This window comes from Salvelinus alpinus, chromosome 15 (genome assembly GCF_045679555.1).
Source record: "Salvelinus alpinus chromosome 15, SLU_Salpinus.1, whole genome shotgun sequence".
Taxonomy (NCBI): domain Eukaryota; kingdom Metazoa; phylum Chordata; class Actinopteri; order Salmoniformes; family Salmonidae; genus Salvelinus; species Salvelinus alpinus.
The window spans coordinates 1,364,199-1,504,348 of NC_092100.1; the positions used below are offsets into that span (position 1 = coordinate 1,364,199).

General features: G+C 45.4%; 3 protein-coding genes across 10 annotated transcripts; all 3 read right to left on the bottom strand.

The window, feature by feature from the left end:
* Positions 1-5,091: 5,091 nt before the first annotated feature.
* Positions 5,092-21,269, bottom strand: nit2 (nitrilase family, member 2). 4 transcript variants are annotated; one of them, XM_071342184.1, is made up of 10 exons: positions 21,111-21,269; positions 20,421-20,539; positions 19,954-20,074; positions 18,951-19,042; positions 17,878-17,971; positions 15,629-15,703; positions 15,381-15,459; positions 7,435-7,533; positions 5,760-5,815; positions 5,092-5,579 (listed from the first exon to the last, which is right to left on the bottom strand). In XM_071342184.1, the coding sequence occupies exons 1-10, from the start codon at positions 21,136-21,138 to the stop codon at positions 5,485-5,487; spliced, it is 858 nt and encodes a 285-aa protein (XP_071198285.1). In that variant the 5' UTR covers positions 21,139-21,269; the 3' UTR covers positions 5,092-5,484. The 4 variants fall into 4 exon arrangements, with proteins under 4 accessions (XP_071198285.1, XP_071198284.1, XP_071198286.1 ...); XM_071342183.1 differs by having other exon boundaries at positions 21,066-21,260; XM_071342185.1 differs by lacking the exon at positions 7,435-7,533 and having other exon boundaries at positions 21,066-21,262.
* Positions 21,270-32,090: 10,821 nt separating this feature from the next.
* Positions 32,091-114,401, bottom strand: tbc1d23 (TBC1 domain family, member 23). Of its 5 annotated transcripts, none has more exons than XM_071342188.1 (19): positions 114,248-114,401; positions 100,206-100,377; positions 98,868-98,973; positions 90,496-90,703; positions 88,737-88,860; positions 77,181-77,305; positions 75,131-75,177; positions 74,948-75,051; positions 72,900-73,022; positions 72,599-72,691; positions 67,743-67,913; positions 67,514-67,556; positions 67,323-67,408; positions 54,134-54,273; positions 52,829-52,873; positions 49,911-49,999; positions 46,008-46,143; positions 41,654-41,848; positions 32,091-39,026 (listed from the first exon to the last, which is right to left on the bottom strand). In XM_071342188.1, the coding sequence occupies exons 1-19, from the start codon at positions 114,283-114,285 to the stop codon at positions 38,942-38,944; spliced, it is 2,130 nt and encodes a 709-aa protein (XP_071198289.1). In that variant the 5' UTR covers positions 114,286-114,401; the 3' UTR covers positions 32,091-38,941. The 5 variants fall into 5 exon arrangements, with proteins under 5 accessions (XP_071198289.1, XP_071198288.1, XP_071198291.1 ...); XM_071342187.1 differs by having other exon boundaries at positions 72,879-73,022; XM_071342190.1 differs by having other exon boundaries at positions 32,091-39,055; positions 72,879-73,022.
* An 11,824-nt stretch (positions 114,402-126,225) lies between these two features.
* On the bottom strand, positions 126,226-137,065 carry LOC139539369 (mitochondrial import receptor subunit TOM70-like; the record flags this gene model as incomplete). The annotated part of the gene is given in 8 exon segments (XM_071342238.1): positions 126,226-127,692; positions 128,621-128,743; positions 129,527-129,624; positions 130,718-130,834; positions 131,491-131,598; positions 133,323-133,457; positions 136,029-136,236; positions 136,917-137,065. Coding segments are annotated over 8 exon segments (1,092 nt in total), but the record flags the coding sequence as incomplete, so codon positions are not given.
* Between the last annotated feature and the right edge of the window lie 3,085 nt (positions 137,066-140,150).

Sequence of the window (140,150 nt, forward strand, 5' to 3'; positions counted from 1 at the left end):
AGCAATAATGATGTGACTAATGTCCTGTCTAAAACCTCTGTAAGCGTCTCCGACTAGAACGAGTGCTAACAATAATACAGCAGAGCCTCTTCCACAGAGCACAAAACTACGGCAGTGTCACAAATGGAACCAGACGCTAAATAGTGCACTACTTTTCACCAGACCCGTATGGGCCCTGATCAAAAGTAGTGCACTATGTAGGGAATAGGGTGCCATTTGGCAAGCAAACCACGTTACAAATGGTTGGCACCTACGATATATTTCCATTAGATATCCAGGATCTGTGGTTAAGGAATGCTTGTATCTCTCTAGTTATAACGTTAATGCTGTACCAACTGAAGAACAGGTCTGTCCCAAAAGGCTCCCTATTCCCTACGTGGTGCACTTCTTTTGACCAGGGCCCATAGGGAATAGGGAGCCTTTTGGAATGCACCCCAGATCAAACCTACACGAACCGACGCATGATATCAGACGCATGACCTATGACTGTGCTACAGCTGAGTTATGACCTTTGACCCTTAACTCTTTCAGAAGCATGCCTTCATTACTACTGAAAAGACCTGTGGTCAAGATGAGCCTTTTGAATAGAGAATCAATCTACAGAATGTTTTACCTTACAGGTTTCAAATATAATTGACCAATGTAAAAAAATAAAAGTGTTTGGTCTGAAAAAAGTATTTTCAGTTCAGAGATCACGGAGAGGAATGGAGAAGTCAGCGGTCTGTCAAAGGGAATAGATTACAATGTGTCACTCATTCCACAGAGGACCAAGTGTTTTGGCTCCTCTCTTGTCACTGATTAGTAACTACCCTCACCTGGTTGTCTATTGCTTTGTTGAAAGGAAAACCCAGCAGACACTAAGCCCTCCATGGAATGAGTTTGTTCCCCCTGGATTAGAACAATACAACCATAGAAGGCCATTGACAGGTCACAGGTCATGCAGACCTTTAAACAACGCACTACTAACACTCAAACAAGTCTCTGTGACTAGAGGCGCGTCTTACCAAGTCTCTGTGACTAGAGACGCGTCATACCAAGTCTCTGTGACTAGAGACGCGTCATACCAAGTCTCTGTGACTAGAGACACGTCATACCAAGTCTCTGTGACTAGAGACGCGTCATACCAAGTCTCTGTGACTAGAGACGCGTCATACCAAGTCTCTGTGACTAGAGACGCGTCATACCAAGTCTCTGTGACTAGAGACGCGTCATACCAAGTCTCTGTGACTAGAGACGCGTCATACCAAGTCTCTGTGACTAGAGACGCGTCATACCAAGTCTCTGTGACTAGAGACACGTCATACCAAGTCTCTGACTAGAGACACGTCATACCAAGTCTCTGACTAGAGACGCGTCATACCAAGTCTCTGTGACTAGAGACGCGTCATACCAAGTCTCTGTGACTAGAGACGCGTCATACCAAGTCTCTGTGACTAGAGACACGTCATACCAAGTCTCTGTGACTAGAGACACGTCATACCAAGTCTCTGTGACTAGAGACACGTCATACCAAGTCTCTGTGACTAGAGACACGTCATACCAAGGCTCTGTGACTAGAGACACGTCATACCAAGTCTCTGTGACTAGAGACACGTCATACCAAGTCTCTGTGACTAGAGACACGTCATACCAAGTCTCTGTGACTAGAGACACGTCATACCAAGTCTCTGACTAGAGACACGTCATACCAAGTCTCTGACTAGAGACGCGTCATACCAAGTCTCTGTGACTAGAGACGCGTCATACCAAGTCTCTGACTAGAGACACGTCATACCAAGTCTCTGTGACTAGAGACGCGTCATACCAAGTCTCTCTGACTAGAGACGCGTCATACCAAGTCTCTGTGACTAGAGACGCGTCATACCAAGTCTCTGTGACTAGAGACGCGTCATACCAAGTCTCTGTGACTAGAGACGCGTCATACCAAGTCTCTGTGACTAGAGACGCGTCATACCAAGTCTCTGTGACTAGAGACGCGTCATACCAAGTCTCTGTGACTAGAGACGCGTCATACCAAGTCTCTGTGACTAGAGACGCGTCATACCAAGTCTCTGTGACTAGAGACACGTCATACCAAGTCTCTGTGACTAGATGTTTAGGTTATACAAAGAGGGTGTGGGTGGGTTCAGTCATCGTGATACTCTGAGATACTGTCTGTACATCATGATACACAGGTACACTCCTCATTTATGTTTCTGGTTGTGTCCCAAACCGTACCCTATTCCATAGTGTACTATAGGGATAGGGTGCCTTCTGAGACTCAACCCTTATGTGTAGTGATAAGTACTCAGAGGGCAAAGAAGAACTTCACACAACTAGGATCCTTTGTATGTATTATTTCTTACATCATTAGCCCAGAAAATCTGAAGTGTTATTACATAAAGCCAGGAAGAACTATTGGATATCAGAGCGACGTCAACTTATCAGCACTACGACCAGGAATATGACTTTCCTGAAGCAGATCCTTTGTCCACGCAGGACATTTCAAATGAAAGTATTTAGCGCCATCCATCATTCCTTCAATCCTGACTAGTCTCCCAGTCCCTGCTGATGGAAAAACATCCCCACAGCATGATGATGCCACCACCATGCTTCACTGTAGGGATGGTATTCTCGGGGTGATGAGACATAGCGTTTTCCTTGATGGCCAAAAAGCTAAATTTTTGTCTTATCTGACCAGAGTACCTTCTTCCATATGTTTGGGGAGTCTCCCACATGCCTTTTGGTGAAGACCAGATGAGTTTGCTTATTACTTTCTTTAAGCAATGGCTTTTTTCTGGCCACTCTTCCATAAAGCCCAACTCTATGGAGTGTATGGCTTAAAGTGACCCTATGGACAGATACTCCAATCTCGATGTGGAGCTTGGCAGCTCCTTCAGGGTTATCTTTGGCCTCTTTGTTGCCCCTCTAATTAATGCCCTCCTTGCCTGGTCCTTGAGTTTTGGTGGGTGGCCTTCTCTTGGCAGGTTTGTTGTGGTGCCATATTCTTTCCATTTTTTAATAATGGATATAATGGTGCTCCGTGGAATGTTTAAAGTTTCTGATATTTTTTTATAACCCAACCCTGATCTGTACTTCTCCACAACTTTGTCCCTGACGTGTTTGGAAAGCTCCTTGGTGTTCATGGTACCCCTTGCTTGGTGGTGTTGCAGAATCTGAGGCCTTTCAGAACAGGTGTATATATACTGAGATCATGTGACACTTAGATTGCACATAGGTGGACTTTATTTAATTATGTGACTTCTGAAGGTAATTAGTTGCACCAGATCTTATTTAAGGGTTCATAGCAAAGGGGGTGAAAACATATGCACGCACCACTTTTCCGTTTGACATTTTTTCAATTTTTTTTTTGAAATAAGTTACTATTTTCACTTCACCAATTTGGACTATTTTGTGTCAGTCCATTACATAAAATCCACATGAAAATCCATTTAAATTCCAGGTTGTAAAGCAACAAAATAGGAAAAACACCAAGGGGGTGAATACTTTTGCAAGGCACTGTATTCCCAGACCTCTTTCCATGGTTAGTTTTGCGCAAATGCCGCCATCCATCCACAGTTTCTGGTTAGGGTAGGTTTTAATAGTCACAGTGGGAACAACATGTCCAATGCACTACTTTATAAACGCACTCACCGAGTCAGCGTATAGGTCGATGTTGTTCTCTGAGGCTGACCGGAACCTATTCCAGTCCGTGTGACCAAAACAATCTTGAAGCGTGGCTTCCGATTGGTCGGACCAGCGTTGAATGGTTCTCATCACTGGTACATCCTATTTGAGTTTCTGCCTATAAGACGGAACGAGCAAGATAGCGTTGTGGTCAGATTTGTCGAAGGGAACACGGGGGAGGGCTTTGTATGCATCGCGGGAAGTTAGAGTAGCAGTGATCGAGAGTATTAGCCCTGCGTGTCGTGCAATCAATATGCTGATAAAATTTAGGTAGCCTTGTTCTCAAATGTGCTTTGTTAAAATCCCCAGCTACAATAAATGCAGCCTCAGGATGTATGGTTTCCAGTTTGCATATAGTCCAGTGAAGTTCCTGATGGCCAGCTTGGTGTCTGCTACAGCTGTGACTATAACTGATGAGAATTCTCTTGGTAGGTATAATGGCTGCCACTTGATTGTAAGGAATTCTAGATGAGCAGAAGGACTTGAGTTCCTGTTGTTATGATTACACCATGAGTCGTTAATCTGCGACATTGTTTTGGAATGAACTCCATTGTCCTGGGTGGTGGTGCGAACAGAGGATCCACTTCGGGAAAGTCGTATTCCTGTTCGTAATGTTGGTAAGTTGACACTGCGCTTTTATCCAATAGATCTTCCCGGCTGTAAGACTTAATATTTCCTGGGGTAACAATGTAAGAAATAACGAAATACTGCATAGTTTCCTAAGAACTCGAAGCGAGGCGACCATCTCTGTCAGCGCCGTGCTCTTTAATGGTATCAAACACGTGTTTATTATTTCTATTTTTTTCCCTTAAAACTGCACTGTTGGTTAAGGAGCTTGTAAGCATTCCACTGTAAGGTCTACACATGTATCCACCGCATGTGACAAATAACTATTTGATTCACTCCATTCCAGCCATTATGATGAGCCGTCCTCCCCTCTGCAGCCTCCACTGATGCAGACGTGCGCTGAAGCCGATCTGATTGGCTAGAGCCCTAATATTTGGGGTTCTGATGGGGTAAGACAGTTGAACTAAGCACGAGGCATTTATTCGTCAAGAATCAATGGGTATGGATGAAGCAACTGCAGATTGCCTCTAAGTGAATACCAGAGTGTGGGCATAATGATAGTGTTGCTTACTGTTGTTTGGATCACATTGGCCAGGTACCTACAGTACCCCTCCTACCCCCTCACTTCCTATTTCTCTCTACACACGGCACTCCCTGACAATTATGGATCTTTGTTATATAAAGATACTGTGTGTTTGCTGCAGAAATAAAAGCGACAAATCGGTTGTGATGTATCTCGTCTGTTTGATGCATTTTGATCTTGTCATGATGAAGAGATTGAAATAGTCTACAGCCACTGGAGATGCTCAGAATAGCTGATGTTTTACAACCAGGAGAACAGAGCAGACAGAAGGAGTATTTCTTGGCAAAAATGTATTTAATTGAACTGGATGTAGATTTGGAAACAGATGAGACATGTTATGGAAATTAGAGAGGACATACATCATCTTTGTGTAAATTAGAGAGGACATACATCCTCTTTGTGTGAAATGGTTCCATCTAAGATATTGTGCTTTATTACACACACCTTCAAAATCACCTCAGAATACATTTACTGATTACACAGAATATCTCACTGGTTCCACAGCTGCTACTGTAAGTCACAGTGGAATCATGTATTGTAGGCACAAACAGCTGTATAGCCAACACTCATGCTCCAGCTATCAATTTCTCACCAACAATAGACAGGTCTGTTAACTGTAACTCCTGATTGCCTCAGTTTCTCATAGCTAAGGGTCCAGGGGTTAAAGTTCATCCCTCCTGCACTGCGTTCACAGTGTAGAGGTCACTGCGGCGTTGGGCTGTGATGGGGATCTGTTGACGAACGTCGGCCAAATACTGCAGGTCTGAAAAACACACAGACCACATAGGGAGAGGTTAGGACACTGATAAGCTAAAGTAAACTAGTTACATTATATAATGATGCTGGCTCAAACTACAGTTACATTAGTCAATGGATAATGGTGCTGGCTCACAAAGAGGTTTAGGACCACTCAACCACACTGAACCAGTCCGGTACCACTCACCAATGTCTGCGTAAACAACAGTCTCTTCAGTCCCCGCCTTACATATCACCTCTCCCCTGTCATGATAATGTAACTGTTAGAAATGCTTTCAATCACATCACACATCCAATAAAACACATTCTGTACACAGGACATGACTGGTCTCTGTGGCAACGTGACAACCACACAGAAAACATACTGCCACCTTCAGTGAAAACAGTAGAAAACAGTGTGATTACAGACACTGCATGTGGCATCACACACGACAGTACGTGCTGGCTAACAGTACTGTGACCCCAGGCTGTCTAGTACTCACCAGGGACTAACAACAGTACTGTGACCCCAGGCTGTCTAGTACTCACCAGGGACTAACAACAGTACTGTGACCCCAGGCTGTCTGGTACTCACCAGGGACTAACAACAGAGCTGTGACCCCAGGCTGTCTGGTACTCACCAGGGACTAACAACAGTGCTGTGACCCCAGGCTGTCTGGTACTCACCAGGGACTAACAACAGTGCTGTGACCCCAGGCTGTCTGGTACTCACCAGGGACTAACAACAGTGCTGTGACCCCAGGCTGTCTGGTACTCACCAGGGACTAACAACAGTACTGTGACCCCAGGCTGTCTGGTACTCACCAGGGACTAACAACAGTGATGTGACCCCAGGCTGTCTAGTACTCACCAGGGACTAACAACAGTACTGTGACCCCAGGCTGTCTAGTACTCACCAGGGACTAACAACAGTACTGTGACCCCAGGCTGTCTAGTACCTACCAGGGACTAACAACAGTACTGTGACCCCAGGCTGTCTGGTACTCACCAGGGACTAACAACAGTACTGTGACCCCAGGCTGTCTAGTACTCACCAGGGACTAACAACAGTACTGTGACCCCAGGCTGTCTGGTACTCACCAGGGACTAACAACAGTGCTGTGACCCCAGGCTGTCTGGTACTCACCAGGGACTAACAACAGTGCTGTGACCCCAGGCTGTCTAGTACTCACCAGGGACTAACAACAGTGCTGTGACCCCAGGCTGTCTGGTACTCACCAGGGACTAACAACAGTACTGTGACCCCAGGCTGTCTGGTACTCACCAGGGACTAACAACAGTGCTGTGACCCCAGGCTGTCTGGTACTCACCAGGGACTAACAACAGAGCTGTGACCCCAGGCTGTCTAGTACTCACCAGGGACTAACAACAGAGCTGTGACCCCAGGCTGTCTAGTACTCACCAGGGACTAACAACAGTGATGTGACCCCAGGCTGTCTAGTACTCACCAGGGACTAACAACAGTACTGTGACCCCAGGCTGTCTAGTACTCACCAGGGACTAACAACAGTACTGTGACCCCAGGCTGTCTGGTACTCACCAGGGACTAACAACAGTACTGTGACCCCAGGCTGTCTAGTACTCACCAGGGACTAACAACAGTGCTGTGACCCCAGGCTGTCTAGTACTCACCAGGGACTAACAACAGTACTGTGACCCCAGGCTGTCTGGTACTCACCAGGGACTAACAACAGTACTGTGACCCCAGGCTGTCTAGTACTCACCAGGGACTAACAACAGTGCTGTGACCCCAGGCTGTCTGGTACTCACCAGGGACTAACAACAGTGCTGTGACCCCAGGCTGTCTGGTACTCACCAGGGACTAACAACAGTGCTGTGACCCCAGGCTGTCTGGTACTCACCAGGGACTAACAACAGTACTGTGACCCCAGGCCACGTAGGAGGCCGTCTCATCTCTGGCAGGGGAAGCCGTGGCCACGTACACCTGGTTATCAACAGCCCTGGTAGGGAGAGAGACAGACAAGAGTCTGAGTTAAGGACCACACACACACCGCAGCAAATCTGCCATCCGTCTGCCGTTCGTTCGGCGTGGCGTGTTTGAGACCCCCCGCTGGTGGCTTACATTTTTGCGCAATTCAAGTTTAAATGGTCACATGCACAAGTACAGTGAAATGCTTGACTTGCAAGCTGACCCAACAGTTCACTATTCAATATAGTAGAAGCTACATACATGGTCTGGGCCAGTACCAAATTTACAGAGAAAGACACTGGTAGACACGGTATGTACATGTAGCCAGGGGTTAGGAGACACTGGATGTACATGTAGCCAGGGGTTAGGAGACACGGTATGTACATGTAGCCAGGGGTTAGGAGACAGACAGACAGACAGACACTACCGTTCAAAAGTTTGGGGTCACTTAGAAATGTCCTTGTTTTTGAAAGAAAAGCACATTTTTTGCCTATTAAAATAACATCAAATTGATCAGAAATACAGTGTAGACATTGTTAATGTTGTAAATGACTATTGTAACTGGAAACGGCTGATTTTTTATGGAATATCTACATAGGCGTACAGAGGCCCATTATCAGCAACCATCACTCCTGTGTTTCAATGGCACGTTGTGTTAGCTAATCTAAGTTTATCATTTTAAAAAGGCTAATTGATCATTAGAAAACCTTTTCGCAATTATGTTATGTGGCAGACCAGGGGGTTTGGTCAAGACGTTTACCCAGATCAGACACGGACAGAGAAGGATTAGCTCAGTTTCAAGGGTGTTAGTTTAAATTATAGATCAAAGAGGAACGGATAGGTCTCCCCTATGAGACCCTCTCCGGGATGCCGTCTTCTGGTATTCCGGGTCTGGCGGTATCCTGTCGGGCACAAAACTGAACTCCCTCTTGTTGCCTCTGCAACCGTCAACAATACCACGGGAGTCCTTTCTTCCCCCATTCCTCTTGTGTGCTGCCCTTCTGGCAGCTTTATGGGCCTTGCACAGCTGGTGAGCAATCCGCCCTTGATTACTCACCAGCTCCCAATCAGCCCTGGCTGGAGAGCCCGTCGAGACCTGGCACGTCCAGCAGATGGAGCCATCGCCTCGTGATGTATACTCCATCTGTTACCAGGCCTCGACGAGTCTCCCCCTGGTGGCTGACCTGCTGTACGCCACAGTTAGCACAGCTGAAAACTGTTGTCTGAATAAAGAAGCAATAAAACTGGCCTTCTTTAGACTAGTTGAGTATCCGGAGCATCAGCATTTTCTGGGTTCGTTTACAGGCTCAAAATGTCCAGAAACAAATAACTTTCTTCTGAAACTCGTCAGTCCATTCTTGTTCTGAGAAACGAAGGCTATTCCATGCGGGAAATTGCCAAGAAACTGAAGATGTGTACTACTCCCTTCACAGAACAGAGCAAACTGGCTCTAACCAGAATAGAAAGAGGAGTGGGAGGCCTCGGTGCACAACTGAGCAAGAGGACAAGTACATTAGAGTGTCTAGTTTGAGAAACAGATGCCTCACAAGTCCTCAACTGGCAGCTTTCTTAAATAGTACCCGCAAAACACCAGTCTCAATGTCAACAGTGAAGAGGCGACTCCGGGATGCTGGCCTTCTAAATTTCAGTGACCCCAAACTTTTGAACGGTAGTGTACATGTAAACAGGACTAATAGTGGCCAGTAGCAGAATAAATAGATACCAATGGTACTAAACTCAGCAAAAAAAGAAGTGTCCCTTTTTCAGGATCTTGTCTTTCAAAGATAATTCATAAAAATCCAAATAACTTTAAACCCTTTTACAATGAAGATCTTTAAACACTGATTCCCATGCTTCTTCAATGAACCATAAAGAATTAATGAACATGCACCTGTGGAACGGTCGTTAAGACACTAACAGCTTACAGACGGTAGGCAATTAAGGTCACAGTTATGAAAACTTAGGACACGAAAGAGGCCTTTCTACTGACTCTGAAAAACACCAAAAGAAAGATGCCAAAGGTCCCTGCTCATCTGCGTGAACGTGCCTTAGGCATGCTGCAAGGAGGCATGAGGACTGTAGATGTGGCCAGGGCAATAAATTGCAATGTCCGTACTGTGAGACGCCTAAGACAGCACTACAGGGAGACAGGACGGACAGCTGATCGTCCTCGCAGTGGCAGACCACGTGTAACAACACCTGCACAGGATCGGTACATCCGAACATCACACCTATGGGACAGGTACAGGATGGCAACAACAACTGCCCGAGTTACACCAGGAACACACAATCCCTCCAGCAGTGCTCAGAGTGTCCGCAATAGGCTGAGAGAGGCTGGACTGAGGGCTTTTAGGCCTGTTGTAAGGCAGGTTCTCACCAGACATCACCGGCAACAACGTTGCCTATGGGCACAAACCCACCGTCGCTGGACCAGACAGGACTGGCAAAAAGTGCTCTTCACTGACGAGTCGCAGTTTTGTCTCACCAGGGGTGATGGTCGGATTCGCGTTTATCGTTGAAGGAATGAGCGTTACACTGAGGCCTGTACTCTGGAGCGGGATCGAGTTGGAGGGTCCGTCATGGTCTGGGGCGGTGTGTCACAGCATCATCGGACTGAGCTTGTTGTCATTGCAATCTCAACGCTGTGCGTTACAAGGAAGACATCCTCCTCCCTCATGTGGTACCCTTCCTGCAGGCTCATCCTGACATGACCCTCCAGCATGACAATGCCACCAGCCATACTGCTCGTTCTGTGTGTGATTTCCTACAAGACAGGAATGTCAGTGTTCTGCCATGGCCAGCGAAGAGCCCGGATCTCAATCCCATTGAGCACATCTGAGACCTGTTGGATCGGAGGGTGAGGGCTAGGGCCATTCCCCTCAGAAATGTCCAGGACCTTGCAGGTGCCTTGGTGGAAGAGTGGGGTAACATCTCACAGCAAGAACTGGCAAATCTGGTGCAGTCCATGAGGAGGAGATGCACTGCAGTACTTAATGCAGCTGGTGGCCACACCAGATACTGACTGTTCCTTTTGATTTTGACCCCCCCTTTGTTCAGGGACACATAATTCCATTTCTGTTAGTCACATGTCTGTGGAACTTGTTCAGTTTATGTCTCAGTTGTTGAATCTTGTTATGTTCATACAAATATTTACACATGTTAAGTTTGCTGAAAATAAACGCAGTTGACAGTGAGAGGACGTTTCTTTTTTTGCTGAGTTTATATACATGTAAACAGGAGTAATAATGACCGGTAGCAGGACAAATAGATACATACTAATGATAATGGCAATCAATAATCAATGACCAGCACCGTAGTGGTAGTACACACAAATAACACACACAAATTCTTATTTACACCAAAAAACCTCCTGCGGGGACGGGGCTGGGACAAAACACACATCACGACAAGAAAGTCTCTCTTTATGTAGTGTTGTGTTGTCTCAAGACAACAACATTGCAAGGCAGCAACACAACATGACAACAACATGGTAGCAGCACAAAACATGGTAGAAACATTATTGGGCACAGACAACAGCAAAAAGGGCAAGAAGGTAGAGACAATAATACATCTAATCAATAATAATTTTAGCAGCAGCGTAGGTGTGAGGGGGAGCAGTTGTTGTTAGCCATTTAACAGTCTTATGGACAGGGGAGAGAAGCTGTTTAGGAGTCTGTTGGTCTGAGCCTTGAAGCACCGGTACCGCCTGCCGTACCGTCTGCCCGACGGGAGCATGGAGAACAGTCCACATCTGGGGTGGCTGGAGTCAATTCATCAGGCCTTTAAGACAGCGCCTGGCATGTACGTCCTGGATGGCGGGGAGCCCCCGTGATATGGTGGGCCGCCTTCACCATCCTCTGTAGGGTCTTCTGGTCGCGGGCGGTGCAGTTGCCATACCAGACGGTGACACATCCAGCCAGGATGCTCTCGAGATGTAGAACCGGTTTGTACGGCTGGTACTCTGTTCAGAGATGCTTAGTACTCTCTGGCACGACTATACCGGTGTCTCACAGCCTTTAGACGGCATGTCTCTACCGGTGTCTCACAGCCTTTAGACGGCATGTCTCTACCGGTGTCTCACAGCCTTTAGACGGCATGTCTCTACCGGTGTCTCACAGCCTTTAGACGGCATGTCTCTACCGGTGTCTCACAGCCTTTAGACGGCATGTCTCTACCGGTGTCTCACAGCCTTTAGACGGCATGTCTCTACCGGTGTCTCACAGCCTTTAGACGGCATGCCTCTACCGGTGTCTCACAGCCTTTAGACGGCATGTCTCTACCGGTGTCTCACAGCCTTTAGACGGCATGTCTCTACCGGTGTCTCACAGCCTTTAGATGGCATGTCTCTACCGGTGTCTCACAGCCTTTAGGACGGCATGTCTCTACCGGTGTCTCACAGCCTTTAGACGGCATGTCTCTACCGGTGTCTCACAGCCTTTAGGACGGCATGTCTCTACCGGTGTCTCACAGCCTTTAGACGGCATGTCTCTACCGGTGTCTCACAGCCATTAGGACGGCATGTCTCTACCGGTGTCTCACAGCCTTTAGACGGCATGTCTCTACCGGTGTCTCTCAGCCTTTAGATGGCATGTCTCTACCGGTGTCTCACAGCCTTTAGATGGCATGTCTCTACCGGTGTCTCACAGCCTTTAGACGGCATGTCTCTACCGGTGTCTCACAGCCTTTAGACGGCATGTCTCTACCGGTGTCTCACAGCCTTTAGACGGCATGTCTCTACCGGTGTCTCACAGCCTTTAGACGGCATGTCTCTACCGGTGTCTCACAGCCTTTAGGACGGCATGTCTCTACCGGTGTCTCACAGCCTTTAGATGGCATGTCTCTACCGGTGTCTCACAGCCTTTAGGACGACATGTCTCTACCGGTGTCTCACAGCCTTTAGACGACATGTCTCTACCGGTGTCTCACAGCCTTTAGACGGCATGTCTCTACCGGTGTCTCACAGCCTTTAGACGGCATGTCTCTACCGGTGTCTCACAGCCTTTAGACGGCATGTCTCTACCGGTGTCTCACAGCCTTTAGATGGCATGTCTCTACCGGTGTCTCACAGCCTTTAGGACGGCATGTCTCTACCGGTGTCTCACAGCCATTTAGGACGGCATGTCTCTACCGGTGTCTCACAGCCTTTAGACGGCATGTCTCTACCGGTGTCTCACAGCCTTTAGGAAGGCATGTCTCTACCGGTGTCTCACAGCCTTTAGACGGCATGTCTCTACCGGTGTCTCACAGCCTTTAGGACGGCATGTCTCTACCGGTGTCTCACAGCCTTTAGACGGCATGTCTCTACCGGTGTCTCACAGCCTTTAGATGGCATGTCTCTACCGGTGTCTCACAGCCTTTAGACGGCATGTCTCTACCGGTGTCTCACAGCCTTTAGGACGACATGTCTCTACCGGTGTCTCACAGCCTTTAGGACGGCATGTCTCTACCGGTGTCTCACAGCCTTTAGGAAGGCATGTCTCTACCGGTGTCTCACAGCCTTTAGGACGACATGTCTCTACCGGTGTCTCACAGCCTTTAGGACGGCATGTCTCTACCGGTGTCTCACAGCCTTTAGGACGACATGTCTCTACCGGTGTCTCACAGCCTTTAGGACGGCATGTCTCTACCGGTGTCTCACAGCCTTTAGGACGACATGTCTCTACCGGTGTCTCACAGCCTTTAGATGGCATGTCTCTATCGGTGTCTCACAGCCTTTAGACGGCATGTCTCTACCGGTGTCTCACAGCCATTAGACGGCATGTCTCTACCGGTGTCTCACAGCCTTTAGATGGCATGTCTCTACCGGTGTCTCACAGCCTTTAGACGGCATGTCTCTACCGGTGTCTCACAGCCTTTAGACGGCATGTCTCTACCGGTGTCTCACAGCCTTTAGATGGCATGTCTCTACCGGTGTCTCACAGCCTTTAGACGGCATGTCTCTACCGGTGTCTCACAGCCATTAGACGGCATGTCTCTACCGGTGTCTCACAGCCTTTAGATGGCATGTCTCTACCGGTGTCTCACAGCCTTTAGACGGCATGTCTCTACCGGTGTCTCACAGCCTTTAGACGGCATGTCTCTACCGGTGTCTCACAGCCTTTAGATGGCATGTCTCTACCGGTGTCTCACAGCCTTTAGATGGCATGTCTCTACCGGTGTCTCACAGCCTTTAGGACGGCATGTCTCTACCGGTGTCTCACAGCCATTAGGACGGCATGTCTCTACCGGTGTCTCACAGCCTTTAGACGGCATGTCTCTACCGGTGTCTCACAGCCTTTAGGAAGGCATGTCTCTACCGGTGTCTCACAGCCTTTAGACGGCATGTCTCTACCGGTGTCTCACAGCCTTTAGGACGGCATGTCTCTACCGGTGTCTCACAGCCTTTAGACGGCATGTCTCTACCGGTGTCTCACAGCCTTTAGATGGCATGTCTCTACCGGTGTCTCACAGCCTTTAGACGGCATGTCTCTACCGGTGTCTCACAGCCTTTAGGACGACATGTCTCTACCGGTGTCTCACAGCCTTTAGGACGGCATGTCTCTACCGGTGTCTCACAGCCTTTAGGAAGGCATGTCTCTACCGGTGTCTCACAGCCTTTAGGACGACATGTCTCTACCGGTGTCTCACAGCCTTTAGGACGGCATGTCTCTACCGGTGTCTCACAGCCTTTAGGACGACATGTCTCTACCGGTGTCTCACAGCCTTTAGGACGGCATGTCTCTACCGGTGTCTCACAGCCTTTAGGACGACATGTCTCTACCGGTGTCTCACAGCCTTTAGATGGCATGTCTCTATCGGTGTCTCACAGCCTTTAGACGGCATGTCTCTACCGGTGTCTCACAGCCATTAGACGGCATGTCTCTACCGGTGTCTCACAGCCTTTAGATGGCATGTCTCTACCGGTGTCTCACAGCCTTTAGACGGCATGTCTCTACCGGTGTCTCACAGCCTTTAGACGGCATGTCTCTACCGGTGTCTCACAGCCTTTAGATGGCATGTCTCTACCGGTGTCTCACAGCCTTTAGACGGCATGTCTCTACCGGTGTCTCACAGCCATTAGACGGCATGTCTCTACCGGTGTCTCACAGCCTTTAGATGGCATGTCTCTACCGGTGTCTCACAGCCTTTAGACGGCATGTCTCTACCGGTGTCTCACAGCCTTTAGACGGCATGTCTCTACCGGTGTCTCACAGCCTTTAGATGGCATGTCTCTACCGGTGTCTCACAGCCTTTAGACGGCATGTCTCTACCGGTGTCTCACAGCCTTTAGACGGCATGTCTCTACCGGTGTCTCACAGCCTTTAGACGGCATGTCTCTACCGGTGTCTCACAGCCTTTAGACGGCATGTCTCTACCGGTGTCTCACAGCCTTTAGACGGCATGTCTCTACCGGTGTCTCACAGCCTTTAGACGGCATGTGCTCTACCGGTGTCTCACAGCCTTTAGACGGCATGTCTCTACCGGTGTCTCACAGCCTTTAGACGGCATGTCTCTACCGGTGTCTCACAGCCTTTAGGACGGCATGTCTCTACCGGTGTCTCACAGCCTTTAGACGGCATGTCTCTACCGGTGTCTCACAGCCTTTAGACGGCATGTCTCTACCGGTGTCTCACAGCCTTTAGACGGCATGTCTCTACCGGTGTCTCACAGCCTTTAGACGGCATGTCTCTACCGGTGTCTCACAGCCTTTAGACGGCATGTCTCTACCGGTGTCTCACAGCCTTTAGATGGCATGTCTCTACCGGTGTCTCACAGCCATTAGGACGGCGTGGGCAGAAAAGAGCCAGTGAGCAGGACACAGCAAATGGTTTTAAAATGGAAAATAACTTAATAGAAACTGGTTCCATAATCCTTTGGTCTTCTAGGATGTTCACCAACCTTCCTCTCTGCAGCAGTTCCCAGTGGGCCGGCCCGGTGGTCATGTTGAAGGCTCCAGGGTAGACCAACAGCTGGCATCCTGAACACAGATAACATCCTCACTGTCCAGGTCTGCCTACTGTTCATTCATTCCAACTTCAATACATTCCCTACTTCATATTTTTTTTATATACATGCCCCTTTAAGATCCTTTCTGCCCCTCTACCTACAATGTTTACCAGGTTGGAAAGACACCATGTTACCCTCACCTTTCTTAGAGTAGAGTTGAGCCAGCTCTGCAAACCTCATGTCATAGCAGATCCCTACACCCACCCTACAGTATGCTAGAGGAGACATGACAGAGAAGAGCTAGTTAGAGTTAACCCAATACACAGTAACACGGGGTTAGAGTTACCAAGAGAGTTTATCTATATTTTTCATAGCTGTCGATTTACCACCACAAACCAATGCTGACACTAAGACCGCACTCAACCAACTCTATAAGGCAATAAGCAAACAATAAACTGCTCATCCAGATTTGGCACTCCTAGTGGCCGGGGACTTTAATGCAGGAAAACTTAAATCCGTTTAACCTCATTTCTACCAGCATGTCACATGTGCAACCAGAGGGAAAAAACTCTAGACCACCTTTACTCCACACACAGAGACGAGTACAAAGCTCTCCCTCGCCCTCCATTTGGCAAATCTGACCATAACTCTATCCTCCTGATTCCTGCTTACAAGCAAAAACTAAAGCAGGAAGCACCAGTGACTCGGTCTATAAAAAAGTGGTCAGATGAAGCAGATGCTAAACTACAGAACTGTTTTGCTAGCACAGACTGGAATATGTTCTGGGATTCTTCCTATGGCATTGAGGAGTACACCACATCTGTCACTGGCTTCATCAATAAGTACAGAGGACCTCGTCCCCACAGTGACTGTACGTACATACCCCAACCAGAAGCCATGGATTACAGGCAACATCCACACTGAGCTAAAGGCTACAGCTGCCGCTTTCAAGGACCGGGACACTAATCTGGACGCTTATAAGAAATCCCATTATGCCCTCAGATGAACCATCAAACAGACAAAGCTTCAATACAGGACTTAGATTGAATCCTACTACACCGGCTCGGATTACAAGGACTTGTACTCAGAGCAAGTGTGGACCAACTGGCAAGTGTCTTCACTGACATTTTCAACCTCTCCCTGACCCAGTCTGTAATACCTATATGTTTCAAGCAGATCACCATAGTCCCAACACCACAGTGCCCAAGGAAGCGAAGGTAACCTGCCTAAATGACTACCGCCCCGTAGCACTCACGTCGGTAGCCATGAAGTGCTTTGAAAGGCTTGTCATGGCTCACATCAACACCATCATCCCGGAAACCCTAGACCCACTCTAATCCGCAAATCGCCCCAACAGATCCACAGCAATCTAAACTACACTCCACACTGGCCTTTCCCACCTGGACAAAAGGAACACCTATGTGAGAATGCTGTTCATTGACTACAGCTCAGCGTTCAACACCATAGTGGCCTCAAAGCTCATCACTAAGCTAAGGAACCTGGGACTAAACACCTCCCTCTGCAACTGGATCCTGGACTTCCTGACGAGCTGCCCCCAGGTGTAAGGGTAGGTAACAACACATCTGCCATGCTGATCCTCAACATAGGGGCCCCTCAGGGGTGCGGGCTCAGTCCCCTCCTGTACTCCCTGTTCACCCACGACTGCATGGCCAAGCACGACTCCAACACCATCATTAAGTTTGCTGACGACAACAGCGGTAGGCCTGATTACCAACAACGATGAGACAGCCTATAGGGAGGAGGTCAGAGACCTGACAGTGGGGTGCCAGGACAACAACCTCTCCCTCAATGTGAGCAAGATAAAGGAGATGATTGTGGACTACAGGAAAAGGAGGACTGAACACGCCCCATTCACATCGACGGGGCTGTAGGGGAGCAGGTCGAGAGTTTCAAGTTTCTTGGTGTCCACATCACCAACAAACTAACATGGTCCAAACACACCAAGACAGTTTTTGAAGAGATTTATATAGTCTTGTTATTGTCATTTGATCGTGTAACTTTTTTTACTTTAGTTTATTTAGTACATATTTTCTTAACTGCATTGTTGGTTTTATTTTTTTATTTAACCTTTATTTAACCTTTATTTAACCAGGCAAGTCAGTTAAGAACAAATTCTTATTTACAATGACGGCCTACCCCGGCCAAACGCGGGAGACACTAGGCCAATTGTGCGCCGCCCTGTGAGACTCCCAATCACGGCTGGTTGTGACACAGCCTGGAATCAAACCAGGGTCTGTAGTGACGCCTCGTGCACTGAGATGCAGTACCATAGACCGCTGCGCCACTCGGAAGCCTGAGGTTAAGGGCTTGTAAGAAGCATTTCACTGTAAGGTCTACACGTGTTGTATTCAGCGCATGTGGCAAATACAATTTGATTTGACTTCATAGGGAATAGGGTGCCATTTGGGACGCAGACTCAGAGACTCACGTGTGTCGAACACTGACAGGTTGCTCCCTGGGCTCAGTGTCTCGGACTCCTGGAAACGGATCTTCCCTGGAACGTCGATGTCAAACAGGTGGATCTTCAAGAGGAATAGTGGTAAATATAAAGACAGAATGTATGGCACTCAAATACAGCCAGTGTCCCGTGAAAGCATTTCTCCCATCATAAAGTTGGAGTCATACATGTATATGTCCCATGTTCCTACCTTCCTGTGTGTGAGCACCAGGTTCCTACCTTCCTGTGTGTGAGCACCAGGTTCCTGTTCCTACCTTCCTGTGTTTGAGCACCAGGTTCCTACCTTCCTGTGTTTGAGCACCAGGTTCCTGTTCCTACCTTCCTGTGTTTGAGCACCAGGTTCCTACCTTCCTGTGTTTGAGCACCAGGTTCCTACCTTCCTGTGTTTGAGCACCAGGTTCCTACCTTCCTGTGTTTGAGCACCAGGTTCCTACCTTCCTGTGTTTGAGTACCAGGTTCCTACCTTCCTGTGTTTGAGCACCAGGTTCCTACCTTCCTGTGTTTGAGCACCAGGTTCCTACCTTCCTGTGTTTGAGCACCAGGTTCCTACCTTCCTGTGTTTGAGCACCAGGTTCCTACCTTCCTGTGTTTGAGCACCAGGTTCCTACCTTCCTGTGTTTGAGCACCAGGTTCCTACCTTCCTGTGTGTGAGCACCAGGTTCCTACCTTCCTGTGTGTGAGCACCAGGTTCCTACCTTCCTGTGTGTGAGCACCAGGTTCCTACCTTCCTGTGTGTGAGCACCAGGTTCCTACCTTCCTGTGTGTGAGCACCAGGTTCCTACCTTCCTGTGTGTGAGCACCAGGTTCCTACCTTCCTGTGTGTGAGCACCAGGTTCCTACCTTCCTGTGTGTGAGCACCAGGTTCCTACCTTCCTGTGTGTGAGCACCAGGTTCCTACCTTCCTGTGTGTGAGCACCAGGTTCCTACCTTCCTGTGTTTGAGCACCAGGTTCCTACCTTCCTGTGTTTGAGCACCAGGTTCCTACCTTCCTGTGTTTGAGCACCAGGTTCCTACCTTCCTGTGTTTGAGCACCAGGTTCCTACCTTCCTGTGTTTGAGCACCAGGCTGCCATCAGGTCCAAACACTGGACAGGTGTTATACAGCTTCCCTCCATCATCCTCCTCAGGGATGGAGCCTGAATACACCAATACATCACAGCCCACTGTTTAACACACAGCTCATATACTAACACACAGCTCATATACTAACACACAGCTCATATACTAACACACAGCTCATATATTAACACACAGCTCATATACTAACACACAGCTCATATATTAACACACAGCTCATATACTAACACACAGCTCATATACTAGCACACAGCTCATATACTAGCACACAGCTCATATACTAGCACACAGCTCATATACTAGCACACAGCTCATATACTAGCACACAGCTCATATATTAACACACAGCTCATATATTAGCACACAGCTCATATACTAACACACAGCTCATATATTAACACACAGCTCATATATTAACACACATCATTTAATCAGAGCCTACTAAAGAGCTGCTTTCAGTCTACTGTCCACTATGCCTATACTGCTGTGTCCAGCTACGGGGACAGTCCCAGCGGCTGTCCAGCTACGGGGACAGTCCCAGCGGCTGTCCAGCTACGGGGACAGTCCCAACGGCTGTCCAGCTACGGGGACAGTCCCAGCGGCTGTCCAGCTACGGGGACAGTCCCAACGGCTGTCCAGCTACGGGGACAGTCCCAGCGGCTGTCCAGCTACGGGGACAGTCCCAGCGGCTGTCCAGCTACGGGGACAGTCCCAACGGCTGTCCAGCTACGGGGACAGTCCCAGCGGCTGTCCAGCTACGGGGACAGTCCCAGCGGCTGTCCAGCTACGGGGACAGTCCCAGCGGCTGTCCAGCTACGGGGACAGTCCCAGCGGCTGTCCAGCTACGGGGACAGTCCCAACGGCTGTCCAGCTACGGGGACAGTCCCAGCGGCTGTCCAGCTACGGGGACAGTCCCAGCGGCTGTCCAGCTACGGGGACAGTCCCAGCGGCTATCCAGAGTTCCTCTCACCTCCCACCAGATACACCTGGCTCTCCTTGGCTGCCTCAGACAGAACCTGACTGGACTCTCCAGGGATCTTCTCTGCATACTCAGGGAAGAAGCCAGTTCCATAGGGGGAGTTGAAGCACTCCTGTACATGGAAATATAATCAATACGTTTGGACGGTATTATGGGAAACAACTGGTAACCTTTCTAATGAGAAGTCAATCAACAATAAAACAAGCCAATATTAATTCCTGGAAAAAGAGATCAATTGTTCCACTGATGGAAATCAAGTCATATTTCCCATCAGCAGTTGTCACAAAGTGCTTTACGGTAGCCCCCGCCTAGACCACAAAGAGTAACAAAAGCAGAAGAGAGAGCACAGTGGCCAGGAAAAACTCCCCTAGAAGGAAGACATCTAGAGAGGAACCAGGCTCATGGGGTGGCCCATCACCACGAAACATTTCAGAAAAGTAAAGGGGTGGTGTACTCACAGGTAAGACCACCACTTTGGCCCCCTGTGCAGCTGCTTCTTTGATCAGCCCCCGGGCTCTGGAGAGGTTGTCAGCTTTGACCTTCGTCACATGTAGCTGGACCACTGCGAGACGGAACTCTGGGGGCAGAAACAGAATGGTCACCATTCAGACAACAATGTTTAAAAACTCTGCGATGATATGCAAATACAAATGCTGGCTATGTTCATGACATAATTCCGCTCAGTTCTGCTCAAGGTCAATGACCAGACACTACAATGATCAACAAGGTGTCATGGTGGGAGTATTTTAATGTAAAGTCTATAAAGAGGGGCAGGTAACCTCGCGGTTAAGAGCATTGGCCCAGTAGCCAAAATGTCGCTGGTTCGAACTCCCTGAGCCGACTAGGTTAAAAATAATATGTCAGTGCACTTGAGCAAGTCGCGTAACCCTAATTGCTCCTGTAGTCGCCCAGGGTAACAACATCTGCTAAAAGGTCAAACATATAAGTGAAGACTGCACAGGTGTACATCGATTTCAACTGCTACAACTTCACTACACTGAAAATAAATACTTGCCTATTTTCAATGGCAACACGAGCAGCAATGCACATTTGAGCTGGAACTCTCAACATAGCTAGCTCGAAAATAAAGCTAATGTTGTCACCTGTAAAAGCCCGTTCTGCTTCAATAGCCAGCTCGTTGTACTTACTAGACATTGTCTTGGCCAATAAAGACATCAGTGCTTGCAGCAGCTTGCAGGATTCCTATTCTCATAATATGAACGTGAAAAACATCTCTTCTTCCGGCTGGACATCTTTTCAAAATAAAGGTCTTTTGTTTTAGTTCAAGCACTTAGTTCAGTTTATGCGCATGTGTAGCTGGCTAGCCCATTCGGTCAGCAGATGCCACTATTATTCATTTGATGTCATTAGCTCGACGGTTCTTATTTAACTCAGCGGCTCCGACCGATTTGCGCCCTTCTTCCTGTGGAACGGTTGTCACTACTTACCACAGCCACAAAGTCATTAACCCCGCCCATTTCTACAATGTATCTCTTCTTAAAATCTTCTTTGAAACCGAATCCTAACATGAACCTTAACCTTAACTTTTTAAACATAGACATTTCAACAACATGCTGGTTATAGTGGTTCCAAATGTTGAATAGGACAAACATATTCAGGGGTGAAACTTAATTCAAGAGATTAGAAATCGCCTTAAAAAAACAGTGATACTGTATATACTGAACAAAAATATAAACGCAACATGCAACAATTTCAACGATTTTCCTGAGTTACAGTTCATATAAATTAATCAGTAAATTTAAATGAATTAATTAGGCTCTAATCTATGGATTTCAAATGACTGGGCAGGGGCGCATCCAGCCAATCACAATGAGTTTTCCACACAAAAAAACGCTTTATTATAGACAGAAATACTCCTGAGTTTTATCAGCTGTCCAGGTGGCTGGTCTCAGACAATCCCGCAGGTGAAGAGGCCGGATGTGGAGGTCTTGGTCTGCGGTTGCACGCTCCCTCAAAACTTCAGACATCTATGGCATTGTGTTGTGTGACAAAACTGCACATTTTAGAGTGGCCTTTTATTGTCCCCAGCACAAGGTGCACCTGTGATCATGCTGTTTAATCAGCTTCTTGATATGCCACACATGTCAGGTGGATGGATTATCTTGGCAAAGGAGAAATGCTCACTAACAGGGATGTAAACAAATGTGTGAGAAATAAGCTTTTTGTGTGTATGGAACATACATCTACTACTGCTACTACTACTACTTTTATTTTTTTTTAATTATGTTTTTATTTAACCTTTATTTAACCAGGTAGGCCAGTTGAGAACAAGTTCTCATTTGCAACTGCGACCTGGCCAAGATAAAGCAAAGCAGTTCGACACAAACAACAACACAGAGTTACACATGAAGTAAAACAAACATACAGTCAATAAAACAGTAGAAAAATCTATATACAGCATGTGCAAATGAGGTAAGATAAGGGAGGTAAGCCAATAAATAGGCCATGGTGGCAAAGTAATTACAATTTAGCAATTAAACACTGGAATGGTAGATGTGCAGAAGATGAATGTGCAAGTAGAGATACTGGGGTGCAAAGGAGCAAGATAAATAAAGAAATACAGTATGAGGATGAGGTAGTTGGATGGGCTATTTACAGATGAGCTATGTACAGGTGCAGTGATCTGTGAGCTGCTCTGACAGCTGGTGCTTACTACTACTGCTAATACTGCTGCTACTACTACTAATACTACTACTACTACTAATACTACTACTACTGCTAATACTACTACTACTACTACTGCTGCTACTACTGCTACTACAAATACTACTACTACTACTGCTGATACTACTACTACTACTGCGACTACTACTACTGCTGATACTACTACTACTACTACTGTGACTACTACTACTACTACTGCTGATACTACTACTGCTGATACTACTACTACTACTGCTGATACTACTACTACTACTGCTGATACTACTACTACTACTACTACTGCGACTACTACTACTACTACTGCTACGACGACTACTACTACTACTACTACTACTGCTGATACTACTACTACTACTACTGCTGATACTACTACTACTACTGCTACGACTACTACTACTACTACTGCTACGACTACTACTACTGCTACGACTACTACTACTGCTGATACTACTACTACTACTGCTGATACTACTACTACTACTACTACTGCGATTACTACTACTACTACTGCTACGAAGACTACTACTACTGCTACGACGACTACTACTACTACTGCTGATACTACTAATACTACTACTACTACTACTGCTGATACTACTACTACTACTGCGATTACTACTACTACTACTGCTACGAAGACTACTACTACTGCTACGAAGACTACTACTACTGCTACGAAGACTACTACTACTGCTACGACGACTACTACTACTACTGCTGATACTACTAATACTACTACTACTACTGATACTACTGCTACTGCTGATACTGCTGCTACTACTACTACTACTGCTGATACTACTACTACTACTACTGCTGATACTACTACTACTACTATTACTCCTACTCCTACTGCTACTATTACTACTACTACTACTACTACTATTACTACTGCTAATACTGCCGCTACTGCTAATATTGTTGCTAATATTACTACTGCTGCTACTACTACTGTTACTACTACTACTAATAATAATAATACTGCTACTACTATTACTACTGCTAATACTACTACTGCAGCACCTGCTACTACTACTACTGTTGCTGCTACTAATAATAATACTGCTGCTACTACTACTACTGTTACTATTACTACTAATAATAATACTACTCCTACTGTTACTGCTACTAATAATACTGCTGCTGCTGCTACTACTATTACTACTGATACTACTACTACTGCTGCTCTGCTAATACTGTTGCTACTACTACTACTGCTAATACTGCTACTATTACTACTGCTGTTACTGTTACTGCTACTACTACTACTGCTGCTGCTAATACTACTACTACTGCTACTAATGCTATATCTACTGCTGCTGCTACTACTACGACTACTACATCTACTACTGCTGCTACTACGACTACTACTAAAATCACAAGTGGCTGAATCTCACCGGAAAAATCATCAGAGCGAGGGAAACATCGCCCCTGTCTCAGTATGTGTAGACCATGTATCTGATGCTGTCTGGACAGGGAAACATCACCCCTGTTTCAGTATGTGTAGACCATGTATCTGATGCTGTCTCAGTATGTGTAGGTCATGTATCTGATGCTGTCTCAGTATGTGTAGACCATGTATCTGATGCTGTCTGGACAGTGAAACAGCTCCTCTCTGTCTCAGTATGTGTAGACCATGTATCTGATGCTGTCTGGACAGTGAAACAGCACCTCTCTGTCTCAGTATGTGAAGACCATGTATCTGATGCTGTCTGAACAGTGAAACAGCACCTCTCTGTCTCAGTATGTGTAGACCATGTATCCGATGCTGTCTGGACAGTGAAACAGCACCTCTCTGTCTCAGTATGTGTAGACCATGTATCTGATGCTGTCTCAGTATGTGTAGACCATGTATCTGATGCTGTCTGGACAGTGAAACAGCACCTCTCTGTCTCAGTATGTGTAGCCCATATATCTGATGCTGTCTGAACCAAACGACTATAACATGTCACTGTAGCTTTTGATTGATTGACGCCAGCAAGCATTTGGCCTCCCTTAATAAAATATTATTAGCCAATCAATAGTACCCGCAAAACACCAGTCTCAACGTCAACAGTGAAGAGGCGACTCCGGGATGCTGGTCTTCTAGGCAGAGTTGCAAAGAAAAAGCCATATCTCAGACTGGCCAATAAAAATAAAATATTAAGATGAGGAAAAGAACACAGACACTGGACAGAGAACCTCTGCCTAGAAGGCCAGCATCCCAGAGTCACCTCTTCACTGTTGACGTTGAGACTGGTGTTTTGCAGGTACTATTTCATGAAGCTGCTAGTTGAGGACTTGTGAGGCGTCTGTTTATCAAACTAGACACTCTAATGTACTTGTCCTCTTGCTCAGTTGTGCACCGGGGCCTCCCACTCCTCTTTCTATTCTGGTTAGGGCCAGTTTGCGCTGTTCCGTGAATGGAGTAGTATACAGCGTTGTACGAGATTTCAGGTTCTTGGCAATTTTTCGCATGGAATAGCCTTCATTTCTCAGAACAAGAATAGACTGACGAGTTTCAGAAGAAAGTTCTTTGTTTCTGTCCATTTTGAGCCTGTAATCGAACCGACAAATGCTGATGCTCCAGATACTCAACTAGTCTAAAGAAGGCCAGTTTTATTGCTTCTTTAATCAGGAAAACAGTTTTCAGCTGTGCTAACGTAACTGCAAAAGGGTTGTCTAATGTTCAATTAGCCTTTTAAAATGATAAACTTGGATTAGCTAACACAACGTGCCATTGGAACACAGCAGTGATGGTTTCTGATAATGGGCCTCTGTACGCCTATGTAGATATTCCATAAAAAATCAGCCGTTTCCAGTTATAATAGTAATTTACAACATTAACAATGTCTACACTGTATTTCTGATCAATTTGATGTTATTTTAATAGGCAAAAAATGTGCTTTTCTTTCAAAAACAAGGACATTTCTAAGTGACCCCAAAGTGTTGAACAGTAGTGTACATATAAATATATAGATGAGCAATGACAGAGAGCAGCATAGGCAAGATGCAATAGATGGTATAAAATACAGTATATACATAGTATGAGATGAGTAATGCAAGATATGTAAACATTATTAAAGTGACTAGTGATCCATTCATTAAAGTGGCCAATGATTTCAAGTCTGTTTAACAGTCTGATGGCCTTGAGATAGAAGCTGTTTTTCAGTCTCTTGGTCCCTGCTTTGATGCACCTGTACTGACCTCGCCTTCTGGATGATAGCGGGGTGAACAGGCAGTGGCTCGGGTGGTTGTTGTCGATGATCTTTTTGGCCTTCCTGTGACATCGGGTGCTGTAGGTGTCCTGGAAGCTGTTCCAAATGACTTGACTGTCATTCTGAAAATGTCTTCCTGGATCAGATGATGATGTGTGGAAATAACATGGTAGTAGTAGCATTAGTAGCAGTAGTAGATATAGCATTAGTAGCAGTAGTAGATATAGCATTAGTAGCAGTAGTAGATATAGCATTAGTAGCAGTAGTAGATATAGCATTAGTAGCAGTAGTAGATATAGCATTAGTAGCAGTAGTAGTATCAGCATAATTAAACAGCTGGATGCCAAATGCACATCCAACACGTATTATGCATAATTATTGAAGAACCACGTTAATGGCAGTATCGATTTAGGTTTTAAGTATCAAGGTAAAGTTACTTTTGGTTAGAAACATTCGATTCTGTTTGTATTATTTTGGATTTGTGTGCCCATGAAAGCTGTTTCACCCCGTTACATAAGGAGACACACAATGTTAAAACAAAAGAAAGTTACACTGGATTTCTATACAAAACAACTGTCCCATTATTCAGGATTCTTACAGGGTTCAAGTTCAACGTCTAATTTAACTGATAAATGCTTAATATATGATAGGAGGAGGACAGCCTACAGGGAGGAGGTCAGAGACCTGGCAGTGTGGTGCCAGGACAACAACCTCTCCCTCAACGTGATCAAGACAAAGGAGCTGATTGTGGACTACAGGAAAAAGAGGACCGAACACGTATTGCTTTTACATTTTTAAAATCTTATTAACACTTTGTTCTAGCTAGCTATTTGTGTAGGTAGCTATCAAGTAAACGCAATGATATAGTAACTTGTTGACTTAACTCTAGAATGCCTACTTCAAGTGTTTTAGTACTAGTCTGTAATCTCAGGACTTAACCTAACCTATGCCTGAATATAGGTTTCTCTTGTTTTGGTATGTTTGTTTCATTGCTATTATTGGTCTCTGTTTAATTGTGTTGTATGCTTAATCTAGTTCTGATCACATACGCTGTCAGCTGTTTTATAAAGAGCAAGAGCAACAAGGCAGGTAATGCATATACTGAACTGATTTGCAGTTAAAGAAAATGTAATTTTAGTCTGTTCCACTCAACATGTTGATAAGCTTGGACAGGAAGACTGACAGTGGTTTAAGGAACCAACCAAGACATAATGCCAAATTCTCATTGACGGGGCTGTAGTGGAGCAGGTTGAGAGCTTCAAGTTCCTTGGTGTCCACATCACCAACAAACTAACATGGTCCAAGCACACCAAGACAGTCGTGAAGAGGGCACGACAGAACCTATTCCCCCTCAGGAGACTGAAAAGATTTGGCATGGGTCCTGAGATCCTCAAAAGGTTCTACAGCTGCACCATCGAGAGCATCCTGACTGGTTGCATCACTGCTTGGTAGTGCAACTGCTCGGCATCTGACCGCAAGGCACTACAGAGGGTAGTGCGGACGGGCCAGTACATCACTGGGGCCAAGCTTCCTGCCATCTGTCGCGGTAGGGGATTTTGAGTAGATCTTACCGGGTCCCCCGTCAAGAGTGACACAAGTCGTATCATTCGAGTTCTTATATCATCCGGCAAACAGATGATTCACAGGTCCGCCGGACTGACCTGGGTTGTTTATTCCTGCCCTTAATTCGGAGAATTGCCTTTTAGTGTTTATTGTTTCGGGATCTTAGATAATATTAATCAGACTTAGAGAACCTCCTTCTTGTGGTACCTTTACCAGGCATCTTTGGTTCCCTAAGAGTAGACTCTTCAGCTGGACATTGCTCTCTAGGGTTCCCTAAGAGTAGACTCTTCAGCTGGACATTGCTCTATAGGGTTCCCTAAGAGTAGACTCTTCAGCTGGACATTGCTCTATAGGGTTCCCTAAGAGTAGACTCTTCAGCTGGACATTGCTCTATAGGGTTTCCAAATACTCTTGTATCTAGACATAAATAATAAACTCGGTTGTAAATCGATTCACGAATTAATGCCTATTTACCTCTTATAGAGTAGACTCTTCACCTCGCCATTGCTCTATAGGGTTCCCAAATATTCTTGTATCTAGACACACGATTTACGATTTAATGCCTATACCCGTCGGTTAATATTGCTTGAATATTAATACAGAATAACTTTACCTTTTACAATCTAAATGAGTTGGTTGTCCAATCCTTTAAATTTTATTTTGTGTAGAAACTAGACGTGTTCCCCCAGATCTTGGAGTGTCAGAGATGTTTTCCCCACTAGGGTTTTGGGTCTAGTTTCTACTTTTTATTCAATGTTTGCAAAGCACACAGTTATACACGTCATTACAGTTTCTTTACGTCTTTCCAATAAAACATCAATAATCATCAAAAACACTTGAACTCTCAATGCCTTATCTATGTATTACAACAAGCATTTAATTACCTTAGCGTAGGTCGACCTGGTTGGTTCCCAGAGAGTATGTTCTTCAACTCACAATTTCTCCACCGGTTTAGCCAATCACGCCAGTATCTGTTCCTCCTGCTAGAAGTTGTACCATGACCTGTTTCTTTTTTGTATATTTGTTCTGATTAGTAGCGAGACTGCCATCGTAGATCAAGACCCTGTTTCACACCACTGAGAGTGTACGGTGTACTTGACTCAGTAGGTCTCGCCTAAAAACCAGCGGTCAAAAGGTACAATTGTTCTAGAGTATGAAAGTCAGATATGTATCTGTTTCTACTACTAGAAGTCGCACTATGATTTACTAATTAGTGAAGAGACGGTTCGAGAACAACACCCTTCATAACACCACCAACGCCCTTCATCCACTCCAACTTGGTGGATATATTTAGCGCGAGGAGTGTATGTGGTAGTTGACTCAGTATGTCTCATTCATAAATCAGAAGTCAAGAGATGCAATTGTTCTAGAGTATGAAAGCCAGATATTACCTTTTAGGTTGATGATAGTTGAAGTATCACGAGTTCAGTGATAAGTCAAGTAGCACTACCACCCCTTTTTTTTGTAAAGCATGCTTCTTATATACTCTCTTGGGGACCAAGTCAGCCGTATCGCTCGGTAACATTTCTATTCTTGTCAGCGAATGCGGCAAGCTGTCTCTGTGAATATATTATCAGCGACTATGCCTATGTGTTCCCTAAGTTTAAACCTTGCATCAATTTAACCCAAACAAACTCTACTGTTGGTCTGACTTCCTCCTGGTTGATTGATGGCTCGCCTTCTGCCTCTGCTGGGTGTGGTGATTGGATGCAAGCTATCCTATCCAACCAGTCGTTTGTCCCCCACCCAAGTGGCAGAACCAGTGGTGAAGATGTGGGCGGATCCAGTGAGGGAGATGTCATCAGAGCCTTTTTTTGTGTTTCCGCGTCACATCCAGGACCTCTATACCCCCCACACCACTTCCACTCTCTGTTGTCATCTATGCATAATCACTTTATTAACTCTACCTTCATGTACATACTACCTCAACTAACCGGTGCCCCCGCATATTGACTCTATATACAGGGGGGTACCGCTACATTGTTATTTTTTACTGCTGGTCTTTAATTACTTGTTACTTATATTCTTAACTGTATTTAAAAAGAAATGCACTGTTGGTTAGGGGCTCGTAAGTAAGCATTTCACTGTAAGGACTACACCTGTTGTATTCGGCGCATGTGACTAATACAATTTGATTTGAATGACAACTTGCACTGCCATAAATGCAAGGACAGAAAAGTAATGTCATCATCTGCGCCCATTCAATATAGGCTAGATTTACGTTTTTATTACTTATAAACAAAATATAATATATATATTTTTTTTTAGGTGGTAAATCAGCTTTAATATCGCAGATAGATTGTAGCTCCTACCAATGTAATTGTCTGCATCATTTCCAATCTCCCATATCTATTTCTTTGTAAATATATAATAATGTATACATACATACACACATATACACACTTCTCTTTAAAATATATTTGAATTTATTATTTTCCCCTAACCTGTATTTTACAAGTTATATTTTTGGTTTTTAGTCCTGTCCTTCCTCAACCTCTCCCATCTATTTCTGAAGACCACCCAGTTTGCCATATATTTTTAACTGTGCTGTTTCACTAAAATTCTGAACCTATATACATTTTACAGACACAGTATATTTTTACATTAGTTATCTTGTTGCTAAAAGTATTATATTATTGATCGATTGACTATGACTTTTCAGATCGCCCAGTATTGCTATCTGCAGGGTTAGCTCCAAGTAAATGTTGCACTTCTTCAGCCATTCCTGGACCTGCGACCAAATACAAGCTACATATGAACAGTACCGAAACAATGATCTAATGATTCTGTCTCTTCGCAGCAAAATCTGCAGAGCTGGGATGGTTGTATCCGCTATACAGTGCATTCAGAAAGTATTCAGACCCTTTGACTTTTTCACATTTTGTTACGTTACAGCCTTATTCTAAAATTGATTCATTTTTCCCCCCCTCATCAATCTACACACAATACTCCATAATGACAAAGCAAAAATAGGTATTTAGAAATTTTAGCAATTTATATAAAATAAACAACTGAAATATGACATTTGTATAAATTTGCTAAAGTTTCTAAAAACCTGTTTTGCTTTGTCATCATGGGGTGTTGTGTGTAGACTGAAGAAGAAAAAACTATTGAATAACTAAATGTAAAAAGTCAAAGGGTCTGAATGCACTCTATTTGATGCAATATACCAAATAACTTTTTTTGGTTTCGCTTACAATGATGTTTTGATTCTTGTTTGAACAGTCGCTAAGATTATATTTGGTTGTGATCTTTGCAAAATAACTATTTTGGATGCAGCAGTTGTTAGCTAGAATGCTAACGCTCATTGATATAGGCTGTAGCACAAGCTAGCCAAAGAGCCCTTTTACTGGTCAAAGTTTTTTTTTTTTACCCCCTTTTTCTCCCCAATTTCGTGATTATGATCTTGTCTCATCGCTGCATCTCCCCAACCGGCTCGGGAAAGGCGAAGGTCGAGTCATATTTCCTCCAAAACATGACCCGCTGGCTTAACCCGGAAGCCAGCTGCACCAATGTGTTGGAGGACTGATTCAACTGACTGTTCAACTGATGACCGAAGTCAGCCTGCAAGTGCCCGTCCGCCACAAGGAGTCCCTAGAGCACGATGAGCCAAAACCCCACCGGCCAAAACCTCCTCTAACCCGGACGACCAATTGTGCGCTGCCCTATGGGACTCCCGGTCGTGACACAGCCTGGGATCGAACCCCATGCTGTGTATAGCCGCAACACTGCGATGCAGTGCCTTGGACCAGTGCGCCACTCGGGTGCCGTTTGAAGTGCACTTGAAGAATAATGCAGTTGATTTGTGATGATGACAGAAACATATTAAGCAGGACATTCATACGAACCTTAAATCTATAGAAATACCCGTATGGACATGAGTAGGTTAATAAAATACACTGTTCAGACAATCAGGTTGCAGCGATGTGTTTTTTGCCCCTGTCTGAACGCCGTGTGCAACATCAGGAAGTAGCATTAGCCCCTCTAGCGTAGTGGTGGAAATGTTTGTTTTATTAAGACAGTACTTTTTAGCGGCATTAAACCTAGTTAGGGAGGAAGTAATCGACATCCTTGCAGCTTGAGGCGGCGGGTAGGAGCGCTCGAATCCCCGAGCTGACAAGGTAAAACTGTGTCGTTCTGCCCCTGAACAAGGCAGTTAACCCGCTGTTCCCCGGGTGCCGGGGACGTCGAGTAAGGCAGCACCTCTCTGATTCAGAGGGGTTGGGTTAAATGCGGAAGACACATTTCAGTTGAATGCATTCAGTTGTACAACTGACTAGGTATCTCCCTTTGAATGGAGGATATTTATGTACGAGCCGGTCGCCGGGGTACACGAGTGAATAGCCGGTTCCATACATTCCAGGACGCAATGACAATCGACGTAAAAGCTGGCATGTAAAACATTTTGTTTCATTTACAAATAATTATATCATTATACTAATAACTAGCTGTAAAGGGTTTCAGTCATATTTTAATTTGAAATCCACCATGGACGTGTTCTCAGGGTCACTGTGGGTCCTTGGGAGTTGTAGTTCCCTAGGCTAGGCACCAGGCTTTAAAATACATATTTTAGATTTACACACGTGGTGTTTTTATTCCTCCCCCCAACATTTGTGAGAACAGTAACTGATTGTATAATCTAGATTATAATATTTGGCAATGAAAATCACAGTTGAAGTTCACTTCATTTTACAAATTTATTAAGACAAATGGTTACAGAAAACAACAGTATACCTGTACTAAAGGTGCAATTAATTAACAGAAGAAAATGTACAAGGATTTTTAAAAAGCAAGACTATTTTGGTAAAGGCTAATTGAAAATCTTTGCTGTATCTTCCTGTAGCATCAACCTTAACCTACCTGCTTCACCCATAACGTATGAGGATTATATGATAACGTATCAAAACAATATCGGCGATGGTCCCTGTTCAAAAGTAGTGCATTATAAATGGTAACGGGGTGTCATTTGGGACGCAGGTTTATTATAAACACTACATTTAGCAGAAGCTAAAAAGGTGTATGGAGTACAGCTAAATGAAGACCAGTTATCCAGGGTTAGTTCAGTTTCAAATTTTAATGTTACTGATGTTAATGATCCTGAAGATTCAATCATGAAAATATCCCATCTCAGAATACCTGCCAGAATTATGAACCAAACCAGGGGTGTATTCATTTGTGCACACTGTAGCAAAAACGTTTTGCAATGGAAAACATTTTGCAACAAATACAAGTTTCTTATTTGACAATTCAGTTAGGGCCCTCACCATTTGTGGTGTTTGGTTCTTTTGGTTCCTAGTGAATCCACCCCCCCCACTAATGCATATTATATAGCTTCCCTTACACAAGAGACGAGTCTAGTGTTGGACAGGATGAACATAAAAGCAGAGGACAGACAGTGTCTTTCAGAAACACTTTACTAAACTGTAAAACATTTATAAAGAAACAGGAGACTCTTAGTGGAGGCTGGTCTGAAACAGATAAGTCTTTCAACAGGTTAAACATCACCCTGTCCTAACCTTCTGGATATAACATGGGCAGGTTCAGAGATAAATAAAGCCTAGTCCAGAACTATAAATCATTCACAATGGAGAATCTATTTCAATGGAGAATCTAAATTGAAATATGCTTTTATTCCAGATCAGGTTTAATCTGTGACCGGGAACCCATTGATATGGAGGAGTACGTTTATATACCGAACACAAATATAAACGTAATATGTAAAGTGTTGTTCCCATGTTTAATGAGCTGAAATAAAAGATCCCAGAAATGTTCCATACGCACTAAACCCTTATTTCTCTCAAATGTTGTGTACACATTTGTTTACATGCCTGTTAGTGAGCATTTCTCCTTTGTCAAGATAATCCATCCACCTGACAGGTGTGGCAAGAAGCTGATAAAACAGCAGGATCATTACACAAGTGCACCTTGCGCTGGGGACAATAAAAGGCCACTCTAAAATGTGCAGTTGTGTCACAACACAATGCCACAGATGTCTCAAGTTGAGGGAGCTTGCAATTCGCATTCTGACTGCAGGAATGTCCACCAGAGCTGTTGCCAGATCATTTAATGTTAATTTCTCTACCATAAACTACGTTTTAGAGAATTTGGCAGTACGTCCAACAACCGCAGACCACGCGTAACCACACCAGCCCAGGATCTCCACATCCGGCCTCTTCACCTGCGGGATCGTCTGAGACCAGCCACCCGGACAGCTGATGAAACTGAGGAGTATTTATGTCTGTAATAATACCCTTGAGTGAGGAAATTCTAATTGGCTGTGCCCTCCCAGGACCACCCATGCCTGCACCCCTGCCCAGTCATGTGAAATCCATAGATTAGGGCCTAATTTATTTAAATTGACTGATTTCCTAATATGAACTGTAACTCAGTAAAATCGTTGAGATTGTTGCATGTTGCAATAATATTTTTGTTCAGAATACATTAAATATTGATAAACATCCTAATGACTATTTAAGGCTGTGTGCTGAAAAAATACTACTTTCTCAAAGACAAAGTATCTACAAACAGTTGTCAGATGACATCACAGAAGATCATTCAGTAAAAAGGGGCTACCAGACTGCCAGGTAGATACACAACATGGCCAATAGTATGTGGACACCCGCGCCACGATCTTCTAATAGTATGTGGACACCCGCGCCACAATCTTCTAATAGTATGTGAACACCCGCGCCACGATCTTCTCATTCCAAAATCATGGGCACTAAATGGAGTTGGTCCCCCCTTTGCTTCTATAACAGCCTCCACTCTTCTGGGAAGGCTTTCAACTAGATGTTGGAACATTCCTGTGGGGACTTGCTTCCATTCAGCCACGAGAGCATTAGTGAGGTCGGGCACTGATTTTGGGCGATTAGGCCTGGCTCGCAGTCGGCGTTCCAATTCATCCCAAAGGTGTTCGATCGGGTTGAGGTCAAGGCTCTGTGCAGACCAGTCAAGTTTCCTGAAACAGGAAAGGTCCTTCCCCAAACTGTTGCCACAAAGTTAGAAGCACAGCATCGTCTAGAATGTTATTGTATGCTGTAGCGTTAAGATTTCCCTTCACTGGAACTAAGGGGCCCGAACCATGAAAAACAGCCCCAGACCATTATTCCTCCTCCACCAAACTTTACAGTTGGCACTATGCATTGGGGCAAGTAGCGTTCTCCTGGCATCCGCCAAACCCATATTCGTCTGTCAGACTGCCAGATGGTGAAGCGTGATTCATCACTCCAGAGAATGCGTTTCCACAGCTATAGAGTCCAATGGCGGTGAGCTTTACACCACTCCAGCCAACGCTTGGCGTTACGCATGGTGATCTTAGGCTTGTGTGCGGCTACTCGGCCATGTAAACCCATTTCATGAAGCTCCTGACTAACAGTTCTTGTGCTGAAGTTGCTTCGAGGCAGATTGGAACTAGGTAGTGAGTGTTGCAACCAAGGACAGACAATTGTTACACGCTACTTGTTGGAAAGGTAGCATCCTATGACGGTGCCACGTTGAAAGTCACTGAGCTCTTCAGTAAGGCCATTCTCCTGCCAATGTTTGTCTATGGAGATTGCATGGCTGTGTGCTCGATTTCATACACCGGTTACCACTGGGTGTGGCTGAAATAGGTGAATCCACTAATTAGAAGAATGTCCACATACTTTTGTATATATATAGTGTAACTAGTGGACAGGTATCTAGAGGACAGTTATATATAGTGTTGGTGACTGTACCTGTATGTATAGTTCCACTCTGTCATATAGAGAGGATGTACATTTCTGATTGCAGTATATGACTTTTAAAAAAAATGAAAAAAAATTGAATGATCATTGCTTAAATTAAGGGTTAATGAATGACATCATTTGACTAAATGCCACTGGTCCCTGGTCAATGGGCTCATTTAAGACTTGAGGGCTCTTACTCTGAACAACAATACTTGTGAAGTATGTATGTGTTATATATATATAAACAACATTGAAATGGCTTGTGCTGTCTGACTTGGATGGAGCTGTCTCCACAGCCAGTAAATCTCTCATTATATTGCCTTGTGTATTTCGCCATTGAAAAACCAACAGTCTAATTTAAAAGGTACAATACTCAGAAATTGCTGCGCCATTTCCTGGTTCCTAAAATTCTAATAGTTTGCCTAATTTCAGTTTTGTGACAAAACAAGCAGTAATTGTGCAGAGAATCATTGTACCATCTAAACAGCTGTGAAATATATATTTTCCATAACCAAACATATTATAAGTTCAGCTGTTTGAAGCTGGCGTACAAAACCTAAAGTAAGACTCAAAAACTCCAAAAAGCAAATCATGTATCTTTTCAAAACAAATAAAAATGAATCCAACATAACCCAGGTACAGTGCATTCGGAAATAATTCAGACCCTTTGACCTTCTCCACATGTTGTTACGTTAAAACCTTATTCAAAAACATGGAAGAGATACATTTTCTTCCTCAGAAATCTACACACAATACCCCAGAATGACAACCCTAAAACAGATTTTTAGAAATTGTTGCAAATGTATTCAAAATAAAAACAGAAATACCTTATTTACATCAGTATTCAGACCCTTTGCTATGAGACTCAAAACTGAGCTCAGGTGCACCCTGTTTCCATTGATCATCCTTGAGATGTTTCTACAACTTGATTAGAGTCCACCTGTGGTAAATTCAATTGATTGGACATTATTTGGAAAGGCATAAACCTGTCTATATAAGGTCCTACAGTTGACAGTGCATGTCAGAGTGAAAACCAAGCCATGAGGTCAAAGGAATTGTCTGTTGAGCTCTGAGACAGGATTGTGTCGAGGCACAGATCTGGGGAAGGGTACCAAAACATTTCTGCAGCATTGAAGGTTCCCAAGAACACAGTGACCTCCATTATTCTTAAATGAAAGAAGTTTGGAACCACCGAGACTTTACCTACAGCTGGCCACCCAGCCAAACTAAGCAATCTGGGGAGAAGGACCTTTGTCAGGGAGGTGACCAAGAACCCAAGAGCTCCTGAGTTCCTCTGTGGAGATGGGAGAACCTTCCAGAAGGAAAACAATCTCTGCAGCATTCTGCCAATCAGGCCTTTATGGTAGAGTGGCCAGACGGAAGCCACTCCTCAGTAAAAGGCACATGACAGATCGCTTGGAGTTTGCCAAAAGGCACCTAAAGACTATCAGACCGTGAGAAACAAGATTCTCTGGTCTGATGAAACAAAGATTGAACTCTTTGGCCTGAATTCCAAGCGTCTCGTCTGGAGGAAACCTGGCACCATCCCTACGGTGAAGCATGGTGGTGGCAACATCATGCTGTGGGGATGTTTTTCAGCGGCAGGGACTGGGAGACTAGTAAGGATCGAGGTCTTGATGAACGGAGCAAAGTACAGAGATCCTTGATGAAAACCTGCTCCAGAGCGCTCAGGACCTCAGACTGGGGCGAAGGTTCACCTTCCAACAGGACAACGACCCTAAGCACACAGCCAAGACAACACAGGAGTGGCTTCGGGACAAGTCTCTGAATGTCCATGACTTTCCCATCCAGAGCACGGACTTGAACCCGATCAAACATCTCTGGAGAGATCTGAAAATTGCTGTGTAGTGACGCTCCCCATCCAACCTGACAGAGCTTGAGAGAATCTGCAGAGAAGAATGGGAGAAACTCCCCAAATACAGGGGTACCAAGCTTGTAGCATCATACCCAAGAAGACTTGAGGCTGTAATCGCTGCCAAAGGTGCTTCAACAAAGTACAGAGTAAAGGGACTGAATAATTATGTAAATGTGATTTCAGTTTTTTATATTTTTTTAAATAAATGTGCTAACATTTATTAAAACCTGTTTTTGCTTTGTTATTATGGGGTATTATGTGCAGATTGATGAGGGGAAAAAATAATACATTTTAGAGTAATTCTGTAACTTAACAAAATGTGGAAAACGTCAAGGGGTCTGAATAGTTTCCGAATGCACTGTATGTCAGACAGGATGAGGAGACCAGGATAATGGAGGGTGTACCCCATGTATGTCAGACAGGATGAGGAGACCAGGGTAATGGAGGGTGTAACCCATGTATGTCAGACAGGATGAGGAGACCAGGATAATGGAGGGTGTACCCCATGTATGTCAGACAGGATGAGGAGACCAGGGTAATGGAGGGTGTAACCCATGTATGTCAGACAGGATGAGGAAACCAGGATAATGGAGGGTGTAACCCATGTATGTCAGACAGGATGAGGAGACCAGGATAATGGAGGGTGTAACCCATGTATGTCAGACAGGATGAGGAGACCAGGATAATGGAGGGTGTAACCCATGTTTGTCAGACAGGATGAGGAGACCAGGATAATGGAGGGTGTACCCCATGCATGTCAGACAGGATGAGGAGACCAGGATAATGGAGGGTGTAACCCATGTATGTCAGACAGGATGAGGAGACCAGGATAATGGAGGGTGTAACCCATGTATGTCAGACAGGATGAGGAGACCAGGATAATGGAGGGTGTAACCCATGTTTGTCAGACAGGATGAGGAGACCAGGATAATGGAGGGTGTACCCCATGCATGTCAGACAGGATGAGGAGACCAGGATAATGGAGGGTGTAACCCATGTATGTCAGACAGGATGAGGAGACCAGGATAATGGAGGGTGTAACCCATGTATGTCAGACAGGATGAGGAGACCAGGGTAATGGAGGGTGTAACCCATGTATGTCAGACAGGATGAGGAGACCAGGATAATGGAGGGTGTAACCCATGTTTGTCAGACAGGATGAGGAGACCAGGATAATGGAGGGTGTAACCCATGTTTGTCAGACAGGATGAGGAGACCAGGATAATGGAGGGTGTACCCCATGTTTGTCAGACAGGATGAGGAGACCAGGATAATGGAGGGTGTAACCCATGTATGTCAGACAGGATGAGGAGACCAGGGTGGTGAATAGGGAGCATCAGTCACAGGATGCGTCCCAGATGGAACCCTTTTCCCTATATAGTGCACTAATATAGACCAGAGCCCTATTCCCTATATAGTGCACTACTTTAGACCAGAGCCCTATTCCCTATATAGTGCACTACTTTAGACCAGAGCCCTATTTCCTATATAGTGCACTACTTTAGACCAGAGCCTTATTCCCTATATAGTGCACTACTTTCGACCAAGCCCGATAGGACTATATATTGAATAGGGTGCTGTTTGGGACTCATCCAGTCAGTCAATCATTCTCTCAGGTCCTCAGCAACCAGGGAGGGAGACGACACCCTCAGCCCGACAGACAGGGAGGGGTTAACAGGCCCTCAGCCCGACAGACAGGGAGGGGTTAACAGTCAGTCAACACAGGATCTGTCCTGGTCCTGGCTGGGAAGAGGAGGAGGACAGAGAGAAAGGGAGAGAGATATCAATAGAGAGCACCCGGCCCTCAGCTGACAGACACACAGACGTCTCCCCTCCCGGCCCTCAGCTGACAGACGTCTCCCCTCCCGGCCCTCAGCTGACAGACGTCTCCCCTCCCGGCCCTCAGCTGACAGACGTCTCCCCTCCCGTCTCTCATGTATCCCCGTCTGTCTCTAGGAACTCTCCAGGGCATCCAGAACCTTCATGATCTGCTGTTTAATGGCCTTGGTGGCGTCACCGGCGTTGGGGATCAGATACCTGCAGAAAGAGAGAGAGGGACTGTCAGACTGACAGTGCAGAGACTGTTATACTGATGTTATGTTTCATTATTTATTTGATGCTAAATTGACTTTATTGATGTATTATATTAAGGTAAAATAAGTGTTCATTCAGTATTGTTGTAATTGTCATTATTTCAAATACATTTATTTTTCTTTTCTTTTTATTATTATTATTTTAAAAAAAAATTAATCGGCCGATCAAATCGGCCCCCGGCTTTTTTTGGGTCATCCAATAAATCGGTATCGGTGTTGAAAAATCTAGTCTAGTCAGAGACAGCCAGTACCCATACAGTCAGTTAGTGTAGTCTAGTCAGAGACAGCCAGTACCCATACAGTCAGTTAGTGTAGTCTAGTAAACAGAGACAGCCAGTACACATACAGACAGTTAGTGTAGTCAGAGAGACAGCCAGTACCCATACAGTCAGTTAGTGTAGTCTAGTAAACAGAGACAGCCATTACCCATACAGTCAGTTAGTGTAGTCAGAGAGACAGCCAGTACCCATACAGTCAGTTAGTGTAGTCTAGTAAACAGAGACAGCCAGTACCCATACAGTCAGTTAGTGTAGTCTAGTAAACAGAGACAGCCAGTACCCATACAGTCAGTTAGTGTAGTCAGAGAGACAGCCATTACCCATACAGTCAGTTAGTGTAGTCTAGTAAACAGAGACAGCCAGTACACATACAGTCAGTTAGTGTAGTCAGAGAGACAGCCAGTACCCATACAGTCAGTTAGTGTTGTCTAGTAAACAGAGACAGCCAGTACACATACAGTCAGTTAGTGTAGTCTAGTAAACAGAGACAGCCAGTACCCATACAGTCAGTTAGTGTAGTCTAGTAAACAGAGACAGCCAGTACCCATACAGTCAGTTAGTGTAGTCAGAGAGACAGCCAGTACCCATACAGTCAGTTAGTGTTGTCTAGTAAACAGAGACAGCCATTACCCATACAGTCAGTTAGTGTAGTCTAGCAAACAGAGACAGCCAGTACCCATACAGTCAGTTAGTGTAGTCAGAGACAGCCAGTACCCATACAGTCAGTTAGTGTTGTCTAGTAAACAGAGACAGCCAGTACACATACAGTCAGTTAGTGTTGTCTAGTAAACAGAGACAGCCATTACCCATACAGTCAGTTAGTGTAGTCAGAGAGACAGCCAGTACCCATACAGTCAGTTAGTGTAGTCAGAGAGACAGCCAGTACCCATACAGTCAGTTAGTGTAGTCAGAGAGACAGCCAGTACCCATACAGTCAGTTAGTGTAGTCAGAGAGACAGCCAGTACCCATACAGTCAGTTAGTGTAGTCTAGTCAGAGACAGCCAGTACCCATACAGTCAGTTAGTGTAGTCTAGTAAACAGAGACAGCCAGTACCCATACAGTCAGTTAGTGTAGTCTAGTAAACAGAGACAGCCAGTACCCATACAGTCAGTTAGTGTAGTCTAGTAAACAGAGACAGCCAGTACCCATACAGTCAGTTAGTGTAGTCTAGTAAACAGAGACAGCCAGTACCCATACAGTCAGTTAGTGTTGTCTAGTAAACAGAGACAGCCAGTACACATACAGTCAGTTAGTGTAGTCTAGTAAACAGAGACAGCCAGTACACATACAGTCAGTTAGTGTAGTCAGAGAGACAGCCAGTACCCATACAGTCAGTTAGTGTAGTCAGAGAGACAGCCAGTACCCATACAGTCAGTTAGTGTAGTCTAGTAAACAGAGACAGCCAGTACCCATACAGTCAGTTAGTGTAGTCTAGTCAGAGACAGCCAGTACCCATACAGTCAGTTAGTGTAGTCAGAGAGACAGCCAGTACCCATACAGTCAGTTAGTGTAGTCTAGTCAGAGACAGCCAGTACCCATACAGTCAGTTAGTGTAGTCAGAGAGACAGCCAGTACCCATACAGTCAGTTAGTGTAGTCAGAGAGACAGCCAGTACCCATACAGTCAGTTAGTGTAGTCTAGTCAGAGACAGCCAGTACCCATACAGTCAGTTAGTGTAGTCAGAGAGACAGCCAGTACCCATACAGTCAGTTAGTGTAGTCAGAGAGACAGCCAGTACCCATACAGTCAGTTAGTGTAGTCTAGTCAGAGACAGCCAGTACCCATACAGTCAGTTAGTGTAGTCAGAGAGACAGCCAGTACCCATACAGTCAGTTAGTCTAGTCAGAGAGACAACCAGTACCCATACAGTCAGTTAGTGTAGTCTAGTCAGAGACAGCCAGTACCCATACAGTCAGTTAGTGTAGTCAGAGAGACAGCCAGTACCCATACAGTCAGTTAGTCTAGTCAGAGAGACAACCAGTACCCATACAGTCAGTTAGTGTAGTCAGAGAGACAACCAGTACCCATACAGTCAGTTAGTGTAGTCAGAGAGACAGCCAGTACCCATACAGTCAGTTAGTGTAGTCAGAGAGACAACCAGTACCCATACAGTCAGTTAGTGTAGTCAGAGAGACAGCCAGTACCCATACAGTCAGTTAGTGTAGTCAGAGAGACAGCCAGTACCCATACAGTCAGTTAGTGTAGTCTAGTAAACAGAGACAGCCAGTACCCATACAGTCAGTTAGTGTTGTCTAGTAAACAGAGACAGCCAGTACCCATACAGTCAGTACCTCTCCACAGCAGAGATCTCTATTCCAGCAGTGTTGCTGTTGCCGAACTTGAAGGTGATGAGTTCTGGGTGTTTTTTCTTGGAGGTGATCTTGACCACGCTGTTGAGGGCCTGTCTGGACTGGATGTAGGCAAAACCCTTCCTGGACGCGATCTCCCTCAGACAGTACATGTGGGTCGCTGTGATCAACAGGTGACTGGAGAAACAGGAACCGTGTCACCATAGAAACAGGAACCGTGTTACATTAGAAACAGGAATCGTGTCACCATAGAAACAGGAACCGTGTTACATTAGAAACAGGAACCGTGTCAACATAGAAACCGGAACCGTGTCACCATAGAAACAGGAACCGTGTTACATTAGAAACAGGAACCGTGTCACATTAGAAACAGGAACCGTGTTACATTAGAAACAGGAACCGTGTTACATTAGAAACAGGAACCGTGTCACATTAGAAACAGGAACCGTGTCACCATAGAAACAGGAACCGTGTCACCATAGGAACAGGAACCGTGTTACCATAGGAACAGGAACCGTGTTACATTAGAAACAGGAACCGTGTCACATTAGAAACAGGAACCGTGTTACATTAGAAACAGGAACCGTGTTACATTAGAAACAGGAACCGTGTCACCATAGAAACAGGAACCGTGTTACATTAGGAACAGGAACCGTGTTACATTAGAAACAGGAACCGTGTTACATTAGAAACAGGAACCGTGTCACCATAGAAACAGGAACCGTGTCACATTAGGAACAGGAACCGTGTTACATTAGAAACAGGAACCGTGTCACCATAGAAACAGGAACCGTGTTACATTAGAAACAGGAACCGTGTCACATTAGAAACAGGAACCGTGTTACATTAGAAACAGGAACCGTGTCACCATAGAAACAGGAACCGTGTTACATTAGAAACAGGAACCGTGTCACCATAGGAACAGGAACCGTGTCACCATAGGAACAGGAACCGTGTTACATTAGAAACAGGAACCGTGTCAAATTAGAAACAGGAAACGTGTTACATTAGAAACAGGTGTCTCTCTCTATGTAGAGGGCCGTCTCCTGACCGTGTCTCTCTCTATGTAGAGGGCCGTCTCCTGACCGTGCCTCTCTCTATGTAGAGGGCCGTCTCCTGACCGTGTCTCTCTCTATGTAGAGGGCCGTCTCCTGACCGTGTCTCTCTCTATGTAGAGGGCCGTCTCCTGACCGCGTCTCTCTCTATGTAGAGGGCCGTCTCCTGACCGTGTCTCTCTCTATGTAGAGGGCCGTCTCCTGACCGCGTCTCTCTCTATGTAGAGGGCCGTCTCCTGACCGTGTCTCTCTCTATGTAGAGGGCCGTCTCCTGACCGTGTCTCTCTCTATGTAGAGGGCCGTCTCCTGACCGTGTCTCTCTCTATGTAGAGGGCCGTCTCCTGACCGTGTCTCTCTCTCTCTATGTAGAGGGCCGTCTCCCGACCGTGTCTCTCTCTATGTAGAGGGCCGTCCCCCGACCGTGTCTCTCTCTATGTAGAGGGCCGTCTCCCGACCGTGTCTCTCTCTATGTAGAGGGCCGTCTCCCGACCGTGTCTCTCTCTATGTAGAGGGCCGTCTCCCGACCGTGTCTCTCTCTATGTAGAGGGCCGTCTCCCGACCGTGTCTCTCTCTATGTAGAGGGCCGTCTCCCGACCGTGTCTCTCTCTATGTAGAGGGCCGTCTCCCGACCGTGTCTCTCTCTATGTAGAGGGCCGTCTCCTGACCGTGTCTCTCTCTATGTAGAGGGCCGTCTCCTGACCGTGTCTCTCTCTCTATGTAGAGGGCCGTCTCCTGACCGTGTCTCTCTCTCTCTATGTAGAGGGCCGTCTCCTGACCGTCTCTCTCTCTATGTAGAGGGCCGTCTCCTGACCGTGTCTCTCTCTCTCTATGTAGAGGGCCGTCTCCTGACCGTGTCTCTCTCTCTCTATGTAGAGGGCCGTCTCCTGACCGTGTCTCTCTCTCTCTATGTAGAGGGCCGTCTCCTGACCGTGTCTCTCTCTCTCTATGTAGAGGGCCGTCTCCTGACCGTGTCTCTCTCTCTCTATGTAGAGGGCCGTCTCCTGACCGTGTCTCTCTATGTAGAGGGCCGTCTCCTGACCGTGTCTCTCTCTCTCTATGTAGAGGGCCGTCTCCTGACCGTGTCTCTCTCTCTCTATGTAGAGGGCCGTCTCCTGACCGTGTCTCTCTCTCTCTATGTAGAGGGCCGTCTCCCGACCGTGTCTCTCTCTATGTAGAGGGCCGTCTCCCGACCGTGTCTCTCTCTATGTAGAGGGCCGTCTCCCGACCGTGTCTCTCTCTATGTAGAGGGCCGTCTCCCGACCGTGTCTCTCTCTATGTAGAGGGCCGTCTCCCGACCGTGTCTCTCTCTATGTAGAGGGCCGTCTCCCGACCGTGTCTCTCTCTATGTAGAGGGCCGTCTCCCGACCGTGTCTCTCTCTATGTAGAGGGCCGTCTCCCGACCGTGTCTCTCTCTCTCTATGTAGAGGGCCGTCTCCCGACCGTGTCTCTCTCTATGTAGAGGGCCGTCTCCCGACCGTGTCTCTCTCTATGTAGAGGGCCGTCTCCCGACCGTGTCTCTCTCTATGTAGAGGGCCGTCTCCCGACCGTGTCTCTCTCTATGTAGAGGGCCGTCTCCCGACCGTGTCTCTCTCTATGTAGAGGGCCGTCTCCCGACCGTGTCTCTCTCTCTCTATGTAGAGGGCCGTCTCCTGACCGTGTCTCTCTCTCTCTATGTAGAGGGCCGTCTCCCGACCGTGTCTCTCTCTATGTAGAGGGCCGTCTCCCGACCGTGTCTCTCTCTATGTAGAGGGCCGTCTCCCGACCGTGTCTCTCTCTATGTAGAGGGCCGTCTCCCGACCGTGTCTCTCTCTATGTAGAGGGCCGTCTCCCGACCGTGTCTCTCTCTATGTAGAGGGCCGTCTCCTGACCGTGTCTCTCTCTCTCTATGTAGAGGGCCGTCTCCTGACCGTGTCTCTCTCTCTCTATGTAGAGGGCCGTCTCCTGACCGTGTCTCTCTCTCTCTATGTAGAGGGCCGTCTCCTGACCGTGTCTCTCTCTCTCTATGTAGAGGGCCGTCTCCTGACCGTGTCTCTCTCTCTCTATGTAGAGGGCCGTCTCCTGACCGTGTCTCTCTCTCTCTATGTAGAGGGCCGTCTCCTGACCGTGTCTCTCTCTATGTAGAGGGCCGTCTCCTGACCGTGTCTCTCTCTATGTAGAGGGCCGTCTCCTGACCGTGTCTCTCTCTCTCTATGTAGAGGGCCGTCTCCTGACCGTGTCTCTCTCTCTCTATGTAGAGGGCCGTCTCCTGACCGTGTCTCTCTCTATGTAGAGGGCCGTCTCCTGACCGTGTCTCTCTCTATGTAGAGGGCCGTCTCCTGACCGTGTCTCTCTCTCTCTATGTAGAGGGCCGTCTCCTGACCGTGTCTCTCTCTATGTAGAGGGCCGTCTCCTGACCGTGTCTCTCTCTATGTAGAGGGCCGTCTCCTGACCGTGTCTCTCTCTCTCTATGTAGAGGGCCGTCTCCTGACCGTGTCTCTCTCTCTCTATGTAGAGGGCCGTCTCCTGACCGTGTCTCTCTCTCTCTATGTAGAGGGCCGTCTCCCGACCGTGTCTCTCTCTCTCTATGTAGAGGGCCGTCTCCCGACCGTGTCTCTCTCTCTCTATGTAGAGGGCCGTCTCCCGACCGTGTCTCTCTCTATGTAGAGGGCCGTCTCCCGACCGTGTCTCTCTCTATGTAGAGGGCCGTCTCCTGACCGTGTCTCTCTCTATGTAGAGGGCCGTCTCCTGACCGTGTCTCTCTCTATGTAGAGGGCCGTCTCCTGACCGTGTCTCTCTCTATGTAGAGGGCCGTCTCCTGACCGTGTCTCTCTCTATGTAGAGGGCCGTCTCCTGACCGTGTCTCTCTCTCTCTATGTAGAGGGCCGTCTCCTGACCGTGTCTCTCTCTATGTAGAGGGCCGTCTCCTGACCGTGTCTCTCTCTATGTAGAGGGCCGTCTCCTGACCGTGTCTCTCTCTACTCAGCACTGTTGATGGCCCTTTTTACATCAGCAGTTGTCACAATGCACTTCACAGTTAACAGGAAACTCACCTGGGGAACATGTGTCTATTGTAACAGGAAACTCACCTGGGGAACATGTGTCTATTGTAACAGGAAACTCACCTGGGGAACATGTGTCTATTGTAACAGGAAACTCACCTGGGGAACATGTGTCTATTGTAACAGGAAACTCACCTGGGGAACATGCGTCTATTGTAACAGGAAACTCACCTGGGGAACATGTGTCTATTGTAACAGGAAACTCACCTGGGGAACATGTGTCTATTGTAACAGGAAACTCACCTGGGGAACATGTGTCCGGTTTCCTTGACCTCATTACAGGGAACATGGTGCTTCACGTCTGGTTTGTTGATCCACGTCTGGATGTTTACGATCTCCTTCCTGTCATCATCCGACATGGACGAGCTGTCAATCTCATCTGAACAGACAGCGAGACAGAGAGGGTTACAGCCATAGAGATCCAACTAGGACAATAGTTTTAGGCAACTAGTGGAGGGGTTCCCAGTATGTTGAGTCGCAACCCCCCATCAGGGTGAGAGGTGACGGTTGCCGCGACCCACAAGTTTGGGAACCACTGAACTAGTGGTGAGTAAGGCTGTGGTGGGAATGAAATTTTATCAGTAATCACCCACCTAGTGGTCACCACCTAGTTCAGTTCACTGCTGGTCAAGGTAATTGACCATTAATTAACATTCACATTTAGCATCTGCTGTCTTCCACACACAGCCTGGAATTATTTTATATTATGAAGAATACAATAGATTTTTTGATTTGACCTTTATTTAACTAGGCAAGTCAGTTAAGAACAAATTCTTATTTTCAATGACGGCCTAGGAACAGTGGGTTATTGCCTTGTTCAGGGGCAGAACGACTGATTTCTTTTGATTTTCCCATGATGTCAAGCAAAGAGGCACTGAGTTCGAAGGTAGGCTTTGAAATACATCCACAGGTACACCTCCAATTGACTCAAATTATGTCAATTAGCCTATCAGAAGCTTCTAAATCCATGACATAATTTTCTGGAATTTTCCAAGCTGTTTAAAGGTACAGTCAATTTAGTGTATGTAAACTTCTGACCCACTGGAATTGTGACACTGAGTTATAAGTGAAATAATCTGCCTGTAAACAATTGTTAGAAAAATTACTTGTGTCATGCACAAAGTAGATGTCCTAACCGACTTGCCAAAACTATAGTTTGTTAACAAGAAATTTGTGGAGTGGTTGAAAAAAGTGTTTTAACGACTCCAACCTAAGTGTATGTAAACTTCCAACTTCAACTGTACTAAATAATATATGTGTGAAATTAGTTTTGATTTAGAATGGACCATTATCATGCACCTGTCGGAATAGGGGCAGGGGGAAAAATGTAATCTATGCACTGAAATAGCGAATGGAGGACGCTTTTCCCGTGGTTCATTTGCATGCCAGACAGGTAGGCTATAGTCCTGTTGTAAAGAGAAGAAATGTGATTCATATTAGGAAAGTTGAGAAATTAATACAGCCCATAGAAAGCTGATGGGATCCTCCTCTTTTTAATAGAGGCCATCACTCTGTTTTCTCACGCAATTGCATAGCCTATAGAAATGTTGAGCAACATGAGCTCATGCGCTCTCATGAAATGCTGGATTAGAGTTCCAAAACATTTGCATTGATGTCAGAGTGATTAGAGAGTGCTGAGTACCAGGTAGTTCGCACGTTTGGTAGGATACTAATGACCATCAGCAGCATCAGAGCTTAGAGAAGACTAATTACCGTGACTAAATGTTCACGTAGAATTTGACTGCCGTCATGACGCAGCCCTATTGGTGAGTCAGGTCTATAGGTGGAGAGGAGAACTGGTCTGAAGGGACGACTGATTGGGGTCACAGGGTTGTAGCAGTATTGTACTAGTATTGTATAATTGATTGTAGCACTGTAGTATTGATCATAATAATATAGTATTGTAGTAGTACTTAAGTATTATAGCAGTACTGTGTTAGTATTGGTTGCAGTAGCAGTACTGTAGTAGTATTGGTCGTAGTAGTATCGAGGTAGTGTAGTATTGTGGTATTATTAATTGTAGTACTGTATTACGAATGTATGATTAATGTTGTAGTATTGACTGAGGTGGTGTAGTATTGGAGTAGTATTAATTGTAGCAATGTGTTACCAATGTAGTAGTATTGATTGTAGTAGTACTGCAGTATTGATTGTAGTCGCACTGTAGTAGTATAGTAGTATTGATTGTGGTGGTAGTACTGTAGTAGTATAGCAGTATTGATTGTGGTAGTAGTACTGTGGTAGTATAGTAGTATTGAATGTGGTAGTAGTACTGTGGTAGTATAGTATAATTGATTGTAGTAGTAGTACTGTGGTAGTATTGATTGTTGTAGTAGTACTGACGTAGTATTGATTGTAGTAGTAGTATAGTGGTATTGCTTGTAGTAGTAGTAGTACTGTAGTAGTATAGCAGTATTGATTGTGGTAGTATTGATTGTAGTAGTAGTACTGAAGTAGTATTGCTTGTGGTAGTAGTATAGTGGTATTGCTTGTAGTAGTAGTAGTACTGTAGTAGTATAGCAGTATTGATTGTGGTAGTAGTACTGTAGTGGTATAGTAGTACGGAGTGTAGTAGTGCTGTAGTAGTATAGTAGTTCTGATTGTAGTAGTGTAGTAGTATTGATTGTAGTAGTAAAGCAATAGTAATGTAGTAGTATTGATTGTAGTAGTAAAGCAATAGTAATGTAGTAGTATCGATTGTAGTAGTAGTACCAACGTAGTATTGATTGTAGTAGTGGCAATGTGGTAGTATAGTAGTATTGGTTGTAGTAGTGGTAATGTGGTAGTATAGTAGTATTGATTGCAGTAGTATAGCAATAGTAGTAATGGAGTATTGAGTGTAGTAGTAGTTGTAGTGTGGTAGTATTGATTGTAGTAGTATAGTGGTAGTGTAGTAGTATAGCAGTAGTGTTGTAGTGATTGTAGTAGTAATGATGTAGTATTGAGTGTAGTGGTACAGTAGTAGTAGTAGTATAGTAGTATTGATTGTAGTAGTATATCAGTAGTAGTGATGTAGTATTGAGTGTAGTAGTATAGTAGTAGTGGTAGTGTAGTAGTATTGATTGTAGTAGTATAGCAGTAGTGTAGTAGTATAACAGTGGTGTTGTAGTGATTGTAGTAGTAGTAGTGTAGTAGTATTGTAGTAGTGGTAGTATGAGTGTAGTAGTATAGCAGTAGTGTTGTAGTGATTGTAGTAGTATAGTAGTAGTGGTGTAGTAGTATTGGTTGTAGTGGTATAGCAGTAGTGTAGTAGTATTGATTGTAGTAGTATAGCAGTAGTGTAGTAGTATTGATTTTAGTAGTACAGCAGTAGTGTAGTAGTATTGATTGTAGTGGTATAGCAGTAGTGTAGTGGTATAGCAGTAGTGTAGTGGTATAGTAGTAGTAGTGATGTAGTATTGAGTGTAGTGGTATAGTAGTAGTAGTAGTGTGGTAGTATTGATTGTAGTGGTATAGCAGTAGTGTAGTAGTATATCAGTAGTAGTGATGTAGTATTGAGTGTAGTGGTATAGTAGTAGTAGTAGTGTGGTAGTATTGATTGTAGTAGTATAGTAGTAGTGTAGTAGTATTGATTGTAGTAGTATATCAGTAGTGTAGTAGTATAGCAGTAGTGTTGTAGTGATTGTAGTAGTAGTAGTGTAGTAGTATTGATTGTAGTAGTATAGCAGTAGTGTAGTAGTATAGCAGTAGTGTTGTAGTGATTGTAGTAGTAGTACTGTAGTAGTAGTGATTGTAGTAGTAGTAATGTAGATGTATTTCACAATAGTTACCTGTATCATACTCTTCCTCGTCACCGATGTAGTGGTATAGCAGTAGTGTAGTGGTATAGCAGTAGTGTGGTAGTATTGATTGTAGTAGTATAGTAGCAGTGTAGTAGTATTGATTGTAGTAGTATAGCAGTAGTGTAGTAGTATTGATTGTAGTAGTATAGCAGTAGTGTAGTAGTATAGCAGTAGTGTAGTAGTATTGATTGTAGTAGTATTGATTGTAGTAGTAGTAATGTAGATGTATTTCACAATAGTTACCTGTATCATACTCTTCCTCATCACCGATGTAGTGGTATAGCAGTAGTGTAGTGGTATAGCAGTAGTGTGGTAGTATTGATTGTAGTAGTATTGATTGTAGTAGTATAGTAGCAGTAGTTACCTGTATCATACTCTTCCTCATCACCGATGCTGAACACAGGCTTCACTCCTCTGTAAGGTTTTCCAACCCGGTCACTACTGCTCACATGTCTGTTATATAGAAAACACAAGTCAGAGAGGGCTGTTCTTCATCCCCCCTACATGACGCACAGCGGCACGCACAGCGACACGCACAGCCCATCTGGGATTAGTCAGGCAGCTATGTTACTATTAGAGGAATAAGAAACCAGTTAAAAGCCACCTGGGATTAGTCAGGCAGCTATGTTACTATTAGAGGAATAGGAAACCAGTTAAAACCCATCTGGGATCATTCAGGCAGCTATGTTACTATTAGAGGAATAAGAAACCAGTTAAAAGCCACCTGGGATTAGTCAGGCAGCTATGTTACTATTAGAGGAATAAGAAACCAGTTAAAAGCCACCTGGGATTAGTCAGGCAGCTATGTTACTATTAGAGGAATAAGAAACCAGTTAAAACCCATCTGGGATTAGTCAGGCAGCTATGTTACTATTAGAGGAATAAGAAACCAGTTAAAACCCATCTGGGATTAGTCAGGCAGCTATGTTACTATTAGAGGAATAAGAAACCAGTTAAAACCCATCTGGGATTAGTCAGGCAGCTATGTTACTATTAGAGGAATAAGAAACCAGTTAAACCCATCTGGGATTAGTCAGGCAGCTATGTTACTATTAGAGGAATAAGAAACCAGTTAAAACCCATCTGGGATTAGTCAGGCAGCTATGTTACTATTAGAGGAATAAGAAACCAGTTAAAACCCATCTGGGATTAGTCAGGCAGCTATGTTACTATTAGAGGAATAAGAAACTAGTTAAACCCATCTGGGATTAGTCAGGTAGCTATGTTACTATTAGAGGAATAAGAAACCAGTTAAAACCCATCTGGGATTAGTCATTAGAGGAATAAGAAACCAGTTAAAACCCATCTGGGATTAGTCAGGCAGCTATGTTACTATTAGAGGAATAAGAAACCAGTTAAAACCCATCTGGGATTAGTCAGGCAGCTATGTTACTATTAGAGGAATAAGAAACTAGTTAAACCCATCTGGGATTAGTCAGGTAGCTATGTTACTATTAGAGGAATAAGAAACCAGTTAAAACCCATCTGGGATTAGTCAGGCAGCTATGTTACTATTAGAGGAATAAGAAACCAGTTAAAACCCATCTGGGATTAGTCAGGCAGCTATGTTACTATTAGAGGAATAAGAAACCAGTTAAACCCATCTGGGATTAGTCAGGCAGCTATGTTACTATTAGAGGAATAAGAAACCAGTTAAACCCATCTGGGATTAGTCAGGCAGCTATGTTACTATTACAGGAATAAGAAACCAGGTAAACCCATCTGGGATTAGTCAGGCAGCTATGTTACTATTACAGGAATAAGAAACCAGTTAAACCCATCTGGGATTAGTCAGGCAGCTATGTTACTATTAGAGGAATAAGAAACCAGTTAAACCCATCTGGGATTAGTCAGGCAGCTATGTTACTATTAGAGGAATAAGAAACCAGTTAAACCCATCTGGGATTAGTCAGGCAGCTATGTTGCTATTAGAGGAATAAGAAACCAGTTAAAACCCATCTGGGATTAGTCAGGCAGCTATGTTACTATTAGAGGAATAAGAAACCAGTTAAACCCATCTGGGATTAGTCAGGCAGCTATGTTACTATTAGAGGAATAAGAAACCAGTTAAAAGCCATCTGTGATTAGTCAGGCAGCTATGTTACTATTAGAGGAATAAGAAACCAGTTAAAAGCCATCTGTGATTAGTCAGGCAGCTATGTTACTATTAGAGGAATAAGAAACCAGTTAAAACCCATCTGGGATTAGTCAGGCAGCTATGTTACTATTAGAGGAATAAGAAACCAGTTAAACCCATCTGGTATTAGTCAGGCAGCTATGTTACTATTAGAGGAATAATTAAAAGCCACCTGGGATTAGTCAGGCAGCTATGCTACTATTAGAGGAATAAGAAACCAGTTAAAAGCCACCTAGGATTAGTCAGGCAGCTATGTTACTATTAGAGGAATAAGAAACCAGTTAAAAGCCACCTGGGATTAGTCAGGCAGCTATGTTACTATTAGAGGAATAAGAAACCAGTTAAACCCATCTGGGATTAGTCAGGCAGCTATGTTACTATTAGAGGAATAAGAAACCAGTTAAACCCATCTGGGATTAGTCAGGCAGCTATGTTACTATTAGAGGAATAAGAAACCAGTTAAAAGCCATCTGGAATTAGTCAGGCAGCTATGTTACTATTAGAGGAATAAGAAACCAGTTAAAGCAGTGGTTCTACAATTACAGCGTAATTTATTAGTAGTGATATCCAGGGAAATAGAGGCACATATAGTAGATATACAGCCACAGCCCTGACTATCACCTTGGAGAACAGTGAACCACACAGCCCTGACTATCACCTTGGAGAACAGTGAACCACACAGCCCTGACTATCACCTTGGAGAACAGTGAAATAGTATCACACACTTAAAGTGAATGTCCACGCAAACAGTGGCAAGGCAAAGATCCAGGGTCCACTGCAGACAACTCATATAGTTAGACTAGAAAGAGCAACAACAGACAGTGACCTACAGACAGTGACATAGCGACTATAGCAGGTGACACAGAGCATAGGGACTATAACAGTTGTCACAGAGCATAGGGACTATGACAGGTGACAGAGTGATCAGAGAGCAGTACTTCATCCAGGAGCCAGAGTGTGGACTGGAGACATGGTGTGAGTAAGGGATGGGAGCAGCATGTTAGGGGGGATGCATTAGTGTGGTCGTGGTACAGCTCTCGGCTCCATTAGTGACCTCTGGTCCCCGGGGCAATAAGTAGGCTGCGAGGGACAGAGCAGGAATGAGATGGGGCCACAGGCACATCCTGCTGCTAGGAGAGTCTTACCGGTCAGGGACCCCCTTCTCTGGCCAGGGGAGAGTGAAAGACATTCTAGCATGGAATACACAAGGCACAATGATGAAGGGTTAAATGTAGGCACAACGAGATGTGGGGTTCAACTAGGGCACGGCGAAGAGGGGTTCAACTAAGGCACGTCGAAGAGGGGTTCAACTAGGGCACGGTGAAGAGGGGTTCAACTAGGGCACGGTGAAGAGGGGCTCAACTAAGGCACGTCGAAGAGGGGTTCAACTAGGGCACGGCGAAGAGGGGTTCAACTAAGGCACGGTGAAGAGGGGTTCAACTAGGGCACGGTGAAGAGGGGCTCAACTAAGGCACGGCGAAGAGGGGTTCAACTAAGGCACGGTGAAGAGGGGCTCAACTAAGGCACGTCGAAGAGGGGTTCAACTAGGGCACGGCGAAGAGGGGTTCAACTAAGGCACGGTGAAGAGGGGTTCAACTAAGGCACGGTGAAGAGGGGTTCAACTAGGGCACGGCGAAGAGGGGTTCAACTAAGGCACGGTGAAGAGGGGTTCAACTAAGGCACGGTGAAGAGGGGTTCAACTAGGGCACGGCGAAGAGGGGTTCAACTAAGGCACGGCGAAGAGGGGTTCAACTAGGGCACGGCGATGAGGGGTTCAACTAAGGCACGGCGATGAGGGGTTAAACTAGGGCACGGCGAAGAGGGGTTCAACTAGGGCACGGCGAAGAGGGGTTCAACTAAGGCACGTCGATGAGGGGTTAAACTAAGGCACGGCGAAGAGGGGTTCAACTAAGGCAAGGCGAAGAGGGGTTCAACTAAGGCAAGGCGAAGAGGGGTTCAACTAAGGCAAGGCGAAGAGGGGTTCAACTAAGGCACGGCGATGAGGGGTTAAACTAAGGCACGGTGAAGAGGGGTTCAACTAAGGCAAGGCGAAGAGGGGTTAAACTAAGGCACGGTGAAGAGGGGTTCAACTAAGGCAAGGCGAAGAGGGGTTCAACTAAGGCACGGTGAAGAGGGGTTAAACTAAGGCACGGTGAAGAGGGGTTAAACTAAGGCACGGTGAAGAGGGGTTCAACTAAGGCATAGATTAATGCAAATGTACTAAATTAATAAAGGATCATTAATAATGATTTAATAAAATTGAATTACAGGAGTGGAGTCCATCATTATTCCCTTAGATAAATAAATAATACAAATTATTCAAAGGAGAGATGAGTCCTGAGCATGGAAGGACAGGATATTACCTGTCCATATAAACACAGACAGCGCATGGAAGGACAGGATCTTACCTGTTCATTTGAACACAGACAGAGCATCTTACAGGATCTTACCTGTCCACAGGTGTAGCCGTGTTCTCCATAAAGCTTATCATCTTCTCCTTCGCTATGACAGACTTGGACTTGAGGGCAAAGGTCATCTTGTTGACCAGAGACTTGACTCCTTTATCCCCTGTGGTGCTCAGCAACTCTCCCTGTTGTGGGGAGAGAGATCATGAGCTCCTGACATTATCAGCATGTTTTTACAAAAAGATAGATTAAGAGTTAGACAAACTTGGATTTTTCCACAAGGACATATACAGGATACTACCCTCCACAACACTATATCACCAGGACATATACAGGATACTACCCTCTACAACACTATGTCACCAGGACATATACAGGATACTACCCTCCACAGCATAACCTTCACTATGTCACCAGGACATATACAGGATACTACCCTCCACAACACTATGTCACCAGGACATATACAGGATACTACCCTCCACAACATAACCTTCACTATGTCACCAGGACATATACAGGATACTACCCTCTACAACATAACCTTCACTGTGTCACCAGGACATATACAGGATACTACCCTCTACAACATAACCTTCACTATGTCACCAGGACATATACAGGATACTACCCTCCACAACACTATGTCACCAGGACATATACAGGATACTACCCTCCACAACATAACCTTCACTATGTCACCAGGACATATACAGGATGCTACCCTCCACAACACTATGTCACCAGGACATATACAGGATACTACCCTCCACAACATAACCTTCACTATGTCACCAGGACATATACAGGATACTACCCTCCACAACACTATGTCACCAGGACATATACAGGATACTACCCTCCACAACATAACCTTCACTATGTCACCAGGACATATACAGGATGCTACCCTCCACAACATAACCTTCACTATGTCACCAGGACAGTCATCAGACTGCTGTGGAGGAGAGGGTGAGGGGGATGGAGGAGAGGATCAGACTGCTGGAGGAGAGGATGAGGGGGATGGAGGAGAGGGTGAGGGGGATGGAGGAGAAGATCAGACTGCTGGAGGAGAGGGTGAGGGGGATGGAGGAGAGGATCAGACTGCTGGAGGAGAGGTTGAGGGGGATGGAGGAGAGGGTGAGGGGGATGGAGGAGAGGATCAGACTGATGGAGGAGAGGGTGAGGGGGATGGAGGAGAAGATCAGACTGCTGGAGGAGAGGGAAAGGGGGATGGAGGAGAGGACCAGAGTGCTGGAGGAGAGGGAGAGGGGGATGGAGGAGAGGGTGAGGGGGATGGAGGAGAGGATGAGGGGGATGGAGGAGAGGATCAGACTGCTGGAGGAAAGGGAGAGGGGGATGGAGGAGAGGACCAGAGTGCTGGAGGAGAGGATGAGGGGGATGGAGGAGAGGGTGAGGGGGATGGAGGAGAGGATCACAGTGCTGGACTAGCTCCAGTGTAATTCTCCCTTGACAGTAGCTACTATGACTAGCTCCAGTGTAATTCTCCCTTGACAGTAGCTACTATGACTAGCTCCAGTGTAATTCTCCCTTGACAGTAGCTACTATGACTAGCTCCAGTGTAATTCTCCCTTGACAGTAGCTACTATGACTAGCTCCAGTGTAATTCTCCCTTGACAGTAGCTACTATGACTAGCTCCAGTGTAAATCTCCCTTGACAGTAGCTACTATGACTAGCTCCAGTGTACATCTCCCTTGGCAGTAGCTACTATGACTAGCTCCAGTGTAATTCTCCCTTGACAGTAGCTACTATGACTAGCTCCAGTGTAATTCTCCCTTGGCAGTAGCTACTATGACTAGCTCCAGTGTAATTCTCCCTTGGCAGTAGGTACTATGACTAGCTCCAGTGTAAATCTCCCTTGACAGTAGCTACTATGACTAGCTCCAGTGTAATTCTCCCTTGACAGTAGCTACTATGACTAGCTCCAGTGTAATTCTCCCTTGGCAGTAGCTACTATGACTAGCTCCAGTGTAATTCTCCCTTGGCAGTAGCTACTATGACTAGCTCCAGTGTAATTCTCCCTTGACAGTAGCTACTATGACTAGCTCCAGTGTAATTCTCCCTTGACAGTAGCTACTATGACTAGCTCCAGTGTAATTCTCCCTTGACAGTAGCTACTATGACTAGCTCCAGTGTAATTCTCCCTTGACAGTAGCTACTATGACTAGCTCCAGTGTAATTCTCCCTTGACAGTAGCTACTATGACTAGCTCCAGTGTAATTCTCCCTTGACAGTAGCTACTATGACTAGCTCCAGTGTAATTCTCCCTTGGCAGTAGGTACTATGACTAGCTCCAGTGTAATTCTCCCTTGGCAGTAGGTACTATGACTAGCTCCAGTGTAAATCTCCCTTGACAGTAGCTACTATGACTAGCTCCAGTGTAATTCTCCCTTGACAGTAGCTACTATGACTAGCTCCAGTGTAATTCTCCCTTGGCAGTAGCTACTATGACTAGCTCCAGTGTAATTCTCCCTTGGCAGTAGCTACTATGACTAGCTCCAGTGTAATTCTCCCTTGACAGTAGCTACTATGACTAGCTCCAGTGTAATTCTCCCTTGACAGTAGCTACTATGACTAGTTCCAGTGTAATTCTCCCTTGGCAGTAGCTACTATGACTAGCTCCAGTGTAATTCTCCCTTGACAGTAGCTACTATGACTAGCTCCAGTGTAATTCTCCCTTGGCAGTAGCTACTATGACTAGCTCCAGTGTAATTCTCCCTTGACAGTAGCTACTATGACTAGCTCCAGTGTAATTCTCCCTTGACAGTAGCTACTATGACTAGCTCCAGTGTAATTCTCCCTTGACAGTAGCTACTATGACTAGCTCCAGTGTAATTCTCCCTTGACAGTAGCTACTATGACTAGCTCCAGTGTAATTCTCCCTTGACAGTAGCTACTATGACTAGCTCCAGTGTAATTCTCCCTTGGCAGTAGCTACTATGACTAGCTCCAGTGTAATTCTCCCTTGACAGTAGCTACTATGACTAGCTCCAGTGTAATTCTCCCTTGACAGTAGCTACTATGACTAGCTCCAGTGTAATTCTCCCTTGACAGTAGCTGCTATGACTAGCTCCAGTGTAATTCTCCCTTGACAGTAGCTACTATGACTAGCTCCAGTGTAATTCTCCCTTGACAGTAGCTGCTATGACTAGCTCCAGTGTAATTCTCCCTTGACAGTAGCTACTATGACTAGCTCCAGTGTAATTCTCCCTTGACGGTAGCTACTATGACTAGCTCCAGTGTAATTCTCCCTTGACAGTAGCTACTATGACTAGCTCCAGTGTAATTCTCCCTTGACGGTAGCTACTATGACTAGCTCCAGTGTAATTCTCCCTTGACAGTAGCTACTATGACTAGCTCCAGTGTAATTCTCCCTTGACAGTAGCTACTATGACTAGCTCCAGTGTAATTCTCCCTTGACAGTAGCTACTATGACTAGCTCCAGTGTAATTCTCCCTTGACAGTAGCTGCTATGACTAGCTCCAGTGTAATTCTCCCTTGACAGTAGCTACTATGACTAGCTCCAGTGTAATTCTCCCTTGACGGTAGCTACTATGACTAGCTCCAGTGTAATTCTCCCTTGACAGTAGCTACTATGACTAGCTCCAGTGTAATTCTCCCTTGACGGTAGCTACTATGACTAGCTCCAGTGTAATTCTCCCTTGACAGTAGCTACTATGACTAGCTCCAGTGTAATTCTCCCTTGACAGTAGCTACTATGACTAGCTCCAGTGTAATTCTCCCTTGGCAGTAGCTACTATGACTAGCTCCAGTGTAATTCTCCCTTGGCAGTAGGTACTATGACTAGCTCCAGTGTAAATCTCCCTTGACAGTAGCTACTATGACTAGCTCCAGTGTAATTCTCCCTTGACAGTAGCTACTATGACTAGCTCCAGTGTAATTCTCCCTTGGCAGTAGCTACTATGACTAGCTCCAGTGTAATTCTCCCTTGGCAGTAGCTACTATGACTAGCTCCAGTGTAATTCTCCCTTGACAGTAGCTACTATGACTAGCTCCAGTGTAATTCTCCCTTGACAGTAGCTACTATGACTAGCTCCAGTGTAATTCTCCCTTGACAGTAGCTACTATGACTAGCTCCAGTGTAATTCTCCCTTGACAGTAGCTACTATGACTAGCTCCAGTGTAATTCTCCCTTGACAGTAGCTACTATGACTAGCTCCAGTGTAATTCTCCCTTGACAGTAGCTACTATGACTAGCTCCAGTGTAATTCTCCCTTGGCAGTAGGTACTATGACTAGCTCCAGTGTAATTCTCCCTTGGCAGTAGGTACTATGACTAGCTCCAGTGTAAATCTCCCTTGACAGTAGCTACTATGACTAGCTCCAGTGTAATTCTCCCTTGACAGTAGCTACTATGACTAGCTCCAGTGTAATTCTCCCTTGGCAGTAGCTACTATGACTAGCTCCAGTGTAATTCTCCCTTGGCAGTAGCTACTATGACTAGCTCCAGTGTAATTCTCCCTTGACAGTAGCTACTATGACTAGCTCCAGTGTAATTCTCCCTTGACAGTAGCTACTATGACTAGTTCCAGTGTAATTCTCCCTTGGCAGTAGCTACTATGACTAGCTCCAGTGTAATTCTCCCTTGACAGTAGCTACTATGACTAGCTCCAGTGTAATTCTCCCTTGGCAGTAGCTACTATGACTAGCTCCAGTGTAATTCTCCCTTGACAGTAGCTACTATGACTAGCTCCAGTGTAATTCTCCCTTGACAGTAGCTACTATGACTAGCTCCAGTGTAATTCTCCCTTGACAGTAGCTACTATGACTAGCTCCAGTGTAATTCTCCCTTGACAGTAGCTACTATGACTAGCTCCAGTGTAATTCTCCCTTGACAGTAGCTACTATGACTAGCTCCAGTGTAATTCTCCCTTGGCAGTAGCTACTATGACTAGCTCCAGTGTAATTCTCCCTTGACAGTAGCTACTATGACTAGCTCCAGTGTAATTCTCCCTTGACAGTAGCTGCTATGACTAGCTCCAGTGTAATTCTCCCTTGACAGTAGCTACTATGACTAGCTCCAGTGTAATTCTCCCTTGACAGTAGCTACTATGACTAGCTCCAGTGTAATTCTCCCTTGACAGTAGCTACTATGACTAGCTCCAGTGTAATTCTCCCTTGACAGTAGCTACTATGACTAGCTCCAGTGTAATTCTCCCTTGACAGTAGCTACTATGACTAGCTCCAGTGTAAATCTCCCTTGACAGTAGCTACTATGACTAGCTCCAGTGTACATCTCCCTTGGCAGTAGCTACTATGACTAGCTCCAGTGTAATTCTCCCTTGACAGTAGCTACTATGACTAGCTCCAGTGTAATTCTCCCTTGGCAGTAGCTACTATGACTAGCTCCAGTGTAATTCTCCCTTGGCAGTAGGTACTATGACTAGCTCCAGTGTAAATCTCCCTTGACAGTAGCTACTATGACTAGCTCCAGTGTAATTCTCCCTTGACAGTAGCTACTATGACTAGCTCCAGTGTAATTCTCCCTTGGCAGTAGCTACTATGACTAGCTCCAGTGTAATTCTCCCTTGACAGTAGCTACTATGACTAGCTCCAGTGTAATTCTCCCTTGACAGTAGCTACTATGACTAGCTCCAGTGTAATTCTCCCTTGACAGTAGCTGCTATGACTAGCTCCAGTGTAATTCTCCCTTGACAGTAGCTACTATGACTAGCTCCAGTGTAATTCTCCCTTGACAGTAGCTACTATGACTAGCTCCAGTGTAATTCTCCCTTGACGGTAGCTACTATGACTAGCTCCAGTGTAATTCTCCCTTGACGGTAGCTACTATGACTAGCTCCAGTGTAATTCTCCCTTGACAGTAGCTACTATGACTAGCTCCAGTGTAATTCTCCCTTGACGGTAGCTACTATGACTAGCTCCAGTGTAATTCTCCCTTGACGGTAGCTACTATGACTAGCTCCAGTGTAATTCTCCCTTGACGGTAGCTACTATGACTAGCTCCAGTGTAATTCTCCCTTGACAGTAGCTACTATGACTAGCTCCAGTGTAATTCTCCCTTGACAGTAGCTACTATGACTAGCTCCAGTGTAATTCTCCCTTGACGGTAGCTACTATGACTAGCTCCAGTGTAATTCTCCCTTGACGGTAGCTACTATGACTAGCTCCAGTGTAATTCTCCCTTGACAGTAGCTACTATGACTAGCTCCAGTGTAATTCTCCCTTGACAGTAGCTACTATGACTAGCTCCAGTGTAATTCTCCCTTGACGGTAGCTACTATGACTAGCTCCAGTGTAATTCTCCCTTGACAGTAGCTACTATGACTAGCTCCAGTGTAATTCTCCCTTGACAGTAGCTACTATGACTAGCTCCAGTGTAATTCTCCCTTGACAGTAGCTACTATGACTAGCTCCAGTGTAATTCTCCCTTGACAGTAGCTACTATGACTAGCTCCAGTGTAATTCTCCCTTGACAGTAGCTACTATGACTAGCTCCAGTGTAATTCTCCCTTGACAGTAGCTACTATGACTAGCTCCAGTGTAATTCTCCCTTGACGGTAGCTACTATGACTAGCTCCAGTGTAATTCTCCCTTGACAGTAGCTACTATGACTAGCTCCAGTGTAATTCTCCCTTGACAGTAGCTACTATGACTAGCTCCAGTGTAATTCTCCCTTGACAGTAGCTACTATGACTAGCTCCAGTGTAATTCTCCCTTGACAGTAGCTACTATGACTAGCTCCAGTGTAATTCTCCCTTGACAGTAGCTACTATGACTAGCTCCAGTGTAATTCTCCCTTGACAGTAGCTACTATGACTAGCTCCAGTGTAATTCTCCCTTGGCAGTAGCTACTATGACTAGCTCCAGTGTAATTCTCCCTTGACAGTAGCTACTATGACTAGCTCCAGTGTAATTCTCCCTTGACAGTAGCTGCTATGACTAGCTCCAGTGTAATTCTCCCTTGACAGTAGCTACTATGACTAGCTCCAGTGTAATTCTCCCTTGACGGTAGCTACTATGACTAGCTCCAGTGTAATTCTCCCTTGACAGTAGCTACTATGACTAGCTCCAGTGTAATTCTCCCTTGACAGTAGCTACTATGACTAGCTCCAGTGTAATTCTCCCTTGACAGTAGCTACTATGACTAGCTCCAGTGTAATTCTCCCTTGACAGTAGCTACTATGACTAGCTCCAGTGTAATTCTCCCTTGACAGTAGCTACTATGACTAGCTCCAGTGTAATTCTCCCTTGACAGTAGCTACTATGACTAGCTCCAGTGTAATTCTCCCTTGGCAGTAGCTACTATGACTAGCTCCAGTGTAATTCTCCCTTGACAGTAGCTACTATGACTAGCTCCAGTGTAATTCTCCCTTGACAGTAGCTGCTATGACTAGCTCCAGTGTAATTCTCCCTTGACAGTAGCTACTATGACTAGCTCCAGTGTAATTCTCCCTTGACAGTAGCTACTATGACTAGCTCCAGTGTAATTCTCCCTTGACAGTAGCTACTATGACTAGCTCCAGTGTAATTCTCCCTTGACAGTAGCTACTATGACTAGCTCCAGTGTAATTCTCCCTTGACAGTAGCTACTATGACTAGCTCCAGTGTAAATCTCCCTTGACAGTAGCTACTATGACTAGCTCCAGTGTACATCTCCCTTGGCAGTAGCTACTATGACTAGCTCCAGTGTAATTCTCCCTTGACAGTAGCTACTATGACTAGCTCCAGTGTAATTCTCCCTTGGCAGTAGCTACTATGACTAGCTCCAGTGTAATTCTCCCTTGGCAGTAGGTACTATGACTAGCTCCAGTGTAAATCTCCCTTGACAGTAGCTACTATGACTAGCTCCAGTGTAATTCTCCCTTGGCAGTAGCTACTATGACTAGCTCCAGTGTAATTCTCCCTTGGCAGTAGCTACTATGACTAGCTCCAGTGTAATTCTCCCTTGACAGTAGCTACTATGACTAGCTCCAGTGTAATTCTCCCTTGACAGTAGCTACTATGACTAGTTCCAGTGTAATTCTCCCTTGGCAGTAGCTACTATGACTAGCTCCAGTGTAATTCTCCCTTGACAGTAGCTACTATGACTAGCTCCAGTGTAATTCTCCCTTGGCAGTAGCTACTATGACTAGCTCCAGTGTAATTCTCCCTTGACAGTAGCTACTATGACTAGCTCCAGTGTAATTCTCCCTTGACAGTAGCTACTATGACTAGCTCCAGTGTAATTCTCCCTTGACAGTAGCTACTATGACTAGCTCCAGTGTAATTCTCCCTTGACAGTAGCTACTATGACTAGCTCCAGTGTAATTCTCCCTTGACAGTAGCTACTATGACTAGCTCCAGTGTAATTCTCCCTTGGCAGTAGCTACTATGACTAGCTCCAGTGTAATTCTCCCTTGACAGTAGCTACTATGACTAGCTCCAGTGTAATTCTCCCTTGACAGTAGCTGCTATGACTAGCTCCAGTGTAATTCTCCCTTGACAGTAGCTACTATGACTAGCTCCAGTGTAATTCTCCCTTGACAGTAGCTACTATGACTAGCTCCAGTGTAATTCTCCCTTGACAGTAGCTACTATGACTAGCTCCAGTGTAATTCTCCCTTGACAGTAGCTACTATGACTAGCTCCAGTGTAATTCTCCCTTGACAGTAGCTGCTATGACTAGCTCCAGTGTAATTCTCCCTTGACAGTAGCTACTATGACTAGCTCCAGTGTAATTCTCCCTTGACAGTAGCTACTATGACTAGCTCCAGTGTAATTCTCCCTTGACAGTAGCTACTATGACTAGCTCCAGTGTAATTCTCCCTTGACAGTAGCTACTATGACTAGCTCCAGTGTAATTCTCCCTTGACAGTAGCTGCTATGACTAGCTCCAGTGTAATTCTCCCTTGACAGTAGCTACTATGACTAGCTCCAGTGTAATTCTCCCTTGACAGTAGCTACTATGACTAGCTCCAGTGTAATTCTCCCTTGACGGTAGCTACTATGACTAGCTCCAGTGTAATTCTCCCTTGACGGTAGCTACTATGACTAGCTCCAGTGTAATTCTCCCTTGACAGTAGCTACTATGACTAGCTCCAGTGTAATTCTCCCTTGACGGTAGCTACTATGACTAGCTCCAGTGTAATTCTCCCTTGACGGTAGCTACTATGACTAGCTCCAGTGTAATTCTCCCTTGACGGTAGCTACTATGACTAGCTCCAGTGTAATTCTCCCTTGACAGTAGCTACTATGACTAGCTCCAGTGTAATTCTCCCTTGACAGTAGCTACTATGACTAGCTCCAGTGTAATTCTCCCTTGACGGTAGCTACTATGACTAGCTCCAGTGTAATTCTCCCTTGACGGTAGCTACTATGACTAGCTCCAGTGTAATTCTCCCTTGACAGTAGCTACTATGACTAGCTCCAGTGTAATTCTCCCTTGACAGTAGCTACTATGACTAGCTCCAGTGTAATTCTCCCTTGACGGTAGCTACTATGACTAGCTCCAGTGTAATTCTCCCTTGACAGTAGCTACTATGACTAGCTCCAGTGTAATTCTCCCTTGACGGTAGCTACTATGACTAGCTCCAGTGTAATTCTCCCTTGACGGTAGCTACTATGACTAGCTCCAGTGTAATTCTCCCTTGACAGTAGCTACTATGACTAGCTCCAGTGTAATTCTCCCTTGACGGTAGCTACTATGACTAGCTCCAGTGTAATTCTCCCTTGACAGTAGCTACTATGACTAGCTCCAGTGTAATTCTCCCTTGACGGTAGCTACTATGACTAGCTCCAGTGTAATTCTCCCTTGACGGTAGCTACTATGACTAGCTCCAGTGTAATTCTCCCTTGACAGTAGCTACTATGACTAGCTCCAGTGTAATTCTCCCTTGACAGTAGCTACTATGACTAGCTCCAGTGTAATTCTCCCTTGGCAGTAGCTACTATGACTAGCTCCAGTGTAATTCTCCCTTGACAGTAGCTACTATGACTAGCTCCAGTGTAATTCTCCCTTGACAGTAGCTGCTATGACTAGCTCCAGTGTAATTCTCCCTTGACAGTAGCTACTATGACTAGCTCCAGTGTAATTCTCCCTTGACAGTAGCTACTATGACTAGCTCCAGTGTAATTCTCCCTTGACAGTAGCTACTATGACTAGCTCCAGTGTAATTCTCCCTTGACAGTAGCTACTATGACTAGCTCCAGTGTAATTCTCCCTTGACAGTAGCTGCTATGACTAGCTCCAGTGTAATTCTCCCTTGACAGTAGCTACTATGACTAGCTCCAGTGTAATTCTCCCTTGACAGTAGCTACTATGACTAGCTCCAGTGTAATTCTCCCTTGACAGTAGCTACTATGACTAGCTCCAGTGTAATTCTCCCTTGACAGTAGCTACTATGACTAGCTCCAGTGTAATTCTCCCTTGACAGTAGCTGCTATGACTAGCTCCAGTGTAATTCTCCCTTGACAGTAGCTACTATGACTAGCTCCAGTGTAATTCTCCCTTGACAGTAGCTACTATGACTAGCTCCAGTGTAATTCTCCCTTGACGGTAGCTACTATGACTAGCTCCAGTGTAATTCTCCCTTGACGGTAGCTACTATGACTAGCTCCAGTGTAATTCTCCCTTGACAGTAGCTACTATGACTAGCTCCAGTGTAATTCTCCCTTGACGGTAGCTACTATGACTAGCTCCAGTGTAATTCTCCCTTGACGGTAGCTACTATGACTAGCTCCAGTGTAATTCTCCCTTGACGGTAGCTACTATGACTAGCTCCAGTGTAATTCTCCCTTGACAGTAGCTACTATGACTAGCTCCAGTGTAATTCTCCCTTGACAGTAGCTACTATGACTAGCTCCAGTGTAATTCTCCCTTGACGGTAGCTACTATGACTAGCTCCAGTGTAATTCTCCCTTGACGGTAGCTACTATGACTAGCTCCAGTGTAATTCTCCCTTGACAGTAGCTACTATGACTAGCTCCAGTGTAATTCTCCCTTGACAGTAGCTACTATGACTAGCTCCAGTGTAATTCTCCCTTGACGGTAGCTACTATGACTAGCTCCAGTGTAATTCTCCCTTGACAGTAGCTACTATGACTAGCTCCAGTGTAATTCTCCCTTGACGGTAGCTACTATGACTAGCTCCAGTGTAATTCTCCCTTGACGGTAGCTACTATGACTAGCTCCAGTGTAATTCTCCCTTGACAGTAGCTACTATGACTAGCTCCAGTGTAATTCTCCCTTGACGGTAGCTACTATGACTAGCTCCAGTGTAATTCTCCCTTGACAGTAGCTACTATGACTAGCTCCAGTGTAATTCTCCCTTGACGGTAGCTACTATGACTAGCTCCAGTGTAATTCTCCCTTGACGGTAGCTACTATGACTAGCTCCAGTGTAATTCTCCCTTGACAGTAGCTACTATGACTAGCTCCAGTGTAATTCTCCCTTGACAGTAGCTACTATGACTAGCTCCAGTGTAATTCTCCCTTGACGGTAGCTACTATGACTAGCTCCAGTGTAATTCTCCCTTGACGGTAGCTACTATGACTAGCTCCAGTGTAATTCTCCCTTGACGGTAGCTACTATGACTAGCTCCAGTGTAATTCTCCCTTGACGGTAGCTACTATGACTAGCTCCAGTGTAATTCTCCCTTGACGGTAGCTACTATGACTAGCTCCAGTGTAATTCTCCCTTGACGGTAGCTACTATGACTAGCTCCAGTGTAATTCTCCCTTGACAGTAGCTACTATGACTAGCTCCAGTGTAATTCTCCCTTGACGGTAGCTACTATGACTAGCTCCAGTGTAATTCTCCCTTGACAGTAGCTACTATGACTAGCTCCAGTGTAATTCTCCCTTGACGGTAGCTACTATGACTAGCTCCAGTGTAATTCTCCCTTGACAGTAGCTACTATGACTAGCTCCAGTGTAATTCTCCCTTGACAGTAGCTACTATGACTAGCTCCAGTGTAATTCTCCCTTGACAGTAGCTACTATGACTAGCTCCAGTGTAATTCTCCCTTGACAGTAGCTACTATGACTAGCTCCAGTGTAATTCTCCCTTGACAGTAGCTACTATGACTAGCTCCAGTGTAATTCTCCCTTGACGGTAGCTACTATGACTAGCTCCAGTGTAATTCTCCCTTGACGGTAGCTACTATGACTAGCTCCAGTGTAATTCTCCCTTGACGGTAGCTACTATGACTAGCTCCAGTGTAATTCTCCCTTGACGGTAGCTACTATGACTAGCTCCAGTGTAATTCTCCCTTGACGGTAGCTACTATGACTAGCTCCAGTGTAATTCTCCCTTGACAGTAGCTACTATGACTAGCTCCAGTGTAATTCTCCCTTGACGGTAGCTACTATGACTAGCTCCAGTGTAATTCTCCCTTGACAGTAGCTACTATGACTAGCTCCAGTGTAATTCTCCCTTGACGGTAGCTACTATGACTAGCTCCAGTGTAATTCTCCCTTGACAGTAGCTACTATGACTAGCTCCAGTGTAATTCTCCCTTGACAGTAGCTACTATGACTAGCTCCAGTGTAATTCTCCCTTGACAGTAGCTACTATGACTAGCTCCAGTGTAATTCTCCCTTGACAGTAGCTACTATGACTAGCTCCAGTGTAATTCTCCCTTGACGGTAGCTACTATGACTAGCTCCAGTGTAATTCTCCCTTGACGGTAGCTACTATGACTAGCTCCAGTGTAATTCTCCCTTGACGGTAGCTACTATGACTAGCTCCAGTGTAATTCTCCCTTGACAGTAGCTACTATGACTAGCTCCAGTGTAATTCTCCCTTGACGGTAGCTACTATGACTAGCTCCAGTGTAATTCTCCCTTGACAGTAGCTACTATGACTAGCTCCAGTGTAATTCTCCCTTGACGGTAGCTACTATGACTAGCTCCAGTGTAATTCTCCCTTGACAGTAGCTACTATGACTAGCTCCAGTGTAATTCTCCCTTGACAGTAGCTACTATGACTAGCTCCAGTGTAATTCTCCCTTGACAGTAGCTACTATGACTAGCTCCAGTGTAATTCTCCCTTGACAGTAGCTACTATGACTAGCTCCAGTGTAATTCTCCCTTGACAGTAGCTACTATGACTAGCTCCAGTGTAATTCTCCCTTGGCAGTAGGTACTATGACTAGCTCCAGTGTAATTCTCCCTTGGCAGTAGGTACTATGACTAGCTCCAGTGTAATTCTCCCTTGACAGTAGCTACTATGACGAGCTCCAGTGAACTCACTTCAGCTGATCCAGAGGTGCTGACTATCCAGTGGACATAGTTGTCTGGTCCCTCCACATTGATGTCTGTTAGGTGCTGCTGCAGGGCTGGACAACACAACAGGATAGACATGGTTTCATTTGGGTTGGCACCCATCAAGACAAAATTAATTTATTCTATGAATTGTTTAAAATATAAAAAATATCACTCACCCATAAAACCACCTTTTGCGATACTGACGTATTCTTTGTTTTTCTGTGAGAGAAAACCCTCATTAGCACTGATTGGTTGAATTATAATACAAAAGTGGTTGAATTATAACAAAAAGGGTTTAATTGTAATAAAAAACTAATTGTGATTTAAAAAAGGTTGAATTGTAATAACAGGCGTGCAACTAATGCCCAACAAGATGTAGGATGAATCACTGTCTGTTTCTCCTACCTGTAGGAAGTGTGCCAGCACCATGTTCATGTACATGTCCTCCTCCTCCCTCCCTGAACCCATGAAGCAGAGGTGTTCTCCACTGGCGATGGAGCCAGACTCTAGACTCTGTTTCTGGGCCTCCAGGAGGGACTTCACTGATAGGCTGAACTCTGACGGGTTCTGCAGCATCTAGAGACACACAGCAACAGATGAAAGGTTAAGTGTGAGTCCCAAATGGCACCCTATTCACTATATAGTGTGCACACTTTGACCAGAGCCCTATTCACTATATAGTGTGCACACTTTGACCAGAGCCCTATTCCCTATATAGTGTGCACTACTTTTGACCAGAGCCCTATTCACTATATAGTGTGCACACTTTGACCAGAGCCCTATTCCCTATATAGTGTGCACTACTTTTGACCAGAGCCCTATTCCCTATATATTGTGCACTACTTTTGACCAGAGCCCATATAGTGCACACTATAGGGAATAGGGTGCCATTTTGACAGAGTAAGACCACACAGAGAGAGGGAGAGCGAGAGCGACAGAAAGTAAGTCAACTATCCCCTAAAAGCCGACTTATACCCTACGGAGACGGCCGATTTATACCCTACGGAGAGAGACGATTTATACCCTACGGAGACGGACGGGTGAGTTGAGCAATATATCCTCAATTAGCCGTGCTAGCTAGCTTCTTTACATCGATATGATGCAGTAAAGATACTACCAGACAAGATGATGGAAAACCAGCAACAAGTCTGCATTTCGCTACACTCGCATTAACATCTGCTAACCATGTGTATAATACATTTGATTTGATCTAATTCGCACGAGTCGGTTTGGCTACTTTCCCCCTCTCGGGTGAGACACACGAGCCCCTCCCCCACCCGTGCTGAAAAAAAGTTTGTACCACACGAGCAAGACGGCGCCGGAGAAGATGGCTGACGTTTTACGAGCTCTTAACCGATTGTGTTTTTATGTTCGTATTTTTGTAACTTATTTTTTTTACTTATTTTGTACATAATGTTGCTGCTACCGTCTCTTATGACCAAAAATAACGTCTGGACATCAGAACAGCGATGACTCACCACGGACTGGCAGAAGCTTTTTTTTCTTCCCTTTAACGAGTCCGACGTGAACGACATACTGCTTTCCCGGGAACAGGCCCAAATCCCCAACATTTGCGTGAAGAGACAATTTAGAAAAAGAGGACGGGCGATCCCCCCCCCCCCCGCCTTCTGTTCTACTAGCTAACGTGCAATCATTGGAAAATAAAATCGACGACCTACGAGGAAGATTAAACTACCAACGGGACATTAAAAACTGTAATATCTTGTGCTTCACGGCGTCGTGGCTGAACGACGACATTATCAACATACAGCTGGCTGGTCATATCGGCAGGATAGAACAGCGGCGTATGGTAAGACAAGGGGTGGTGGACTATGCATATATGTAAACAACAGCTGGTGCACAATATCACAGGAAGTCTCGAGGTTTTGATTGCCTGAGGTAGAGTATCTCATGATAAGATGTAGACCACACTATCTACTGTACATACCCCAACCAGAAGCCATGGTTTACAGGCAACATCCACACTGAGCTAAAGGCTAGAGCTTATAAGAAATCCTGCTATGCCCTCAGACGAATCATCAAACAGGCAAAGTGTCAATACAGGAAGGACTAAGACGAATCGTACTACAGCGGCTCTGACGCTCGTCGGATGTGACAGCCGCAAGCTGCCCAGTGACACGAGCCTACCAGACGAGCTAAACTACTTCTATGCTTACTTTGAGGCAAATAACATAAAAACAAATAACATGCATGAGAGCACCAGCTGTTCCAGACGACTGTGTGATCACACTCTCCGTAGCCGATGTGAGAAAGACCTTTAAACAGGTCAACAAACATTCACAAGGCCGCAGGGCCAGATGGATTACCAGGACGTGTACTGCGAGCATGTGCTGACCAACTGGCAAGTGTCTTCACTGACATTTTCAACCAGTCCCTGACTGAGTCTGTAATACCAACACGTTTCAAGCAGACCAGCATAGTCCCTGTGCTCAAGAACACTAAGGTAACCTGCCTAAATGACTACCGACCCGTAGCATTCAGGTCTGTAGCCATGAAATGCTTTGAAAGGCTGGTCATGGCTCACATCAACACCATTAACCCAGAAACCCTAGACCCACTCCAAGTTACATACCGCACCAACAGATCCACAGATGATGCAATCTCTATTTCACTCCACACTGCCCTTTCCCACCTGGACAAAAGGAACACCTATGTGAGAATACTATTCTTCGACTACAGCTCAGCGTTCAACACCATAGTGCTCTCAAAGCTCATCAATAAGCTAAGGCCATGTGGTGCCAGCACAACAACCTCTCCCTCAACGTGATCCAGACAAAGGAGCTGATTGTGGACTGCAGGAAAAGGAGGACCGAGCACGCCCCCATTCTCATTAACGGGGCTGATCAAATGGCTACCCAGACTATTTGCATTGCCACCCCCACCACCCTCTTCTACGCTGCTGCTACTCTCTGTTATTATCTATGCATAGTCACTTTAATAACTCTACCTACATCTACATATTACCTCTTGACTCTGTACCGGTACCTCCTGTATATAGCCCCACTATTGTTATTTACTGCTGCTCTTTAATTATTTGTTATTCTTAACTCTTACTTTTTGCTGTTGGTAATTTTTTTAAACTGCACTGTTGGTTAAGGGCTTGTAAGTAAGCATTTCACTGTAAGGTCTACTACACCTGTTGTATTCAGTATTTCACTGTAAGGTCTACTACACCTGTTGTATTCAGCATTTCACTGAGGTCTACTACACCTGTTGTATTCAGCATTTCACTGTGAGGTCTACTACACCTGTTGTATTCAGCATTTCACTGTGAGGTCTACTACACCTGTTGTATTCAGCATTTCACTGTAAGGTCTACTATACCTGTTGTATTCAGCATTTCACTGTGAGGTCTACTACACCTGTTGTATTCAGCATTTCACTGTAAGGTCTACTACACCTGTTGTATTCAGCATTTCACTGTAAGGTCTACTACACCTGTTGTATTCAGCATTTCACTGTAAGGTCTACTACACCTGTTGTATTCAGCATTTCACTGTGAGGTCTACTACACCTGTTGTATTCAGCATTTCACTGTGAGGTCTACTACACCTGTTGTATTCAGCATTTCACTGTGAGGTCTACTACACCTGTTGTATTCAGCATTTCACTGTAAGGTCTACTACACCTGTTGTATTCAGCATTTCACTGTGAGGTCTACTACATCTGTTGTATTCAGCATTTCACTGTAAGGTCTACTACACCTGTTGTATTCAGCATTTCACTGTGAGGTCTACTACATCTGTTGTATTCAGCATTTCACTGTAAGGTCTACTACACCTGTTGTATTCAGCATTTCACTGTGAGGTCTACTACACCTGTTGTATTCAGCATTTCACTGTGAGGTCTACTACACCTGTTGTATTCAGCATTTCACTGTGAGGTCTACTACACCTGTTGTATTCAGCATTTCACTGTAAGGTCTACTACACCTGTTGTATTCAGCATTTCACTGTAAGGTCTACTACACCTGTTGTATTCAGCATTTCACTGTAAGGTCTACTACACCTGTTGTATTCAGCATTTCACTGTGAGGTCTACTACACCTGTTGTATTCAGCATTTCACTGTAAGGTCTACTACACCTGTTGTATTCAGCATTTCACTGTGAGATCTACTACACCTGTTGTATTCAGCATTTCACTGTAAGGTCTACTACACCTGTTGTATTCAGCATTTCACTGTAAGGTCTACTACACCTGTTGTATTCGGCATTTCACTGTAAGGTCTACTACACCTGTTGTATTCAGCATTTCACTGTAAGGTCTACTACACCTGTTGTATTCAGCATTTCACTGTGAGGTCTACTACACCTGTTGTATTCAGCATTTCACTGTGAGGTCTACTACACCTGTTGTATTCAGCATTTCACTGTAAGGTCTACTACACCTGTTGTATTCGGCACATGTGACAAATAAAATTTGATTGGTGTGAATACTTTGATAGTATACTATATCAACCGTATTACTTTGGATTGTGGGGCAGTTCAATCCTCTCCCTATTCTCCTTTCCTCTACCGTCCCCCCTCCCCATTCTCCTCCACCGTCCCCCCTCCCCATTCTCCTCCACCGTCCCCCCTCCCCATTCTCCTCCACCGTCCCCCCTCCCCATTCTCCTCTACCGTCCCTCCTCCCCTCCACCGTCCCCCCTCCCCATTCTCCTCCACCGTCCCCCCTCCCCATTCTCCTCTACCGTCCCTCCTCCCCTCCACCGTCCCCCCTCCCCATTCTCCTCCACCGTCCCCCCTCCCCATTCTCCTCCACCGTCCCCCCTCCCCATTCTCCTCCACCGTCCCCCCTCCCCATTCTCCTCCACCGTCCCCCCTCCCCATTCTCCTCCACCGTCCCCTCTCCCCATTCTCCTCCACCGTCCCCCCTCCCCATTCTCCTCCACCGTCCCCCCTCCCCATTCTCCTCCACCGTCCCCCCTCCCCATTCTCCTCCACCGTCCCCCCTCCCCTCCACCGTCCCCCCTCCCCATTCTCCTCCACCGTCCCCCCTCCCCATTCTCCTCCACCGTCCCCCCTCCCCATTCTCCTCTACCGTCCCTCCTCCCCTCCACCGTCCCCCCTCCCCATTCTCCTCCACCGTCCCCCCTCCCCATTCTCCTCTACCGTCCCTCCTCCCCTCCACCGTCCCCCCTCCCCATTCTCCTCCACCGTCCCCCCTCCCCATTCTCCTCTACCGTCCCTCCTCCCCATTCTCCAGTCCCTAGTCTCCTCTACACCCCCCAAGGTCTCACCAAGTCTGAGTCCAGGTGGAAGGCAGTAGAGAGGTGTCCAGCGTTGTACTGCTCAGCAGGTCGACAGTCCACCACAAAGAACCGAACCCCTTCCTGGGACAGGTCGATAGAGACATTTCTATTACATGTAGTAGGAATATCAAAGTAATTCGTTGTTTGGTTATTGCTACTAAAATGCTACATTAATTAGCCATTTGATTTTCAACTAACATTTTCAGCCCAACTAAAACTGTCACTACAGTAACATGTTCACTGAATATGAAAACCTTGTTGAACGCACCTCAGGGGTGCTGTTACTCACAGGCTGCAGCTGGTTGGCCTGCAGGATCTCAGGGACAGACACAGGGAGACAGAGAGCCTGACTCAGATCCATGTCTTCCTCCTTCAGTGCCACCAGGCTGGACCCAAACAAGTTCTGGTTCTCCTACAGACACAGAGAGAGTCAGAGTCTGGTTCTCCTACTCAGAGAGACATACAGCTACATACATTATGAAAGCTAGCAACTTAACATGGCTCACTGAAGAGAATTAAAACAGTTCAGAGAAATGTAAAGGTATTCTCCAAGAAAAAACATTTTTCAAGTTTCTTCTTCCCTCACAAAACTGCCACTCACTGCAGGGGCAGCAACTTCAGTTATATTGAACAGAGCTCCATGCAACTGGATCCTGGACTTCCTGGCGGTGAAGGTAGGTAACAACACATCCACCACACTGATCCTCAACACAGGGGCCCCTCAGCAGTGCGTGCTCAGGCCCCTCCTGTAATTCCTGTTCACTCATGACTGCAATGGTAGGCCTGATCACCGACAACGATGAGACAGCCTATAGGGAGGAGGTCAGAGACCTGACCGTGTGGTGCCAGGACAACAACCTCTCCCTAAATGTGAGCAAGACAAAGGAGCTGATCGTGGACTACAGGAAAAGGCGGGCCGAACAGGCCCCCATTAACATCGACAAGGCTGTAGTGGAGCGGGTTGAGAGTTTCAAGTTTCTTGGTGTCCACATCACCAACAAACTATCATGGTCCAAACACACCAAGACAGTCGTGAAGAGGGCACGACAAAGCCTACTCCCCCTCAGGAGACTGACAAGATTTGGCATGGGTCCTCAGATCCTCAAAAAGTTCTACAGCTACACCATCGAGAGCATCCTGACTGGTTGCATCACTGCTTGGTAGTGCAACTGCTAGGCATCTGACCGCAAGGCGCTACAGAGTGTAGTGCCTATGGCCCAGTACATCACTGGGGCCAAGCTTCCTGCCATCCTGGACCTCTATACCAGGCAGGGTCAGAGGAAGGCCCAAAGAATTGTTAAAGACTCCAGTCACCCAAGTCATAGACTGTTCACATTGACTCTGTACCGGTACCCCCTGTATATAGCCTCCACATTGACTCTGTACCGGTACCCCCTGTATATAGCCTCCACATTGACTCTGTACCGGTACCCCCTGTATATAGCCTCCACATTGACTCTGTACCGGTACCCCCTGTATATAGCCTCCACATTGACTCTGTACCGGTACCCCCTGTATATAGCCTCCACATTGACTCTGTACCGGTACCCCCTGTATATAGCCTCCACATTGACTCTGTACCGGTACCCCCTGTATATAGCCTCCACATTGACTCTGTACCGGTACCCCCTGTATATAGCCTCCACATTGACTCTGTACCGGTACCCCCTGTATATAGCCTCCACATTGACTCTGTACCGGTACCCCCTGTATATAGCCTCCACATTGACTCTGTACCGGTACCCCCTGTATATAGCCTCCACATTGACTCTGTACCGGTACCCCCTGTATATAGCCTCCACATTGACTCTGTACCGGTACCCTCTGTATATAGCCTCCACATTGACTCTGTACCGGTACCCCCTGTATATAGCCTCCACATTGACTCTGTACCGGTACCCCCTGTATATAGCCTCCACATTGACTCTGTACCGGTACCCCCTGTATATAGCCTCCACATTGACTCTGTACCATAACACCCTGTATATAGCCTCCACATTGACTCTGTACCGGTACCCCCTGTATATAGCCTCCACATTGACTCTGTACCGGTACCCCCTGTATATAGCCTCCACATTGACTCTGTACCGGTACCCCCTGTATATATCCCCATTATTGTTATTTTGTGTTACTAAATAAAGTCAACAAAAAAAATACAAAGTATTTTCTTCACTCTATATTCTTAAAAATGCATTGTTGGTTAAGGGCTTGTAAGTAAGCATTTTACTGTAAGGTATTCTCCCCATGTCAGCTGTATTGAGCAGGGCCCCATGTCAGCTGTATTAAGCAGGGCCCCATGTCAGCTGTATTAAGCAGGGCCCCATGACAGTACTTTACCTTTCTCAGAGACAGAGGGGTCTTGCTCCAGTAATACTGGGCCAGAGAGAACAGGTCTTCTATATCATCAGCCTCTAACAGGGCAGGAGAGTCCTCCAACATCTCTGTAACAAACACACGGGTTACAACCCTGCATTCAATACACAGCAGCCTAGAAGCTGAATCCAGAAGCAGATAACTTACTGATGATATCTTCTTTACTGTCCCCTTCTTGTTGCAGGATGTTATCTCTAGGGGGGAACAAACAGGATGTTATCTCTAGGGGGGAACAAACAGGATGTTATCTCTAGGGGGGAACAAACAGGATGTTATCTCTAGGGGGGAACAAACAGGATGTTATCTCTAGGGAGGAACAAACAGGATGTTATCTCTAGGGAGGAACAAACAGGATGTTATCTCTAGGGGGGAACAAACAGGATGTTATCTCTAGGGAGGAACAAACAGGATGTTATCTCTAGGGAGGAACAAACAGGATGTTATCTCTAGGGGGGAACAAACAGGATGTTATCTCTAGGGGGGAACAAACAGGATGTTATCTCTAGGGAGGAACAAACAGGATGTTATCTCTAGGGGGGAACAAACAGGATGTTATCTCTAGGGGGGAACAAACAGGATGTTATCTCTAGGGGGGAACAAACAGGATGTTATCTCTAGGGGGGAACAAACAGGATGTTATCTCTAGGGGGGAACAAACAGGATGTTATCTCTAGGGGGGAACAAACAGGATGTTATCTCTAGGGGGGAACAAACAGGATGTTATATCTAGGGGGGAACTAACAGGATGGTATCTCTAGGGGGGGAACTAACAGGATGTTATCTCTAGGGGGGGAACTAACAGGATATTATCTCTAGGGGGGAACAAACAGGATGTTATCTCTAGGGGGGAACAAACAGGATGTTATCTCTAGGTGGGAACAAACAGGATGTTATCTCTAGGTGGGAACAAACAGAATGTTATCTCTAGGTGGGAACAAACAGGATGTTATCTCTAGGTGGGAACAAACAGAATGTTATCTCTAGGGGGGAATCAAACAGGATGTTATCTCTAGGGGGGAATCAAACAGGATGTTATCTCTAGGGGGGAATCAAACAGGATGTTATCTCTAGGGGGGAATCAAACAGGATGTTATCTCTAGGGGGGAATCAAACAGGATGTTATCTCTAGGGGGGAATCAAACAGGATGTTATCTATAGGGGGGAATCAAACAGGATGTTATCTCTAGGTGGGAACAAACAGGATGTTATCTCTAGGGGGGAACAAACAGAATGTTATCTCTAGGGGGGAACAAACAGAATGTTATCTCTAGGGGGGAACAAACAGGATGTTATCTCTAGGGGGGAACAAACAGGATGTTATCTCTAGGGGGGAACAAACAGGATGTTATCTCTAGGGGGGAACAAACAGGATGTTATCTCTAGGGGGGAAATAAACAGGATGTTATCTCTAGGGGGGAACAAACAGGATGTTATCTCTAGGGGGGAACAAACAGGATAACAGGATGTTATCTCTAGGGGGGAACAAACAGGATGTTATCTCTAGGGGGGAACAAACAGGATGTTATCTCTAGGGAGGAACAAACAGGATGTTATCTCTAGGGGGGAACAAACAGGATGTTATCTCTAGGGGGGAACAAACAGGATGTTATCTCTAGGGGGGAACAAACAGGATGTTATCTCTAGGGGGGAACAAACAGGATGTTATCTCTAGGGGGGAACAAACAGGATGTTATCTCTAGGGGGGAACAAACAGGATGTTATCTCTAGGGGGGAACAAACAGGATGTTATCTCTAGGGGGGAACAAACAGGATGTTATCTCTAGGGGGGAACAAACAGGATGTTATCTCTAGGGGGGAACAAACAGGATGTTATCTCTAGGGGGGGAAATAACAGGATGTTATCTCTAGGGGGGAAATAACAGGATGGTATCTCTAGGGGGGAAATAACAGGATGTTATCTCTAGGGGGGGAAATAACAGGATGTTATCTCTAGGGGGGATATAACAGGATGTTATCTCTAGGGAGGAAATAACAGGATGTTATCTCTAGGGGGAACAAACAGGATGTTATCTCTAGGGGGGAATCAAACAGGATGTTATCTCTAGGGGGGAACCAAAAGTAATAATGTAATATCAGAGCACTGAAGACCTTGTATTGATCAGTTTATGACATTGATTTGCGGTAGCTATGTGTGGTAATCTGGTTTGTATTGTGAATATGTTGTAATAGTGTGTACTTGGCGTTGACGAGGATGATGAGCAGGAGGAAGAAGATGAGGAAGGGGTCGGCCTGTTGGAGGTAAAAGTCCCACATGGCCTGAGTCACCTCTGGTAGGCAGTGACTGGAGAACAGACTGCCTAGCTGTAGGACACACAACATACCAGTCACAATCCACCATCCCACTGCAAGGGAACATTTCAAACCTAATAGGTTGTACTGACATACCCAGTGTATAGTGTAGGAGTCTGGGGTTAGATAGACATACCCAGTGTATAGACATACCCAGTGTATAGACATACCCAGTGTATAGTGTATAGACATACCCAGTGTATAGTGTATAGACATACCCAGTAATTATTCGGTTAGCTAGCCAGCTATTTTCGTCCGCCGCGCTGCCGTTCTACCTAGTCAACACTGCTAGCTAACACTGCTAGCTAGCCAACTTCTACCGAATAGCAGCACTGTAGAAACTCACATTACAACTTACATTACAACGGAACGACTTGATTAGCGTAGTGTTAGCTAGCTACATAGTTGTCTTTGCTGTCCTTGTATCCAAGATAATTGTGTAGTTTTGAGAAATTGTCGAGGTTACCTAGCCAGCTACACTTTCAAACAAAGTCAACAACGCAGCCACTGCTAGCCAGCCTACTTCACCGCCAGCAGTACTATATCATTTTAGTCAATAAGATTTTATTTTTGCAACGTAAGCTTAACTTTCTGAACATTCGAGACGTGTAGTCCACTTGTCATTCTAATCTCCTTTGCATTAGCGTAGCCTCTTCTGTAGCCTGTCAACTATGTGTCTGTCTATCCCTCTTCTCTCCTCTCTGCACAGACCATACAAACGCTTCACACCGCGTGGCCGCGGCCACCCTAATCTGGTGGTCCCAGCGCGCACGACCCACGTGGAGTTCCAGGTCTCCGGCAGCCTCTGGAACTGCCGATCCGCGGCCAACAAGGCAGAGTTCATCTCAGCCTATGCGTCCCTCCAGTCCCTCGACTTCTTGGCACTGACGGAAACATGGATTACCACTGATAACACTGCTACTCCTACTGCTCTCTCCTCGTCTGCCCACGTGTTCTCGCACACCCCGAGAGCTTCTGGTCAGCGGGGTGGTGGCACTGGGATCCTCATCTCTCCCAAGTGGACATTCTCTCTTTCTCCCCTGACCCATCTGTCTATCGCCTCCTTCGAATTCCATGCTGTCACAGTTACCAGCCCTTTCAAGCTTAACATCCTTATCATTTATCGCCCTCCAGGTTCCCTTGGAGAGTTCATCAATGAGCTTGACGCCCTGATAAGTTCCTTTCCTGAGGATGGCTCACCTCTCACAGTTCTGGGTGACTTTAACCTCCCCACGTCTACCTTTGACTCATTCCTCTCTGCCTCCTTCTTTCCACTCCTCTCCTCTTTTGACCTCACCCTCTCACCTTCCCCCCCTACTCACAAGGCAGGCAATACGCTTGACCTCATCTTTACTAGATGCTGTTCTTCCACTAACCTCATTGCAACTCCCCTCCAAGTCTCCGACCACTACCTTGTATCCTTTTCCCTCTCGCTCTCATCCAACACTTCCCACACTGCCCCTACTCGCATGGTATCGCGCCGTCCCAACCTTCGCTCTCTCTCCCCCGCTACTCTCTCCTCTTCCATCCTATCATCTCTTCCCTCTGCTCAAACCTTCTCCAACCTATCTCCTGATTCTGCCTCCTCAACCCTCCTCTCTCTCTGCATCCTTTGACTCTCTATGTCCCCTATCCTCCAGGCCGGCTTGGTCCTCCCCTCCTGCTCCGTGGCTCGACGACTCACTGCGAGCTCACAGAACAGGGCTCCGGGCAGCCGAGCGGAAATGGAGGAAAACTCGCCTCCCTGCGGACCTGGCATCCTTTCACTCCCTCCTCTCTACATTCTCCTCTTCTGTCTCTGCTGCTAAAGCCACTTTCTACCACTCTAAATTCCAAGCATCTGCCTCTAACCCTAGGAAGCTCTTTGCCACCTTCTCCTCCCTCCTGAATCCTCCTCCCTCTCCTCCCCCCTCCTCCCTCTCTGCGGATGACTTCGTCAACCATTTTGAAAAGAAGGTCAACGACATCCGATCCTCGTTTGCTAAGTCAAACGACACCGCTGGTTCTGCTCACACTGCCCTACCCTGTGCTTTGACCTCTTTCTCCCCTCTCTCTCCAGATGAAATCTCGCGTCTTGTGACGGCCGGCCGCCCAACAACCTGCCCGCTTGACCCTATCCCCTCCTCTCTTCTCCAGACCATTTCCGGAGACCTTCTCCCTTACCTCACCTCGCTCATCAACTCATCCTTGACCGCTGCACCCCTTCTGAAAAAACCTACACTCGATCCCTCCGATGTCAACAACTACAGACCAGTATCCCTTCTTTCTTTTCTCTCCAAAACTCTTGAACGTGCCGTCCTTGGCCAGCTCTCCTGCTATCTCTCTCAGAATGACCTTCTTGATCCAAATCAGTCAGGTTTCAAGACTAGTCATTCAACTGAGACTGCTCTTCTCTGTGTCACGGAGGCGCTCCGCACTGCTAAAGCTAACTCTCTCTCCTCTGCTCTCATCCTTCTAGACCTATCGGCTGCCTTTGATACTGCGAACCATCAGATCCTCCTCTCCACCCTCTCCGAGCTGGGCATCTCCGGCGCGGCCCACGCTTAGATTGCGTCCTACCTGACAGGTCGCTCCTACCAGGTGGCGTGGCGAGAATCTGTCTCCGCACCACGTGCTCTCACCACTGGTGTCCCCCAGGGCTCTGTTCTAGGCCCTCTCCTATTCTCGCTATACACCAAGTCAAATCAAATCAAATCAAATTTTATTAGTCACATACACATGGTTAGCAGATGTTAATGCGAGTGTAGCGAAATGCTTGTGCTTCTAGTTCCGACAATGCAGTAATAACCAACAGTAATCTAACCTAACAATTCCACACTACTACCTTACACACACACACAAGTGTAAGGGATAAAGAATATGTACATAAAGATATATGGATGAGTGGTGGTACAGAACGGCATGGCAGATGCAGTAGATGGTATAGAGTACGGTATATACATATGAGATGAGTACTGTAGGGTATGTAAACATAAAGTGGCATAGTTTAAAGTGGCTAGTGGTACATGTATTGCATAAAGATGGCAAGATGCAGTAGATGATATAGAGTACAGTATATATACATATGAGATGGGTAATGTAGGGTATGTAAACATTGTATTAAGTGGCATTGCTTAAAGTGGCTAGTGGTACATTTTTACATAATTTCCATCAATTCCCATTTTTAAAGTGGCTGGAGTTGAGTCAGTATGTTGGCAGCGGCCGCTAAATGTTAGTGGTGGCTGTTTAACAGTCTGATGGCCTTGAGATAGAAGCTGTTTTTCAGTCTCTCGGTCCCTGCTTTGATGCACCTGTACTGACCTCGCCTTCTGGATGATAGCGGGGTGAACAGGCAGTGGCTTGGGTGGTTGTTGTCCTTGATGATCTTTATGGCCTTCCTGTGACATCGGGTGGTGTAGGTGTCCTGGAGGGCAGGTAGTTTGCCCCTGGTGATGCGTTCTGCAGACCTCACTACCCTCTGGAGAGCCTTACGGTTGTGGGCGGAGCAGTTGCCGTACCAGGCGGTGATACAGCCCGACAGGATGCTCTCGATTGTGCATCTGTAGAAGTTTGTGAGTGCTTTTGGTGACAAGCCGAATTTCTTCAGCCTCCTGAGGTTGAAGAGGCGCTGCTGCGCCTTCTTCACAACGCTGTCTGTGTGGGTGGACCAGTTCAGTTTGTCCGTGATGTGTACACCGAGGAACTTAAAACTTTCCACCTTCTCCACTACTGACCCGTCGATGTGGATAGGGGGGTGCTCCCTCTGCTGTTTCCTGAAGTCCACAATCATCTCCTTTGTTTTGTTGACGTTGAGTATGAGGTTATTTTCCTGACACCACACTCCGAGGGCCCTCACCTCCTCCCTGTAGGCCGTCTCGTCGTTGTTGGTGATCAAGCCTACCACTGTAGTGTCATCCGCAAACTTGATGATTGAGTTGGAGGCGTGCATGGCCACGCAGTCGTGGGTGAACAGGGAGTACAGGAGAGGGCTCAGAACGCACCCTTGTGGGGCCCCAGTGTTGAGGATCAGCGGGGTGGAGATGTTGTTACCTACCCTCACCACCTGGGGGCGGCCCGTCAGGAAGTCCAGGACCCAGTTGCACAGGGCGGGGTCGAGACCCAGGGTCTCGAGCTTGATGACGAGTTTGGAGGGTACTATGGTGTTAAATGCTGAGCTGTAATCGATGAACAGCATTCTCACATGGGTATTCCTCTTGTCCAGATGGGTTAGGGCAGTGTGCAGTGTGGTTGCGATTGCGTCGTCTGTGGACCTATTGGGTCGGTAAGCAAATTGGAGTGGGTCTAGGGTGTCCGGTAGGGTGGAGGTGATATGGTCCTTGACTAGTCTCTCAAAGCACTTCATGATGACGGAAGTGAGTGCTACGGGGCGGTAGTCGTTTAGCTCAGTTACCTTAGCTTTCTTGGGAACAGGAACAATGGTGGCCCTCTTGAAGCATGTGGGAACAGCAGACTGGGATAAGGATTGATTGAATATGTCCGTAAACACACCAGCCAGCTGGTCTGCGCATGCTCTGAGGACGCGGCTGGGAATGCCGTCTGGGCCTGCAGCCTTGCGAGGGTTAACACGTTTAAATGTTTTACTCACCTCGGCTGCAGTGAAGGAGAGCCCGCAGGTTTTGGTAGGGGGCCGTGTCAGTGGCACTGTATTGTCCTCAAAGCGGGCAAAAAAGTTGTTTAGCCTGTCTGGGAGCAAGACATCCTGGTCCTCGACGGGGCTGGTTTTCTTTTTGTAATCCGTGATTGACTGTAGACCCTGCCACATACCTCTTGTGTCTGAGCTGTTGAATTTCGACTCGATTTTGTCTCTGTACTGAGACTTGGCCTGTTTGATTGCCTTGCGGAGAGAATAGCTACACTGTTTGTATTCGGTCATGCTTCCGGTCACCTTGCCCTGGTTAAAAGCAGTGGTTCGCGCTTTCAGTTTCACGCGAATGCTGCCGTCAATCCACGGTTTCTGGTTTGGGAATGTTTTTATCGTTGCTGTGGGTACGACATCGTCAATGCACTTCCTAATGAACTCGCTCACCGAATCAGCATATTCGTCAATATTGTTGTTGGACGCGATGCGGAACATATTCCAATCTGCGTGATCGAAGCAGTCTTGAAGCGTGGATTCAGATTGGTCGGACCAGCGTTGAACAGACCTGAGCGCGGGAGCTTGTTGTTTGAGTTTTTGTTTGTAGGCTGGAATCAACAAAATGGAGTCGTGGTCAGCTTTTCCGAAAGGGGGGCGGGGGAGGGCCTTATAAGCGTCGCGGAAATTAGTGTAACAATGGTCTAGTGTTTTTCCAGCCCTGGTAGCACAATCGATATGCTGATAGAATTTAGGGAGTTTTGTTTTTAGATTAGCCTTGTTAAAATCCCCAGCTACGATGAATGCAGCCTCAGGGTGTGTGGTTTCCAGTTTACAAAGAGTCAGATAAAGTTCGTTCAGGGCCATCGATGTGTCTGCTTGGGGGGGAATGTATACGGCTGTGATTATGATTGACGAGAATTCCCTTGGTAGATAATGCGGTCGACATTTGATTGTGAGGAGTTCTAGATCAGGTGAACAGAACGACTTGAGTTCTTGTGTGTTGTTATGATGATCACACCACTTCTCGTTAATCATAAGGCATACCCCCCCGCCCCTCTTCTTACCGGAAAGATGTTTGTTTCTGTCGGCGCGATGCATGGAGAAACCAGCTGGCTGCACCGACTCCGTTAGCGTCCCTTGAGTTAGCCATGTTTCCGTGAAGCAGAGCACGTTGCAATCCCTGATGTCTCTCTGGAATGCTACCCGTGCTCGGATTTCATCAACCTTATTGTCAAGAGACTGGACATTGGCGAGTAGTATGCTAGGGAGTGGAGCGCGATGTGCCCGTCTCCGAAGCCTGACCACGAGACCGCCACGTTTTCCCCTTTTTCGGCGTCGCACAGGGTCGCCGGCTGGGATCAGATCCATTGTATTGTGTGGAAGGCAAGACACTGGATCCGTTTCGGGAAAGTCATATTCCTGGTAGGAACGATGATGAGTTGACGTTAATCGTATATTCAGTAGTTCCTCCCGACTGTATGTAATGAAACCTAAGATTACCCGGGGTACCGATGTAAGAAATAACACGTAAAAAAACAAAATACTGCATATTTTCCAAGGGACACGAAGCGAGGCAGCCATCTCTTTCCGGCGCCGGAATTAACGAGTCACTTGGCTCTGTCATATCCTCACATGGTCTCTCCTATCATTGCTATGCAGACGACACACAATTAATCTTCTCCTTTCCCCCCTCTGATAACCAGGTGGCGAATCGCATCTCTGCATGTCTGGCAGACATATCAGTGTGGATGACGGATCACCACCTCAAGCTGAACCTGGGCAAGACGGAGCTGCTCTTCCTCCCGGGGAAGGACTGCCCGTTCCATGATCTCGCCATCACGGTTGACAACTCCATTGTGTCCTCCTCCCAGAGTGCTAAGAACCTTGGCGTGATCCTGGACAACACCCTGTCGTTCTCAACTCACATCAAGGCGGTGACCCGTTCCTGTAGGTTCATGCTCTACAACATTCGCAGAGTACGACCCTGCCTCACACAGGAAGCAGCGCAGGTCCTAATCCAGGCACTTGTCATCTCCCGTCTGGACTACTGCAACTCGCTGTTGGCTGGGCTCCCTGCCTGTGCTATTAAACTCCTACAACTCATCCAGAACGCCGCAGCCCGTCTGGTGTTCAACCTTCCCAAGTTCTCTCACGTCACCCCGCTCCTCCGCTCTCTCCACTGGCTTCCAGTTGAAGCTTGCATCCGCTACAAGACCATGGTGCTTGCCTACGGAGCTGTGAGGGGAACGGCACCTCCGTACCTTCAGGCTCTGATCAGGCCCTACACCCAAACAAGGGCACTGCGTTCATCCACCTCTGGCCTGCTCGCCTCCCTACCTCTGAGGAAGTACAGTTCCCGCTCAGCCCAGTCAAAACTGTTCGCTGCTCTGGCACCCCAATGGTGGAACAAACTCCCTCACGACGCCAGGTCAGCGGAGTCAATCACCACCTTCCGGAGACACCTGAAACCCCACCTCTTTAAGGAATACCTAGGATAGGATAAAGTAATCCTTCTAACCCCCCCCCCCCCTCCCTCTTAAAAGAGTTAGATGCACTATTGTAAAGTGGCTGTTCCACTGGATATCATAAGGTGAATGCACCAATTTGTAAGTCGCTCTGGATAAGAGCGTCTGCTAAATTACTTAAATGTAAATACCCAGTGTATAGACATACCCAGTGTATAGTGTATAGACATACCCAGTGTATAGACATACCCAGTGTATAGTGTATAGACTTACCCAGTGTATAGTGTATAGACTTACCCAGTGTATAGTGTATAGACTTACCCAGTGTATAGTGTATAGACATACCCAGTGTATAGACATACCCAGTGTATAGTGTATAGACTTACCCAGTGTATAGACATACCCAGTGTATAGTGTATAGACTTACCCAGTGTATAGTGTATAGAGTTACCCAGTGTATAGTGTATAGACATACCCAGTGTATAGTGTATAGAGTTACCCAGTGTATAGTGTATAGACATACCCAGTGTATAGTGTATAGACATACCCAGTGTATAGACATACCCAGTGTATAGACATACCCAGTGTATAGACTTACCCAGTGTATAGTGTATAGACATACCCAGTGTATAGACATACCCAGTGTATAGTGTATAGACATACCCAGTGTATAGACATACCCAGTGTATAGTGTATAGACTTACCCAGTGTATAGTGTATAGACATACCCAGTGTATAGACATACCCAGTGTATAGACATACCCAGTGTATAGACATACCCAGTGTATAGACATACCCAGTGTATAGTGTATAGACTTACCCAGTGTATAGTGTATAGACATACCCAGTGTATAGTGTATAGACATACCCAGTGTATAGACATACCCAGTGTATAGTGTATAGACTTACCCAGTGTATAGTGTATAGACTTACCCAGTGTATAGTGTATAGACTTACCCAGTGTATAGTGTATAGACATACCCAGTGTATAGACATACCCAGTGTATAGTGTATAGACTTACCCAGTGTATAGTGTATAGACATACCCAGTGTATAGACATACCCAGTGTATAGACATACCCAGTGTATAGACATACCCAGTGTATAGTGTAGGAGTCTGGGGTTAGATAGACATACCCAGTGTATAGTGTAGGAGTCTGGGGTTAGATAGACATACCCAGTGTATAGTGTAGGAGTCTGGGGTTAGATAGACATACCCAGTGTATAGTGTAGGAGTCTGGGGTTAGATAGACATACCCAGTGTATAGTGTAGGAGTCTGGGGTTAGATAGACATACCCAGTGTATAATGTAGGAGTCTGGGGTGAGATAGACATACCCAGTGTATAGTGTAGGAGTCTGGGGTGAGATAGACATACCCAGTGTATAGTGTAGGAGTCTGGGGTTAGATAGACATACCCAGTGTATAGTGTATAGACATACCCAGTGTATAGTGTAGGAGTCTGGGGTTAGATAGACATACCCAGTGTATAGTGTAGGAGTCTGGGGTGAGATAGACATACCCAGTGTATAGTGTATAGACATACCCAGTGTATAGACATACCCAGTGTATAGTGTAGGAGTCTGGGGTTAGATATACATACCCAGTGTATAGTGTAGGAGTCTGGGGTTAGATAGACATACCCAGTGTATAGTGTAGGAGTCTGGGGTTAGATAGACATACCCAGTGTATAGTGTAGGAGTCTGGGGTTAGATAGACTTACCCAGTGTATAGTGTAGGAGTCTGGGGTTAGATAGACATACCCAGTGTATAGTGTAGGAGTCTGGGGTGAGATAGACATACCCAGTGTATAGTGTAGGAGTCTGGGGTTAGATAGACATACCCAGTGTATAGTAGATAGACATACCCAGTGTATAGACATACCCAGTGTATAGACATACCCAGTGTATAGTGTATAGACATACCCAGTGTATAGTGTAGGAGTCTGGGGTTAGATAGACATACCCAGTGTATAGTGTATAGACATACCCAGTGTATAGTGTAGGAGTCTGGGGTTAGATAGACATACCCAGTGTATAGTGTAGGAGTCTGGGGTTAGATAGACATACCCAGTGTATAGTGTAGGAGTCTGGGGTTAGATAGACATACCCAGTGTATAGTGTAGGAGTCTGGGGTTAGATAGACATACCCAGTGTATAGTGTAGGAGTCTGGGGTTAGATAGACTTACCCAGTGTATAGTGTAGGAGTCTGGGGTTAGATAGACATACCCAGTGTATAGTGTATAGACATACCCAGTGTATAGTGTAGGAGTCTGGGGTTAGATAGACATACCCAGTGTATAGTGTAGGAGTCTGGGGTTAGATAGACATACCCAGTGTATAGTGTAGGAGTCTGGGGTTAGATAGACATACCCAGTGTATAGTAGATAGACATACCCAGTGTATAGACATACCCAGTGTATAGTAGATAGACATACCCAGTGTATAGACATACCCAGTGTATAGACATACCCAGTGTATAGACATACCCAGTGTATAGTGTAGGAGTCTGGGGTTAGATAGACATACCCAGTGTATAGTGTAGGAGTCTGGGGTTAGATAGACATACCCAGTGTATAGTGTAGGAGTCTGGGGTTAGATAGACATACCCAGTGTATAGTGTAGGAGTCTGGGGTTAGATAGACATACCTAGTGTATAGTGTAGGAGTCTGGGGTTAGATAGACATACCCAGTGTATAGTGTAGGAGTCTGGGGTTAGATAGACATACCCAGTGTATAGTGTAGGAGTCTGGGGTTAGATAGACATACCCAGTGTATAGTGTAGGAGTCTGGGGTTAGATAGACATACCCAGTGTATAGTGTAGGAGTCTGGGGTTAGATAGACATACCCAGTGTATAGTGTAGGAGTCTGGGGTTAGATAGACATACCCAGTGTATAGTGTAGGAGTCTGGGGTTAGATAGACATACCCAGTGTATAGTGTAGGAGTCTGGGGTGAGATAGACATACCCAGTGTATAGTGTAGGAGTCTGGGGTTAGATAGACATACCTAGTGTATAGTGTAGGAGTCTGGGGTTAGATAGACATACCCAGTGTATAGTGTAGGAGTCTGGGGTGAGATAGACATACCCAGTGTATAGTGTAGGAGTCTGGGGTTAGATAGACATACCCAGTGTATAGTGTAGGAGTCTGGGGTTAGATAGACATACCCAGTGTATAGTGTAGGAGTCTGGGGTTAGATAGACATACCCAGTGTATAGTGTAGGAGTCTGGGGTTAGATAGACATACCCAGTGTATAGTGTAGGAGTCTGGGGTTAGATAGACATACCCAGTGTATAGTGTAGGAGTCTGGGGTTAGATAGACATACCCAGTGTATAGTGTAGGAGTCTGGGGTTAGATAGACATACCCAGTGTATAGTGTAGGAGTCTGGGGTTAGATAGACATACCCAGTGTATAGTGTAGGAGTCTGGGGTTAGATAGACATACCCAGTGTATAGTGTAGGAGTCTGGGGTTAGATAGACATACCCAGTGTATAGTGTAGGAGTCTGGGGTTAGATAGACATACCCAGTGTATAGTGTAGGAGTCTGGGGTTAGATAGACATACCCAGTGTATAGTGTAGGAGTCTGGGGTTAGATAGACATACCCAGTGTATAGTGTAGGAGTCTGGGGTTAGATAGACATACCCAGTGTATAGTGTAGGAGTCTGGGGTTAGATAGACATACCCAGTGTATAGTGTAGGAGTCTGGGGTTAGATAGACTTACCCAGTGTATAGTGTAGGAGTCTGGGGTTAGATAGACATACCCAGTGTATAGTGTAGGAGTCTGGGGTTAGATAGACATACCCAGTGTATAGTGTAGGAGTCTGGGGTTAGATAGACTTACCCAGTGTATAGTGTATAGACATACCCAGTGTATAGACATACCCAGTGTATAGTGTATAGACATACCCAGTGTATAGTGTAGGAGTCTGGGGTTAGATAGACATACCCAGTGTATAGTGTAGGAGTCTGGGGTGAGATAGACATACCCAGTGTATAGTGTAGGAGTCTGGGGTGAGATAGACATACCCAGTGTATAGTGTAGGAGTCTGGGGTGAGATAGACTTACCCAGTGTATAGTGTAGGAGTCTGGGGTTAGATAGACATACCCAGTGTATAGTGTAGGAGTCTGGGGTTAGATAGACATACCCAGTGTATAGTGTAGAAGTCTGGGGTTAGATAGACTTACCCAGTGTATAGTGTATAGACATACCCAGTGTATAGACATACCCAGTGTATAGTGTATAGACATACCCAGTGTATAGTGTATAGACATACCCAGTGTATAGTGTAGGAGTCTGGGGTTAGATAGACATACCCAGTGTATAGTGTAGGAGTCTGGGGTTAGATAGACATACCCAGTCTATAGTGTAGGAGTCTGGGGTTAGATAGACATACCCAGTGTATAGTGTAGGAGTCTGGGGTGATCTTCTTGGTGTCGAGGAAGGAGCAGAGTTCTGGTTCATGATACTGAAGCAGCAGTCTGTACAAGTGGAACGGACGGCCCTTCACTACACAGTCCCTGGACAGGAAGATGTACCGTTAGTTACACACAGGGTGTGTGTGTGTGTGTGTGTGTGTGTGTGTGTGTGTGTGTGTGTGTGTGTGTGTGTGTGTGTGTGTGTGTGTGTGTCTCGCTGTGTATTTATTTATTCATGTCAGCGTAGAAGCAGATGTAGAGTTGTTTGTGTCCGTGTGTGTGTGTGTGTGTAACATCAGTCATCTCTAAATTACACTAAGTGTTATTATATATTCATCATGTTTAGCATAGTATAATGTACAGTATGCATGAAGGTGTCTGTAATAGAATAAACATGGTATAAATTAATGTAGACATTAATACACGCATTTCTATAGCTTCCTACAAACGTACAATGGTAGGGGGGAGAGCCAAGATGGAGGTGTTGGCTTCAACACAATGGTGGGGGAGAGCCAAGATGGAGGTGTTGGCTTCAACACAATGGTGGGGGAGAGCCAAGATGGAGGTGTTGGCTTCAACACAGTCATCTAGATTGAGCCTTTTACTGAGGATGGCTTCCGTCTGGCCACTCTACCATAAAGGCCTGATTGGCGGAGTCCTGGTTGTCCTTCTGGAAGGCTCTCCCATCTCCCACAGATGAACTCTGGAGCTCTGTTAGAGTGATCATCGGGTTCTTGGTCACCTCTCTGACCAAGGCCCTTCTCCCCCGATTGCTCAGTTTGGCCGGGCGGCCGGCTCTAGGAAGAGTCCTGGTGGTTCCAAACTTATTCCATTTAAGAATGATGGAGGCCACTGTGTTCTTGGGGACCTTTAACGCTGCAGAAATGTTTTGGTACCCTTCACCAGATCTGTGCCGACACAATCCTGTCTCAGAGCTCTACGGACAATTCCTTCGACCTCATGGCTTTATATACAAAAGGTGTGTGCTTTTTCCAATCAATTGAATTTACCACAGGTAGACTCCAATCAAGTTGTAGAAACATCTCAAGGATGATCAATGGAAACAGGATGCAACTAAGCTCAATTTAGTGTCACATAGCAAAGGGTCTGAATAATTATGTAAATAAGTTCTGTTTTTTATTTTCAATACATTTGCTCAAATTTCTAAAAACCTGTTTTCGCTTTGTCATTATGGGGTATTGTGGGTAGATTGCTGAGGATTGTAGAGGTGTGTGTGTCTCACCGTGGTATATATTTACTGTAGAGGTGTGTGTGTCTCACCGTGGTATATAATTATTGTAGAGGTGTGTGTGTCTCACCGTGGTATATATTTATTGTAGAGGTGTGTGTGTCTCACCGTGGTATATATTTATTGTAGAGGTGTGTGTGTCTCACCGTGGTATATATTTATTGTAGAGGTGTGTGTGTCTCACCGTGGTATATATTTATTGTAGAGGTGTGTGTGTCTCACCGTGGTATATATTTATTGTAGAGGTGTGTGTGTCTCACCGTGGTATATATTTATTGTAGAGGTGTGTGTGTCTCACCGTGGTATATATTTATTGTAGAGGTGTGTGTGTCTCACCGTGGTATATATTTATTGTAGAGGTGTGTGTGTCTCACCGTGGTATATATTTATTGTAGAGGTGTGCGTGTCTCACCGTGGTATATATTTATTGTAGAGGTGTGTGTGTCTCACCGTGGTATATATTTATTGTAGAGGTGTGTGTGTCTCACCGTGGTATGTATTTATTCATGATAGCGTAGAAGCAGTTGTAGAGATCGGAGCGGGGCAGCTGCAGCCCCAGCAGCGGTTTGAGGAGGTGTGGCCAGGAGAGGTCAGGGGTGAAGGTGATGTTTCGGGACTTACAGTAGAACGTGATGACAGACTCTACGTCAGACACCATGTCACGCCCCTCCTCCTCCGCCACGTCCCCCAGCTGGTCTGGAGACAGGAAGCAAAGACACAGGGTCAGAGGTTAGAGGTCATTACACTTAGCCTTCACGGTCAGGACAAGGACAGCATGAAAACAGAGTTTAGAAAAATCCTCCTGGAGCCAGTCTGGCTATCAAGCCTCTCAGAGTAGGAGTGCTGATCTAGGATTTTACATCAGAATGAGAAAGATGACATGGACAGGGGGGGACCTGATCCTAGATCATAATGAATAAGATGACATGGACAGGGGGGGACCTGATCCTAGATAATAATGAATAAGATGACATGGACAGGGGGGGACCTGATCCTAGATCAGTACTCCCACCATGAGACCTGATCCTAGATCAGGACTCCCACCATGAGACCTGATCCTAGATCAGCACTCCAACCATGAGACCTGATCCTAGATCAGCACTCCAACCATGAGACCTGATCCTAGATCAGTACTCCAACCATGAGACCTGATCCTAGATCAGCACTCCAACCATGAGACCTGATCCTAGATCAGCACTCCAACCATGAGACCTGATCCTAGATCAGCACTCCAACCATGAGACCTGATCCTAGATCAGCACTCCAACCATGAGACTGGATACATAGGGCTAATTATGACTAGCCAGCAGAGAACCTTTCAAGCAAATGTGTCTTGTAGAAATTGATTGAAATAAGATACTAGTAAACGAGATGCCAAAGAAAGATCTCAGAATTGATTCTTCAACCCACTAGAACATTCTCTCCCTCAGTTTGTGTCTCTTCACTGTGGCACCATGTGCTGGCCTACACCTGGGGGTAAGGCCTGGGGCTTTCTTGGGCTCAGTGCCCCATGAAGGGCTGCCTTATCTGGGCTGAGCCCTGAAGCAGTCTCCATGTCAGTTCTGCTGCCTAACCCGCCCTGCTATCAGGCAGAGAAAGGACTGTGCAAAGCTGATGACAGCTGACAGTTTCTGCATAAGACCCAAACTGTATGAGAACCCAGCGTGTGTTTGGACTTGTGTTTCTATTGTCTGTTCTCAACATTACTGACCGAGCTACAGAAGACAGCATGACTGACCGAGCTACAGAAGACAGCATGACCGACCGAGCTACAGAAGACAGCATGACCGACCGAGCTACAGAAGACAGCATGACCGACCGAGCTACAGAAGACAGCATGACCGACAGAGCTACAGAAGACAGCATGACCGACAGAGCTACAGCATGACCGACCGAGCTACAGCATGACCGACCGAGCTACAGCATGACCGACCGAGCTACAGCATGACTGACCGAGCTACAGCATGACTGACCGAGCTACAGCATGACTGACCGAGCTACAGCATGACTGACCGAGCTACAGCATGACTGACCGAGCTACAGAAGACAGCATGACTGACCGAGCTACAGAAGACAGCATGACTGACCGAGCTACAGAAGACAGCATGACTGACCGAGCTACAGAAGACAGCATGACTGACCGGGCTACAGAAGACAGCATGACTGACCGGGCTACAGAAGACAGCATGACCGACCGAGCTACAGCATGACTGACCGAGCTACAGAAGACAGCATGACCGACCGAGCTACAGAAGACAGCATGACCGACCGAGCTACAGAAGACAGCATGACTGACCGAGCTACAGAAGACAGCATGGCTGACCGAGCTACAGAAGACAGCATGGCTGACCGAGCTACAGAAGACAGCATGACTGACCGAGCTACAGCATGACTGACCGAGCTACAGAAGACAACATGACTGACCGGGCTACAGAAGACAGCATGACTGACCGAGCTATGCAAGACAAAGAATTATCCATCCTATGAAGTGTCTTGAGCAGGGCAGGTATAATATAATATACACTGAACAAAAATGTAAAGTGTTGGTCCCATGTTTCATGAGCTGAAATAAAAGATGCCAGAAATTTTCCAGACGCACAAAAAGCTTATTTCAAATGTTGTGCACAAATTTGTTTACATCCCTGTTAGTGAGCATTTCTCCTTTTCCAAGATAATCCATCCACCTGATAGATGTGGTATATCAAGAAGCTGATTAAACATTGCCACAGATGTCTCATTTTGAGGGAACGTGCAATTGGCATGCTGACTGCAAGAATGTCCTCCAGAGCGGTTGCCAGAGAATTTAATGTTAATTTCTCTCGCACAAGCCGCCTCCAACGTAATTTCTGGAGCATTGAAGGTCCCCAAGAACACAGTGGCCTCCATCATTCTTAAATGGAAGAAGTTTGGAACCACCTAAACTCATCCTAGAGCTGGCCGCCCGGCCAAACTGAGCAATCGGGGGAGAAGGGCCTTGGTCGGGGAGGTGACCAAGAACCCGATGGTCATTCTGACAGAGCTCTAGAGTTCCTCTGTGGAGATGGGAGAACCTTCCAGAAGGACAACCATTTATGCAGCACTCCGCCAATCAGGCCTTCATGGTAGAGTGGCCAGATGGAAGACACTCCTCAGTAAAAGGCACATGACAGCCTGCTTGGAGTTTGCCAAAAGGCACCTAAACACTCTCAGACCATGAGGAACAAGATTTTCTGGTCTGATGAAACAAAGATTGAACTCTTTGGCCTGAATTCCAAGCGTCTCGTCTGGAGGAAACCTGGCACCATCCCTACAGTGATGCATGATGGTGGCAGCATCATGACGTAAGGATGGTTTTCAGCGGCAGGGACTGGGAGACTAGTCAGGATCAAGGGAAAGATGAACAGAGCAAAGTACAGAGAGATTCTTGATGAAAACCTGTTCCAGCGCGCCCAGGACCTGAGACTGGGGCGAAGGTTCACCTTCCAACAGGACAACAACCCTTAGTACACAGCCAAGACAATGCAGGAGTGGCTTCGGGACAAGTCTCTGAATGTCCTTGAGTGGATCAGCCAGAGCCCGGATTTAAACCTGATCGAACATCTCTGGAGAGACCTGAAAATAGCTGTGCAGCGACGCTCCCCATCCAACCTGACAGAGCTTGAGAGGATCTTCAGAGAAGAATGGGAGAAACTCCCCAAATACAGGTTTGCCAAGCTTGTAGCATCATACCCAAGAAGACTCGAGGCTGTAATCGCTGCCAAAAGTGCTTCAACAAAGTACTGAGTAAAGGTTCTGAATACTTATGTAAAATGTAATATGTATTTATTATAATTCAGCAAAAATGTTTAAAAAAAACATTTTTGCTTTGTCATTATGTGGTATTGTGTGTAGATTGATGAGGGAAAAAAACTATTTAATACATTTTAGTCAAGGGGTCTGAATACTTTCCGTAAGCACAGTATATACAGTACCAATCAAAAGTTTACTCATTACACTTACTCATTACAGGGTCTTTCTTTATTTTTACTATTTTCTACATTGTAGAATAATAGTGAAGACATCAAAACTATGAAATAACACATATGGAATCATGTAGTAACCAAAAAAGTGCTAAACAAATCAAAATACATTTCATATTTGCGATTCTTCAAAGTAGCCACCCTTTGCCTTGAAGACAGCTTTGCACACTCTTTGCATTATCTCAACCAGCTTCATGAGGTAGTCACCTGGAATGCATTTCAATTAACAAGTGTGCCTTATTAAAAGTGAATGTGGAATTTCTTTCCTTTTTTATGCGTTTTAGCCAATCAGTTGTGTTGTGACAAGGTAGGGGTGGTATACAGAAGATAGCACTACTTGGTAAAATACCAAGTCCATATTATGGCAAGAACAGCTCAAATAAGCAAAGAGAAATTACAGTCAAAATGATCAAAATCCAGAAGAGACGCTAAATTCTACAACAACCTAAAAGGAAGTGATTCCCACCTACAGAGAGATGATTCCCACCTACAGAGAGATGAACCTGGAGAAGAGTCCCCTAAGCAAGCTGGTCCTGGGGCTCTGTTCCCAAAAACAAACAGACCCCACAGAGCCCCAGGACAGAAACACATTTAGATCCAACCAAATCATGAGAAAACAAAAAGGTAACTATTTGACACACTGAAAATAATCAGCAAAAAAACAGAGCAAACCAGAATGCTATTTGGCCCTCAAGAGTACACAGTGGCAGAATATCTGACCATTGTGACTGACCCAAAATTATTAAGGAAACCTTTGACTATGTACAGACTCAGTGAGCATAACCTTGCTATTGAGAGAGGCTGCCGTAGGTAGACCTGGCTCTCAAGAGAAGAAAGGCTATGTGCAACACTGCCCACAAAATGAGGTGGAAACTGAGATGCACTTCCTAACCTCCTGCCAAATGTATGACCATATTAGAGACACATATTACACAGATCCCAAATGAATTTGAAAACAACCCGAGATTGATAAACTCCCATATCTACTGGGTGAAATACCACAGTGTGATCAACTCCCATATCTACTGGGTGAAATACCACAGTGTGATCAACTCCCATATCTACTGGGTGAAATACCACAGTGTGATCAACTCCCATATCTACTGGGTGAAATACCACAGTGTGATCAACTCCCATATCTACTGGGTGAAATACCACAGTGTGATCAACTCCCATATCTACTGGGTGAAATACCACAGTGTGATCAACTCCCATATCTACTGGGTGAAATACCACAGTGTGATCAACTCCCATATCTACTGGGTGAAATACCACAGTGTGATCAACTCCCATATCTACTGGGTGAAATACCACAGTGTGATCAACTCCCATATCTACTGGGTGAAATACCACAGTGTGATCAACTCCCATATCTACTGGGTGAAATACCACAGTGTGATCAACTCCCATATCTACTGGGTGAAATACCACAGTGTGATCAACTCCCATATCTACTGGGTGAAATACCACAGTGTGATCAACTCCCATATCTACTGGGTGAAATACCACAGTGTGATCAACTCCCATATCTACTGGGTGAAATACCACAGTGTGATCAACTCCCATATCTACTGGGTGAAATACCACAGTGTGATCAACTCCCATATCTACTGGGTGAAATACCACAGTGTGATAAACTCCCATATCTACTGGGTGAAATACCACAGTGTGATAAACGCCCATATCTACTGGGTGAAATACCACAGTGTGATCAACGCCCATATCTACTGGGTGAAATACCACAGTGTGATCAACTCCCATATCTACTGGGTGAAATACCACAGTGTGATCAACTCCCATATCTACTGGGTGAAATACCACAGTGTGATAAACTCCCATATCTACTGGGTGAAATACCACAGTGTGATCAACTCCCATATCTACTGGGTGAAATACCACAGTGTGATAAACTCCCATATCTACTGGGTGAAATACCACAGTGTGATAAACTCCCACATCTACTGGGTGAAATACCACAGTGTGATAAATTCCCATATCTACTGGGTGAAATACCACAGTGTGCCATCACATCAGCAAGATTTGTGACCTGTTGCCACAAGAAAAGGTCAACCAGTGAAGAACAAACACCATTGTAATCACTAGAGGTCGACCGATTATGATTTTTCAATGCCGATACCGATACCGATTATTGGAGGACCAAAAAAGCCAATTCCGAATAGTCGGACAATTTTTGTTTTTGTTTTTTTGTAATAATGACAATTACAACAATACTGAATGAACACTTATTTTAACTTAATATAATACATAAATAAAATCAATTTAGCCTCAAATAAATGATGAAATATGTTCAATTTGGTTTAAATAATGCAAAAACAAAGTGTTGGAGAAGAAAGTTAAAGTGCAATATGTGCCATGTAAGAAAGCTAACGTTTAAGTTCCTTGCTCAGAACATGAGAACATATGAAAGCTGGTGGTTCCTTTTAACATGAGTCTTCAATATTCCCAGGTAAGAAGTTTTAGGTTGTAGTTATTATAGGAATTATAGGACTATTTCTCTCTATACGATTTGTATTTCATATACCTTTGACTATTGGATGTTCTTATAGGCACTTTAGTATTGCCAGTGTAACAGTATAGCTTCCATCCCTCTTCTCGTCGCTACCTGGGCTCGAACGAGGAACACATCGACAACAGCCACCCTCGAAGCAGCGTTACCCATGCAGAGCAAGGGGAACAACTACTCCAAGTCTGAGAGTGACGCTCTGAGAGTGACGTTTGAAACGCTATTAGCGCGCACCCCGCTAACTAGCTAGCCATTTCACATCGGTTACACCAGCCTAATCTCGGGAGTTGATAGGCTTGAAGTCATAAACAGCGCAATGCTTGAAGCACAGTGAAGAGTTGCTGGCAAAACGCACGAAAGTGCTGTTTGAATGAATGCTTACGAGCCTGCTGGTGCCTACCACCGCTCAGTCAGACTGCTCTATCAAATCATAGACTTAATTATAACATAATAACACACAGAAATACGAGCCTTAGGTCATTAATATGGTCGAATCCGGAAACTATCATCTCAAACAAAACATTTATTCTTTCAGTGAAATACGGAACCGTTCCGTATTCTATCCAACGGGTGGCATCCATCAGTCTAAATATTCCTGTTACATTGCACAACCTTCAATGTTATGTCATAATTACGTAAAATTCCGGCAAAATTAGTTCGCAATGAGCCAGGCGGCCCAAACTGACTCTCTGCGTGCAATGAACGCACGAGAAGTGACACAATTTCACCTGGTTAATATTGCCTGCTAACCTGGATTTCTTTTAGCTAAATATGCAGGTTTAAAAATATATACTTCTGTGTATTGATTTTAAGAAAGGCATTGATGTTTATGGTTAGGTACAGGTTGGAGCAACGACAGTCCTTTTTCGCGAATGCCACCACATCGATTATATACAACGCAGGACACGCTAGATACACTAGTAATATCATCAACCATGTGTAGTTATTACTAGTGATTATGATTCATTGATTGTTTTTTATAAGATAAGTTTAATGCTAGCTAGAAACTTACCTTGGCTTCTTACTGCATTCGCGTAACAGGCAGGCTCCTCGTGAGGCAGGTGGTTAGAGCGTTGGACTAGTTAACTGTAAGGTTGCAAGATTGAATCCCTGAGCTGACAAGGTAAAAATCTGTTGTTCTGCCCCTGAACAAGGCAGTTAACCCACCGTTCCTAGGCCGTCATTGAAAATAAGAATGTGTTCTTAACTGACTTGCCTAGTTAAATAAAGGTGTAAAAAAATAAAATAATAATAAATAAATAAAAATCGGCGTCCAAAATTACCGATTTCCAATTGTTATGAAAACTTGAAATTGGCCCTAATTAATCCGATAAATCGGTCGACCTCTAGTAAATAGAACCCATATTTATGTTTATTTATCTTCCCCTTTGTACTTGAACCATTTGTACATCGTTACAACACTGTATATAGACATAATATGACATTTGAAATGTCTTTATTCTTTTGGAACTTCTGTGAGTGTAATGTTTACTGTTCATTTTTATTGTTTATTTCATTTTTGTTTATTATCTACTTCACTTGCTTTGGCAATGTTAACATATGTTTCCCATGGCAATAAATAAATGGATATTAGACCAGTGGAAATCTGTCCTTTGGTGTGATGAGTCCAAGTTTTTGATGTTTGGTTCTAACCGCCATGTATTTGTGAGACGCGGAGTAGGTGAACAGATGATCTCTGCATGTGGTGGTGTGATGGTGCTTTGCTGGTGACACTGTCAGTGATTTATTTACAATTCAAGGCACACTTAACCAGCATGGCTACCACAGCATTCTGCAGCGATACGCCATCCTACCTGGTTTGGGCTTAGTGGGACTATCATTTGTTTTTCAACAGGACAATGACCCAACACACCTCCATGCTGTGTAAGGGCTATTTGGCCAAGAAGGAGAGTGATTGAGTGCTGTATCAGATGACCTGGCCTCCACAATCACCAAACCTCAACCCAATTGAGATGGTTTGGGATGAGTTGGACCACAGCAAACAAGTGCTCAGCATATGTGGGAACTCCTTCAAGACTGTTGGAAAAGTATTCCAGGTAAAGCTAGTTGAGAGAATGCCAAGAGTGTGCAAAGCTGTTATCAAGGCAAAGGGTGGCTATTTTGAAGAATCTAAAATCTGAAATTGATTTGTTTAACACTTTTTTGGTTACTACATGATTCCATATGTGTTATTTCATAGTTTTGATGTCATCACTATTATTCTACAATGTAGAAAATAGTAACATTAAAAGGAAGAAACCTTGAATGAGTCGGTGTGTCCAAACTTTTGACTGGTACTGTATATATAACGTAGACACTGTATGTAACAGTCACTCACCAATGAGCTGCTGGCAGCGGGTGTGTATAAGGGTCTGTTCTGGAAGATCCAGGACTCCATCCCACGAGGACAGACTGTCTCCTTTACCTGCCACATTCAGCGCAATCTGACAAAACACACCAACTAGTTAGTAGCTGACAGACAGGACCAGATCATCAGTTAGTAGCTAACAGTTACCCCAACACACAGGAGGAGACAGACTGGGAAACTACTGAGAACCACTGATGGCCCAGACTTGCGCCCGGTCACCGATGGCCCAGACTTGCGCCCGGTCACCGATGGCCCAGACTTGTTCCCGGCCACCGATGGCCCAGACCGATGGCCCAGACCCGGTCACCGATGGCCCAGACCCGGTCACCGATGGCCCAGACTTGCGCCCGGTCACCGATGGCCCAGACTTGCGCCCGGTCACCGATGGCCCAGACTTGCTCCCGGTCACCGATGGCCCTGAGTTGTTCCCGGTCACCGATGGCCCTGAGTTGTTCCCGGTCACCGATGGCCCTGAGTTGTTCCCGGTCACCGATGGCCCTGAGTTGTTCCCGGTCACCGATGGCCCTGAGTTGTTCCCGGTCACCGATGGCCCTGAGTTGTTCCCGGTCACCGATGGCCCTGAGTTGTTCCCGGTCACCGGTGGCCCTGAGTTGTTCCCGGTCACCGGTGGCCCTGAGTTGTTCCCGGTCACCGGTGGCCCTGAGTTGTTCCCGGTCACCGGTGGCCCTGAGTTGTTCCCGGTCACCGGTGGCCCTGAGTTGTTCCCGGTCACCGGTGGCCCTGAGTTGTTCCCGGTCACCGGTGGCCCTGAGTTGTTCCCGGTCACTGGTGGCCCTGAGTTGTTCACGGTCAACGATGGCCCTGAATTATTCCTGGTCAGGTAAACCTCCTGGCTCTAGCTATGAGACATGCTCAGTACTCAGTCTATGCTAGTCTTCTGTTCTCCTCATAGAGCAGCTAATCAACAGTGGAGTGGTGTCTGATAACTTTGGGGGTCAACAAACCAATTATCAGCTAAACAGATTAGAGATGTCACCCCCTCCCTAGTCCCTCACCCCCCTCCCTCATCCTCTGACCCCCCTTACCTAGTCCCACCCCATTCCTAGTCCCACCTCATTTATAGTCCCACTCCATTTCTAATCAAATCAAATCAAGCTTTATTTATACAGCACATTTCAGACATGGAAAGCAACGCAACGTGCTTTACAGGAAAACATTTATAAAATCAAGTCCCACCCCCTCCCTAGTCCCTCACCACCCCCACCCCCTGACCCCCTCCCATTCCATCCCTAGTTTAATTCCTCCCCGTTACGGTAGGTCGAACCCACGACCCCTGACCTCGCTCACCTTCCACAGCTTGGCTCTCTGCTGGGCTGGTAGTTCCTGGACTCGAATAACCCCGCTGACCTCTTCCCCATCCAGACCCAGACCTCCCCCCAACTCCAGCTCCCCCTGTATGTCCATCTCAAGCTCCAGGTCAGAGCCTCCAGAGTCCAGGGCCTCAGCCAGATCCTGATCCCTGCAGGACAGAGAAACATCAACACTAGCAGAGCGACATCTAACGCCTATTGAACACACATTTTTAGGGCAACGTTGCAAGACAGGACAGAGAACAAGACAGGACAGAGAACAGGACAGGTCAGAGAACAGGACAGGTCATAGAACAGAACAGGTCAGAAAGCAAGAGAAAACAGGTCAAAGAACAAGACAGGACAGGCCAGACAGCAACACAGGACAGCTCAGAGAACAAGACAGGTCAGCTCAGAGAACAAGACAGGACAGGTCAGAAAGCAAGAGAAAACAGGTCAGAGAACAAGACAGGACAGGTCAGAGACCCAGACAGGACAGGTCAGAAAGCATGAAAGGACAGGTCAAAAAGCATGACAGGACAGCTCAGAAAGCATGACAGGACAGCTCAGAGAACAAGACAGGACAGGTTAGACAGCAACAAAGGACAGGTTAGACAGCAACAAAGGACAGGTCAGACAGCAACAAAGGACAGGTCAGACAGCAACACAGGACAGGTCAGACAGCAACACAGGACAGGTCAGAGACAAACACTGTTGAACTGTTTAAACCCTCCATTTTTCAGCAACGTCAATAACACTTCAATACTGACATGCTATTTGTTTGACTGACGTTTCATCTGTATACAGAGCCTTTTTCAAATGTCACGAGGACGAGTCTATTTCTGTCACCACTGAGCATCAAACACATTCTCCTGTAAATCATAGCATCGGTCACAACCTGAACATTCAGTTTCCAGCTTGTGTCTGTCTCACTGCTAGCCAACAGATAAAACACTTTACTACTGTCACATTAACAGAGATGACAAGGGATTGGTGGGATCTCTTTTATATAGTTACTGATAGGTGTTGGAATCTGATCATCTGATAGGTCAGCAGCTCAACAGAACAAGAGGAGAGTGGTCAAAGTCCCCTGCTGTTACCGGGGTATCCAGGCTGCCTGACCCTACCAGTAGTAAGGCTAAGCTAGAAACAGTAGGCTAACATTGACTTTCTGTATCAAATACGGTCTGCAGTAACTAATAGGTGTTGTAATCTGATAGGTATTTGTATTTATTATGGACTGCCCACTGCTCTTCCTGGGGTTTGGCAAAATTACGGCAGTGTATACAATTTTAAAAACATTACAATACATTCATTGCATAATTCACAACACACTATGTGTGATTCCCTCCCTGTTCCATAAGATGTATTTTTACCTGTTTTTAAAAATCTGATTCTACTGCTTCAATCAGTTACCTGATGTGGAATAGAGTTCCATGTAGTCATGGCTCTATGTAGTACTGTGTACCTCCCATAGTCTGTTCTGGACTTGGGGACTGTGAAGAGACCTCTTGTGGCATGTCTTGTGGGGTATGGATGGGTGTCTGAGCTGTGTGTTAGTAGTTTAGACAGACCTCTGGTGGCATGTCTTGTGGGGTATGGATGGGTGTCTGAGCTGTGTGTTAGTAGTTTAGACAGACCTCTGGTGGCATGTCTTGTGGGGTATGGATGGGTGTCTGAGCTGTGTGTTAGTAGTTTAGACAGACCTCTGGTGGCATGTCTTGTGGGGTATGGATGGGTGTCTGAGCTGTGTGTTAGTAGTTTAGACAGACCTCTGGTGGCATGTCTTGTGGGGTATGCATGGGTGTCTGAGCTGTGTGTTAGTAGTTTAGACAGACCTCTGGTGGCATGTCTTGTGGGGTATGCATGGGTGTCTGAGCTGTGTGTTAGTAGTTTAGACAGACCTCTGGTGGCATGTCTTGTGGGGTATGCATGGGTGTCTGAGCTGTGTGTTAGTAGTTTAGACAGACCTCTGGTGGCATGTCTTGTGGGGTATGGATGGGTGTCTGAGCTGTGTGTTAGTAGTTTAGACAGACCTCTGGTGGCATGTCTTGTGGGGTATGGATGGGTGTCTGAGCTGTGTGTTAGTAGTTTAGACAGACCTCTGATGGCATGTCTTGTGGGGTATGCATGGGGGCCCGAGCTGTGAGCCAGTAGTTCAAACAGACAGCTCGGTGCATTCAACATGTCAACACTTTTTACAAAAACAAGTAGTGATGAAGTCAATCTCTCCTCCACTTTGAGGATGTATCAAATACTTATGTCATGCAATAAAATGCAAATTAATTACTTAAAAATCATACAATGTGATTTTCTGGATTTTTGTTTTAGATTCCGTCTCTCACAGTTGAAGTTTACCTATGATAAAAATTACAGACCTCTACATGCTTTGTAAGTAGGAAAACCTGCAAAATCGGCAGTGTATCAAATACTTGTTCTCCCCACTGTATATATATAAAACATTTTTTATATTTAAAATCGGCCGATTAATCGGTATCGGCTTTTTTTGTCCTCCAATAATCGGTATCGGCGTTGAAAAATCATAATCGGTCGACCTCTAATCTGGTCAAACACCATTTTTCCCAGAAGTTTACTAAGGGTTGGTAACAGGCTGATTGGTCAGCTAATTGAGCCAGTAAAGGGGACTTTACTATTCTTAGGTAGAGGAATGACTCTAGTTTCCCTCCAGGCCTGAGGGCACACGCTCTCTAGTAGGCTTAAATTGAAGATCTGGCAAATAGAATATCGTCTGCTATTATCCTCAGTCATTTTCCATCCAGATTGTCAGACCCTGGTGGCTTGTCATTGTGGATAGACAACAATAATTCTTTCACCTCTTCCATCTTCACTTTACGGAACTCCAAATTAAAATGCTTGTCTTTCATAATTTGGTCAGATATACTTGGATGTGTAGTGTCAGCGTTTGTTGCTGGCATGTCATGCCTAAATTTGCTAATCTTGCCAATGAAAAAAATAATTAAAGTAGTTGGTAATATCAGTGGGTTTTGTGATGAATGAGACATCTGATTCAATGAATGATGGAGCCGAGTTGGCTTTCCCCCCCAAAATGTAATTTAAGGTGTGTAATTTAAGGTGTGTAATTTAAGGTGCTCCAAAACTGTTTACTATCATTCATCTATGTTTCATAGTATAGTTTAGTTTAGTCACATGACTTCTTCATTTGCAGTACATTTGCCAATCAGCTGTGCAGCCAGACTTACCAGACCTTTTGTCTCATTCCTCTCAACCATACAATTGTTCAATTCCTCATCAATCCACAGGGATTTAACAGTTTTTACAGTCATTTTCTTAATGGGTGCATGTTTATTAGTAACTGGGATAAGATGTTTCATAAATGTGTCAAGTACAGCGTCTGGTTGCTCCACATTACACACCAACACACATTCTTTACATCATCAACATATGAATCACTACAACAGCTCTAAAGAAGCAGATTGCTCTACAGAGCAAGAGGAGAGCAGACCATTTTGGAAACAGGAAGGCAATATAGCCTGCTGTTTCTATTCTGCTGTATTAGGATAGTACTGTGTACTGAGGAAGGGACTGAGACTAAAGCCACTGCTTCTGTCACAGCATACTTCTCAGTCATTTTACTTTTCAATACAGCTATAGCAGAGTAAGAAGTAAACCAATTACATGGAAAATATATTCTCAAACATCGTAGTAATTAAATCATCTTTCGTTTCTCAGATATATTCTGCAAATGTAATCCTAGCTTGAAACTTATTTTTTTGTTTTCCTTCATTTTTGATTTACTCATTTTTGATTATTATATATATTTAATTATTTTTTTTGTAGGCTGAATAATAATAATAATAGTAATAATATTAATAAAAATAATATGAATATAATATGAATAATAATCATAATAATATTGCTCCATCCATCTGCCCAGAGGAGAAATAGCAGTATCTTTTCCCCCTCTCCAATCCACCACAAAGCAGGATGAGCAGTGACATGGAGGTCATTGTTAACCTGCCTGCTGCCCAGGGACTCCGCTCTTCTGTTACATAAAGCAGACAGACAGACACACTGCCTGCTGCCCAGGGACTCCGCTCTTCTGTTACATAAAGCAGACAGACACACTGCCTGCTGCCCAGGGACTCCGCTCTTCTGTTACATAAAGCAGACAGACAGACACACAGACAGACAGACGCTAGAAAACCTGGGAAATGGGCAGATGGGAAATACAGACACTGCATTAGCACAAAGTTTAGGTACTGTACAGTAGATCAAACCCTAGAGACTGCACAGTAGATCTAACCCTAGAGACTGTACAGTAGACCTAACCCTAGAGACTGTACAGTAGATCAAACCCTAGAGACTGCACAGTAGACCTAACCCTAGAGACTGTACAGTAGATCAAACCCTAGAGACTGTACAGTAGATCTAACCCTAGAGACTGTACAGTAGATCAAACCCTAGAGACTGTACAGTAGATCAAACCCTAGAGACTGTACAGTAGACCAAACCCTAGAGACTGTACAGTAGACCAAACCCTAGAGACTGTACAGTAGATCAAACCCCAGAGACTGTACAGTAGATATGGTATTGAATGCTTCATGCTACCGACGTGAGTGCTACGAGGCGGTAATCATTTAGGCAGGTTACCTTCACTTTCTTCGGCACAGGGACTATATGGTGGTCTGTTTGAAACATGTAGGTATACAGACTCAGTCAGGGAGAGGTTGAAAATGTCAGTGAAAACACTTGCCAGTTGGTCAGCGCATGCTTTAAGTATATGTCCGTCTGGCCCCGCAGCTTTGTGAATTTTGACCTGTTTAAAGGTCTTGCTCACACAGTCGTCCGGAACAGCTGGTGCTCTCATGCATAGTTCAGTGTTGCTTGCCTCGAAGCGAGCATGAAAGGCATTTAGCTCATCTGGTAGGCTCGCGTCACTGGGCAGCTCGCGGCTGGGTTTCCCTTTGTAGTCCGTAATAGCTTTCAAGCCCTGCCACATCCGACGAGTGTCAGAGCCGGTGTAGTAGGATTCAATCTTAATCCTGTATTGCCGCTTTGCTTGTTTGATGGTTCGTCTGAGGGCATAGCGGGATTTCTTATAAGCGTGGTCCTTGAAAGTGGCAGCTCTATCCTTTAACTCAATGCGGATGTTGCCTGTAATCCATGGCTTCTGGTTGGGGTACGGTCAATGTGGGGACGACGTCGTCAATGCACTTATTGATGAAAAAGATGACTGAGGTAGTGTACTCAAAGACATTTGATGAACCCCGGAAAATATTCCAGTTTGTTCTAGCAAAACAGTCCTGTAGCGTAGCATCCGCGTCATCTGACCACTACCGTATTGAGCGAGTCACTACTTCCTGCTTTAGTTTTTGCTTGAAAGCAGTAATCATGAGGATAGAATTATGGTTAGATTTGCCAAATGGAATTGAATCACAGTCTACTTCGCCAAACGGGTGATTTAACAAGCGTATTCACGAAAAAAGCACTGTCGTTGCACCAATGTACCTAACCATAAACATCAACGCCTTTCTTAAAATCAATACACAAGTAAATATTTTTAAACCTGCATATTTAGTTAATATTGCCTGCTAACATGAATTTCTTTTAACTAGGGAAATTGTGTCACTTCTCTTGCGTTCTGTGCAACAGAGTCAGGGTATATGCAGCAGTTTGGGCCGCCTGGCTCGTTGCGAACTGTGTGAAGACCATTTCTTCCTAACAAAGACCGTAATAGATTTGCCAGAATTTTACATAATTATGACATAACATGAAATATTGCTGTTACATTGCACAACCTTCAGACTTATGGATGCCACCCGTTAGATAAAATATGGAACGGTTCCGTATTTCACTGAAAGAATAAACATTTTGTTTTCGAAATGATACGTCATTAATATGGTCAAATCCGGAAACTAAGGCTTGTATTTCTGTGTGTTATTATATTATAATTAAGTCTTTGATTTGATAGAGCAGTCTGACTGAGCGATGGTAGGCAGCAGCAGGCTCGTAAGCATTCATTCAAACAGCACTTTCGTGCATTTGCCAGCAGCTCTTCGCTGTGCTTCAAGCATTGCGCTGTTTATGACTTCAAGCCTATCAACTCCTGAGATTAGGCTGGTGTAACCGATGTGAAATGGCTAGCTAGTTAGCAGGGTGCGCGCTAATAGCGTTTCAAACGTCACTCGCTCTGAGACTTGGAGTAGTTGAATGGAAGCTATACTGTTACACTGGCAATACTAAAGTGCCTATAAGAACATCCAATAGTCAAAGGTATATGAAATACAAATCGTATAGGGAGAAATAGTCCTATAATTCCTATAATAACTACAACCTAAAACTTCTTACCTGGGAATATTGAAGACACATGTTAAAAGGAACCACCAGCTTTCATATTTTCTCATGTTCTGAGCAAGGAACTTAAACGTTAGCTTTCTTACATGGCACATATTGCACTTTTACTTTCTTCTCCAACACTTTGTTTTTGCATTATTTAAACCAAATTGAACATGTTTCATTATTTATTTGAGGCTAAATTGATTTTATTGATGTATTATATTAAGTTAAAATAAGTGTTCATTCAGTATTGTTGTAATTGTCATTATTAAAAAAATAATAATAATAATAAAAACGGCCGATTTATCGTAATCGGCTTTTTTGGTCCTCCAATAATCGGTATCGGCGTTGAAAAATCATAAATCGGTCAACCTCTACAACAGACACAAGCAGTCCTCGTGATTCCCTCTCTGTTACAACAGACACAACCAGTCCTCGTGATTCCCTCTCTGTTACAACAGACACAACCAGTCCTCGTGACTCCCTCTCTGTTACAACTGACACAACCAGTCCTCGTGACTCCCTCCCTGTAACAACAGACACAACCAGTCCTCGTGATTCCCTCTCTGTTACAACAGACACAACCAGTCCTCGTGATTCCCTCTCTGTTACAACTGACACAACCAGTCCTCGTGACTCCCTCCCTGTAACAACAGACACAACCAGTCCTCGTGATTCCCTCTCTGTTACAACAGACACAACCAGTTCTAGTGATTCCCTCCCCATTACAACAGACACAACCAGTCCTCGTGATTCCCTCCCCATTACAACAGACACAACCAGTCCTCGTGATTCCCTCCCCGTTACAACAGACACAACCAGTCCTCGTGACTCCCTCTCTGTTACAACAGACACAACCAGTCCTAGTGACTCCCTCCCTGTTACAGACACAACCAGTCCTCGTGACTCCCTCCCTGTTACAGACACAACCAGTCCTCGTGATTCCCTCCCCGTTACAACAGACACAACCAGTCCTCGTGACTCCCTCTCTGTTACAACAGACACAACCAGTCCTAGTGACTCCCTCCCTGTTACAGACACAACCAGTCCTCGTGACTCCCTCCCTGTTACAGACACAACCAGTCCTCGTGATTCCCTCCCTGTAACAACAGACACAACCAGTCCTCGTGATTCCCTCTCCGTTACAACAGACACAACCAGTCCTAGTGACTCCCTCTGTTACAACTGACACAACCAGTCCTCGTGATTCCCTCCGTTACAACAGACACAACCAGTCCTCGTGACTCCCTCCCTGTTACAACAGACACAACCAGTCCTCGTGACTCCCTCTGTTACAACTGACACAACCAGTCCTCGTGACTCCCTCTCTGTTACAACAGACACAACCAGTCCTCGTGACTCCCTCCCTGTAACAACAGACACAACCAGTCCTCGTGATTCCCTCCGTTACAACAGACACAACCAGTCCTCGTGACTCCCTCCCTGTAACAACAGACACAACCCTTCCTTATTAGCAGTGACTTCCTGCCGGATAGACTGTGTCTCTGTTCTCCCTGCTCATGAACAGTGTCTTTGTTACAACATAAATAATGACCAGAAGGAAGGATACTGAAATGAATGGATTAACCAGGGCTCATTCTATGTGAAAGGTAGCCCAAGAAGTTCATCTTAAGGAGTCTACCGTTACTTCCTAAGGTCCAAGGACCTTATACGCTCTTTTCAGAGGTAGACTGGCTCTGGCACACAAAACAGACAAATTCTCCATCTAAACGTGAATGAATTCTCAATTGTGATACGATTCTAGAAACATAAGGCCCTTTAATTTCATATCAAAATAATTTCACAATGCTAAATATACACTTACTGTACACCAGTGGAGGTCAGTGCCATTTAACATTAGGGAGGAAGAAGTTTTATTTTCATGGGCATGGCCTTATATTATTACAGAATATTGGATGACTGTCATTCATATTCAAATCAAATCTGATTGTATTAGTCACATGCTAAACAACAGGTGTAGACTAACAGAGAAATGCTGATTTACGGGCCCTTTCCAACAATGCAGAGATACAAAATAGAAAAATTATAGAAAAAGTAAAATGTGTAATAATAAAAGCAATAATTCATCCACAATGAGTAACGATAACTTGGTTATATACACGGCTACCAGTACAAAGTCCATGTGCAGGGGTATGGGGTAATAACATGGCTATATACACGGGTACCAGTACAGTCCATGTGCAGGGGTATGGGGTAATAACATGGCTATATACACGGGTACCAGTACAGTCCATGTGCAGGGGTATGGGGTAATAACATGGCTATATACACGGGTACCAGTACAGTCCATGTGCAGGGGTATGGGGTAATAACATGGCTATATACACGGGGTACCAGTACAGTCCATGTGCAGGGGTATGGGGTAATAACATGGCTATATACACGGGGTACCAGTACAGAGTCCATGTGCAGGGGTATGGGGTAATAACATGGCTATATACACGGGGTACCAGTACAGAGTCCATGTGCAGGGGTATGGGGTAATAACATGGCTATATACACGGGGTACCAGTACAGAGTCCATGTGCAGGGGTATGGGGTAATAACATGGCTATATACACGGGGTACCAGTACAGTCCATGTGCAGGGGTATGGGGTAATAACATGGCTATATACACGGGGTACCAGTACCGAGTCCATGTGCAGGGGTATGGGGTAATAACATGGCTATATACACGGGGTACCAGTACCGAGTCCATGTGCATGGGGTAATAACATGGCTATATACACGGGGTACCAGTACTGAGTCCATGTGCAGGGGTATGGGGTAACAACATGGCTATATACACGGGGTACCAGTACAGTCCATGTGGCTATATACACGGGGTACCAGTACAGTCCATGTGGCTATATACACGGGGTACCAGTACCGAGTCCATGTGCAGGGGTATGGGGTAATAACATGGCTATATACACGGGGTACCAGTACAGTCCATGTGCAGGGGTATGGGGTAATAACATGGCTATATACACGGGGTACCAGTACAGAGTCCATGTGCAGGGGTATGGGGTAATTGAGTTCAATGTAACAGTTCAATGCATCAGTGATCAGTTTAGGCTAATACATGATACTCAAATTTGCCCTATACCAATCTTGAGGTTGCTACAACCTAGCCTACGAATGAAAGTTTATAACATAGCACAGGTCCAGAGACTAGTTGAAGTAATCAAGGTGACAGTGACACATTCAATACCACCTTGAACACTCATACCGGCATCTTGCTGATCTGGGGTGTCATCATTAGAGCAAGTGTTACAACAAGTGTTTCTTTTGGACACATTCTGGCAGGCCCATCCCCGTTTCATTTGCTTTCATTTAACAAACGTTTTGCAACAGAATCGGCAGAATAAGTACACCCCTGATCATAGCAGCCACATACAGCATTATCACTTTGCGTGTTGTATAATTCCTTCTCACATCTATGCGCTCTCCTCTGCTCACAACACAAAAGTTGTCTGTGACCAGGTGCAAAAAGCCTCTCCTAGCCAAACCTTTGTACCATAACTGCTAACCGCTACACAGCGTACAACGTTGTCACCATATTAAAGTTATACTCAACAAACTAGAACTAACGCGTTAGTAAACCCACAATCCAATCCTGTGTACAATCATGCAGTAGTGTACAGGAAGCAGTTCAGCAGTTATGCCGGAGGGCGTGTCCTCTGGCTACACCATGGTGCTACCCCAGAGAATGCTTGAGGCTACTATTTCTTTGTTGATAACTATGTTTCCAAAACCGCAATGCATGTCCACATACAGACTGAGTGTTGGGCTCCTAACTAAAGTCCCCTGTGGAGAAGATACCTTCATCAATAGGCGCTCACGGTAGTTAGCGTCTATCAATGGGGAAAATGAATGGCATCATTTGCCTGCAGTATGCTGGTTGACACATATGCAGAGCCTGTTGGAATGTTCTTCACTTTACTATAATGACAAGGAACACATTTAGCAGAAAGTCTTTACACCATCCCGATTCCTGACCAAGCTGATGAAGGCCATTGTTCAGGTAAGGGCTGAGCAGTACACCATATTTTAATATATACCGTTATTGATTCAAGAAACGGTTTTAGTTTTTACTTTACCTTCTATAACAGTATTTTAATGTTTGGTTTGTTAAATGTCATATAGTTTTTATAGTTTACTTCCGTTTGCTACTTGAGTCATCTCTCTCCCTCTCCTCCTGCATGCTGCTAACCACACTAAGCCCCGCCCCGCGTCACTCAAGGAGAGAGCAGTCGCTCAAGGAGAGAGCAGTCGCTCAAGGAGAGAGCAGTCGCTCAAGGAGAGAGCAGTCGCTCAAGGAGAGAGCAGTCGCTCAAGGAGAGAGCAGTCGCTCAAGGAGAGAGCAGTCGCTCAAGGAGAGAGCAGTCGCTCGAGGAGAGAGCAGTCGACCACAGAGTCAGGAGCACTTTCTTGCCTTCACTCTGCATGGTCAGATGGATGCAACAATGTTGGTGACCTGCTGCTTTCCACAAGCGTTCTATAATCACACTATTAGTTTGAGTATCTTACTGTCTCCAAACTACTGTCATCTAGTTTATTTTCTTAGCAAGGTGTTGCAAAACATAAATCGTGTTAATGCTAATCGCTAGTTAGCTGGTAAGCTAGCTTGCTAAATGTACATAGCTAGTTAGCTAATACTGCCTGGTACCAGTGCAGGCCTAGATAAGATATTGTTGTACAAAAATGCTTATCAGAGAGGAATAGGTAAGCATGAATATGTTGGTTAGCTAGCTAGCTATATGACATAAGAAAACATGTAATGTAACATAATTAGGATCACCTGGAAACACTGACCAACACTTTGGTTCCTACCGTAAAAAAGTATTTCTCACTGGCTTATTCATTCGTTGTCATGTCAAACAACAATGTACTCAAGGTGCTTCTCCCACTACATTCCAACTATAGAATTATAATCACTATATTTCCATGATTCCAACAATTCACCAATTCACTAGTCCTAGATGGTTTGCCCATACCATGCTGCGTGGTACAATGTGAAAATGATAAGTGCAGGGAATGCAGAAATGTATGAAAATGCAGATTTTTTTTGTTGTTGCTTTGATTTGGATTGAACAGTATAAATGTAGAAAGGCCCATTGAAATCACTATAATTGATGTTTGATCCAGCCTGGGACCATGAGATACTCAGAAAGCATACCTAGAACATTATTTAAACACATAAAATACTGTCATACAGTCAAAAATATCATAAAATTATATTTGATCCATATCGCCCTGCATAAAAATGTGATTTGACTGCTGTTTAGCTGGATCAGGAACAGCTCAACAGGCATAAAACACTCCCCAGTATCTGTGCGTTACATGCTGACCAGACCGCACGTTGATGTTGTCCACCCACACCAGACGCGATCAGGACACGCAGGTTGAAATATCAAAACGAACTCTGAACCAACTATATTCATTTGGGGACCGGTTGAAACACATTAAACATTCATGGACATTTAGCTAGCTAGTCCTGTGATATAAACATTGGGTTGTTATTTTACCTGAAATGCACAAGGTCCTCTACTCTGACAATTAATCCACAGATAAAAGGGTAAACCGAGTTTGTTTCAAGTAATCGCTCCTCCTTCAGGCTTCTTCTTCTGTGGACTTTATATGGCGGTTGACAACCAACTTTAAGCTGTATTACAACCACCAACTGGACTGGAGTGTGGACCTCAGTTCGTCTTTCAATCACCCACGTGGGTATATGCTCCTAAAAACCAATGAGGAGATGGGAGAGGAAGGACTTGCAGCGCATCAAGCATCACAAATAGAACCGAGTTCTATTTTAGCGCCTGGCTATGCAGACGAGCACGAGCAGTGTGGGTGCAATGATTGAATAACATGCATGGGTACATTTATTTTACGACGCGAGCGGTGTGGTCAGCATGTTAGAGATGTCGACGATAAGTATGACGTGTCTGATCTCCAACGCGGCATTCAAAACAATCGGGAACTCTGAAAAATACGAGGACAAATCATGACATCAGTGATCTTCAGGTTAGGAAGTCAGAGCTCTAGAAAGAGGACCGAGTTGAATTTTCCCCCCAGTCGGGCTCGTTTTTCCCCCGAGTTCCCAGTTGTTTTGAACGTGGCGCCTCGCAGAGGAAGCTCCAATTCAAAATCAATTGGCCAGTTCTGCATGCATTATAATGTAGAAATACATTCGTTAATCACCAAATACGGAGTGTCACTGAGCAACCATCTTCATTTAGAACCCATTACGGCGGGAATGTACTTCCAAAAGAAGGTATAAAGTAACCGAAAAAACGAACTATTTTGGCACCTCCGATTACTGCCAGACTTCACTCATTACTGCCACAGAGGTCGGAAGTCTACAACAGGTCAATACATTGGAGGTCCTTAAGAGGCATTGTTTCGGTTATTTGTATATTTTTTTAACTAACCAGGCAAGTCAGTTAAGAACAATTCTTATTTACAATGATGGCCTACCCCGGCCAAATCCGGAAAATGCTGGGCCAATTGTGCGCCGCCCAATCACGGCCGGATGTGATACAGCCTGGATTCGAACCAGGGACTGTAGTGACGCCTCTTGCACTGAGATTACATTTACATTTAAGTCATTTAGCAGACGCTCTTATTACAGAGCGACATACAAGTTGGTGCATTCACCTTATGATGTCCAGTGGAACAACCACTATACAATAGTGCATCTAACTCTAAGGAGGGGGGGGGGGTTAGAAGGATTACTTTATCCTATCCTAGGTATTCCTTAAAGAGATGCAGTGCCTTAGACCACTGCGCCACTCGGAAGCCCAAAATGTATACCTTTTTTGGAAGTACACACCAGCCGTGATGGGAGTAAATCAAGATAGTTGCTCAGAGCTGTCTAATGGGAGTTTGAATCGGAACTTCGTGGGCGTTAGAGACCCGACACGTCATACACATTCAGCGTCGACATCTCTAGCTGCTTTCAAGCCAACTAGAAACTCGGAAATAACCGAGGTCAAATCATGACGTCGGTGATCTTCAGGTTGGAATGTCATAGCTCTATAAAGATGCCCGAGTTTCCGACGTCACGTTCAAAACAAATTTTCCCGGTCGGAGCTCGTTTTTTCCCCTAGTTCCCAGTTGTTTTAAACGCACTAAAATCGGAGATTTCCGAGTTCCCAGTTGTTTTAAACGCACTAAAATCGGAGATTTCCGAGTTCCCAGTTGTTTTGAACGCGGCATAACGCACAGATACTGGGGCAGCCAGAACCTCACTGCCATTAGGACAACTTTGATGATAGAGGATGAGTGGCTACTGTTGACAATAGAAAAAGAAAGCTAAGCCACAACCTCTCGAGTCTACAACTAGCTAGCTAACGTTCGCAATATTTACACATCAAAATCCTAAACAATACCAGCAGTGTCGCTCAGGAATGACAACACTAATTGTTGTTGTAGCTAGCTAGCATTGCAAACAATGGTTATCGAATTGCCTAGCTACTTTTCGTGAAAGTCTACCTAGGCTAACTAACGTTAGCTGGTCTGTTTTAGAGTAGAGCATCGCTCGATCTCCGGCTAGTAGCTAATCGATACAGTCCAAAACCATCATCACCCCAGAACGGCAACGTACTTTCCCAGATGTAACGTAGATAACAAATATTGTTTTATATTATGAAAATACTGATTCAACTGATGTCATAAGTATCTCTAACAACAGTGATAATTATATTTAATCTTACCAGCTGCCTTCAAGAACTTCCTCCACTGCATCCGCCATTGCTGTATTGACGTCAACGTCAAAATTGTCGTCCAGAAGAGCATGGAGAGGATTCGATTAATGCCCAGGACCTTCCCAGGGTTAGCGTTGGTCGCGTTCGTCTTGGAACCGGGCTGCCTCCGGGCAATGAGCCAGCCTGCCGGCGAAGTCGCCTCAAAACAAATGTGACGTAGATGTATGTAGAGTAATGAGTAGGATTCTGTGTTTTCACATGTAAAATTATTGCTTTTGATAAACATGCTTTATCTACCTTTATCAGACAATGAAAACAAAACTATATTTTAATGAAAATATATGTATGTTTCTGAGCGATGCATCATGCTGCGTTTTTGACAACATGACCCAGCAGCGCACTGTTCGATTTGAGAAGGCTCTCCTCCTTCACCGCTTCTGACGATTCACGCCATAGCCCGGTACACCACAGTTCAGCTTAATCGAATTCCCTCATTGTGTCGCGACGGGTGAGAAGGCAACTTGTTGCCTCATTCTTATAATATATTTTTTTATTTTGTATTATTTCTTTATTTTTCTTATTATACCTCAGGGGTTGCCTCCCTTTATCTCTAAAATTACTATTAATTAAATGATGACCCTTTTATAACAACACAGTTAGTATAGCCTCTCTTGGACATTCTCTCGGAGAAAATATAAAACATAACTGGTCATTTGGTCACAAACACACAGAAACCGGCAGAAAGACACAGACAGACAGACGCAATTCTGCAGTCTAAACACTTTTCCCGCAACCCCCCTTACCCAAAACACTTGTAAATATTTAACTATAAATTGTGCCTTCCTGTATTATACTTATGCTAAAATGTTTTTTATATTCTACTGAGCCATTTACTTTATGTTCATATTAAATATTTTATTATTTCTTGTAGTTGTTGCAATGTCAAGAAGGAACCTGCAAGTAAGCATTTCGTTGGATGGTGTATACCATGTGTATTTAGGATTTTATTTGGATCCCCATTAACTGTTGCAAAAGCAGCAGCTACTCTTCCTGGGATCCACACAAAACATGAAACATAATACAGAATTACATAATACAGAACTTCAATAGACAAGAACAGCTCAAGGACAGAACTACATACATTTCAAATGAATATAGAAATACAAAAGGTCCTGTGCAGACAAAACACTCCGAAAAAACATTAGTTTAAATAGACATACAAGTTATCTAGGTCAGATAGGGGAGCGGTCTTGTGGGGTATTGTTTTGTTTTTTAATGCTGATTTTGCTGTTTTCTTGGGTAATTTGAGATGGAAGGGTTTTCCATGTAACCATGGCTCTATACAATACTGTGCGCTGCCTTAAATTGGTTTTGGACTTGGGGACTGTGAAGAGACCCCTGGTGGCATGTCAGAACTATGTTATTTGATTATACAGACAATTTGTAATTTTCATTCAAGTAATATTTCTCATAAAACAAAAAGTGATGCAGTCAATCTTTCTTCTACTTTAAGCCGAGTGAGACTGGAATGCATCTTTAACAGCACCTCTTCAACCTCAGGAGGCTGAAGAAATTTGGTCCTATGATTGAGTGTAGTCTGGCCCAGGAGTGTGAAGGTGAACGGAAAGGCTCTGGAGCAACGAACCGCCCTTGCTGTCTCTGCCTGGCCGGTTCCCCTCTCTCCACTGGGATTCTCTGCCTCTAACCCTATTACAGGGGCTGAGTCACTGGCTTACTGGTGCTCTTTCATGCCGTCCCTAGGAGGGGTGCGTCACTTGAGTGGGTTGAGTTACTGACGTGATCTTCCTGTCCTGGTTGGCGCCCCCCCCCTTGGGTTCGTGCCATGGGGGAGATCTTTGTGGGCTATACTCGGCCTTGTCTCAGGGTAGTAAGTTGGTGGTTTGAAGATATCCCTCTAGTGGTGTGGGGGCTGTGCTTTAGCAAAGTGGGTGGGGTTATATCCTGCCTGTTTGGCCCTGTCCGGGGTATCGTCGGACAGAGCCACAGTGTCTCCCAACCCCTCCTGTCTCAGCCTCCAGTATTTATGCTGCAGTAGTTTATGTGTCGGGGGGCTAGGGTCAGTCTGTTATATCTGGAGTATTTCTCCTGTCTTATCCGGTGTCCTGTGTGAATTTTAAATATGCTCCCTCTAATTCTCTCTCTCTCCTTCTCTCTCTCTTCTCTCAGAGGACCTGAGCCCTAGGACCATGCCTCAGGACTACCTGGCCTGATGACTCCTTGCTGTACCCAGTCCATCTGGTCGTGCTGCTGCTCTAGTTTCAACTGTTCTGCCTGCGGCTATTTTTTTATTTCCCCTTTATTTAACCAGGTAGGCCAGTTGAGAACAAGTTCTCATTTACAACTGTGACCTGGCCAAGATAAAGCAAAGCAGTGCAACACAAACAACAACACAGAGTTACACATGGAATAAACAAGCGTACAGTCAATAATACAATAGAAAAAATTAAATTAAATACAATGGAACCCTGACCTGTTCACTGGACGTGCTACCTTGTCCCGGACCTGCTGTTTTCGACTCTCTCTCTCTACCACACCTGCTGTCTCTAACTCTGAATGATCGGCTATGAAAAACCAACTGACATTTACTCCTGAGGTGCTGACCTGTTGCACCCTCTACAACCACTGTGATTATTATTATTTGACCCTGCTGGTCATCTATGAACATTTGAACATCTTGGCCATGTACTGTTATAATCTCCACATGGCACAGCCAGAAGAGGAATGGCCACCCCTCAGAGCCTGGTTCCTCTCTAGGTTTCTTCCTAGGTTCCTCCCTTCTGCAAAGTTTTTCCTAGCCACTGTGCTTCTACATCTGCATTGCTTGCTGTTTGGGGTTTTAGGCTGGGTTTCTGTATAGCACTTTGTGACATCGGCTGATGTAAAAATGGCGTTATAAATACATTTGATTGATTGATACTAGATTGTGTGTATTCGGTTTTGTTGTGGAATTTGTTATATATTATCTGTTTGATACTGCTGCACTGTTGTATCTAGAAGCACAAGCATTTCTCTACACTCACAATAACATCTGCTAACCATGTGTATGTGACCAATAACATCTGCTAACCATGTGTATGTGACCATTAACATCTGTTAACCATGTGTTTGTGACCAATAACATCTGCTAACCATGTGTATGTGACCAATAACATCTGTTAACCATGTGTTTGTGACCAATAACATCTGCTAACCATGTGTTTGTGACCAATAACATCTGATAACCATGTGTTTGTGACCAATAACATCTGTTAACCATGTGTTTGTGACCAATAACATCTGCTAACCATGTGTATGTGACCAATAACATCTGTTAACCATGTGTTTGTGACCAATAACATCTGCTAACCATGTGTTTGTGACCATTAACATCTGATTTTGTTGATATGATGCTAGACCTCTTAACCGTGAAGGGCCAGACCGTGCTGCTCTGTTCTGGACCAGCTGCCGCTAAACTAGATCCTTCTTGCAGCTCCTGACCATAGAACCAGAGGTTGCAGGATTTTTTAAATTTTTTGTAAGTAGAGCATCACAGACAGACCTCTCCCCATCTTTACAACAATTTAATCAATATCTTCCACTTCCTGGAAATTGGAGCAGAACTGTGGCTCGTGATGGATTTAGCGTCTGATACTGTCACCATTCCTGCTGCCCAACCATGGACGCCCGTCACCCGCAAATGGAGAGAAGTGGCTAGTGGGGCTTCTTTGGCATTAGGGAAGGCCCGACCAAAATCCATTTGTCGAACAGCTTCGCCATCCTGGCTTCAGAGATTCCAGCGCCATCGTCCCCTATCCTGACTTCTTCCCAGGGGGATTCTACTCTGGATTCTGCCTTGGACTCGGATCACCGGACCTCGAGGGTTTCTGATGCACCGGCTCCTCAGTCAGCCACAATGGGTTTTGCAGCCGGACCTCCTCTGCCTTACCAGCCGTTATAATCGGCAGCTCTATGGTGAGAAACATCTCGGTTCCCAGGGCAACAACCTTGTGCTATCCTGGGGCTCAGGTTACAGGACATTACTAGGCTGCTTCATACCGTTTTACGCCAGAACACGGGGGCTGTCACTGTTGTAATCCATGTGGAATCTAATGACATTAGGGTGGCTAACTTGGAATGGCTGAAAGTGGATTTAATGGCAGCAAGAGATTCAGTAGGTTACTGGCGCTACACGACTGGCTACTGTAGCTCTGTTGGAGTTACTTTTGTGGATAACTTTGACACCTTTTGGAAAAAGAAGATATTCTACAGAGAAGATGGGGTCCATCCAAATAATCTTGGGTCCTGAACCCTGTCCTCGCATTTCAAGGCTGAGACATTGATTTATCAACACCCCAAGTCCCTCTTAGGTACCCCAACTATAAATGATCAGCATTATCATTATACTCTAGGCCCGCAACAAGTAACCATCATTGACTTATGTTTTAACCCACATCCTCTCTGGGCTGCAACTCCCTCAAGGCATCGACCCAATGGTACAGTTCTAGAACAGTGGTTCACAACCAGGGGTACTAGGACTAGACCACAGGGTTACTGGTAAAATGCACATGAGGGGGTACATCAGGAGTACTCCGGGCAGAGAAACATTCAGTTGGTGGTACAGTAACCAAAAAAGGTTGGGAACCACTGTTCGAAACAATCTTGTATCGATACCAATTCAAGCTAACCTAGTGGTATTTTCTAGTAGGGGTTCCAAAGTGGCAAGGTGGTCTAAGGCACTGCATCTCAGTGCTAGAGGTGTCACTACAGACCCTGGTTCGATCCCGGGTTGTATCACAACCGGCCATGATCGGCAGTCCCATAAGGCGGCACACAATTGTCCCAGCGTCGTCCGGGTTAGGCCGGGGTATGCCATCATTGAAACTCAGTCTGATCTGAAATCCTGCAGCCTCGGACTGATTCCTGTAAATAACAGAAGTTTGATTTCGAAAATTGATTTTATTGTAACTCTGGCTTCTCAAACCAACACGGTGGACATTCTGGTTATAACTGAATCTTGACTAAAGAAGTCTCTGATGGGGATCTGTTCTAATGCTAGAGTTGGTAGAGGAGGGGGTGTGGTCATATACAGTTGAAGTCGGAAGTTTACATACACCTTAGCCAAATACATTTAAACTCAGTTTTTCACAAATCCGGACATTTAATCCAAGTAAAAATGCCCTGCTTTAGGTCAGTTAGGATCACCACTTTATTTTAAGAATGTGAAATGTCAGAATAATAGTTGAAAGAATTCTACATTTCAGCTTTTATTTCTTTCATCACATTCCCAGTGGGTCAGAAGTTTACATACACACAATTCGTATTTGGTAGCATTGCCTTTAAATTGTTTAACTTGGGTCAAACGTTTGAGGTAGCCTTCCACAACCTTCCCACAATAAGTTGGGTGAATTTTGTCCCATTCCTCCTGACAGAGCTGATGTAACTGGGTCAGGTTTGTAGGCCTCCTTGCTCCCACACACTTTCTCAGTTCTGCCCACAAATTTTCTATGGGATTGATGTCAGGGCTTTGTGATGGCCACTCCAATACCTTGACTTTGTTGTCCTTAAGCCATTTTGCCACAACTTTGGAAGTATGCTTGGGGTCATTGTCCATTTGGAAGGCCCATTTGCAACCTAGCTTTAACTTCCTGACGGATTTCTTGAGATGTTGCTTCAATATATCCACATAATTTTCCTACTTCATGATGCCATCTATTTTGTGAAGTGCACCAGTCCCTCCTGCAGCAAAGCACCCCCACAACATGATGCTGCCACCTCCGTGCTTCACGGTTTGGATGGTGTTCATCAGCTAGCAAGCCTCCCCCTTTTTCCTCCAAACATAACGATGGTCATTATGGCCAAACAGTTCTATTTTTTTTTTCAGACCAGAGGACATTTCTCCAAAAAGTACTATCTTTGTCCCCATGTGCAGTTGCAAACCATAGTCTGGCTTTTTTATGGCAGTTTTGGAGCAGTGGCTTTTTCCTTGCTGAGCGACCTTTCAGGTTATGTTGATATAGGACTCGTTTTACTGTGGGTATGGATACTTTTGTACCTGTTTCCTCCAGCATCTTCAAAAGGTCCTTTGCTGTTGTTCTGGGATTGATTTGCACTTTTTGCACCAAAGTACATTCATCTCTAGGAGACAGAACGCGTCTGCTTCCTGAGCGGTATGACGGGTGTGTGGTCCTATGGTGTTTATACTTGCGTACTATTGTTGGTACAGATGAACGTGGTACCTTCAGGCGTTTGGAAATTGCTCCCAAGGATGAACCAGACTTGTGGAGGTCTACACATTTTTTTCTGAGGTATTGGCTGATTTCTTTTGATTTTCCCATGATGTCAAGCAAAGAGGCACTGAGTTTGAAGGTAGGCCTTGAAATATATCCAAGGGTACACCTCCAATTGACTCAAATTATGTCAGTTAGCCTATCAGAAACTTATAAAGCCATGACATCATTTTCTGGAATTTTCCAAGCTGTGTAAAGGCAGTCAACTTAGTGTATGTAAACTTCTGAACCACTGGAATTGTGATACAATGAATTATAAGTGAAATAATCTGTCTGTAAACAATTGTTAGAAAAATTACTTGTGTCATGCCCAAAGTAGATGTCCTAACCAAGTTTCCAAAACTATAGTTTGTTAACAAGAAATTTGTGGAGTGGTTGAATAACTAGTTTTAATGACTCCAACCTAAGTGTATGTAAACTTCTGACTTCAACTGTATATGTCCAATACAGTATATATTACTGTCTTATCTATCTTGTTTCCTAGTCACTTTACCCCTACCTATATGTACAATACAGTATATATTACTGTCTATTACCTATCCTGTTTCCTGTTTCCACTTTGTCGTGTCTTTGGCATCATTAAAAGTGAAGACTGTAATTTTATCAAATCAATTCCCTGTAATTATTATTACGTGATTAAACTAATCATGTCAATGCAATTAACTAGGAATTCGGGGCACCACGGAAAATCTTCAGATTACAAAGTTATACTTTTCCAAATATAACTCTTCAGATATTTTAATACCTGATCAATTAGTCTTCTATTAATTAATCTTTACCTCACGTCAGTCTCTTTCCAAACGTCGTAAATTGTTGGTTATCTGCACAAACCCAGCCTTTACTATGAATCATCCATGCACCAAATGGCTTAATCATTTATTTACTAACTAATCACAGAAATAGTTGATATTGGTTACTAACAAAGGATAGGGAAGATTCCCCAATGGGCTAAGCCGATATGACGGCCTGGTGCACAAAGGGAAGTGGGTGTGGACTGAGAAAGAGCGGGAAAGACAAAAGGGATCACTACACAGTTGATAATTATATTAATTGAAATGCTAATCCTTTGCACATGAACTCTCACTCATTCTGTAATAATTGCAATCATTATATATTTACGCCCAGTGTGTCGTCGTGATCTCTGTTGGAATCCGGTCCGTCTGCTGGAGAATTCATCCGAGTCTCTCTCTTTGTTTCCCTGAAGATCAAAGTATTTCGTGGATAGGATGGATACTTCAGAGTACCATTCAGAAATGTTCTCATAGAATAGATGTGTCGGCGGTTGTCGGTATTCTCGTCCCAGGGTACATAATTTCTAGCTGCAGACTAGTAATTCGTATCTAAGATTTGCTCTTATTCTGTCGGGATCGATAGTCTCAGAGTTGAACCATTTCCAGCTGTGTAGCCAATGCTCCATGTGGTATGGTTAGGAATTCAATAACTATTCGCAATCATAGCTCACGCTGTGAGTTTGCTTTGTCTCAAAAGGATTTTCTTAGGAGGGGGTTTTGTTTGTAACCATAGAAAAGGCGGTTCCATGACGCCAGATCATGTCTGTGCTCACGGGGGCGGGCCAATGACTTAGTTAAACTTTAAAGGGAATACAATTCTCTCACATTAAAGGTTTAACATCACATTACATCATTTCACAAATAGTTTCATCTTTACTCATTCATTTTATACAATAATTAGATGCAAAACTCATAACGGAGACTCTTGTATAAACAGTTATGGTAATGTGGCTGTATTGTCTCTCATGAGGTCACAAACATGAAACAAAACGGACCGGGGTCGTAGTTGGATTCTCCACAGACCGTTTACACATTCTCCAAAACATGGATATTGTTCAGTTCTCAAATTCTGTGATGTAGAAGAAGTTCCTTTGTTCTACTGTGAAACTCTATGCATGAAAAGGGGGAGAGAGTCTTCGCCAGGAATTTACAACCTGAGATAACAGAACCTGGGTGTAGGAGAGAGTGAGAGAGGGGGAAGCCACGATCTATACCCAGAAAGGGCCACGTCATGACAGTCCCCCCCTGGTGGTTTGGATCTTGTGATTATCCTGCAAGTAAGTGTCAAGGGAACTGAACCGAAAAGGAATGAAAGCATAAACAAAAGATATACCAAATATAGTTATCACACCAAAAAATGAAAAATTACTCTACCATGGCATTGTCTCTAATGTCATGTCTAGGGTTTTCCTACTTTGTGTGTTCCTTAGGCACTAACCTTAGTTGATTACTATATGATAAGTCAACAGCTGTTAGGCACTAGTTTTGGGCAGTCTACAGGGATGACCTATGGACTTCTGGGAAGATAACTGGTGAGTACTGTAGCTGAGTAAATGTTCAACTTTACTAATGCTGGTATTTTGCTCAGACCCTTAAATGATCCTAGCATAAGTCCTAATCGGATGTTCCGTTGTACATGTGCATATATGCTTACACAAGAGCGCATGTCAAGGGAATGAAACCAAGTATCCTGGCAGATTACAACTTGTTCAGAATGAGTCTGACGTAATCAGGTAATTTTCAGGTCAATGCCTGGAGGTCAGTCAGAACTGGTGTCGAGGGAGTCTGTAATGGTTTAACTACGAGTCACTGTCTTCCACTATTGTAGTGGCGATAGGTATGCAGAAGTCTATTTCATATCTATGTTATCCACGGAGGAGCTAAGCTCACGACGGAAGTACTCTGGTCCAATACTTAAAAAGTCGTACGCGGTGTGATCATGATTCATTCTAATATCTTTCCTCCTGAATAGAGGGTTTGATTTATTAGAGTGGCATGTGTGTTAACCATTGGAAGAGTGCTCTGGAGATTCCCTTCCCCTTGCGGCACTCTGAGTGACTCCTAACTACTCTTTCGCTGTTGTCAAGGGTCATTTGATTGGAGGTCTCTAACCTTCTTACTGATTGTAGCTGGTCTGACTGTTGCCGTCATTGGTACTGGTATTCAAGGGGACCAGTTATCCTACTGATTTATTCTGAAATATTATCCTACCGGAATGCATGATTAGAGCATTTTACTAGTTGTATTGTAGTTGAACCTACACATGGCATGACTATTTTTGCCATTTGTACGAACCGTTGTTGTGCGTCATCTCTCAACACTCCAATACCTGATAGTGCACCATATAATTGGAGCTCCTGGTCAAACTTCAAAACCAAGTGGTCAGGGCTCTTAGCGTTGCAAGCTTTTGATGCCTCAAAAGCTGTGCTTGCAAGCTCTCTGAGTTGTAAGATGGGCAAGAAGGTAATGAAGGTAGGATACATGTTCGACAGGAACATTTGTTTAAAAGGTAACAGGTCTTCCATGCCTGTTTCAGTGAGTAGGCCAAAGTAAGCTGAACGAAGCCTATGATAGTAAGCTTGTGGGTGTTCGTTCCGAAATACCTTTGTCAAGGTATTTGGCGCCAGGCGAGCGGAGAGGGTTGGCTTCATCCTGTGGGGAAATTGGGTCCGAAAGGCCAAGAGGAGAAGCCACGCTTTGGCGGCCAAGAGACACCATATTACTCAGTGCCGAATGGCCAAGAGAAGAAGACTGAGGGACACTTGGAGGCAAAGTCTGAAACCTATCGTCTACTCCTTTGAGTACAGAGCTCCGGTTGCTTGGATGGATAGTCACGCTGTAGAGCCTGACCATTCTGGACTTCCTCCAGATGGTACCTAAGGGTGGTATTCTGCTGCATTGCAGAGTCCACTTGAGCGCTTAGAGTACTGATTTTGGACACGTGAGTGTCGCACTTGCTCCTTTCGGTCTCAAACTTATCTGTCATGGTTTGCAGAGAGCGAGAGATTCAGTGATGAGATTTCCTTCGCTTGCTTAGAAAGCAATATTTCCATCTTCATCACCTGAGTTCTCTCATCATTCATTTTGGTCAGCGACTTCAATGAGTTCTGCTGATTTGTCATCCAACTTAGTCACAGTGTTCATTAACTGATCGTCTTTGGTCTGCAGCATTTTGAGTAGAACCGCGTTACTTTGAGTAATGTTCAACAAAACTGCATGCATGTTATCAAGTTGAACTCCTGTTTGTAGATAACTCGTCAGATTAGGCTAAAATGCATGCTTGCTACCCTAACTTCCTTTCATGGGGAACGATGTGCCAGGCCAGCTAGTTAACATTAGCCTACTACATCTAGCTACTGTGGTAGTTATTGTCACATAATCAAATCAAATTTATTTATATAGCCCTTCGTACATCAGCTGATATCTCAAAGTGCTGTACAGAAACCCAGCCTAAAACCCCAAACAGCAAGCAATGCAGGTGTAGAAGCACGGTGGCTAGGAAGAACTCCCTAGAAAGGCCAAAACCTAGGAAGAAACCTAGAGAGGAACTAGGCTATGAGGGGTGGCCAGTCCTCTTCTGGCTGTGCCGGGTGGAGATTTTAACAGAACATGGCCAAGATGTTCAAATGTTCATAAATGACCAGCAAGGTCAAATAATAATAATCACAGTGGTTGTAGAGGGTGCAACAGGTCAGCACCTCAGGAGTAAATGTCAGTTGGCTTTTCATAGCCGATCATTAAGATTATCTCTACCGCTCCTGCGGTCTCTAGAGAGTTGAAAACAGCAGGTCTGGGACAGGTAGCACATATAGGGACAGATATAATACTATAGAGTAAAGACATGTGTACATCAGACCACAGGAGGAGAAGGCGACACATAGGCACATAGGACAGCTGGACACACTAATGTTAGAGGGACACAGTCTGCTGATCCTAATAAGGGCAAACACACCGAAGAGCACACCAAGCTAAACATAAGTACGAAGCCCAAAGACATAGGCCCATAGGATAGATGGACATATTTTATTTTTAGGACATGAAGGGGTCCTGCCACCATTATAACCTAACCGAAAGCAGATGTGGGCGTTAACAAGTAAGCGCTGAGATGAAAAGATAATGATGGAGAAAAGTCAAGGGAAGCTATTTTCATATAGAGGGAAGGGGACTCTATACGTTATGCAAAGGCAGGACTCTGTAATATGAGAATTTAGTATTTTTCCATGGAGGGGCTCGGCGCTGTTATAGGGTCCTTACATGGAAGGGCTCAGTTTTGCTACTTTGTATTAAAGTCTATATTGAATTCACAAGTTCTTGTAAGAGTATTATATTTCTGAGATAATTCTCCACGACACTACATATTGAACTTCTATCCTCTCAGGCCAGAGGCACAACAATGTATGAATTAATGGTGGGATCAGAATCGCCATTATAATCATTGGCCAGTACGGAGAATTACTTAAAACCACAAACCCCTATCTCCATCCATGGCTAATATAGGAAAGGGACAACTTTAGCCAGCTAGCTAGCCACAGGAGGACACAATGAGATGCAACAATTCAAGTTTTTCTGTCAGTGAGGTATGCTCTCAATGGGATTTGATAGAAACCAAAATCTAAGTTGGCTTCCTTTGACACTTTTTTTTGGTGCGCCAGGACTTTTCACAGTTGAGCTCAACGCTAAACTGGCTAATTTAGTATACTTTTTTTTTTTTTTTTATCAAGGGAGGTCAAATGATCGCTGGCTTCCCTTGCCTTCAATGCAACATCATACTCGTTTGGACCAGACAGCCTCAAATACATGGCCTATACACACAGAGACAGAGGAGTGCTGTTTCGCTCACTCGGATGCTTTCTCTGTTGAGATACATTCAGACTGAATTGAAGGAAAATGATATAACACAGGGGCAAAATAAATTATTTTGGCTTTTTTATTGGTCAATTTTTTTGGGGGGAAGCCTGGCTTCCCTTGGCATCCATGAATACACACCACTGGGTGTGAATACTCTCTGTAGGCACTGTATAATGGCATACCTGCCCCCTGCAAAGTAAATGTTGACTGAGCCTGAAAAAAAATATTAAAATAATTGTCCCTTCTGACATTTTCGGAATCTACAAGAAGTTGGGAAAACAACCACATAAAAATAAAAGCGGTATATTTTGAGAATTACTGAATTAAAAGGTGTCATTTTAGGTCTAAGTGTTCATTCTTATTCAGCCTTTCCAAAATGGCCAGAGAGGATATCAGAAACAGTATTTCAGCACAAGCATTGCATTAACATTTACTTAGAAAGAGAAATCTCACATGCTGTACAGAACATATAAAAAGGAAAAACAGGCAATCCCCCGGACATAAACAACACATTAGGACCCCAACTTCACCTGGACGCTCGTATCCCGTTATCATATCAGCTGCAGCATTACACAAACAGACATCCATCATTACACACACATTTAACTAACATTTAAATCCTGCATTTAAATTTGCCATTCAATAATGTTACGTTATCTCGAGGATATGGAGGTGTCTGGACAGAAATATTTGTTAAGAGAACAAGAAGAATAGTAACAAATGAACATCAGAACTCTATACAGGTCTCTGTGTGGAGGCAACATAATACATTCATCTTAACATACGTCCAAACATGGATAAGTCAGCAATAAGATGGTGAAATCTATTGAGTGAATCTCCCTTTGATTTTCAGAAGATGTAATTATTTCTGGATGGATACCTGGCCATTCACGTGTTCCTGATAGAGAAAACAAGACATAGTGGTCACGGTCCGGCTCAAACTAAATATCAGGAGACGGGGGTGTGTGGGTCAAGTGCCCTGAAGGAGAGGGAGAGTTAAGACCACCCTATTTACCAGCGGCTTGAGGTTCTAGCACTGGTTTGAATTCCAATTCAACGTGACAATACTGTAGGGTCAGACAGGATTCCAGTTACTTTCCTAACCTTCCCTCCCTGGCTTTCCAGAAATCCTGGTTGGCATGTTCATGGATTTCCTGCTTATTTCCCCGTAATTCCTGGTTTTCAGGAAAACCGGGGAATTTTGGGAAAGTTACCGTAATTTTGCAACCCTAGTCACATATTTCTCTTTCATCTTTAACCACCGGTAGTTCTCAGGTCTTGTACAAAACTAAATGACTCAAAGATCTGCAGTTATAATATGATCAGGCTCAGCAGTGGAGAGACTTGGGTAGGGTGGATCATGTGACAGGAGAGTTACAGCGTGGGTGGCTTCAACCTGTACTTCCTGGCTACCTCAGTCTGGGCGTAGGCTGCATCACACAGTGAGTAGAGGTGGGCCATCTCCATCTCTGACTTGGCCAGGTTGATGGCCTTGTTGAACATGTCTATCGCTTTTTCCAGGTTTCCCCTGTAATGAGAGGGAAGTTTATTTAAGTGATAATGCCCTCAAAGCATCTAGTGTGGGCGCTCTGAACGCTCCGAGAGCGAAATTCTCTGAATTTATGAACGGACAATCTGACAACACTCTATATTTACGAACACCCAGAGCGCACTCTGGCACTCCAGATTAAATTTACGAACACACCTTATATAGTTTTTTCATGTGTTGTATGTATTTTATGACATTACATTTTATGTATGTGTCTGCATATGTACAAAGATGTACTGGATGCCCCTAATCCTAACTGAACCAAGATGTTCTGGAAGGACCCTAATCCAAGATGTTCTGGATGCCCCTGATCCTAACTGAACCAAGATGTTCTGGAAGGACCCTGATCCTAACTGAACCAAGATGTTCTGGAAGGACCCTAATCCAAGATGTTCTGGATGCCCCTGATCCTAACTGAACCAAGATGTTCTGGATGCCCCTGATCCTAACTGAACCAAGATGTTCTGGATGGCCCTGATCCTAACTGAACCAAGATGTTCTGGATGGCCCTGATCCTAACTGAACCAAGATGTTCTGGATGGCCCTGACCCTGTATGCCCCTGTCCCATAATTAATCTCTTTATTATGTATGGTACTTATTTTATACATACTATAAATGCAACTGGGCTACAGAAAAGCCAAGAGACTTACTTTTAAAAACTGAAATATGGCTTTTTTCCCCCATGCTGAATAAATACAAAAAAAATACAAAGCAAAGCGAACCGTAAATGCCTGTGAAGCCTTATGCCTTTTAAATGTATATACCCCTGTGTATAAAGTTAGTATTTTTTGTTATATTTGTTGTTAATGTAAAAACATTTATAATGTACCAAGATGTTATTTAATGCCTTCTTAACCAAACTCTAAAGTTATTACTGGGAAATATTTGAAAAAGTATTGAACTAACCTTTGAACTTCAATAGTGCCCATGGTTTCATAGGCAAAGTCACATTTGTTGTCGATCTCAATGGCCTTGCTGATGAGGTCCAGACCCAGGTCCAAGTCCTGCTTCCACTGGAGCTGCAACAACCTTGACACACACAGGAATTAGCAATTTACTGGACTATCACTAAAACATGACTCCTGATCTACAGGCCACTTCCCCTCACAACCTCATCACACCAGGGGCCTCATTTATAACTATTGCGTAAATCTAACACTACATATCTGTGTACGCATGGTCTACAGTTTCCGGGAGGATCAACACATCCTCACGGCAAGTTCAGTTTTTAGAAATGCCTGCCTGAAAACGGGCACACGCATGTTTTACAGCATTATTACACAACGTTTATAAAATGAGGCCCCTAGGATGCCGCTCACATCCACCTCATCTCAGGGACCAGGGATCCCCTCTTTACTCACCCCTTGTGGACGTATGTTGTAGCGTTGTCCGACTAACTCACCCCTTATGGACGTATGTTGTAGCGTTGTCCGACTAACTCACCCCTTGTGGACGTATGTTATAGCGTTGTCCGACTAACTCACCCCTTGTGGACGTATGTTGTAGCGTTGTCCGACTAACTCACCCCTTGTGGACGTATGTTGTAGCGTTGTCCGACTAACTCACCACTTGTGGACGTATGTTGTAGCGTTGTCCGACTAACTCACCCCTTATGGACGTATGTTGTAGCGTTGTCCGACTAACTCACCCCTTGTGGACGTATGTTGTAGCGTTGTCCGACTAACTCACCCCTTATGGACGTATGTTGTAGCGTTGTCCGACTAACTCACCCCTTGTGGACGTATGTTGTAGCGTTGTACGACTAACTCACCCCTTGTGGACGTATGTTGTAGCGTTGTCCGACTAACTCACCCCTTGTGGACGTATGTTGTAGCGTTGTCCGGCTCCAGGTCAATACACTTGTTGTACATCTGATCTGCCTTGCCAAACTGTTGCTGGTCAGTCAATGCCTGAACAACACAGAGACACAGGAGAAACGGTTCAGGGTGATTCACATACTCAAGTAAAACAAATCAAATTGTAAGAAGAGATTTGAAGTTCTGTTAACCTCTCTTGGGTAGGGGGCAGTATTTTCACGTCCGGATGAAAAGCGTACCCAGAGTAAACTGCCTGCTACTCAGGCCCAGATGCTAGGATATGCATATTATTAGTAGATTTGGATAGAAAACACCCTGAAGTTTCTAAAACTGTTTGAATGATGTCTGTGAGTATAACATAACTCATATGGCAGGCAAAAACCTGAGAAAAAATCCAACCAGGAAGTGGGAAATCTGAGGTTTGCAGTTTTTCAGCTCTTTGCTTATCCAAGATAGTGGAAATGGGGTCATATTGCACTTCCTAAGGCTTCCACTAGATGTCAACAGTCTTTAGAACCTTGTTTGAGGCTTCTACTGTGAAGTGGGGGCGAATGAGAGGGGAATGAGTCAGAGGTCTGCCAGTTCGCGTGAGAGAGTTAGCTTGCGTTCCATTGCATTTCTGAAGACAAAGGAATTCTCCGGTTGGAACATTATTGAAGATTTATGTTAAAAACATCCTAAAGATTTATTCTATACATCGTTTGACATGTTTCGGAACTTTTTTACTTTTCGTCTGCACCTAGTGATCGCGCGTCATGAATTTTGAATACTGGGCTAAACGCGCGAACAAAAAGGATGTATTTGGACATAAATGATGGACTTCATCGAACAAAACAAACATTTATTGTGGAACTGGGATTCCTGGGAGTGCATTCTGATGAAGATCATCAAAGGTATGTGAATATTTATAATGCTATTTCTGACTTATGTTGACATGTATTTTTACTGCTCTAATTACGTTGGTAGCCAGTTTATAATAACAATAAGGGTGTGTGTGATATATAGCCAATATACCACGGCTAAGGGATGTATACAGGCACTCCTCATTGTGTCGTGCGAAAGAACAGCCCTTAGCTGTGGTATATTGGCAATATATTGGCAATTTACCACACCCCCTCAGAAAGACCGTGTTAATGACAGCGCACCTGACAGGTGAGACCGTGTTAATGACAGAGCGTACCCCTACCTGTGCATACAGAGCGTACCCCTCGGCACACTTAGGGAACCTCGTGATGACGTCCTCAAAGCCGTCCATGGCCGTCTGCACCTGGGACTGGCTGTTGCCAGTGTATGCCTGCCTGTACTGGACACACACAGACTAGCTGGTTAACACTAGCTGGTGAGATCCAGTCTCAGCTGTATGAAGTGGATTAACAACACATTGGTGAGATCCAGTCTCAGCTGTATGAAGTGGATTAACAACACATTGGTGAGATCCAGTCTCAGCTGTAGGAAGTGGATTAACAACACATTGGTGAGATCCAGTCTCAGCTGTATGAAGTAGATTAACAACACATTGGTGAGATCCAGTCTCAGCTGTATGAAGTGGATTAACAACACATTGGTGAGATCCAGTCTCAGCTGTATGAAGTGGATTAACAACACATTGGTGAGATCCAGTCTCAGCTGTATGAAGTGGATTAACAACACATTGGTGAGATCCAGTCTCAGCTGTATGAAGTAGATTAACAACACATTGGTGAGATCCAGTCTCAGCTGTATGAAGTAGATTAACAACACATTGGTGAGATCCAGTCTCAGCTGTATGAAGTGGATAAGACAGTCCATTCACCAGAGCATGTCTGTACTGCAGGCACAGCCAGTAGGATGAACCTTTTAACATGAACACATCTCCAACACATCCCAAACCTACACTAGAGGACAGAGAAACTGATAAGATTCATGTTTACAACAGATATCCATTACATTAGTGAGCTCAGTCTCCTGATCCCTACTCACCAGGGCGAAACATTTCTGAGCCTGTGCCAGAGCAGAGTCAGGTCTGAGCAGGATGCACTCATCAAAGTCTCCGACGGCCTCCTCTACCTGGTCCAGAAGGATCTTCAACTGAAGGGGAAACATTTCAGTCTGTTAGGGTAAACCAATGGCAATGATGTGACCTAATGCATCTTACTGTTTACTTGCAAGTTAGCCCCAAAGGGCATCCTATTCACCCCATTCCTTATTTAGAGGCCTATGGGCGCTGGTCAAAAGTAGTGCACTAAATAGGGAATAGGGCGCTGGTCAAAAGTAGTGCACTAAATAGGGAATAGGGTGCCATTTGGGCAGGGCCATATGGGATAGTGATAGAGACGGCCCTACCTGTCCCCGGTGGTGGGATAGTGATAGAGACGGCCCTACCTGTCCCCGGTGGTGGGATAGTGATAGAGACGGCCCTACCTGTCCCCGGTGGTGGGATAGTGATAGAGACGGCCCTACCTGTCCCCGGTGGTGGGATAGTGATAGAGACGGCCCTACCTGTCCCCGGTGGTGGGATAGTGATAGAGACGGCCCTACCTGTCCCCGGTGGTGGGATAGTGATAGAGACGGCCCTACCTGTCCCCGGTGGTGGGATAGTGATAGAGACGGCCCTACCTGTCCCCGGTGGTGGGATAGTGATAGAGACGGCCCTACCTGTCCCCGGTGGTGGGATAGTGATAGAGACGGCCCTACCTGTCCCCGGTGGTGGGATAGTGATAGAGACGGCCCTACCTGTCCCCGGTGGTGGGATAGTGATAGAGACGGCCCTACCTGTCCCCGGTGGTGGGATAGTGATAGAGACAGCCCTACCTGTCCCCGGTGGTGGGATAGTGAGAGACAGCCCTACCTGTCCCCGGTGGTGGGATAGTGATAGAGACAGCCCTACCTGTCCCCGGTGGTGGGATAGTGAGAGACAGCCCTACCTGTCCCCGGTGGTGGGATAGTGAGAGACAGCCCTACCTGTCCCCGGTGGTGGGATAGTGAGAGACAGCCCTACCTGTCCCCGGTGGTGGGATAGTGATAGAGACAGCCCTACTTGTCCCCGGTGGTGGGATAGTGATAGAGACAGCCCTACCTGTCCCCGGTGGTGGGATAGTGATAGAGACGGCCCTACCTGTCCCCGGTGGTGGGATAGTGATAGAGACGGCCCTACCTGTCCCCGGTGGTGGGATAGTGATAGAGACGGCCCTACCTGTCCCCGGTGGTGGGATAGTGATAGAGACGGCCCTACCTGTCCCCGGTGGTGGGATAGTGATAGAGACGGCCCTACCTGCCCCGGTGGTGGGATAGTGATAGAGACAGCCCTACCTGTCCCCGGTGGTGGGATAGTGATAGAGACAGCCCTACCTGTCCCCGGTGGTGGGATAGTGATAGAGACAGCCCTACCTGTCCCCGGTGGTGGGATAGTGAGAGACAGCCCTACCTGTCCCCGGTGGTGGGATAGTGAGAGACAGCCCTACCTGTCCCCGGTGGTGGGATAGTGATAGAGACAGCCCTACTTGTCCCCGGTGGTGGGATAGTGATAGAGACAGCCCTACCTGTCCCCGGTGGTGGGATAGTGATAGAGACGGCCCTACCTGTCCCCGGTGGTGGGATAGTGATAGAGACGGCCCTACCTGTCCCCGGTGGTGGGATAGTGATAGAGACGGCCCTACCTGTCCCCGGTGGTGGGATAGTGATAGAGACGGCCCTACCTGTCCCCGGTGGTGGGATAGTGATAGAGACAGCCCTACCTGTCCCCGGTGGTGGGATAGTGATAGAGACAGCCCTACCTGTCCCCGGTGGTGGGATAGTGATAGAGACAGCCCTACCTGTCCCCGGTGGTGGTAGACATCTGCGTTGCGCGTGTCGATCTCAGCGGCCATGTTGAAGTCCTGTGTTGACATCATAGGCTGCTGCTGCTGCATGTACATACTGCCACGCTTGATCAGAGCATTGGCCCTCAGCTGCAGTACCAGGACAGAGACAGGACAAAAACAGGGTTTCAGTCAGAGCATTGGCCCTGAGCTGCAGTACCAGGACAGAGACAGGACAAAAGCAGGGTTTCAGTCAGAGCATTGGCCCTGAGCTGCAGTACCAGGACAGAGACAGGACAAACACAGGGTTTCAGTCAGAGCATTGGCCCTGAGCTGCAGTACCAGGACAGAGACAGGACAAAAACAGGGTTTCAGTCAGAGCATGGCCCCTGAGCTGCAGTACCAGGACAGAGACAGGACAAAAACAGGGTTTCAGTCAGAGCATTGGCCCTGAGCTGCAGTACCAGGACAGAGACAGGACAAAAACAGGGTTTCAGTCAGAGCATTGGCCCTGAGCTGCAGTACCAGGACAGAGACAGGACAAAAACAGGGTTTCAGTCAGAGCATTGGCCCTGAGCTGCAGTACCAGGACAGAGACAGGACAAAAACAGGGTTTCAGTCAGAGCATTGGCCCTGAGCTGCAGTACCAGGACAGAGACAGGACAAAACAGGGTTTCAGTCAGAGCATTGGCCCTCAGCTGCAGTACCAGGACAGAGACAGGACAAAAACAGGGTTTCAGTCAGAGCATTGGCCCTGAGCTGCAGTACCAGGACAGAGACAGGACAAAAACAGGGTTTCAGTCAGAGCATTGGCCCTGAGCTGCAGTACCAGGACAGAGACAGGACAAAAACAGGGTTTCAGTCAGAGCATTGGCCCTCAGCTAGCAGGGCTAAGAGAAAGAAGAGCTGCTTGCTATATTAACTATACAGCCACCTGGTCTGGGCTGCACCATGTGGGTAATATATCTAATTAGAATTTATTACCAACTATTGCTAGTTGACTTGCAATATACATCAAAACATTTGGGTGAAATGTAATCCTAGAAATAGAATGACTATATTAAGAAGCAAAGTTGAAAGTAGCCTCATTCTTGTTTGGAACAATGTGTTGACAGCCATACCATCATGCAAACTAATAGCGACAAACCGAGAGGAGGAGGAGGAGCTAAGCTGCTAATAGTGACAAACCAAGAGGAGGAGGAGGAGCTGAGCTGCTAATAGCGACAAACCAAGAGGAGAAGGAGGAGCTGAGCTGCTAATAACGACTAACCGAGAGGAGGAGGAGCTGCTAATAACGACTAACAAAGTGGAGCGGCAGAGCTGCTAATAGTGACTAACCGGAAGGTGGGGGAGCTGCTAATAGCGACTAACCGAGAGGGGGAGGGGCTGAGCTGCTAATAACAACTAACCGAGAGGAGGAGGAGCTGCTAATAGCGACTAACAAAGTGGAGCGGCAGAGCTGCTAATAGTGACTAACCGGAAGGTGGGGGAGCTGCTAATAGCGACTAACCGAGAGGGAGAGGGGCTGAGCTGCTAATAACGACTAACCGAGAGGAGGAGGAGAGAGGGAGAGGGGCTGAGCTGCTAATAACGACTAACCGAGAGGAGGAGGAGCTGCTAATAGCGACTAACCGAGAGGGGGAGGGGCTGAGCTGCTAATAACGACTAACCGAGAGGAGGAGGAGCTGCTAATAGCGACTAACCGAGAGGAGGAGGAGCTGCTAATAGCGACTAACCGGAAGGTGGGGGAGCTGCTAATAGCGACTAACCGAGAGGGGGAGGGGCTGAGCTGCTAATAACGACTAACCGAGAGGAGGAGGAGCTGCTAATAGCGACTAACAAAGTGGAGCGGCAGAGCTGCTAATAGTGACTAACCGGAAGGTGGGGGAGCTGCTAATAGCGACTAACCGAGAGGGAGAGGGGCTGAGCTGCTAATAACGACTAACCGAGAGGAGGAGGAGCTGCTAATAGCGACTAACCGAGAGGGGGAGGGGCTGAGCTGCTAATAGCGACTAACCGAGAGGAGGAGGAGATGCTAATAGCGACTAACCGAGAGGGGGAGCTGCTAATAGCGACTAACCGAGAGGAGGAGGAGCTGCTAATAGCGACTAACCAGAAGGTGGCTGAGCTGCTAATAGCGACTAACCGGAAGGTGGCTGAGCTGCTAATAGCGACTAACCGAGAGGAGGGGGAGCTGCTAATAGCGACTAACCGAGAGGAGGAGGAGATGCTAATAGCGACTAACCGAGAGGTGGGGGAGCTGCTAATAGCGACTAACCGAGAGGAGGAGGAGCTGCTAATAGCGACTAACCGAGAGGGGGAGGAGCTGCTAATAGCGACTAACCGAGAGGAGGAGGAGCTTCTAATAGCGACTAACCGAGAGGAGGAGGAGCTGCTAATAGCGACTAACCGAGAGGGGGAGGGGCTGAGCTGCTAATAACGACTAACCGAGAGGAGGAGGAGCTGCTAATAACGACTAACGGGGAGGAGCTGAGCTGCTAATAGTGACTAACGGGGAGGAGCTGAGCTGCTAATAACGACTAACGGGGAGGAGCTGAGCTGCTAATAACGACTAACGGGGAGGAGCTGAGCTGCTAATAACGACTAACGGGGAGGAGCTGAGCTGCTAATAGCGACTAACGGGGAGGAGCTGAGCTACTGGACACCAGCCCCCCCCCCCCACCTGGACACCAGCCCCCGACCCCAGCTCATCTCCACTACCTTGACGTTGGCGTCCTCCATGTTAATGACCCGGTCCAGGTCGGGCTGGGCACCGGTGGCGTTGCCAATCAGGAGGTAGAAGGTTGCCCGTAGCAACAGGGCCTCAGCAGTGTACCGGCCCCCAGACTCCACCTCCTTCGTGCACTCACTGATGATCTTATCATAGTTCTCCTCCTCCATGTACTGCTTGGCCTTCAGATAACCAGAACTATGGACAGGACAGAGGTTAAGGACAGGGTTAATGTACTGCTTGGCCTTCAGATAACCAGAACTATGGACAGGACAGAGGTTAAGAACAGGGTTAATGTACTGCTTGGCCTTCAGATAACCAGAACTATGGACAGGACAGAGGTTAGAGGTTAAGGACAGGGTTAATGTACTGCTTGGCCTTCAGATAACCAGAACTATGGACAGGACAGAGGTTAAGGACAGGGTAATGTAAGTCGCTCTGGATAAGAGCGTCTGCTAAATGACTTAAATGTAAATGTAAATGTTAATGTACTGCTTGGCCTTCAGATAACCAGAACTATGGACAGGACAAAGGTTAGAGGTTAAGGACAGGGTTAATGTACTGCTTGGCCTTCAGATAACCAGAACTATGTTGAACCCTGGTACAGACACTAGTTCAGTATGTTGAACCCTGGTACAGACACTAGTTCAGTATGTTGAACCCTGGTACAGACACTAGTTCAGTATGTTGAACCCTGGTACAGACACTAGTTCAGTATGTTGAACCCTGGTACAGACACTAGTTCAGTATGTTGAACCCTGGTACAGACACTATGGCTGTGTTTATAGGGAATAGTGTGCCATTTGGAACGCAAATGTAGTTTTTTTAAAATCCAGAGCAACATACAGGACAGGAAGTGACACAGTGTGACCTCTGACCTTTCTGTGACCTCATCGGCCTCGCCCTCGTTGTCCTTGTCCTCGTCCTTCTTCTCACCCTTCTGGAGCGGTTGGGAGATAATGTCATCGGTGAAGGAGCTGAAGTAGGACTTGATGAACTGAGGAGAAGGCATCAGGGTGTCACGGTTCTGGAGAGAGAGAAGACATGATGAATTGAGGAAGAAGAGAGAGACAGCGAGAAGAGAGCGGAGGGAGAGAGAGCGAGAAGAGAGAGCGGAGGGAGAGAGAGCGAGAAGAGAGAGGAGAGAGAGCGAGAAGAGAGAGCGGAGGGAGAGAGAGCGAGAAGAGAGAGCGAGAAGAGAGAGCGAGAAGAGAGAGCGAGAAGAGAGAGCGAGAAGAGAGAGCGAGAAGAGAGAGCGGAGGGAGAGAGAGCGAGAAGAGAGAGCGGAGGGAGAGAGAGCGAGAAGAGAGCAGAGGGAGAGAGAGAGATGAGAGAGGTAGAGAGAAGAGAAGAAAGAGGGAGAGACTTGATGAACTGAGGATAAATCATCAGGGGCTCACGGTTCTGGAGAGAGAGGGTTCGAGAGAGAGAGGGTTCGAGAGAGAGAGGGTTCTGGAGAGAGAGGGTTCTGGAGAGAGGGTTCTGGAGAGAGGGTTCTGGAGAGAGAGGGTTCGAGAGAGAGAGGGTTCGGGAGAGAGAGAGTTCGAGAGAGAGAGAGGGTTCTGGAGAGAGAGGGTTCTGGAGAGAGAGGGTTCTGGAGAGAGAGGGTTCTGGAGAGAGAGGGTTCTGGAGAGAGAGGGTTCTGGAGAGAGAGGGTTCTGGAGAGAGAGGGTTCTGGAGAGAGAGGGTTCTGGAGAGAGAGGGTTCTGGAGAGAGAGGGTTCTGGAGAGAGAGGGTTCTGGAGAGAGAGGGTTCTTCTGGAGAGAGAGGGTTCTGGAGAGAGAGGGTTCTGGAGAGAGAGGGTTCTGGAGAGAGAGGGTTCTGGAGAGAGAGGGTTCGAGAGAGAGAGGTCATGAGCAGATGAGCTCCTGAATTGTTCAGCAAGTTTTAACAAAAATATAGATTTAGGGTTGTATAAACTTGGTTAAAAATAAATAAATAAATTCAACAAGGACATACTACACTCCACAACATTTCACTCCAGATCAAAACTCCAAACCTACAACCTGATTTTGTAAGGATTTTTATTACCAAGGATTCTTACCGCCAAGGACTATCCAGAAAACTTCCTGACAAACCAGCAACCATCAAAAGAAGCATAACAGAAACACGAAAATACCATCCAACCTCGAACTGAGTAAGTAATGTTCAGTCTGAAGCTACTTCGAAAGCCTAGAAGGAAAATAACATTACAATAATCTGTAGCTATTTAACTTTATAAAGACTGAATGCTAAGGCTACCATGGTTGCTAGGACAGAACAGACCCGGCTGCAACATTAATTAGCCTTGAGGTGTGAGGCCCCTGAGCCCAACAATGGCAGCAGAGTTCCTCCCCCACCCAAATGCAGAGGCCTCTTTGGCAAACTTGCTCCATGGCTTCCTTCTGTGCAGAGGTTACCACAGTACAGTACCCCTGGATATAAAAAATGACAAGGCACGGAAAGAGTACAATGAGAAGCTCCTCATGGACAATCCAGAGACGCTTGTTGCTGACTGCTACAAAAATGGGAACGTAAAGCAACCTAACCTTCCACACGGACGATCCCTGGTCATGGCACACAGCTATACGAGCCAACTACCCCTCTTTTAACCTGTCTGGGAACGGGGTTCCCCTCGCCAACAGCCAATGAAATTGTCAGCCCTGTATCTCATTGGATAAAAAAACTGGCACTGGAAGCGGATTAGTTCCTGGTTGAAGAGCGTTGGTCAGACAGGGGTGGATAGAAGGAAGTGACATCCCTCCTGCGTCTGTCATGGAGTGGAGGAGCAGGACATCCTGTCAGGATTTTTCATCAGTTCATTGAATATGACATCATCATTAAAACCTCTACAGGATCTGTGTCCCCCCGTGGGACGGTTGAGCTAACGTGCGCTAATGTGATTAGCATGAGGTTGTAAGTAACAAGAACATTTCCCAGGACATAGACATGTCTTATTTGGGCAGAAAGATTAAATTCTTGTTAATCTAACTGCACTGTCCAATTTACAGTAGCTATTACAGTGAAAACATACCATGCCATTGTTTGAGGAGAGTGAAGAGTTATGAACTTAAATGTATTAATAAACCAATTAGGTACATTTGGGCAGACTTGATACATTTTGAACAGAAATTCAATGGTTCATTGGATCAGTCTAAAATCGCACCTAAACTGAAATAATACATTGTGGCCTTTCTCTTGCACTTCAAAAGGCAGTTAGAGTTGGGTATGTCATTTAAGGCGATTTTCTCTTCAATCGTGTTGTCCATTTCAATAAAATCCTTTTCCACTGGTCAACAATTAAATCAACAGAGCATTTGTTCAGGATGGGACACCAGCGCTCACAGAAATCATCTGTTGCTGTCCCAATGATGGTTCTTTATGCCACCTGAGTCCAGAAATCATCTGTTGTTGTCCCAATGATGGTTCTTTATGCCACCTGAGTCCAGAAATCATCTGTTGCTGTCCCAATGATGGTTCTTTATGCCACCTGTGTCCCCATGGAACGATGCCTTGACGCACATAATCACTGAGTGTGACTATATGTAGATGCGTTCTAATCTGGTGCTTAGATAAAAGCATATGACGTGACACAATCAATGTACACAAGTTTGCAGTTAAAATTGTCAATAAACACAGATTTCTTTCCTCAGGGCTGTGGGGTGAGACAGCAGGGATGCAGCTTGAGCCCCACCCTCTTCAACATGTATATCAATGAATTGGCGAGGGCACTAGAACAGTCTGCAGTACCCGGCCTCACCCTACTAGAATCTGATGTCAAATGTCTACTGCTGATGATCTGGTGCTTCTGTCCCCAACCAAGGAGGGCCTACAGCAGCACCTAGATCTTCTGCACAGATTCTGTCAGACCTGGGCCCTGACAGTGGATCTCATTAAGACAAAAATAATGGTGTTCCAAAAAAGGTCCAGTAGCCAAATTCTATCTTGACACTGTTGCTCGAGAGCACACAAAGAATTACACCGACCTCGGCCTAAATATCAGCACCACAGGTAACTTCCACAAGGCTGTGAAGGATCTGAGAGACAAGGCAAGAAGGGCCATCGATACCATAAAAATAAACATAAAATTCATCATCCCAATTAGGATCTGGCTAAAAATACTTGAATCAGTT

Excerpts from the sequence above, each read along its gene's own strand:
- nit2 (XM_071342183.1), bottom strand. The coding sequence starts at position 21,138 with ATGTCTTTATTGGCCAAGACAATGTCTAGTAAGTACAACGAGCTGGCT. Across the intron at positions 17,972-18,950 it reads TGGTGCTCAAACACAGGAAG|ATCCACCTGTTTGACATCGA; the intron begins GTAGGAACCTGG and ends TTCCTCTTGAAG. Across the intron at positions 5,580-5,759 it reads TGTTGTTTACGCAGACATTG|ACCTGCAGTATTTGGCCGAC; the intron begins GTGAGTGGTACC and ends TGTGTTTTTCAG.
- tbc1d23 (XM_071342187.1), bottom strand. The coding sequence starts at position 114,285 with ATGGCGGATGCAGTGGAGGAAGTTCTTGAAGGCAGCTG. Across the intron at positions 77,306-88,736 it reads ACTCCTACACTATACACTGG|CTAGGCAGTCTGTTCTCCAG; the intron begins GTATGTCTATCT and ends TGTGTCCTACAG. Across the intron at positions 67,914-72,598 it reads TCCACCTGGACTCAGACTTG|ATGCTGCAGAACCCGTCAGA; the intron begins GTGAGACCTTGG and ends GTGTGTCTCTAG.